Source organism: Pelophylax lessonae (assembly GCF_965119305.1).
Source record: "Pelophylax lessonae genome assembly, chromosome: 4".
In the NCBI taxonomy this organism is placed as follows: Eukaryota; Metazoa; Chordata; class Amphibia; order Anura; family Ranidae; genus Pelophylax; species Pelophylax lessonae.
Genome location: NC_138771.1, coordinates 485,562,587 through 485,671,229, shown reverse-complemented (window position 1 = coordinate 485,671,229; position 108,643 = coordinate 485,562,587). Strand labels below are relative to the sequence as shown.

Here is a 108,643-nt window from a genome sequence, read left to right as displayed (position 1 = left end):
TGACTGAGAAGCTCAGCTTCCCCTGCCCCCCTTTCCTAGAAGTGACTGAGCAGCTCAGCTTCCCCTGCTCCTCTCTCCCAGCAGTGACTGATCAGCTCAGGATCACTACAACTATGCAATAAAAAAAACATATCCGGAGTTTAGCTTTAAAGTTTTACTAAACCCACAACAGTAAAATCAGTCTGTATACAGTGGGGAAAATAAATATTTGATCCCTTGCAGATTTTGTACGTTTGCCCAATTACAAAGAAATGAAGGGTCTATCATTTTTATCATAGGTGTATTTTAAATGATAGAGACAGAATATCAACCAAAAATGCAGAAACAAAACACAATACAAATGTTATAAATTGAGTTGCAGTTCAGTGAGTAAAATAAGTATTTGATCCCAAGCAAAACATGACTTAGTACTTGGTGGAGAAACCCTAGTTGGCAAGCACAGAGGTAAGATGTTTCTTGTAGTTGGTGACCAGGTTTGCACATATCTAAGGAGGGATTTTGGTCCACTCTTTTTTACAGATCCTTTCAAAATCCTTAAAGTTTCTTGACAGCCGCTTGACAACTCAAAGTTTCAGCTCCCTCCAAATATTTTCCATAGGATTAAGGTCTGGAGACTGACTAGGCCCCCCATGACCTTAATATGCTTCTTCTAGAGACACTCCTTTGTTGCCTTGGCAGTAGGTTTTGGGTCATTGTCATGCTGGAAGACCCATCCATGAGCCATCTTCAGTGTTCTAGCTGAAGGAATAAAGTTCTCATCCAGAATTTTACAATACATAGCCCCGTCCATTGTCCCCTCAATGCGGAAAAGTAGGTCTGTACCTTAAGCAGAGAAAACTCCAAAGCATAAGGTTTCTACCTCTGTGCTTGACCGTAGTGTTCTTAGGGTCATAGTCAGCATTTTTCTTCCTCCAAATATGGCGAGTCCCCCTCCTCAAGAAGGCACATGTACAGTCATGCCAATGAACGTCTAAATGATTTAGAGAAGGATTGGGGGAATGTGCTGGGATCTTTTGAGACCAAAATAGAGATCTTTGGCAATAACTCAACTCGCCGTGTTTGGGGGAAGAAAAATGCTGACTATGACCCTAAGAACACCATCCCTACAGTCACGGACCAAGTTGGAAACATTATGCTTTGGAGCTGTTTCTCTGCTAAAGGTACAGGCCGACTTTGCCGCATTGAGGGGCCAATGGACATGGCCATGTATTGTAATATTGTGGATGAAAACCTTCATCCCTCAGCCAGAACACTGAAGATGGGTCATGGATGGGTCTTTCAGTATGACAATGACCCAAAACATACCGCCAAGGCAACAAAAGAATGGCTCAAGAAAAAGCACATTAAGATCATGGAGTGGCCTAGCCAGTATCCAGACCTTAATCCCATAGAAAATATATGAAGGTAGCTCAAACAAGTTGCCAAAAGACAGCCAAAAACCTTAAGGGTTTAGAGAAGCTCTTTAAAGATGAGTGGACCAACTAACTATGAGAAAAGTCTTACCTCTGTGCTTGCCAACAAGGGTTTCTCCACCAAGTACTAAGTCATGTTTTGCTTGGGGATCAAATACTTGCAGTCTTATAGCACAGTCAGAGCAGAATGAAAACTTCTCTTACAAACTTTAACCACTTAAGCCTCGGAGGATTTGGCTGCTCAAAGACCAGGCCCCTTTTTTCAACTTGGCACTACGTGACTTTAACTGACAATTGCGCGGTCATGCAATGCTGTACCCAAACTAAATGTACGTCCTTTTTTTTCCCACAAACAGAGCTTTCTTTTGGGGGTATTTGATCACCTCTGCACTTTTTATTTTTTTGCGATATTAATAAAAAAAAGAGCGAAAATTTTGAGAACTTTGTCTTTTAAAAAATATCCAATATACTCAATTTATGTCATATATTTTGGCCAAAATGTATTTAGCTACATGTCTTTGACAAAAAAAATCTCAATGAGCGTATTTTTATTGGTTTGCGCAAAAGTTATAGCGTCTACAAACTATGGTGTAAATACTGGAATTTATGGAGCTTTTACTTTCTGACTGCCTATCTCATTTCATAAAGTGCTAAAATGGCAGGGCAGTACAAAACCCCCAAATTACCACTTTTTGGAAAGTAGACATCCCAAGGAATGCCCTGAGAGGCATGTTGAGCTCATTGAATATTTAATTTTTTTTTCACAGGTGTTTGAAAAATGACTAAAAAAAATATATATTCTGCTGCTTCTCCTGAGTACAGGGATACCACATATGTGAGACTTTTTGAGAGCCTAGCTGTGTACGGGACCCCCGAAAACCAATCACCACCTTCAAAATTTCAAAGGGCGTACATTTTTCATAGCATTTTCTCACTACCTATCACGGTTTAGGAGGCCCTGAAATGTCAAGATACCACAACCCCCCCCCCCCTGCCCCAAATGACCCCATTTTGGAAAGTAGACACCCCAAGCTGTTTGCTGAGAGGCATGGTGAGTCTATGGAATATTTAATATTTTGCCACAAGTTTTGGAAAAATTACATTTTTTTTAACACAAAGTTGTCACTAAAAGATAAATTGCTCACACATACCAAGGGTATATGTGGAATGACACCCCAAAATACATTCTGCTGCTTCTCCTGAGTACATGGATTCCACATGTGTGAGACTTTTTGGGAGCCTAGGTGTGTACGGGACCCCGAAAACGAATCACCACTTTCAGGTTTTCTAATGGCGTAAATTGTGCATTTCACCTCCGCACTACCTGTCACAGTTTCGGAGGCCCTAAAATTTCAAGATAGCACAAAACCCCCCAAATGACCCATTTTGCAAAGTAGACACCCCAAGCTATTTGCTGAGAGGCATGGCGAGTCTCTGGTATTTTTTATATTTTGCCACAAGTTTTGGAAAAATTACATTTTTTTTTAACACAAAGTTGTCACTAAAAGATAAATTGCTCACACATGTCATGGATATACGTGGATATACGTGGAATGATACCTCAAAATACATTCTGCTGCTTCTCCATACCACATGTGTGAGACTTTTTGGGAGCCTAGGTGTGTACGGGACCCCAAAAACCAATCACCACTTTCAGGTTTTCTAATGGCGTATATTGTGCATTTCACCTCTGCACTACCTGTCACAGTTTCGGAGGCCCTAAAATTTCAAGATAGCACAAACCCCCCCTCCCCCCCAAATAACCCCATTTTGCAAAGTAGACACTCCAAGCTACTTGCTGAGAGGCATGGTGAGTCCATGGAATATAGAAGGTGGGGATTGGTTTTCGGGGGTCCTGTATGCGGGTAGACTGCCAAAAAGTCTCACACATGGGGTATCTCTGTACTCAGGAGAAGCAGAAGAATGTATTTTGGGGTGTCATTCCACATATACCCATGGCATGTGTGAGCAATATATCATTTAGTGACAACTTTGTGTAAAAAAACAAAAAAAAATAATAATTTTCCCGAAACTTGTGGCAAAATATAAACAATTCCATGGACTCACCATGCCTCTCAGCTAATAGCTTGGAGAGTCTACTTTGCAAAATTGGGTCATTTGGGGGGGGGGGGGGGGGGGTTTGTGCTATCTTGAAATTTTAGGGCCTCTGAAACTCTGACAGCTAGTGCAGAAGTAACATGCACAATTTAGGCCATTAGAAAACCTGAAGGCAGTGATTGGTTTTTGGGATCCAATACACAGCTAGGCTCCCGTAAAATCTCACACATGTGGTATCCCTGTACTCAGGAGAAGCAGCAGAACGTATTTTGGGGTGTCATTTCACAAAATTTCAATTTCAAAATATAAAATCTCAGCAAATAGCTTTGGGTGTCTACTTTTCAAAAAGGGGTCATTTGGGAGTTTTTTGAACTGTCCCAGCATTTTATGCTCAATCTTAGCCACATATCACCCACTCTTCTAACCACTTGAAAACCAAGCCTTTTCTGTGACTTTTTGTTTACATGAAAAAATATTTTTTTTTTACTAGAAAATTACTTCGAACCCCAAAATATTATATATTTCTTTAAATCAGAGGCCCTACAGAATAAAATGGTGGATTTTGCAAATTTTTTTGTCACATGATATTTGCGCACAGATTTTCCAAATGCAATTTCTGCGAAAAAAATATTTTTTTTATTATTTAGTGCACAAATACACTATATAATTCCAAATTGTTAATTGTTGTAAAATTCAAAAGATGATCTTATGCCGAGTACATAGATACCAAACATGACGTGCTTTAAAAATTGTGCACGCCTGTGCAGAGGCAACAAACTACGTACATTTTTAAAAGCCTTTAAAAGTCTTTACAGGTTACTACTTTAGACTTGCAGAGGAGGTCTACTGCACCTGGCGTTCACGGCGATACCTCACATGCATGCTGCAATTGCGGTTTACATATGACACTAGACCAACGCTTGCATGCGCCTTTGCGCGCAAGCAAGGGGGGACAGGGGGGCTTGATTTTTTTTTATTATTTATTTTGCTTTTTTATGTTATTTTGACACCTTTCCTTTCATTTTTTTTTTAATTATTTTTATTGTTATCACAGTGAATTTAAATATCCCCTATGATAGCAATCTGTAGTGACAGGTACTCTTTTTTTTTTTTTAAATTGGGGTCTTTTAGACTCTAGATCTCTCCTCTGACCTTAAAGCATCTGACCACACCAAAATTGGTGTGATAAAATACTTTCCCAATTTCCCAATGGCGCTGTTTATATCTGGCGAAACAGAAGTCATGAAATGCTTGTAGCTTCCGGTATCTTAGGCCATAGAGATGATTGGAGCCATTCTCGTCTCCAATCAGCTCTATGGTTAGATAATTGAACCACCGGCTGCACTCTTGGGTTAACCGGTGGGACAGGAGAGCCCGAGAAAAACCGCGGAAGGCGGCGGGAGGGGGGGGGGTGGAGTCCTCTCCCACTGCTTGTAAAAGCAGTCTAGCGGCCAATTATGCCCTAGGATTGCTTTTACATGTAAGCCGACCGCTGGCTGTAAAAAATGATACCAAGATGATGCCTAAATCTGCAGGCATCATCCTGGTATAACCACTCAAAGTCCAGCAACGTACCAGTACATTGCTGGTCCTTGTTTGGCATATAGTGTAGGTTTTTTTTTTTCATGCAGACTGTGAACGAAAATAAGAGAACCTAACAGAAATCACCACAGGAAAATTGTGTAGTATACACACCATTAACTGCCCAAACATCCAAACCCACTTATTTAATGGCGGGTATACATGACAATATTCCACGTATACCTAAAGGTATTTTAACTGCAGTGGTGAAATCAACCTACCACAGCTACTGCCAACAGAGGTATCCATATATGCTGAGCGCAAACGCTGTTTGTGTCAGAATATATTAAATCAGTGTGGCAGCCGACGAGTACCTGCAAGAGAAACAAGTTAACAAAAGAATGAAAAACAAAGTACAGTAAAAGTACAGTAGGAAGAGTAGAAGAACATAAAAATAACTGACACGACAACTGTTTTTGGCTTTTTTATTTTATATTTTTTTTTTGACACCTTTTTTTTTGTGAACTGCAACTTTCCAGCTTAGGGTCTCTCAAAATGTCGATAGCCATCGAACATCTTTCGGGACCCTGTGTTAGTGTGCCCTACACTATGTCGTACTGTACCCTACACTAATACTCCACTAGTGTGTGGTAGCGCTCAAAACATTCCCCGATGCAGAGACCAGGTTGGTCAGGACAGGTAGGACAATAATAACGGGTGTCACGCCTAAATCTGCACCTGCGACAGACACAAAATCTTCTTTGGGGGTATCTTTGTGTAGGGGTACTCGGGAGGACATGTGAAAAATGCCTCTCATGCAGCCGGCTCACTGCATCTGGAAGGGGAAGTTGGGCAGGAACACCTCCTGGGTACAGGTAGGCATTGATGATCTCTTCCTGGAATTCTCAGAAGGATCCGGATCGTCCTGACACCCTGTATAGTACAAAGGCGTTCAGCATAGCCAATTGGAATAAATAAACAGACACTTTTTTGTACCAGCATCTGGCTTTACGGGTAACTAAATACGGCGGCAAAAGCTGGTCGTTAAGGTCCACCCCTCCCATATTAAGGTTATAGTCGTGGACACAGAGGGGTTTCTCCATAACACCGGTTGCCGTAGTAATTTGGATCGTCGTGTCTGCGTGAAGGGAGGACAGAACAAAAAAATTCCGTGTATCCCTCCACTTCACTGCAAGCAATTTGTCCGTTTTCAAGCAGGCTCTCTCCCCTTGACTAAGATGGGAATCTGCAAGATGTTGGGGGAAGCCCCGGTGATTAGGTCACACGGTGCCACATGCGCCAATTTGTAATTCGAGCAGGTGACTAAATAGTGGCACGCTTGTGTAAAAGTTGTCCAAGTACAAATGGTACCCTTTTCTGGATAAGGGTGACACCAAGTCCCAAACTATCTTGCCGCTGCTCCCTATGTAGTCTGGGCAGTTGGGGGGCTCCACAGAGCTATCTTTTCCCTCGTAGACCTGGAAACTAACTGTATAGCCTGTGGCCCTGTCACACAGCTTGTACAGTTTGACCCCGTATCTGGCACACTTGCTGGGGAGATACTGTTTCTTAGCAAGGCAGCCAGTAAACTTAATCAGGGACTCGTCAACGCAGACAACTTGTTGGGGGGTAAACAAGGCTGCAAACTGCTGATTGAAGTGGTCTACGAGGGGCAGAATTTTGTGGAGCCGATCATTTTCAGGGTCTCCCCGAGGACGACAGATTTCATTGCCGTTGAAATGCATAAATCGCAGAATTTGCTCGTATTTCGCCCTGGACATGGAGGCAGAGTACACGCGCATATGGTGAATTTGGCTAGTGGACCAATATAGCCACAATTCACTCTTTTTGGTTGTGCCCATGTTGAGGGAAAGGCCCAGAAAGGTTTTAAAGTCGGAAACCGTTAGAGATTCCCAACCGAATGGTCTGGCAAGGGGTGAATTTGGGTTGGCGGCAATGAATTGACGTGCATATAAATTTGATTGATCCATAAAAGATCTGAAAAGATCTTCCGTGAAGAACAGCTCATAAAAATTCAGGGGTGTAAAATTGGCTGTTTTCACATGGATTCCAGGTTGGGTAGTGAATGGGGGGAAGGGGGGGGGAGTACGGGCGCTGTAGTATCAGTGGGTTGCCAATTAGGATATGCCAGCGCATCAGGGAGGGCACTATGGGCTCTACGGGCCTGTCTTCGAATACGCGGTGGCTGCGGGCCACTACTTGTGCTAGCCACAGCACCAGCTTCAACTGCACTTATGGGACTCACCACGTCACCAAGTGTTACTGCAGTGCTGGTTGTACTACGTCCAGGGTGTACTAGGCCGCTGGCGCTTGCCAGGCCACCAGAAGGCTGAGCGGCACTAGTACAGACACTCTGCTCCATACGAGCACGCTGCGATCTCTGCCCCATAGCAACTCCAGAATGGGGTCGGGTACGCGTGTTTTTAACAGGGACCCATCCGTCGTCAGAGCTGTCTGTCAGGGAGCCGCTGCTCTCTTCAGGTTCGTATACTGACCCTGATTCTGCCAGTGACCCTTCCCCTTCACTCTCATCTGACATGGTCAGTATACTGTAAGCATCTGCACTACTGTACCACCATTTTGACATTTTAGTAACTAGATTTACCGGTACAGTAGTGTGACTCACAGGTAAAAAAAGCACCTGGTCGTCAAGGACTATTTCAACCGCTACCAAAAAAAACTGCTAATGCTAGCAGGGATCAGGCCTAACTCTGCTAATACAGCGGTTTTGTGTGTTGTGTTTTTTGTAAGTGACAGTAATCTATTGATTACTACACTTGCCTGGGTGGGGTGGGGTGGGGTGGGCTGGGCAGAGGGGTTAAACACAGGTGCTGGCAGGAATCAGTGCTGATCGTGCAAACACCGCGTTTTAAGAACCCTAAACTATGGGGGCGTTAGTATAGTTCTGATCAGATATTGATCTGTTTAAACACTATACTAGTAATGGAAGTGTATGTGTGTGTATGTGGTAATCAAGGGGTTATTTCTAACTATGCCCCGGGGATCTGCGCTTAGACTGACGCTAACACTAACTAATGTCACTAATAATAGTGATCAGAAAAAAAAACTGTACACTATAAAAGTGACACTGTGACAGGGCAATGAAGGGGTTAACTGGGGGTGATCATGGGGTTAAATCTTTATTGGGGAGAATGGCGGGGACCCTAAACCTACTTGGGACAGAAAATAATTCGCTAGTGCTAACTCAAGTCACAATCACACTAATACAAAAATACAGTAAACCACTATATTACCTGTGTATAGTGTGCAATGTGACAGGGGGAAGGGGTTAACTGGGGGTGATCAGGGGGGGATCAGGGGGTTAAATCTTTATTGGGGGGGCGGGTATCCTAACCCTAAAAGGAAGGGCTGCAAGCACTAAACCTGGTCACAAGTCACACTTATATGGGTATATAAGAAACTGCTATATACTGTATACAGTGTGTGTTATGACAGGGGGTGTAGCGGTGATCAGGGGGGATCAGGGGGTTAAATCTTTATTGGGGGGGTTGGCGGGGCCCTAAACTTCCTTGGGACTGAAACTAACTCGCTAGCGCTAACTCAAGTCACAATCACACTAATACAAAATACAGTAAAACACTATATTACCTGTATATTAGTGTGCAATGTGACGGGGAAGGGGTTAACTGGGGGGGGGGGGGTCAGGGGGGTAATCTTTATGGGGGGGAGGCGGGTATCCTAAGTATAAAAGGAAGGGCCGCAAGTGCTAAACCTGGTCACAAGTCACACTTATACGAGTATACAGGAAACTGCTATATACAGTATATAGTGTGTGTTGCGACAGGGGGGTGTAGGGTTAACTGGGGGGGGTGATCGGGGGTTAAATGTGCCTATCTAACGTGTGTGTGGGTGTGTTGGTGTAGTACTCACAGTTTAGATCCATTCTCTCTTCTCGATGAATCCAAAAAGGATTTGGGGAGGAGAGAGCGGGTCTTTTCTGTGCCTGTGTTTACATGACACAGGCACAGATCAGTATCTGATTGGGCAGGACCGATCAACAGGTCCAGGCCAAAAATCATTGGCCTGGACCTGATGACTGATTGGTTCTGAACCCAATCAGACCAACAGCGGTGCCCGGGGCGCGCCCCAGAGCGGCGGGAACGAGCGACGTAGACCTACGTTGGTTTGCCTGTAGGGGGTTGACTGCCGCAGTAAATAGTCGTGCGGCGGTCGGCAAGTGGTTAACCAGGCACTGATAGAAATCATACGACTGCTATATACTGCTGATGAGAAAAGGTGTTTAGCAGTTTATATTTACTAAAATAATTGCATTTCCATGTTCTGTGTACTGTGGGAGACCAGATATAGTGAATGCAGAGTCCTGGGTTTAGTAACACTTTGAAAGGATTTGAAAGAACATTTCTGCTTGAAATAAACTTATTACACACCTGCCAAACTAAAAGAAACCTCTCATAAGAGAAATATGGGGGAGAGCATTAGCAACACCAACACAATGTAAAATCCATTTCTCTGATGTTCATTGACGGACACAGCTCCTGATATTCTTAACCATTGGGTTATACTGCCCCCTACAGGAGTAGGACTTTAGGCATAAAAAAAGTCTGGCTATGCCTATGGGCAGTCCCAGGGGATATACTCCCTCTCTCTACTATAGGTACTCAGTTTTGTTACAAGCAGTGTCAGAGAAAATACAACTCCACAGAGGGGTGGGTGCTGTGTCTACATCAAACATCAGAGAAATAGATTTAACTGTAAGTCAAAAATCCCATTTTCTCTTTCATTCATTGACGGACACAGCTCCTGATATTCTTAACCATTGGGATGTCCCAAAGCAGTGTTAAACATGAGGGGTGGGAACAGCAAAAAATTCCCAAGGCTAAAAACAGTAGCCAGCCAGGCAACAGGGGCTCAACCAAAACAACTGTAGCTCATCTGAAAACAACAACACATCCTCAAAGAGGACCAAGTTCTCTAAACAGCAGCTTGCAAAACCTTGCGGCCAAAAGAGGCCTCTGCAGATGCCAACACATCCACTTTATAGAACTTTGTGAAAGTGTGCACCAACAACTAGCTGGCCGCCTTACAAACCTGATGACAGAAGGCCCGGGAGGCACCGAGCACCCATGAAGAGTGCGCCTTGATAGGGAAAGGAGGAACCTGACCCCTGAGACAACCTTTGGAAGGAATGACAGACAGGGGGCAAAGAACCACCTTCATCCCGCCTGTCCTATTCTAAGGTCAGCATAACTATATAATCAATCATTGATGCAAACAAATATAATAAAATTATGATTGTAATATGTATTTTCTCATATTTTTCTAGTGCAGCATCTATTTGGTCTTTGTAATGCCCTGATGAAACATTAATTGTGAAACGCGTTGGCTTATCCAGGTACCATTAGTCTGCATATACATTGGGATCCGTTGGTGTGGTATTTTGCTACCGATTTCAAGTAATCATACACACACGGACCTATGTACCAATTTTAGGTTTTGCATGTATGTCTTGTTGTTAGATCTGTTTTTTTATCCTTTTGTAATAAAATTAATATATTTTATACATAGTGGTGTTGTGTTTGTATTCCTACAACCATCCAAATGCCGGTATAGTCCCGCTTTTTTTTGGGACCTCTCGGTCCTTTATTTTTGTTTTGTTAGCCACCTTATCGCTTTGAACCACCAAGTAAGGTGAACGACAGGATAATGCAGCCAGTCAACACAATGTCTTCATTCCCACCATCTGAGACAACGTAAACAAGAGAATCTTCCGAAGAATCTCAAAAGGTAAACTTCTGGAGGACTGAAAGCAGCAAATTGAGGTCCCAAGGCAGCAACGGAGACCGCACTTGAGGAACCAAATGGTGAACACCCTGAAGAAAGGTACGCACCAGGGAGTGTACTCTTCCAGGGTTCAGACCCCCTGAGCAGAATTTCTGTTGAGAACGCCTCCCCACCCCGACAGGATGGCATCCATGGTGAGGACTGTCCAATACAAGGGGAAGAAGGATTTGCTCTGCCCCAGCACCGGAGAACGAATCCACCAGATCAGGGACCCTTTTGCACACCGGCTCAGCTGGATTTGGTTGTCCAGAGACTGTGAAGTGTTTTCCCATTTGATCAGAATCTCCCTTGCAGGGACATCTTATGGAACCGTGCAAACGGGACCGCCTCAAAAGGTAGGTACCATCAGGCAGCGCACTCGCATGCAAGTCCGGGGGAATGAACATCTGCTGGACAGCAAGAGGCGAATTGCAGCCTGCAGTTTCTGGAGTTTGTCCAGAGGAAGGAGTACTCTGGCTAAGGCCAAGTCCAGAGTCAGACCCAGATAGTCTAGTTTTGTGGAAGGAACCACGGCAGACTTCTGAAGATTCAGAACCCAGCAGAACTTCCTTAGGGTCTGTATGGAGATCTCTAGGTTTTCCACCAGTGCAGTAGGAGACTCTGCTCGCAGAAGAAGGTCGTCCATGTAGCCCAGGACTGCGATCCCCTTCTGACATAATGCTAGCCCTGGAGCCAAGATTTCGTGAAGACCCGAGGAGCAGAGGCGAGACCAAAGGGTAAGGCCACAAACTTATAATGCTCCTCTCTAACGGCAAAGCGGAAGAAGCGCTGGTGAACACATATTGGAATGTAAAAGGTAAGCATCCTTGATGTCGATGGAGGCAAGAAAATCCCCCTGATGTAATAGCTTAGCCCACCTGGTCAGAGTCTGTGACACCAGGGCAATGGTGAATAACGGCCTAAGTGCCGAACCAGCCAGGGTGTACATATTGCGGGCTATAGCCTCCGCCTTCCTGTCGTCCGGGTCCTTAAAGGCTGGGGACTCTTCAGCTGGAATCATGGTTGCCTTGTTTCATCTGGAAACCGGAGGGTCCACCACCGGTGGAACATTCCACTTCTTAGGAAGGGACTCCTTATAGGGGTATCTCCTAGCAAAGCGCTTAGGGACCCCAAGGGGACGCTTTGGTCGCCCCTACTCTGTAGTGACAATTCTGTCAAAATAGGAGGGGAAAGGTTACACCTTTGCTGCTCTGGATGGCTTGTGAGTGCCAAAGGGGACCTGCGCCTCCGTGGCAGCAGCAGCTGCATCCTCCATCTTTAAGGTCAAGATACAATCAGTGCCTCCCCCAGCACCTTTTCGTGCGCGGTTGCAGAAGTGGAGGAATCCTCCTCACTATCTGAGGATTCAGGGCACACGGTCGCAGACTCATGCAGCGTGACGCACGTCCGCGGCGGGCAAATTAGATTCAGGATCTGAGGAGACAGATGAGGCAGGGAAAGGCCGGGGGCACTTCTTTGCCAGCCTATTGCCCAAAAGCCAACTCCACCCGGGACACAAAGGACTCCAGGACCGGGGTCAGTGCATCGATGGATGGTTTGGACCCTGAGGGCCCTGCGGCCTCAGAGAGGGGATCAGGTGGGGAGATGTGCTCTAAAAGATTCCATGAGTCACCAGGGGGACCCCACATAAAAGTGTAAAACACTACTAAGGGACACCCTCACTGCTTTGGCAGCACACCCAGTTGCCAGTCACAGAGCCCCAATCAATCCTCATCAGAGAGGGAGAGGACCCCACTAGACTCACCACCCCGCAGAAACCAGGCACCACAGCCACCAGGAGAATCTGCACTGCACGTACAGCGATCAGGAAAGGAAAGGATCCAGGAGTCAGCACCAGGGAATGAAGAGGGGCTTCCCCTGCCGAAATCACCACACATAGGGCTCAGCTGTCATGGCCGCCACTGTTTTCTATGGCAAACCACCATAAAATGGCCGCCGGACTACACAAACATGGCAACCGTACATTGTAGCACAAAGGCTGCACTTATTGTTCTATTACAGAGAGGATTAGATGATTTTATAGTAGTGGCGTAATAACCACTTTAAGCCTTTCTCTAGAATTTCCAAACTCATTATATACTCTTGGAGTAAAAATCTATTAACATGTTATTTATGGTATTAATGTTTGAACATGCACTACAGACAAATATTTAGCCGTTTATGTCTTTATAAATAAAAACACGTTTCATAAACAAAAATTTTGCTTTTTGACAAACTGAAGTGCAACTTTAAAATATAAAAAATCTCAAAAAACTGTAAGCTCTTTAGGCTGTAATGCCATTGTACATATTACCTCACATATACCCAGTGAAGTGAAGTGAAGTGAACAGCCTCAGTTGATACACAGAGATGAAACAAATCTCACCACATAAGTTTTTCTGTATATCTGCTGTCTCCAGCTTTCTACAATGTTTAGAAAGTTAACATTGTGTTAGAAATTTTTTCTTCCTGTTCCAGCACTGGGTGTGGAGTCTTGGCACACACTGTGTGAGCTGATTGGAAGAAAGGCAAACACCCCTTCCACATAGGCAGAGGAAGGAAGAAACTTGCAGAGCTGTGCTGTGAATAGACAAACTCTCTGCTCATCTGTCTCTACAGTGTCTGTTTGTCAAGCAGCGGAAAATATCCGCTGCTGAGTTCTCAGACATTCTCACAGGAGACAGAGTGCCTGTTTATGAAGCGGTGTGGATCGCTTCTCCATTTGAGGAGTAAAGCGATCTACCAACGCTTTGAACAGTGAAGAATGCCTCCTGTTACTGTAATATTGTGAGATATAGCGAGGTTAAAGTACCAGAAATTCACTGAAACACTCAAGGTGTCTGCTTATTAAGCAGCGGTAAATTACCACTGCTGAGTACACGGGCATTCTCAGAGGAGGCCGCACACCACATGTTAATAAAATGATTAGTCCCCTGCACAAAATATATACACAGTATAAAGCTGGTCGTTAAGGTCCACCCCTCCAATATTAAGGTTATATTCGTGGACACAGAGGGGATTCTCCATAACGCCAGTTGCCGTAGGAATTTGGATCGTCGTGTCTGCGTGAAGGGAGGACAGAACGAAAACATCCCGTGTATCCCTCCACTTCACTGCAAGCAATTTGTCAGTTTTCAAGCAGGCTCTCGTCCCCCGACTAAGACGGGAATTTACAAGCCGTTGGGGGAAGCCCCGGCGATTAGGTCGCACGGTGTCACATGCGCCAATTTGTAATTCAGAAAGAAGACTAAATAGTGGCACGCTTGTGTAGAAGTTGTCCACGTACAAATGGTACCCCTTTCCGGATAAGGGTGACACCAAGTCCCAAACTATCTTGCCGCTGCTCCCTATGTAGTCTGGGCAGTTGGGGGGCTCCACAGTGCTATCTTTTCCCTCATGGACCTGGAAACTAACTGTATAGCCTGTGGACCTGTCACAGAGTTTATAAAGCTTGACCCCGTACTTGGTACACTTGCTAGGGAGGTACTGTTTCATAGCAAGGCGACCAGTAAATTTAATCAGGGACTCGTCAACGCAGACAACTTGTTTGGGGGTAAACAAGGCTGCAAACCGCTGATTGAAGTGGTCTATGAGGGGCCGGATTTTGTGGAGCCGATCACATGCAGGGTCTCCCCGAGGACGACAGATTTCATTGTCGCTGAAATGCAAAAATCGCAGAATTTGCTCGTATCTCGCCCTGGACATGGAGGCAGAGTACATGCGCATATGGTGAAGTGGGCTAGTGCAGTGGTTCCCAACTCCGGTCCTCGGGACCCACCAACAGGCCAGGTTTGCAAGATAACTAAATTACATCACAGGTGATCTAATTTGCTGCTCAGTGATTGCAGTATTCTAGTCTGCATCCCCCAAGGTAATACTTAAAATCTGGCCTGTTAGTGGGTCCCGAGGACCGGAATTGAGAACCACTGGGCTAGTGGACCAATATAGCCGCAATTCACTCTGTTTGGTTATGCCCATGTTCAGGGAAAGGCCCAGAAAGATTTTAAAATTGGGAACCGTTGTAGGTTTCCAGGCGAATTGTCTGGCAAGGGGCGAATTTGGCATGGCGGCGATAAATTGTTGTGCATATAAATTTGATTGATCCACAATAGATCTGAAAAGATCTTCCGTGAAGAACAGCACAAAAAAGTTCAGGGGCGTAAAACCAGCTGTCTCCACGTGGATTCCAGGTTGGGCAGTGAACGGGGGAAGTACTGGCGCTGTAGAATCAGTGGGTTGTCAATTGGGATATGCCAGCACATCAGGGAGGGCACTATGGGCTCTACGGGCCTGTCTTCGAATACGCGGTGGCTGCGGGCCACTACTCGTGCTAGCCACCGCACCAGCTACCACTGCACTTATGGGACTCGCCACGTCACCAAGTGTTACTGCAGTGCTGGTTGTACTAGGTCCAGGGTGTACTAGGCCGCTGGTGCTTGCCAGGCCACCAGAAGGATGAGCGGCCGTAGTACCGACACTCTGCTGCATATGAGCACCCTGCGATTCCTACATCTCAACAACTCCAGAATGGGGTCGGGTAAGCCTGGGTCTAACAGGGACCCATCCGTCGTCGGAGCTATCTGTCAGGGAGCCGCTGCCGTCATCAGGTTCATATACTGACCCTGATTCTGCCAGTGAGGCTTCCCCATCGCTCTTATCTGACATGGTCAGTATACTATAAGCCTCTGCACTACTGTACCAACGTTTGGACATTTTGGTAACTAAATTTACCGGTACAGTAGTGTGACTACTAGGTAATAAAAGCACCTGGTTGTCAAGGACTATTTCAAGCGCTACCAAGAAAAACTGCTAATGCTAGCAGGGATCAGGCCTAACTCTGCTAACACAGCGGTTTTGTGTGTTGTGTTTTTTTGTAAGTGACAGTAATCTATTGATTACTTACTACACTTGCCTGGGTGGGGTGGGCTGAGCAGAGGGGTTAAACGCAGGTGCTGGCAGGAATCAGTGCTGATCGTGCAAACACCGCGTTTTGGGAACCCTAAACTATGGGGACGCTAGTATAGTTCTGATCAGATCAGATATTGATCTGTTCAAACACTATACTAGCAATGGAAGTGTGTGTGTGGTAATCAAGGGGTTATTTCTAACTATGCGCCAGGGATCTGCGCTATTTTAGACTGACACTAACACTAGCTAATGTCACCTGTGTCACTAATAATAGTGATCAGAAAAAAAACTGTACACTATAAAAGTGACACTGTGACAGGACAATGAAGGGGTTAACTGGGGGTGATCGGGGGGGATCAGGGGGTTAAATCTTTATTGGGGGGGTGGCAGGGACCCTAAACCTCCTTTGGGACAGAAACTAACTCTCTAGCGCTAACTCAAGTCACAATCACACTAATACAAAATACAGTAAACCACTATATTATGTGTGTATTAGTGTGCAATGTGGCAGGGGGGAAGGGGTTAACTGGATGTGATCAGGGGGTTAAATATTTATTGGGAGGGGTGACGGGTATCCTAAGTATAAAAGGAACGGGGGCAAGCGCTAAAGCTGGTCACAAGTCACACTTATACGGGTATATAGAAAATGCTATATACTGTATACAGTGTGTGTTGTGACAGGGGGTGTAGGGGTGATCAGGGGGGGGATAAGGGGGTTAAATCTTTATTGGGGGGGTGGCGGGGACCCTAAACCTACTTGGGATAGAAACTAAGTTGCTAGCACAAATTCAGGTCACAAACACACTAATAGAAAATACAGTAAAACACTATATTACTTGTTTATTAGTGTGCAATGTGACAGGGGGGGAAGGGGTTAACTGGGGGTGAAATCTTTATTGGGAGGGGGTGGCGGTATTTTAATTGTAAAAGGGGGGGGCGCAAGCGCTACACCTGGTCACAAATCACACTTATACGGGTATATAGGAAAATGCTATATACTGTATACAGTGTGTGTTGTGACAGGGGGTGTAGGGGTGATCATGGGGGTGATCATGGGGTTAAATCTTTATGGGGGGGTGGCGGGGACCCTAAACCTACTTGGGACAGAAACTAACTCGCTAGCGCTAACTCAAGTCACAATCGCGCTAATACAAAATACAGAAAAACAGTATATTACGTTTGTATTAGTGTGCAATGTGAAAGGGGGGAGGGGTTAACTGGGGGTGATCAGGGGGTTAAATCTTTATGGGGGGGTGGCAGGTATTTTAAGTGAAAAAGGGGGGGCTGCAAGCGCTACACCTGGTCACAAATCACAGTGTGTGTTGTGACAGGGGGTGTAGGGGTTAACTGGGGGGGGGGGGGGTGATCGGGTGTTAAATGTGCCTATCTAAGTGTATCTGAGTGTGCTTGGTGCAGTACTTACAGTTAGATGTGCTCTCATCATGGGAGGGGAGAGCACGTCTTTTCTGAGCCTGTGTTTACATTACACAGGCTCAGCATGTAATCTGATTGGGCAGGACCGATCAACAGGTCCAGGCCAAAAATCATTGGACTGGACCTGATGACTGATCGTTTCTGAACCCAATCAAAACATTGGCGGGACCGCGCGCGCCAGAGCGGCGGGAAGTAGTGACGTACCGATACGTCACTTTGCCTTGCTGGGGCTGACCGCCGCAGTATATGTACTTGCGGCGGTCAGCAAGTGGTTAACACTAAATAAGTATATTTAAATTTATCCCAACACATTTACCAAATCTCAAATCAAAACTAAGGGCTCTTTAAATTTGCCCAGATCTCAGAAGACGCTATTTAGATGGTAGATGAGGTGTTATTGCAGATTAATTGATCCCCTGCTCCAGGTTATAGCTAATTTTTATACAGCAAACAAAAAAAACCTAATGCCATCCCTGAGCCTTCATATCTATCCATCTTGCTTAAAAGGTAAGAGAAAAAAGACAATCCTAACACTGCATTAGCAACCCTGGCACCTGTAAGCATCACAATGCTCACAATGACGTGCGGTCATTGCTCAGCACAGCCATGAGCCTGCACTGACCAATGAGATCCTCTTCTTCTGTGAAGCCGTTCTGGAAGAAGGTAACTCAGAAAAGATTCTTATTGGTCAGCATGGTCACTGCGAGCATTATAATGCTTAAAGGCTTTGCGAATGCTAGTATAGTGCACGGTGTACTGACTGTCTTCTTTAAAAGTAAACTTACTTTTTAGGCCTTGAAGTAGCGGACACCTTGAACCCCCAAAACACATTAACTGTTCTATGTTGTCATTTTGTGAACAAATATAAATATGAAAAACCTTTAGACTTTCAAACTATTTATGGACACATGAAAAGTCTATACATGTGAATCTTCAAATCTGGGCCCCCTAATTTAGGGACAGCCTGCTTTTGTTGACAGCAACCTTAAAAGAGCCAATAAGTTTGATTTATTAATTGATAATTTGAACCCGGTCCCATTTCAACATGTTCTGGATTTCAGAAGATAAGTCCACATAGATGATGGACAGGGGATCCTGCCATCAAATCTTACCTCATGGAAGGATCCAAACCCTTATCAGATATAGGGCACAATCCAGTATGGTTACTTCAGATCCGCATAAAGGTCTTATTCTATGTCAAGCTCTTATTTGCAGAATAGAATATCAAATGCAAAAGTGGTGGAAGCCATTTTCATCATTTTTGTAGATGAAATTTTATTTCTTCAAAAAAAAAAGCTTAAAGTAGACAACCTTTGTGTGGCTCTGAAGCAGACTTACTGCATTATTAAAAGGTAAATAGTACTGCGCTGCCAATTCAATCATGCAATATCCTCTATGTATTAGAGCTGCACGATTAATCGTTAAAAAAAAAAAAAAAAAAATTGCGATCTTGATTCATCCTAACTATCTTAAAACTGCAACGATTCATACAGAGCTGTTCTCTGCTCACTCACAGCTGTCAAAAAAAAAGGCAAATGTTTATCAACATTGTTAAGGCTGCTATACAACTATAAAACACAATATTTTACAATGTATCACTTTGTTCTTTTAGATCAAAGGAATGAACTTCCATCTGTGAGGGCAGTGAACCTCATAGGGTCCTTTCACAGGGCCTGCATCCGCCGACGGAGCCGTTCTGCTCAGCGGGGGACCGACCCGCCGATCCCCCGCTGAGCAGGCGGATGACAGCTCCATCTCTGCTTTGTGTGCGGAGACGGAGCGATCAGATCCCTGCTGTCCTCTATGGGGGAATTGGATGAGAATGGACCGCCTGTCCGTTCTAATCCGATCCCATTTGCTGGACGATTGGAAAATAGGGTTTCCATCCGTCCGGATTTCACGGATGGGATCGGAAGCGGAGAGCAGCGGGTGTCAGCTGAGATGTCTCCACTGACATCCGCTGCCCCATAGGGATGCATGGAGCATCCGATCAGATCTGCCTGAAAAATTGACAGGCGGATCTGATCAGATCGTTCCTGTGAAAGGCCAAGCCTTTTTCTGACACTTGTTACTTACAAGTTAAAATCAGTATTTTTTGCAATAAAATTACTTAGAACCCCCAAACACACACACACATATATATATATATATATATATACATATATATATATATATATATATATATATATATATATATATTTAGCAGAGACTCTAGAGAATAAAATGGCGATCGTTGCAATCTTTTATGTCACACTTTATTTGCGCAGAAGTCTTTCAAACGTAGGTTTTTGGGGGGAAAATACAGTTTAATGAATTTAAAAAAAAAACGAAAACAGTAAAAAGTTAGCCCAATTTTTTTGTATAATGTAAAAGATAATGTTACGCCGATCTCAAAAAATCATGATTCTAATTTTATCCAGAATCGCGCAGCTTTAGTATGTATTATGTATAGTAATCCAACAGAAGGAAAAAAAATAAATCGATATCTGTGCAAATTTCACAAACTCATAAATCCTGCAACAGTGAAAATAAAAGGGCATATATAATCCCATAAATGCACCATGCAACACCCCATCCCGGATTACATGGAGAAAAGCATCATAGAGAATAGAGAACTGGGGAAGGGTACAGAGGACACTTAAGAGGCAAGCTGACTACACAGCACTACCAGCTGGGAGTGCATAGAGCAATTCCATTGTTGTCTGAACACCACAGAATAGCCCCCATCATTGTACCAACACCACTACAGAGTGGTCACCAATCACCATACCGGTGTCACAGAGAGCCCCCAATCATGATACCAGTGTTACAGAGCAGCCCCATATCACCATACCGTGTCATAGAGCAGCCCCATATCACCATACCGTGTCATAGAGCAGCCCCATATCACCAAACCAGTGTCATAAAGCGGCCCCCAATACTGTACCAGCATCACAGAGCTGCCTCCATGACCAAGCCAGCATCAAAGCTCTCTCCATCACCAGCATCATAGAGTGGACCCCCATCATTGTTCCAGCATTAACAAAGTGGCTCCCCATCACTTTTCCAATACCAACAAAGTAGCTCCCCATAACTGTATCAGCATCAAAAAAGCACCCACACTATCACTGAACCAGTTTTATAGCATGGCCCCCCATTACTGTACCAATGTCACATAATGGCCCCCTATTACTGTACCAGCATCAAAGAAAATGCCACCAATCCTCATACCAGGCTCAGAGTGCAACCCCACCTTAATTATACCAGCCCCTCCCATAGCAAAGTACTAGGAGCACAGAGCAGCCGCCCATTACTGTACCAGCATCACAGAGTGCAGTCCCCATTGTCATAACCATATCAGTGTCATAGAGCGGCCACCATCACAGTAGCAGCATCACAGGCAGAACTGGGTTCAAGATAAAAAGTTAAGACAACATTCACTAAAAACACAGAAGCCTTATTTGGGGATGTATTTACAAAAATGGTTTATTCACACAGTAATAACCTTTTTTTTTTTTTTTATAAATCCTTTATTTTTCTTGGTTCTTAAAAATTTCTCCATCCAGCGCAGCTTTCATGCATGGGCAGTCCCAGTCACAAGGAGTGTGGCTTTTTATTCCGCATCGTTATAAATAAAAATAAAAAGTCCCATTTTCCTTTAGTGCCAAGAAACAGGTTCCACAGATGAACTGGATTCTGCAGGCAGAGTACCACTGCCAAACTAAACAGCAACATCTTGGAAAAAAATAAAATGTTGTCCTTTAATGTCAGCAACATTTGTGGACCCCAAAAACGTTCAAGGCAGAGGCAGTCCTTTGAGCGAGCGTAACAGGCGGATTTAGTGTGATTGACAGCTCCCAGATGTGACCTCCTCAGTTTGCAATAGATGTTGCGCAGTGCCCAATGACCAATCGACAACCGATCTTATACCATATTGTTACTCTCCCCGGCTTTGTCTACTAGCTGGAACGAAAAGAGACAAGATCAGGGGTAAAATTCATTCACAAGTATGAAAAATTCATAAAGACAGATTTTTGATGCAAGAATCTCTAGAATCAGATGTAAGCTTTGCAAAATGGCCAAGGTGAATTTAACCAAGGATAATAATAATAATAAAGGACCAGGCATATTTCTGACACTTGTTGTTTACAAGTTGAAATCAGTATTTTTTGGCTAGAAAATTACTCAGAACCCCCAAACATTATATGTTTTTTTGTTGTTTTTTTTAGCAGAGACCCTAGAGAATAAAATGGGAGATCGTTGCAATACTTTAAGTCACAACATGTTTGCGCAGCGGTCCTACAAACGCAATTTAAAAAAAAAAAAAAAAAAAAAAATGGGATTTTTGACTTACCGTAAAATCCATTTCTCTGATGTTCATTGTCGGACACAGCTCCCGATTCTTCTTAACCATTGGGTTATACCGCTCCCTACAGGAGTCAGACACCAGGCAGAAAAAAGCTTGACTACGCCTATGGGCAGCCCCAGGGGGTATACACTCACGATCAGCTATTAGGCACTCAGTTTTGTTACAATCAGTGTCAGAAGAAAGCCAACTCCACAGATGGGTGGGTGCTGTGTTTGCCAATGAACATCAGAGAAATGGATTTTACGGTAAATCAAAAATCCCATTTTCTCTTTAATTCATTGACAGACACAGCTCCTGATTCTTAACCATAGGGATGTCTCAAAGCAGTGTTTAACATGAGGGGTGGGAAAACAGCAGAAAAAAAATTCCCAAGGCTAACCACCCAACCAGGTAACATTGAGCTCAACCAAAACAACTCACCTGAAAAAAACAATACACCCTCAAAGAGGACCAGGTCCTATAAACAGCAGCTTGCAAAACCTTGCGGCCAAAAGAAGCATCTGCAGATGCCAACACATCCACTTTATAAAACTTTGTAAAAGTGTGCACAGCCGACCAGATGGCCGCCTTGCAAACCTGCATTACTCATGCCTGATGACAGAAGGCCCAGGAAGCACTAAACGGCTGAATAGAGTGTGCCTTAACAGGGAAAGGAGGAACCTGACCCCTAATTGAATAGGCCTGAATAGACCTGAATTACTGTCTGTCTGATACATCTGGAAATGGTCGCAGCAGAAAAGGCTAACCCTTTTCGAGGTCCAACCGTGACTACAAAGAGTGAGTCTGACTTCCTAAAAGACTCTGTAGCTGCCAGGTACACCCCGATGGTCCGAACCACATCCAGGAAATTCAGAGCTATTTCCTTATGATGTTTTGGCCTGGGACATAGGGAAGGCAACACAATGTCTTCCTTCAAATGGAAATCAGAGACAACCTTTGGAAGGAACAACGGACAGGGACGCAGAACCACCTTAGCTCTGTAAACCAACAGGTAAGGTGAACGACAAGACAACGCTGCCAGCTCTGACACCCTGCAAGCAGAAATAATAGCCACCACAAAGGCCACCTTCTGGGACAACGTAAGCAGGGGAACCTCCTGATATTTCGGAAGGGAGATTCCTGGATAACTGACAACACCAATTTGAGGACCCACGGCAGTAATGAAGACCGCACTAGAGGAACCAAGTGTCGAGCTCCCTGGATAAAGGTATGCACCAGGAAAGCATGGCCAAAGGAAGTTGAAAGAAAACCCCAAGGCTGAAACCTGACCCTTGATGGTACTCAAGGCCAGACGCTGCTCAACCAGAGGAAATTGGAGGAAAGCCAAGATCCGAGCCACCAAATAGGAACAAGGGAGAACCCCAAAGATTCACACCACGCAACGTACGCCTTCCAAATATGATGGTAGATCTTTCTAGAGTTTGATTTTCTAACCTTTAACAGTGTAGGAATCACCCATTCAGACAAACCTCTATTCTTCAGCACCTGGCTTTCAACAACCAAGCCGTTAAAACCAGCGACTGTAAAGCAGGATGGAAGATTGGTCCTGGAGACAGTAGATCTTCCCTGAGAGGAAGTCTCTAAGGAGCATCCACGATTAGCTGTATCAGATCGACGAGGCCAGTCTGGAGCCACCAGAAAGACTATAATCCCTAGGCTGCCTTGATCCTGCACAGGAGTCTTAGAAGTTTGAGAAGGGGAAAGGCATAAATGAGACAATACTGACGCCCCCAGGAGCCACTATTAAGTCTGCAACGTCGGCCAGAGGATCCCGAGACCATGCCACATGTCTCTGCACCTTGCATGGAATGTGTACAGCAGAGAGGGCTGGAACGATCATTCTGCCCCCCCTTAGAATGCCGGCTACTTACCGATCCCCAAGACACTTCTTGTGCCCCCACGGTGATTGACATGAGCCCCACCGTGGCATTGTCCGACTGAATTCGTACCGGACACCCCTAAAGGCAAATTGTCCAATGATCCAGACAAAGTCTGATCGCTCGGAGCTGCAGTACATTGATCATCAGTCTGGACTCTGCTCCAGCTCTGAGTCCAGACCCAATGAGCACAAGCTGTGTCGAGGACGCTGTCCTGCATTCATCCCAGCTAGGCTCACTGGGGCCTCCCCCCCATGGCGGCCTAAATTTATGTGGATGTCCAGCCGCCTGAGCGGAGCGGATTATCCAGGGGCAGCGAGGGGAGGGCGGATGCCAAAACGGAGGGTAGTGGCTTCAGCCACCCTCAGTGAGGCCACCCTACATAGCTCCTGACCAGTAGGCCGCAAAGTTGCGGTCTAAATTTGGGACGGGATCCGGCCACGTGAGGTGCGGGCCCGCGGATGCCAAATCATCCGCTCCCCCAGCACAACAACTGCAGCAGAGGACATCCCTGCCCTAGTCACCAACCCCCAGGGTAGCAGGGGAACCCTGCTCAACCCTCCGTTGTGAACCAGGAAAAATCCAGTCAGCAGCAACTCCAACAAGCCCCCCTTAAGTGCATGAGACAAAAGCCAACTCATCACCTCACCCAGAAAGGGAGTGGAGGGGGCCTGAAGACCCACAGTGACCACCAGGGAGGGGAAGGGGGGGGGACTCAGGGGTCCTACCATCCCAGGGAGGGGGTCTACGACCACACCAAAAACCCTCCAGGGGTAGAGGGACAGCTACTTACCATAATAGGAACAGGGTGTGCACGGCTCCTGACAGACCACAGCTCCATCGGGATGTGGGTGACTGTCGGCCAGGAGGAACGCTGTGACTCAGGCCGAGGCCAGGTCGTATGCACCCGAGATGTTTAACTCACAGGCCAACTGCCGTCAAGTGGGGCTATATCGCGGCCAACCTAGTGTGGATCTGAGGCCTGCTCATGCTCGCTGGCCAGACTGGGGGGACCTTCTGGATCTTGATTATCCAGTCCGTTGCCCAGTCCAGCAGTTGATATTAGATTCTCACAGGAACAAAATAACAAAGATAAGAAAAAAAATCTATTTAAAAGGAAAAATACTGCCAGGACCAGAGATGCCAGCAAGGAACTAGGTCCTTACTCCTGACTAGGGAGAAAAAAAACGTGCCTATAGCTGAGTGTGGGTGTATACCCCCTGGGACTGCCCATAGGAGTAGTCAAGCTTTTTCCTGCCTAGTGTCCTACTCCTGTAGGAGGCAGTATAACCCAATGGTTAAGAAGAATCAGGAGCTGTGTCCATCAATGTACGAAAGAGAAATACACTTTTTTGAATAAAAAAAAAAAAAAAAACAATAACAATAACACAGTAAAATTAGCCCATTTTTTTCTATAATGTGTAAGATAATGTTATGCCGAGTAAATAGAAACCCAGCATGTTTTGGTTAATTGGTTAAATTGCGCACGCTCGTGAAATGGCGACAAACATTGGTACCTAAAAATCTCCAATGCTTTAAAAATTTCTACAGGTTACCAGTTTAGAGTTACAGAGGAAGTCTAGGGCTAGAATCATTGCTCTTGCTCTACTGATCGTGGCAATATGTCACATGTGTGGTTTGAACACGGTTTACATATGTGGGCGCGACTTGCGTATGCATTCACTTCTGTGCGCGAGCTCGGAGGAACGGGGCGCTTTATTTTTATTTTTTTTTATTTATTTTACCTTTTATTTTTACACTGTCCCTTTTTTAAAAATAATTTTTTTGATCATTTTTATTCCTATTACAAGAAATGTAAGCATCACTTGCAATAGAAATAAGCAGGACAGGTTCTCTTTAATGTGAGATCTGGGGTCAAAAAGACCTCAGATCTCACAACTACCTTAAAAGCAAAAAATAAAAAATAAAAAAAATTGGGCCCTTTAAGGCCGTTGGGAGGAAGTGATGTATGACGTCACTCCGGTCCTCCAAGGCCAAAGATTCGAACGGGGACCATCTTGCCATCACTCGACTTCCTGCCTGGGACATGGACGGACCAGATCGTTTTTCCCGCTATCAACAGCTCCACTAAGCTAGGAAAATTACCAGGAAGCGGTGGGAGGGGGTGCGGCACCTCTCCTGCCACCCATAAAAGTGATCCCGCAGTGAATCTGCCGCTAGGACCACTTTTATGTGAAAGAGGACTGCACGCCCTGTATAAAAATACTGGAGTTATGGCAGCTATCTGCCAGGATTTAACGTCAAAGTACCAGTGTAAAACTGCGGCGGGTGGTGCGGAAGTGGTTGAGGCATTGATCAATATTGCCTGAGCACTGAAAAATCTTGATGTAAACTTGGTCACCTTGGTATCCTGGAAAGATGCAAATAAGTCAATTTCTTGCTGGCCCCATTTCTCCACAAGCACTCTGGTCGTTCTATGTACACCACTGAGATTTGGCTCAGATTGGACTTTGACCACTTCATGGTCGGATTAAAGCCTGGCACACACTATCAGTTTTTTTATCCTTCAACCCATTTGTGAGATATCCAACCCATTTGGCCCATAAAGTCTTGGCCTGTGGCCTTGGCCTCTTTATGCAGCTGATATCAGAAATATTTATTTGGAACTACAGTGCATTTTCTTTCTCCAAATGCGACATATTTTAACAGATGTATTAATGACAATTTAAAGTGGAGCTGAAATCAGGAATAAGGATTCACATGAAGTTCAACATGATCAGTAATGTGTCAGAGTAACACTTTCAGGTATTTATTGCCTTTCACAGATTACAGTACTCCCCCTGACAATGCCTGCATCTGCTTTTCTTGTCAGAAGGACGGCACCATTACTGCTCTGGGTCAATATCTATTTCCTGGACTGAGGTTCTGGCTCAGAAATAACATTCACGGAAACCCTGGTGTCTGTGCAGTTCTTGGCTGTGTTCACAAATGTCTGACACAGATCAGCCCCCGCTGCAGCCTTTCACATTGCGACTTGCCACAGTTTTATTGTTGCAGTCTCATCACTGGGGAAGGGGAGCCTGAGGAAATCTTCCTCCTGGGTGCAGTAAACTAATGACACCATCTCACCCTAGGCAAAAATCACTGAACAGGAGCTGAAGAATGGCTTTGCAATGACAAAATGTAAGAATTTTTCTGAAAAAATATACTGTTGTATATTGTGACATTTCATGGATTTATTAATGCAGAACTGTAAAGCTACTGACAGGTCCACTTTAAGCCTTTCACATTGAAGAGTCTAGTCTAGAAGGAAGCACCAAAATGCCCCTGCAGTTACCTCTAGACATTTTCCAGGAAAGCACCCTCTGTTTACTTTTATCACCAGGCACACTTCAAAGATAAGTTCCTTTGAAACATGTTACATGCTCCACCCATTTTTAGGGTGGAACGTGTAACATTTTTCAGCATTTGCAGCTCTCCCCCAATAACAGTGGGCTGGGGATCTTATCCCTGCACTCACTGTCAATATTTTAAAACATTGTGGTCATGCGGGGCTCTGCCCACTCTACTGCGTCGTTCATTTCGTCTTCTGCAAAAAAATGCCTACAAGTATCGCCAGCCTCTGACCACTTGTAGTTTTCAATTAGCTGAGAGGGTGTTGGTGAATGTCCTCGTAGTCCATTGATCTTCCTGCTCTCAGGTAACTGTCTGCCCATACAAAGTATGGGCACACAGCTTTCCTGAGAGTCTGCAGGAGCTGGACATTGTCCCTGTGATCTCCTGATCGCAGATGCAATGCTTTGCAGGCACATTAGAACATATCCTTTGACTACTAAGGGCAGCGTAACCCTGCCCACCCATTGCCATACTATCCAATGAGGGAACCCAATGAGTGAAGAGGCACCCTACTTTTAAAGTAGTATGGTGGAATAGATTTTATCCAAAGCTGTTGTCAGAGTGCTTTCATTGTGAGTGTTTAACATTCACCTGAAAATGTTTTATCATGCTCCTTTTACATTTTTAAAATCTTGCTCTTCTATATTTCTGCTATTATATCATATATACAGATTGTATGTCCTCCAATTGCCATCTGTATATCAGGATTATCTATTAACACAAGAAAAGTGCTGAGATAAGACCAGTGTCGTTGAGAGTTGCAATGCCAAATGAACAGTGAAGCAAATACACTAATGAATATAAAATACAAAAATAAAAAAGGATTAGAAAACAGCAAAATGCATTGATGAGACTATTCACATGGGAATAGAAAAAAAAAATCCTATAGTGTTTAGGATTTTTCCAATGATCCGTGAGCATCAGTGTTTGATTTGGAGACACAGTGAGAATCCCTCAACATTCCCAACACTTGCCACACTCCATTTAAAATGGAGACACAGGGAGAATCCCCTACACGTGCCTGACCCCACCCAGGTGCCATCTGGCAGATACTCTAGTACATGGATCCTCAAACTACGGCCCTCCAGCTGTGGCAGAACTACACATCCCAGGAGGCATTGTAAAACTCTGACATTCACAGACATGACAAGGCATGTTGGGAATTGTAGTTCCTGAACAACTGGAAGGCCATAGTTTGAAGAACCCTGCTCTAGTAGGATGAGGTCCTACATTAAATATGCATGAAACTCTCCACAAAGGCTGCACACTAATTAACAGCTCTTCAATTTCCATGAGAAAAGTGAGGGCTTGGTTCTGTCTTACCCCATATCTCGAATTGTTTTTTCTGAGACAGACTAAAGATGCTGCCATAGACATTTTGAATAGTAATCTGTGATAGGATCACCAATAATAACTAGCCTGTCTTGATACCGTTGATTTCTGAGAAGTTCCAAGGCTTTGCACAGCTTTTGATTCTCTCTGGGAAGTGAAGGAGCTGAACGTTGTAAATAGATTCTCCTGTAAACTGGATATAATTTAGCCCTTTCATGGACAATGAAATAAGGAAATTTAAGTATAGTGAATGCAGATCTCTGGAATGACAGAAACCCCTCCCATACATAAAGTGAAGTAAGAAGGAAAGACAAGGACTGACCATTACTGTGGATTCTTCCCAGTCTATGTGGGCTTTGAATGTCAAAAAAAAAAAAAAAAAAAATTGTAAATGGCAGCTCTTCATTTGAATCTCCTCACACAGTGTGGACAGTTTAATTTTTGTGGCGTGCAGTACACATTTCTGAAAAGTGATCGTATGGGAGACAATTACCTAATCGCAGTCAGAGACAGCACTGCAGACATTGTGGATATCCAGAATAAGATAAAGACCTGCAGCTCCGCTAATATTCATTAGAACAGATATACTGGTAGAATCAACAGGTAACAAAACTGTGTTAAAGGGAGACTGACTGCAGCAAATGTCATTTTTAATTTCGCCCAGAGTTTCCTTAACAGCAGAATTTTTTTGGCTTCCAGAACTATCTATAACAGTTTTCTGAAATACATAACCAGGAACCACTATTTCTTCTGCACACATCTATAAACTATATACCTGCACTAACCTCTCTAGCTTTCAGCAAACACCAAATCATCATTCAGTGAAAGTCAAGCTGCCCACCCGTTTTTTTCTTCTCTCACAGTGTGCCAATGTACCACCAAAAGCGCAAGTGAGGTCATTCAGACATATCCATTACTCCATCCAAAGTTGTTCTATCCTGATGTGTTTCGCCTACAATAAGTCCTAGTCATGACTGTTATAACCAATCCCATAGTAGTAGGTGAGCCACATTGGGTGAAGTGAAGGCTATGTCTGAGCGACCTCGCTTGTTCTTTTGTTTGCTTACCTGGTGTCCATAAAGTACATTGTAAATAAAGAAAAAAAAAGCAGTATGCAACTTGATCTTGATCTGAATGCCGCCAACTTACTCATCCCTAGACTCTGGAGATCGACTAAGACCACAAGGTTCTCGGACTGGTTTCATTGCCTTAAACAGCTGGGGAGCTGAAGGAACTGGTACATACAAGTAATGAAACCATGACTTCATTTTTATCCACATGGACAATCTGGTTTCTCTTTAAGGACTCATATAAACAGCACTGCTCTTCTTGAGTGATAGAACTCAGGCCTAAACTAGGGATGCACCGATCCGACTTTTTTGGACCCGATACCGTTATCTGGCGTTGTGAAATTGCCGATACAGGAACCGAACCGGAGCTACACACAAAGCAAGCGGCTGCAGTACTGAGCAAAGCCGCTGCTTCATTTGTATGGCTCCTCCATTCACAGGCGGAGTGTATCTGATATCACTCCCGCCTGTGAGCCGGACCTATACAGGAAGTAGTGGCTCCCATCCCATACTTCTACTGCACTTAGTAAGGGATGGCTGAGCCATTACTCAGCAAAAACCGGATCGGCCAGTGGATCGGTCAATGTTACCGATTCCCCGATTCATCTAAAATGGCCATATCGGCGCCGATATCCGATCCGAATCGGTGCATCCCTAGCCTAAACAGTGAGTTCTACCCCCAAGATTTGCATCTTTTCCCAAAAGGCTAAGCAGTGGGCTGGCTTGTACTCCCTGGGGGCCCCCTCCCCCCTCATCCTCCCCTCACACCCCCCATCTCCTGCAATACTTGGCCCTTATCCCCTTCCCTCGTCCCCTACCCCTCCCTCTCCCTCCGTATCCCTCATACTCCCATTGGACCTCCACTGGACATTTTCCTCAGTGAGATATACCCTGACCCCTGCCTACTCCATTATGGGGGTGCAAACTTTCTGTTAACACAACACTTGTTGGATTTTCTTTATCCACGTTATGGTTTCTGTTTTGTTTTATAATGTTGGGCCCCTCCTAATGCTACTATTTGACACCATGTACCCCCTGTACTGCAGACTCTCACATTAATTTTACCTTGCCACCTTTGCTGTATGTAATCATATCTGCCAAACTAACTATGTTGTTTGTTTATCAATAAAAGTTAGAAAACTATTATAAAAAAATAAAAACATTCCTTCCTGCGACAGAAGTGTGCACATTAGTGGTGGGCCACAAGGTGGCATCACAACACACAGTATAACACCAGAGATAACAGTGCTCCGGACCTATGGAAAGAGGACAGACATCACAGGGGATTATTTACTAAAACTGGAGTGCAAAGTCTGGTGCAGCAATGCACAGAAACCAATCAGCTTCCAGGTTTTATTGCCAAAGCTTAATTGAACAAGCTGAGGTTAGAAGTAGACTGGTTACCATGCACTATTGCACCAGATTCTGAGTGCTCCAGTTTTAGTATACCTGCTCCACAGTGTTCCTCATGGACCAGATAAGAGAGTTACTACAGCAACAATTCTGGTGAATTTCGTGTCCATCTTACCGAACTTATTCCAGGTAAATTCAGGATAGATCCTAATACAGGTACTCTTCGAATGAAACCGACAACCACCGGGAAAAATCCCCTAAAAGGAAGAAAAGAAAGGATCAATCCAACCAGCGGCATCAAAACACATAACATTCCTTTTTCTGGTGGTCCAAAAGCAACAGGAAGGAAGGAAAAGTCTATCTCCACCAAAAATGGGCAGAGATGATAAATCCATCTACTCTTCCATAATCCTCCATCTACCCGTTTCCTCTCTTTTAGACCCACTGTCATCCTTGGGTCTCTGTCCTTCTCTATGCATGCAGGCAGAGTGCTGTACATAGCTTGCTGAAAATATTACATTACCCTGCCTCAGTACTCCTTTTAACAGCCCAAAGTCTGGATGCAAGCAGTGGGCTGGCTCTTGGGAGGAGGTATGCAAGTATCAGAATGCAATGGTGAGTGTATATGGGTCTGGAGGGGTGTGCATTACTAGCCAGGCTCTATTTGCTGGAAGACTGCCCAAGTTAGGGTCCACATGTGATGCGGAGTCTCCACGATTAAAGTCCAATCAATGAAAGGGGCAGGTCAGGGACAGCCTGGCTAGGGAACAAAAAGCTTGATGCTGGACATCCTCCAGCCAGGTAAGGAGTTGGCAGAGAAATCACAATAAAGCCTGGTACTCACTATCAGTTATTTTTTCATTCAACCCACCAGATTGAATGGAAAAAAAAAAAAAAACTGAGGTGCTCGGGAGAAGATCCTGTACCAGCAATCCAATGTGGTTAGAAAAGCGATCTCCCCGCTGAGCTACTGTGTTCTGAAAGAGGGAACCCCCCCCTCCCAGAACACACCGGACAGCGCTTACAGCCACTGGCTATCAGTACTGATCGGACGCTGGTTTTCCAGCATGCCCATTCGATCGGGTTCTGTCTGACAGGTTGGTGTACACACCGGCTGAATATCGGTTGGTTTCTTTTGAACCGCCCGTTACCACCTGATATTTGGCCCGTGTATGTAAAGGGGCAGAGGATACTGCGCTGGGGGTACGGGACACTGCTGCTGTGGGTGGAGGGAGACAGAGCACACTACAGAGGGAGAGGGTGATGTAAAGAAAAGAGGGCAGAGAACACTGCTTTATGGGGGGGGGGGGTTACAAAGCACTGCGTCTACCATCTACATCTTTTTATTGGGAGCTTGATGGTTTGTTTGTTTAAGGGTGCCGCCTAGTACCCGCCCTCCCTTCCTCCCACCCTCCAGGGGATCTTTGCTTTCCTTCACGTTGTCCAGGTAGATCTCAATCACTGAAAGTTTGCCTTTCCCTGATGTAGATTATAACTAAAATTCTTGAATTAGTGAAATCAGTCTACCAAATAGATTTTGATTAACCTATTGTGGGATTATGGCGACATTTTTGCTGGGAACTGACATTTACACATGTTTAGGACTGAAAATGACTGTTTGAAAATTGGACAATTCCGAGGACCTATATCAGCAGCACGGACACAGTGGTTTGTCACCGTTTGCCCTCCTATGAGTGATATAAAAACAATGTCTTTTCAGTGTCCCCTCCATTACCTGAACAGCAGGAAGAAACCGTAGATCTCTAGAACCATCCCAATGAGTGGCCAGCCGATGAGGACCACAAACACTCCGCCGAGGAAGAACGCTGTGGCTTTAACTTTGTGTTTCTGGAAGAAGAAGCGGAATGTTCTCTCCAGTCCGATCACAAAGGACAATCCAGCCACAAATAGGACCTAGAACACGAGAAGAAGTCAAGAAAATGCTTAATAGGAGACAACAGCAGATCATTACTTTCCACATCACTAAAATAGGGACAGACAAGGAAAGTTTTCTGTCCATAAACCAAAGAGAAATTAAACTAAAAATAAACAGGCTTTACCAATAAAGCAGAATGAAGGAATCCCAGAGACCCAAGTTCAGAGAACATTCCCCGCTGTCCTGACTATAGTACACTGAGATCTGATTGGCAATCAGGGCAGCACCCTTTGTACTTTCCTTCTGAATAAACCAGACAAGTCTTGTGTTCCTTTCATCGCTGAATCTTACTGATTATGGAAAATACATACATTTTCACATAATGAGAAAGTGAGAAGTCCCTCCCCTCTTCCATACTTGCCCTCCCCACACTGCAGTCACTGATTGGGAATGTTGGGAAACTTTTCTCGATCAACTTCTATCAAATGGGAACGGCCATATATGAATCGAAAATTGTCCGGTCCCTGAACTTTGATCCGTTCTCGTTATTGTCAGAAGGCTGCACAAAACAAAACTAACAGACTCCTCCACCCACGCAAACTAGATGGATGGAGGAGCCACCCACCCTAAGTTGGAACTTGATATTTTGACAGAAGCACTAATCGCTGTCAAAATACACTGACCATTATCTGCAGCCGAGAGAAAAGTTTAATAACACTCTCCTTCCACAGAAGCTGATCCAACAATCGACTTTTGTTAAGCATGGATGGCCACTCGCTGATCAAAATCTGGCTGGTCTTTGCTGAACCAGATGAAATTCAATCAGTGTATGGGTAACTAAAAATGACAGTGTCTGTAGAGTGAGCAGTGCCTGCTGTATGTGTACTACAATTCCCATAGAGCTGAATATGTCTGCACGAAGATGTGTAATCCATCTCAGGGGTGAGCAGGAAGAGGTGACTATGTTCACATGGGGGGCATGGAGAATGAACACAGCCACCCTAGAACAGGCAAAAGCTTGCATTTGAGATATGAACCAAAGAAAGAGAGAGATAAAAGGTACACTCTACTTATATTTAGACATATTGCATTTATTTGATGACTTTAGTGTCACTTTAGGGTTAACATGATATTAAAGGGTACCTCCAGTCAAAAATGAAATTTCTACTATTAATAGTATGTTAAAGGGGTTGTAAAGTCAGGAAAGTTTTTTATCTTAATATATTCTATGCATTAAGATAAAAATCTTTCTGTATGTAGCAGCCCCCCCAGCCCCCCTAATACTTAACTGTGCCCCCTCTCTGTCTAGCAATGTCCACGAGTCTCTCGACTGTACTGGGACTTGCCCTCCTGTTTGGCTGAGATACAGCCGCGGTGCCATTGGCTCCCACAGCTGTCGATCAAAGTCAGTGAGCCAAACAGGAGGGGTGGGGCGAGAACGGCAGCTCTGTGTCTGAATGGACACACAGAGCTGCAGCTCAGCTTGGGTGCCCCCATAGCAAGCTGCTTGCTGTAGGGGCACTCGATAGGAGGGAGGGGCCAGGAACAGGAACGAGAGACCCTGAGAAGGAGGAGGATCAGGGCTGCTCTGTACAAAATGAACTGCACAGACTAGTTAAGTATAACATGTTTGTTATATTAAAAAAAAAAAAAAAAACGAGACTTTACAATCACTTTAAATATCTTTATCTTTGATATTATTGATTTTCTGGTTAGCTGCTTGTGTAGCTTAGAAAGTCTTATCTAAAACTAGACAAACAGCTTCTTCCTGTTCTTCACCGACAACACTATCTCCCTTTATCTGAATTTTATAAGCTCTATTTTACTTCCTGAAAAGGTTGTCTGCCTTTCTTAGACAGGCATTCCTAGACCTGCCCAGCCCCCCCCCCCCATCCCTCCCATCATTCACAGAACATGATCTCTTCCTGTCTTCATAGCCTCCTTATGACTGGATACACACTATACAATATATATATGTTGGTAGATTTCCTTTAGATTTACCTTCAACTATGTAGTGCAAGGGCCTGCCTGATTGCATACAAATTGAAATGTTTAGGTTTGACCTCATATTAAATGTTTTGGGTAAATCTAAAGACAATTGTATAGTGTGTATCCAAGTGATATCGCGCTACAATAAAGTGCTAGTAACAAAAAATTGCTGTTCTATTCAAACAGCAAAAATGCTGTGCAGTGCAAATAACAAAAATTTCTGTGCAAAGGTGCAATAATAAAGGGTTGTAGAAATGATTGAATATATTAACAAATCAATCAACATAAAACATATGTGTCCATAATATGATTCCTTCACATAAACACTAAAATAACATGTAAAAATCAGCTTAATCACATCAATTGAAAAGATAAATCAAAAGTGCAAGGTGCTAGTCCATTAAAGTGATTCCAAGTGAATAAACAGTCTCTAAGCCTGCTGCAATGGATCATTCAGGTGCTCACGATCCCATTAGCAGTGATGGATGGCCTCTCACCTTATAATATGAGCAGTGTTTTGCCACTGGGTCAAAAACAGCTTTATAGTATCCCCAGACATGGGTAGACTCGATCCGCTCATTAGGTTCTGAGTGCTCCCTGGTTGCTGCACAGATAATTAGGGTGGCTCTGTCTATGACAGAGACTGGGGAAATACAGTGAGGACAGAGCCACCCTAATTATCTGTGCAGCAACCAGGGAGCACTCAGGACCTAATGAGCGGATCGAGTCTACCCATTTGTCTGGGGATACTATAAAGCTGTTTTTGACATAGTGGTGAAACACTGGCCAAATTATAAGGTGAGAGGCCATCCATCACTGGTGGTGGGATCATTGCGGCAGCTGCACTTATTTTGGCCCTTTAGAGACTGTTTATTCACTTGGAATCACTTTAATGGACTAGCACCTTGCACTTTTGATTTATCTTTTCAATTGATGCGATTAAGCTGATTTTGACAAGTTATTTTAGTGTTTATGTGAAGAAATCATATGGACACGTTTTATGTTGATTGATTTCAATAATTCAATAATTTCTACAACCCTTTATTATTGCACCTTTGCACAGCACAGCAATTTTTGTTATTTGCAATGCACAGTATTTTTGCTGTTTGAATAGAACAGCAATTTTTTGTTACTAGCACTTTATTGTAGCCCGATATCACTTTATTTATTGATTTTATGTGTAGTGATTCACCACTTTGATATTGCAGCCACAATATTTTTTGATACTTTTAGATTTATTTATTTAGTTGCGCTGATATACATATTATACATTATACCTTTATAGAGTATATCCAGCATTAGGCCAGCAGCTTCTCCTGAGAGAGGGAAAGGGCAGGCTTTGGAAGTATGTCATGCTCACTACTCATGGTTCCAGCAGCACATAACACACACACACACACACACACACACACACACACTGTTAGAAACTGTAAAATAGATTACAGTGCAACATGCTGCAGATTTTCTCCAGTGTAGAACCACGTAGTTATTTCTGCATGGCACTGTGATGGGCATCGATGGCACTGTGATGGGCATTGATGGCACTGTGATGGGCACTGTCATGAGCACACGCCCAGCTGCTGTGAACGGCGGAGGGAGCTGGGGAAGAAATGTCAAGTGACCGCTGCAATGGGCATAACAAGTCACAGTCCATTCATTTTAATGGCATCGGTTCCCATCTATGCAACTTTAAAAATCAGCGACTTTGAAAAGGTGCCTGCACTACTTTGATGAAACTTTGATCCAGAGAGTGTAAATTTGGATCAAAGCTGCACTCAAGTCACATCAAAGTGGCACTCTAAATCACACAACTTTGGAGTCACACTAGTGGAAATGTAGCCTAATGCTAGAGTGTGACTTTGGAGTGCGACTGAGTGCAGCTCTATTCCAACTTTACACTCACTGGCTCAAATTCGCATCACAAGTCGCACCAAAGCAGTGCAGGTACCTTTTCAAAGTCGCTAATTTTTTTAAAGTCACATAGAGGGGAACTGGTGCCATTGAAATCAAGGGGCTGTGACTTGTCATGCGGCTTTGTGTGTTTAAAGTTGCATGACAAGTCACACTAGGGGAAACTGAGCCTTATCCTACGTTTCCACTATTGCAACCTCAAAGTAGCGTGACTTTGATCCAACTTTACACTCTCTGTATCAAATTTGCATCAAAAGTTGCATCAAAGTAGTACAGGTACGTTTTCAAAGTCGCTGATTTTTTAAAGTCGCATACATGGGAACAGGTATCATTGAAATCAATGGGCTGTGACTTGTCATGCAACTTTGTGTGTCCAAAGTCTCATGACAACTCGCACTAGTGGAAACGTAGACTTAGTGTGGTTGCCTGTACTATGATCATTGTCAACTGTGAGCTCAGACCCCAGAGCTTCACTGACAGTCCCCCCCCTCCCCCTGTGTCCAGCTTCCTTCTCCTATGGTAGTCTTCATTCAAAGCCCAGCACAGCTATACTGTATATATGCACCTCCCCCCTCCCAGTGTCCTGTGTAGATTTTTTTTTTCTCATTTCTTCATGTTCTCATGAATTAGGGAGTACAATGCATCCTTACTGATGAGAACACTGGGCGGGAACCTATGATCAGCCCCCCCCATTCTGTATACGCCCAATGGCTACACAGGGACAGTGCCCCTCCCTGGAAGTGATGTCACTGGCTTTCATTAACCACACCCACTTGCTGCTCTTGGACTCGCAATTGAAGTCATGTGACAGCACTGAAAACTGCAAAATAAAGGGAGAGAAACTGGGATTTTTTTCATTTTGAGCAGACTTGTATAAAGTACTCGAAAGTTCTACTTGAGTAAAAGTACAAGTGCTCGATCAAAAAGTGACTTGAGTAGAAGTGGAAGTGCTCGCAGAAAAAGTTACTTAAGTAGAAGTACTAAAGTATTCAACATTTTTTTTACTTAAGTATTGCAAGTAGTTTTTTAAAAAAAATTGCTACTTAAGTACTAAAAGTAAAAAGTACCAGTAGTTTTGAAAAAAAAATTCTACTCAAGTACTGAAAGTAGAAGTACAAGTACTGTGTTATGTAGTTATTAAAGAAAGAAGTCAAACGTTTGAACATCATATTGTTTTTTATTATTTCAAATGATTAACCTGTGTTTGTTAGTAGTTTCTTGATGCACTTTAAGCGCTGTAGCACCATTTATTTGTTTGTTTCATATTTTCTTTTTATTGGAAAGATTTGGTATAGCAGCTTTTATTATACACAGCCTTTATTTCCGTATGCGCTGATTTACAAATGACATTATACACATTTTTTTGAGCTTTATGCAACCTGCCATCTACTGTTCTGGCACTGGTCATTTTTTTAAAAGTAACGAGTAACTATGCAGCACAAAAAAAAATACTTGAGTAGAAGTATCGAAATCATCGAAAAAATGTAGTGAAGTAAAAGTAGAAGTAGGAGAAAAAATATTATACTCTAGAAAAAGTACAGATACCGCATTTCGGTACTTAAGTACAGTACTTAAGTAGTTCTACTTCGTTACTATACATCTCTGATTTTGAGACACAAGACTGAACTTTAATGATTGCAGGGAGAATTTAAGTATTAGGCTATACTTCAACTTTAAAGGTTCATTGTTTTTTTAAATAAACCTGGTATACTTACCTGCTCTGTCTAATGGATTTCTACAGAGCAGCCCTGATCCACCTTTTCTCATGTCCCCTCCTGGCTTCTCTTTTAGCCCCAAGTGCCTGAATAACAATCTGGTTGCTATGGGGGCAGCTGAGCAGGCTCACTCCTGAGCCACTGCTCCGTATGTCCATTCACACACTGAGTGCGGCTTAGCCCTGCTCTCTCCTCATTGGCTCACTGGCTGTGATTGACAGTAGTGGGAGCCAAAGGCTTCTGCTGGTGTCTCAGCCAATGAGGAGGGAGAGACCCGGGAGAGCCAAGGCTCTCGTGCACATCGCTGGAGCAAGATAGGGCTCAGGTAAGCTTGGGGTGCTGCTGCACACCAAGTATTTGTGGATGTGTGTAGGCAAAGTATCACTGGGTAGGGGTTAGGATGCCCTACCAACAGGATCCTTCACAATGCCTTAAATGTCAAACTGACAGATTTTATTTAATTAGGAAATGCACTTTCTGAAACATCTGTTTTCAGGTCTGGCACAGGACTGTTCTAACAGATGGATTATACGGATTATATGTTGGGATTACTGCATCTGACATTGGCAAAATATCAGCTCCATCCCAAAGAATTCTCCACACTGCCTCACTTACGTTTCCGATGGCAAGCAGAGCCTTGTCAAAAAACAGCAGCATGCCGAAGAACAGAAAGAAAACGCCAAAGCCAGTCAGGCCCATTCCGATCTCTGCAAAGATCACAACAAACAATCAACAATACAGGAAGAGTGACATTGTATCCACATACCTAATACATTGTATATAAACTACACAGGAAGAGTGACATTGTATCCACATACCTAATACATTGTATATAAACTACACCAGAAGAGTGGCATTGCACCCACATACCTAATACATTGTATATAAACTACACAGGAAGAGTGACATTGTATCCACATACCTAATACATTGTATATAAACTACACAGGAAGAGTGACATTGTATCCACATACCTAATACATTGTATATAAACTACACAGGAAGAGTGGCATTGCACCCACATACCTAATACATTGTATATAAACTACACAGGAAGAGTGACATTGTATCCACATACCTAATACATTGTATATAAACTACACAGGAAGAGTGACATTGTATCCACATACCTAATACATTGTATATAAACTACACAGGAAGAGTGACATTGTATCCACATACCTAATACATTGTATATAAACTACACCAGAAGAGTGGCATTGCACCCACATACCTAATACATTGTATATAAACTACACAGGAAGAGTGACATTGCATCCACATACCTAATACATTGTATATAAACTACACAGGAAGAGTGGCATTGCACCCACATACCTAATACATTGTATATAAACTACACAGGAAGAGTGACATTGTATCCACATACCTAATACATTGTATATAAACTACACAGGAAGAGTGACATTGTATCCACATACCTAATACATTGTATATAAACTACACAGGAAGAGTGACATTGTATCCACATACCTAATACATTGTATATAAACTACACAGGAAGAGTGACATTGTATCCACATACCTAATACATTGTATATAAACTACACCAGAAGAGTGGCATTGCACCCACATACCTAATACATTGTATATAAACTACACAGGAAGAGTGACATTGCATCCACATACCTAATACATTGTATATAAACTACACAGGAAGAGTGACATTGCACCCACATACCTAATACATTGTATATAAACTACACAGGAAGAGTGACATTGCATCCACATACCTAATACATTGTATATAAACTACACAGGAAGAGTGACATTGCACCCACATACCTAATACCCTACGATTGATTTACTAAAACTGGAGCACACAGAATCTGGTGCAGTTGTGCATGGTAGCCAGTTTCTAACTTCAGCTTGTTCTATTAAGCTTTGACAATAAAAACGTGAAAGCTGATTTGATTCTATGCAGAGCTGCACCAGATTTTGCACTCTTCCAGTTTTAGTAAATCCCTCCTCCAGTATACAAACAGCTAACACATTGAAACAAACTATACTGGAAGAGTGAGACAGTACTGTTGCTCATAGCAACTAATTAGCTTCAAGCTTTCATTTTTTCAAAAAAATATAGAGAAAGTATGGGTTTTCAGGGCCGATTGGAAGAAAGAAAACCAAGAAACCATGACTAAACCATATAAAAATATATAGTGTGTACATGAGGGACCGCCAAAGAGGAGGGGATCCCCCATATATTCACCAACACATTAAAAACAACAGCACAGAAATATATCCCTAGCAAGGGAACAATACATGCTTCAAGCTGATGTAGGTGCGAGAAATCGCACAGATTGAGTGTGTGAATGAATGGTCTGATCTGTCATTATATAGGTATGCAGTGTGTACGAGGTGTGGGAAGTAGACAGTGGACATGGAGTGCACAGTGAATATTTACAAAGGATTTTAGAGGAAGCGGAGGGAGGAAAACAGACAGACAATAACTCTTCTGGGTGGAATGGTTTTTAAAATAAAGACAAGCTCTTTTCCACATGGGAAGACAGAGGAAAAAGTCATAATGACATATGAGAGAACCGACAGTTGTGATCTGCACTGTGTAGAACAACACCAATGCTGCACAGCTGTCCTACAGGCTCAATTTTCCCACAGTACACCAGCTCACCAGTGGAGGAGAACCACATGTTCCAGCAGGACCGCTGCCAAGACACATACAGACCTGATCAGGGTACCCATATGTGGATTACAGATACACGTTTATCCCAGTGTCCCCCTCTGTGTGATATTCGATGATGTACAGTCAAAGGGGAGCGCCCTCCTCTGTGTGCTATGCGGTGATAGATGGTCAGTGATATTTCCTCATCTCCAGGTGCTGACTATGGGGGTCTGGGTGTGTGATGCATATATATTGGGGTGTCCCCTGCTCTATATATGAGATATGGGGGTATGAGCTGTCAAGATTATATATATATATATATATATTGGGGTGTTCTTCTCTGTATGAGATGAGGGTGTGATGAGCTGTCGGTAATATATATATTTTGGGGTGTCCCCCTCCTATGTATACAAGATGAGGGTGTAATGAGCTGTCTGTTATATATATATATTGGGGTGCCCCTCTGTATACCAGCTATGATATGATGAGCTGTCAGTTATATATATATATATATATTGGGGTGTCGTCTTCCTATGTATATGAGATGAAGGGGTGATGCGCTGTCAGTTATATATATATTGGCTGTGGTGTCCCCCTCCTCTGTATATTAAATGAGGGGGTGATGAGCTGTCAGTAATATATATATATTGGGGTGTCCCCCTCCTCTGTATATGAGATTAGGGGGTGATGAGCTGTCAGTGATACATATATTGGGGTGCCCTCCACCTCTGTATATATGATAAGGGGGTGATGAGCTGTCAGTGATACATATATATAGGGGTGTCGTCCTCCTCTGTATTTGAGATAAGGGGGTGAGGAGCTGTCAGTAATATATATATATCTATATTGGGGTGTCCTCCTCCTCCTCTGTATATGAGGGGGTGATGAGCTGTCAGTGATCCATATATAGGGGTGTCCTCCTCCTATGTATATGAGATAAGGGGGTGATGAGCTGTTAGTGATACATATATTGAGGTGCCCCCCTCCTCTACATATGGGATAAGGGGGTGATGAGCTGTCAGTGATCTATATATAGGGGTTTCCCCCTCCTCTGTATATGGGATAAGGGGATGATGAGCTGTCAATAATATATATATTGGGGTGTCCTCCTCCTATGTATATGAGATGAGGGGGTGATGAGCTGTCAGTGATCTATATATAGGGGTGTCCCCCTCCTCTGTATATGGGATAAGGGGATGATGAGCTGTCAATAATATATATATTGGGGTGTCCTCCTCCTCTGTATGATATAGGTGTGATGCTGGGGTCAATCATACATTCTATATAGAAATCTCTCAGAGCCTCCTCTGTGATATAGGGGGTAATAGGCTGTCAGTGATTCATTGTGTGATATTCGGTGCCATACAATCTCTATCCCCCTGTGTGGTGCCGGTGCTGTGCCCGGTATCTCTTACTCTGGGTGTCGGTGAGGGAGATCATGTTTGCGGCTGTCCGGGCGGCGGTGGGCGTGCCTTTCTCCCCGCTTTCTCTCGGTCTCCGGGTATAGCGGAGGCCACGTCTTCCGGAAACACGCAGCGCGGCGCCGCTCCTCAAACCAATCAAAACGCGACTCGTTTACTATCCAATCAATGCACATCTCGCCCTCTGCCGTCTCTAAGGCCAATGAAAGAGCAAAGCGGTGCCGGCTGGTCGACCAATTGGGATGCGGCGCGCAGATGACCCAAGGAAAAGGCGCGCGCTGCGATTGGCTGGAAATCCAAAGTGCTGAGGACTGAGGTAAGCAGGGTGTGATGGGGCAGAAGGAGGGCTGTGGGTTGCACTTGCGCCTGACAACCTGGTACCTTTCCTAGGGTCACGGAGGAGGAGCCGACTGGTTGCCAGGGGTGACATAACCTCCTCCCCCTCTTTATATTGTGGACCTGTCACCCCTGAGGTGGGTCAGTCCTAGTAGGTGACGGTCCTCTGAGGAGGGGTTGAGGGGGAGTCTTAGGATGTCCCCTCTTTTCTTCAGCTACTCTTGGCTGAACTTTCTCCATTCACACCTGAGTGTATCTTTTTCAGGCGTTTTATCTGGCTTTTTTCAGGCGTTTTTTGCAGGTGTTTGGAGGCAGGCATTGACATTGTAACCAAAAAAGAAGCTCATGTACTTTTTTGAGCTTCAGGCATTTTGCTTCAGGAGACCAAACGCTCAGATGTGGACAGGGGCCAATGAAATAAATGGGGTTTTGCTTGTTGGGCATTTTGAGACTTCAGAGATGAGTGTTTTACGAGCTGAAATACGATCAGGTGTGAACAGGGCCTTTAGGCTTCATTCACATGTCAGCGTATCGATCACGGGCAGAATCACCGCGATTCTGCCCGCGATCCGGAAATCGTTGGAAATCGCGGGACGCCTGTGTGTTGCCTGTGATTTGCAATAGCACCCCAAACGCTGTGCGATGTTGCCACGATTTGCGCCTCCCGAATCGCGGTAACCTCACGCAAAAAAAATCGCGGGACGCATGACGCCCAAAAAAGGTACGAGCTTCTTTGGGGTGTCATGCGTCCCGCAATTTTTTTGCGTGATGTTACCGCGATTTGGCAGGCGCAAATCGCGGCAACATCGCACAGCGTTTGGGGTGCTATTGCAAATCACAGGCAACGCACAGGCGTCCCGCAATTTGCAATGATTTCCGGATCGCGGGCAGAATCGCGGTGATTCTGCTCGCGATCGATACGCTGACATGTGAACATAGCCTTAGCTTCTATAGGAAACCCTGCAGGCCCTGTTTACACCTGAGCGTTTTACGAGCTGAAAAACGCTCATCTCTGAAGTCCAAAATCCCATTCATTTCAATGGCCCCTGTTCACATATGAGCGTTTTGTCGCCTGAAGCTCAAAAAGTACATGAGCTTCTTTTTTGGCAGATTACAAGCTTTTTTGTTAGATGTCAATTCTTGCCTCCAAACAACTGCAAAAAACGCCTGAAAAAAGCACCTAAAAACGATGCGCTCAGGTGTGAATGGAGCCTTTATAGCGGGAGGGAAGGAGCAGCCTGAAACATAAGTGTTGGCTAGGGCAGCATAGCACACTGCCATGTACAGCCTGGTGACAGACCAGGCCCTCTCCCCCATTCATCTGCATACTACAATCTCTATATGGGCACGGAGCACATTTCCTTGATTGGCCTTTGCACTATTTTGTGGCCATATTCCCCCCGGCTCATTCACACCAAAACATTGCAGTAAAAGTGGAAACGCATGCATGATACCTCAGGGTGTAGTAGCACATCCTGCATGCATCGCTGCCTTGCAGTGCCATTCATTTTGATTGGCTTCGAAATGCCCATTCAGAAGACGTGACCCCACAAAGGACAGTGTGCACGGCCCCAGAATGGCCATCTCAGAGCCAGATCCCCTAAGGCTCTGGGGGTGTTTACATTTCTATGAAAGGGCCCCATGACAGAGGTTCCAGAGCCAGATCCCATAAGGCTCTGGGGGAATTGACATTTCTTTGGAAGGGCCCCATGACAGAGGTTCCAGAGCCAGATCCCATAAGGCTCTGGGGGAATTGACATTTCTTTGGAAGGGCCCCATGACAGAGGTCCCAGAGCCAGATCCCCTAAGGCTCTGGGGGAGTTGACATTTCTTTGGAAGGGCCCCATGATGGAGGTCCCAGAGACAGATTCCTTCAGGCTGGGGGGGTTGGCATTTCTATGAAGGAGCCTTTGGATGGCAATCTCAGAGTCAAATCTCCTTCAGTCTGGTTTCCATCATCTTGCAGTAATACTTAGGCCCCATTCACACCTCAGCGTTTTGAAGCTCCAAAATGCTGGAGGAAAACAAAATCAATTGTCTGTGGAGTTAGTTCACATCTCCACTCCAAGTTGCCTGAAGCTCAAAAAAGTTCTGAAGCTTTTTTTTTTTTTTTGTAGCTCAAATCAGCGTTTTAGGTGTGTTTTCTATTCTCATAGAAATTAATGGAAACAGACCCCTTCGTGTGTTTTGTCGCCCGTTTTTGCACGATTTTCTGTTAAAATAATTTAAAAAAAAAAACGTAAAAATGAAATAGTAGTATATGAATAAATGTCAAATACACACATAACTAAAAGTCCTAAATAAAATAAATTAATAATATGTAATAATACATTATTAACCCCTAACTTTAAAAAATATATATTAATAATACTGTAATAGCAATAATACATAAACCCCCAAACAAAAACAAAAAAATACTACTACTTATAATAATAATAATAATAATAAAATATTTATTTTGTGATAGGGTCTTTAGCTATTATTTTTTACATGTGTTTAGGGGTTAGAGGAAAAGGCTAGGGGGTCCGTTTTTTAATTTTTTTTATTTATTTATTATTACTTGGTATTCATTTATTAAATGTATGATTATTTTTATTTATTTGTGCATTTATTTTACATTTATTCATTTATTAGCCATTGTGGTAGTAGTAGTATTAATAACACTCTAACCCAGCAAAAAAAAAAAAATAACCCCAACTCCTAATCATAATCCTAACCCTAACCTTAACACCTAAACCCCTTACCCTAATGGAAAAAAAAAAAATAATAATAAAAAAATAAAATAAAGAAAAGCAAATGGAAAAGCTGAAATACCTAGCAACAAATGATGCAACAGATAGTGTTCTCTATTGGGCAATAAGAAAACTCCAAAGTTTAAAGACTCTGTAAAAAAAAAAAAAAAAAAAAAAAATGGGAAGTCACGCATGAAAATGTGCATTTTTCCGGCATTTTTTTTTTGCACGAAGATGGTAATGCAGCCTTACAACTAATTGGCAGCCTTTCAGCAAAGTGATGCCACAATCTTTCTTATGTTCTTTCTTCTCAAGGGGGGTGCAGAAGAAACCACCACCATTAATGTGATATATACGCTTCCCTCAATGTCCCTTGGGTACTCACTGTGGACAGCAGTCTGTGGATTGATTAGAGGGAGGAAAATACATGCCCCGGTATTATCAGGAGCCTGCAAACCTCTTGCTTTGACATCATCCAATATGGTAGATCTTGGCAGAAGACCTCAGCTGTCCATTGGACATTTACACTAAATTATAAAAATATTGCATTCATGTGACCACTCTCACTGCATTCTAGCTGTGGTCTTCTCCTTTATACACTCCAGGCTGGTCTCCGTGTATCTATATAAAGGGACAATGTGTAACAAATTCAATCTTCCTCCATGGAATATACAGTGTGGAGACTTAGGCTGGATGGGAGGCTTTATTGCTAATATAAAAAGGAAACCATATCCTGCTGTTGACAGTTTGGTCTTCTTTGCTTACAGTGACGCCACTACAGAAGAGAACATGGCATCTAATGATCTGTCAGGTATGTCATCTGCTGTTATTGGGCCAGAGCTGGACAAATATCCAAAACCTGATTACTGATCCAGAAAAAAATGGCAGCAGACTCCATGATTGTTATGTTTTATAATAATATCCGGGACTGAGACAGGACTTATTGATTCCAGATTTTTGTAAGAATATGTCCATCCTAGAAGACTCCATGAAATAGAATGAAGACAAATTAAATTGGTTATAGGAAGGAGCACAGTACATTTGCAGTCAGATTATTTCAGGAGAGGAGAGTTATCCAGCAATGCAAAGTATTTTGGGAGAGGAGAGTTGGTGGAAGGAGCAGAGTCCTCCGACAGTGCAGACTATTTCAGGAGGGGAGAGTTAAGCCCCGTACACACAATCAGATTATCGAACGATCTTTCGTCCGTTTTTTGTGGCATGCTAGTCTGATGTGGAAAGTGAAGATGTTATTTTTCATACAAATTTTCCCGTACGGCAGAATTCTACTTCAGAAGTGATGTCATGTGTTGGATTGTTTTGTATGTGTTCTTTCACTCTGAGCATGCCTAGTCTTGCTCTTTAAGATTTTTTTCCATCGAAATCTGTACTAATGAGATGAAAATCGGACATTGTATTATGGACAACAAAAATTATATAGCCTGCACATCAGGATTTTGTCAGCCGAAAAGTTGGAGTCGGCTGTCAAAAGCACCATACTAAGAATCCGAAAATCGGCAGATCGGTCGTCGGACGAATTTTCCCTACAGATTTTCTTATCGTGTGTACGGGCCTTTTGACAGATTAGGTTTTAAAGTGTTTTCAGGAGAGGAGAGTTAGATAGAGGAAGGAGCAAAGTCATCCAGCAGTACAGGGTATTTTAGGAGAAGAGTATTAGACAGTGGAGGGAGTAGAGGATTTCGGTAGAAGAGGGAGTAGAGTCCTCCAACTGTGACAAGTGAGAGTCAGGAGAGGAGAGTTGGCTAGATGAAGGAGCATTGCAGAGAAGTGTACAATTTTGATTAGTAGTACAGTAATAGGCATTGTTAATAGTGGAGAGTTCTAACCAATGGTTTTCCTGTTTCATGGTCAGTGTATAAATTTGTTGACATCTTAGATGGAGGTGCCACCTCAAAGGCTGACTCCCCCCCCTGTGTCTCTCTCTCTCTCTCTCTCTCTCTCTCTCTCTCTCTCTCTCTCTCTCCCCCTCTCTCTCTCACTCTGATGTTGCAGTACTGGTAGATGAGTTGGAGGAAGTCAGCTCAGAATTACAGGCCATCGAGGCGCAGATTCAGGAGCTGGTGGAGAGGCAGCAGGAACTATTGCAGAGGAAGAACAGTTTGAAGAAGAAGATTCAGACCCTATCGGATGATGACGAGGCCGGGGCCAGCACTCAGTCTACAGACAATTGGAACAAAGAAGGTGAATTCCACCATTGCACTCCATTCAGACTTTGCCTTTAATTAAAGAGAAATTGTTGTGTGGTTTTTTTTTTTTTTTTTTTTTTTTTTTTTTGTGAGCTATATTGTATTTTTTTATCTAAACAGTGATTTTTTTTTATATAGTCAGTGTTTATACAGTATCTTCATGCTGGATTGTCGCATGTGTAGATTCTTCCTCCTTGGTTAAACCCTAATTATGAACAAGGATTTTCCAAAAAAAAAAAAAAAGAACATTTACATTCTGTCTATTTGGCCTTCTTGTTCTGTGTTTTGTTTTTAAAAACTGACATCTGAACACCTGCATTATGGTTATATCTGTTAGTTCGGAAATTGAATGGGATACTTAACTTTTGGAAAGATTGGGTTTTAGGAAGTGGTGTAATATTCATACTGATATGTCAGTAAATTAGTGATTCTCAAGGTAATTGGAGATGAAGAGAGATAGAGATGTGGTTGTCGTTGGCATAGACATGATAGTGGAAGCTGTGAGAGGCTGTTCTCTGACCCAGGGAGGAGGTATAGATAGAGAACAGAGGAGGTCTGAGGACAGAGCTATGAATGTTGTTGGTTCTATATATGGAGTTACTTTTGGCGGAGTGGGTCCAAAACATCCTTTAAAAAATAATTGTCCTGTGTTGCATGGATACCACCATGCTGACTTTGTCAATTTCTTTTCATCAGACTTTGACTGGTCGCAGAAAGTTAGGGAGGAGCTGCGCAATTCTTTCAAGTTGGATACCTTCCGGAACTTACAATTAGAAACCATAAACGCTACAATGGCCGGGAAAGACGTTTTCCTCATCATGCCAACTGGAGGTGGAAAGAGTCTGTGCTATCAACTGCCGGCTGTGTGCTCAAAAGGTAAGCGTGGTCAGTGGGGGGGGGGGGGGGGGTCCACATTGTGTTCACTTTGCAGCATTGAAATGCAATGTAACAGTAGGACAAGAATGGTGATAAAAAAATTATGCCCCCTCAAAGAAAGTCTTCTCTGGAATCCCTTCAACGTAAATCACAGATGATGCAAGGGTTAGGTTTTATTTCTACTTATGTGGAAATATTGAAAAATGTGTTGAAAATATAACTACACTTTAAACGGTTTCTAAAGGGGCCGGCAAATGAGGATACTCCTGGATTAGCTGGTGTTGGAGCTGCAATACATGATGGTCTACAGCAGTGTTTATCAGTCGCAGCATCCTTCAAAAGCATTCAAAATGTCGTCAAGAGCCCCCCCCCCCCCCCAGTCTAAAACTTAAGTAACATTTAATTTATTTCTTTTTTTCTATCTTCAATGGAATACCTGAGCCTGGAACTATAAATGCAACAGCCTTGATGTATTTAACTTTATATCAGAGGCCACCCCTTTTACATCAGAGTCCCCATAACAGAGTCCTCTTATCGCGTCAGAGCCCTGTCTTATTAGATCCTACCTTATGGCTTCAGCAGTATGACAGAGGGCAGGTGACAGAGCAGGTCTGAAAAGAGGCACACTTCCATTGTCTCTTGAATGCTAGGAGCAGCCCTGCATGCTGCCTGCCCTGGATCAAAGTTATGCATTGCCATGATATGGACGCACTGGCCCCCAATACCATAGCATTTTACTCCATTCTTCCTGGCCGTAGAGCATCATTGGTTAATATAGTGCTGGAGGTCCACTAGCCAAAATCATGGGAACACAGGACTCTGTTCCAGGGCATATTGCATCCCGTGCTTGCAGCACCTTGGGCAACCTCTTACGACACCCTGGTAAAGAAATGCTGAGATACAGAGTGAAGAAAAGAGCACACTTTTTGTATTTGTTATCCTCCCTGACCTTAAAGCAGTTCTCTAGATGTAGAGATGAGTGTAAACATAACATTTCAACAGACCAACAGACCAGGAAACTTCCTAAAACTGGACTGGTGAGGCCCCTGTTTAATTCTGTTCATCTCTGTTAAAAGCTCCATTTTAATAAAATATAACCAGTTCTCTTTCGCTTTGTTTCCTTTTTACTGGGAAAAAACGAATGCACAAACCCAACATCTGCCATTTTTGCAGACTATCTGTTTGTGCAACTTAAACTGTCAGTATTCACAAATGTCATTGTATTTTCAGTCAGACCTGGTGAGTGATGATCCAGGAGCACATATACAGACTTCCTCTCCTTCCCATGCGACTATTTTACAGATAATGTACAGTGTCATTCTTTCTAGCTAAAATGTAATCTACTTAAATTTTGTCTCCCTAGCCCCACCCAATCAACATGATAATGAATATTTTAGATAGAACTCTCAATTCTCATTACATGCCCTATTTTAGACCCTCTGTGTTTTTCTATGAAATACAGGCCATTCATGGCTGATGGGAGGGACTGTTAGTGTGCTGTACATGGCCTCCTGAAATGCAAATATCAAAATGCTTTGAGTGGATGTCAGTCTGGAGGTGTGGAAGTTCCTAGGCAGACCCCCATAGTTAACACCTACACACTTGACCCTGTGTGATGGGATCGTCATTCAATAAAAGCTTTGGATGATATTTGATCTATTGTGTGTGGGCAAATACATGCATTGAACCATGTTGAGTTCAGATTCCAGCTGTTAGTTGCTGCAGCACCTGTTATTGTTGAGCCCATTGACAATACTAGGTAACCAAAGGGTTCACACCTGTTTTCAATATAGTAAACTGCAGCAGATCCTCTTCAGACCAACCTGGCACACGGAATTGGAATTGTCTGTTGGTAAATTGGCAGACCGCTCACATACCTCCCTCTTGCTGTGCAGTCAACACTATAGACAAGGAAAGATAGCAGAAGGAGGCAGAGCAGGAAATCCAGCTCTCCTGCTCTGGCACAGACAAGCCTAGAAAATGGAGCAGGTCGCACTTGTGACGGAACCGTCCCACACTGTGTTTGAGTGCTTCCGTCAGTATGTTCTGCTTCCTCCAGTCTTAAACATGGATATCAGATATTATAGCCGCATATTGCAACCAAGAACTAGGCAAAACTAGTTTTAGCTGCAAATCTAGAACTGTTTTGAACAAATGCACACAGAATATATACCCCACCAGGTCAGGTATCTAATTTAAATTCTCGTTTGCAGATGAAATTGTATACAGAAATATAATTAATCCAAGGAACAACCAGCACAAACCGTATACTACATTCCTACTAGCAACTAATAGCTGACAGTAAATATAAAGATATAAGGGCACTGATAAAAATGAAGTATATCACCTGATATATGAATAAACTAAAATGTGTATAAATGGATGTGATGTGACACAATAAAATCAGCTCAAATATACATAAATACAGCTGTATGTGGCATACAAAATAAACGCAATAAATATGTGCAGTGGTAAAACAATTACTGAAAGTGCAGTGCTTTCCAGGTATAGATGAACCATACGGTTTGTATGTCCTGGTAAAGTGAAATAACTGCTCAATACAGTGCTTGGTATAAAGGAACAAGTGAACATCAATGGGTAATTAATTGATATAAAGTTCCAGGTGCAAATTATGATTAGGATTCGAATTTAAAGTGCTAGTTATTTAACTGATTAAAAGATGCAGGTGAAATATTTATCAGTGCCGGTGGCACTTGTGATCATATACTAGTGCCTAAAGGTGACTTGTACAGTGGATCAATACTATAATAGAAGTGATTTTTTATCGTGCTGGTTGTCACTCAAGTGACATTTCAGTCCATATAGTGATAATCCTGAAGTGGATAAATAAAGTATCCAGGTGTGGATAGGAAATATCCAGGTATATCCAACGCGCGTGATCCTTGTGAGCTGGGTGACCATATTTAAAAGCTGGATATGACGTCGTAAGATCAGGAAATGAGGCTTAGACCACAATGCATTTCGCAATCCGATATGCGTCATCAGGAAGTATTTCTTACTTATTAATAGCTGACAGTGATTTAACTACCTAGCCACCTAGACAATCAAAGGTCTCATTCCTGTAGAATTGCCGGCATCGAGCTCATGAAGTACAAATACAAATTATTACAAGTATAAACACATCCCTTAGCAGACAATATGTGAGTTAATTAGCACAATTAACAATGAGTGGAAGACAGGTGTTTGAGCTGATTTTAGCATCTGCTATGAGTCTGACTGACTGTGTGGAGCAGTCCCTATTGGTAATGGGCAGCTAGGTCCTAATGGGGACCCCGGGCCTGGGGTCCCAGAGTCTGTGTGTCTGGAGGAGACATGGACTTGAATCCAAAGTAACATTACTCCAAGGGTCCCCCCAGCATACACCTCACAAAGCGTAGCGTTCCCTTCCCAGGGCCCGTAGGCAAGAGGCTAGTCTGCAGTCCCCTCCAAAAGCCTTTGTCCTGGGTGAGTCTATCACAGCAAAAGGGGACTTGCACCTTTCAGGATCGGCTCTGTTTTCTCAATTTAGAAGGTACAGACTTTTTGCCTTCACCACTCTTTAATTCCCATCACTGTCCCTGGTTTCTCTCTATAGGTTCACAGTAATGGGTATACTCTCAATACATTCCTAATACTTGTATACAGTGCTTTATATGCAATCCTTGAATCCCTCTATCCTGTAGCATAGGGGTTCTCCAAACTTTCTAAGCAAAGGGCTGGTTTACTGTCTTTCAGACTTTAGGGGGGCTGAAGTGGCCAGTGGAAAGTAGAAAATGCCCCAGCGTCAGTAGGAGGGAATAGTGCCCTATCATTGGTATTAGTCAGAGGAATAGTGCCCCATCGTTGGTATCAGTAGGAGGAATAGTGCCCCATCGTTGGTATTGGTGGAAAGAATAATGTCTACTTGTTTACAGTGTATATTAGTGAGAGGTATTATGCCTCAGTGCTGGTGTTCGGGATAAGAACTGTGTCCCATCATTGGTGTCATTGGAAGGGAAAATGCCCTATTGTTGGTGTCAGTGAGAGGAATGGTTCACCACTGTAGGTGTCTGTGGAAGGAATGGTACCTGCTTGTTTGTGTACATGGGAGAAATTTTGCCTTGAGGGTCAGATACAAGGCAAGCAAATGGCCAAAGTTTGGAGACCACTGCTGTAGCATGTAAGGGTAATATTAGAGGTGTGGGTGAGTGCAGCCCGTCCATGCTCCAAATAATAGTGTTAGTGTCTGACTTTCCTCGCCCAACCAATGTAGAGAAGAAGTTGTTCTCTTCTTATAGAATAAACTTAACCCTGCCCTTTCTTTGCATAACTTGCTTCACATTTTAGGTTTCACGCTGGTGATTTGTCCACTTGTGTCCCTGATGGAAGATCAGCTGATGGTACTGGAGCGACTGGGGATCTCTGCCACCTCTCTGAACGCAGCAAGCAGTAAGGTCAGTACTCTAGGAATTGTGTGGAATCAGTTCATGTCACTGGCATATTTAACCACTTTGCCTCTCTGGTTGTATTATGTACATCTAAAGCGGCCCGTCTCAACATTTTTATCCCAGAGGAACACCTAAAATAATTTTCAGGTGTTGGGGAACCCTTACTTAGCCAATTAAAGCCAGTAAAGTGGAGGGCAATGGGGAAAAATGGCAATTACATTGGTGGAAAGTAGGGAGAATGTACCTTTTTTTTTTTTTATGCTGGTGGTCAGAATGCCATCCTTAAAGTGATAGTTCACTTTTTCAGAAAAGGTTAACTAACACACCCCACACACACACCCCCTGCACTTATTCCGGTGGGGGATACAATTTCACCATCTTTGCAGCCTGGTGCAGTGGTCTAGGGTTTCTGCATACCATGCTGTTCTTCCTTTGATCCATCTTGACGTCCTAGCAAAAGCAGGAAGTACAGCATGGTTTTCAAACCCCAGGACTGCTTTACCAGGCTGCATGAACAGTGAAATTGTATCACCCACAGAGGTAAGTGAAGCGGGGACCTGTGGGGACATGGGAGGTGTAGGATGTTCATCTTTTCATTTCTTCTGAAAAGCTAAATTATTACTTTGAAGACAGCTATGAAGATCATTGGAGTCTTGCTGCTGGCTTTGCCAAGTGACTTAATTGAATTATGCAGGCGCCCTCAAATTGGAGTTAAGAATGACTGACTGGTCTAGAATGTGAAGGGTTAAAAGCAAACTAATGACTGCAGTATTCTGTTTTCTTACCTTGGCCCCTGGTTGTCATGTAAAGGTGATTGTTTTTACAGTACGGGTGTTGTTACGCCCCCCCCCCCCCCCCACCATGGTTCCCAATCTCTCCTGTTATTCCTGGGGACCTGGGATTACCCCAAATGATTTAAGGATGCTGAAAAAGGGGAAGATTAAGAAACATCCTTTCCCTTCCCGCTGTGTATTTGTGTATTCACCAATATTATTTATAAAGGACACGAAGGAGGAATGTTTCAGACATTGGTTGCACTTGTTTTTGGTAATACTATGGTTCCACTTATAAATTGCATACACATGTTGCATTTTTTAAGGATTTTTTTTTTCTTTATGCGATTTTATTGCAATATTGTGATTTTGCGATCACGCCATTCAGTTGCGATTTTTTTTTTTTTTGATACATATTTGTTTCACATTTTATAATCACTGTATAAGAGTTTACCTAGGAACCAGTGTTTGATTTTATGATATCGATGTTTTATATATGACCCACTTATATATTTACCAAGGACACTAAGGAGGTAGACATTTAGACTATGTATGCACCTTACAACACAATTCTTCTTTAGGCCCAACAACACACACTCTCAGGGCCCCATTGCAACCCCCCCCCCCTTCCATCCAAGCCCTAGGCTTCCAATTTTGGACATCCTCCTAGAACCCTGCCTCCCGCTTGCTCCCTGGGGCCTGCATCCAGTGCACTCTTACTGCTCTGCTGATCAGATCATGTTAAGGAGACGATCACAGTGGCCCTTTACCATGTTATCGGCAGGCCTTTCCTCCCACACTGTGTCAGGAAAGGAGAGCTGTTACCCAGCAAGACTGTCAGTACTTTGTTTACACTAATAATCAGAGTACTGATCATCAGTGCTGCCTATTAATGCCACCTATCAGTGCTTATCAATGTCTCCTATCAGTGCAGCCCATCGGTGCCGCCTGTGCCACCTATCAGTGCCTCCTCAACAAGGCTCTGAGCTGAGAGCGTCTCTCTCATAAGCTCCTACAGTTCCCGCCTCCCACCTCCCTTGCACGGATGGGAGAGGAGAGAGCTGGTCTGCTCCTTCTCCTCCCACCCCTCTCCTCCTCTGTACACCATGGGAAGTGTGAAACCCAGCAGCTGAATGATTGATTAAATTCAGCTGCTTAACTTCATACTTCCCGCGGTGCACACAGGAGGAGAGGGGCGGGAGGAGAAGGAGCAGACAGTCTCTCTCGTCGCCCATCAAGGGAGGGGGGAACTGTCAGTGCAGGCTCCGAGCTGTATGAGAGAGATGCTCTCAGCTCAGAATTCTGCAGCAAGCAACCCTGCTGGGGCTACCCGACAGTACCGAAATGCCAGGGCCCGGTCGCAAGTGTGACCTTTATGACTCTGGTAGTTCTGCCAATGTCGCCAGGTATACAACCTCTGCAATTGCTACATGAAATTATCCAATGGTTGCATATTCATTAATAACAAGGTTGCATGTACCATATTCTGCATGCGAGCATCTCTGTGTAGAACTTGACCATAAAGGCAAAAAAACAGAAGGAAGGGGTAACTACTAGATTTCTATGCTTTTGTTTTTAGATTAATACAAATAAAAAATGAAAATATTGCTCTAGAGCAGCCGTCACTAAATGGCGGCCCGCGGTCCAGGAGCGGCCCGCACGATGCTTCCGCCCGGACCCGTCAGGCCGCCACTGTAAGTAGTCATTGGTTTGCTGGGACCGCTGGTGTCCCAGCAACCAGTGACATTCCGTGTGTGCGCCCCGCCCCCTGCTTCTTTCTTCGGCTCCCTCCCAGCCAGCCGCGAGTTGGGGTGTGACGTCATGTGCGTGCCCCGCCCCCCTGCTCCTAACTGCGGCTCCTGACTCTCACACTCAGCCTAGCCGCGAACTGGGGCGGGACATCACATGCATGCCCTGCCGCCCCGATGTTCGTTGCTCCTGGCTCCCGCATTTTTCGCTCCCAAAGGTATGTGGGGCACATTTTTAGAAAATGCAGACTGATGGGCATATTTTGTTAAGGGGCACACATTTGTGTCCATTAGAGTGCCCGATAAAATAAAATATGCCTATTAGAGTGCCCCCTAACATAAAATGTGCCCATCAGCTTGCGCCTTATTTTATGTTAAGGGTCACGCTGATGGGCACATTTTATGTTAAGGGGCACTCTAATGGGCATATTTTATGCTAATGGGCATATTTTATGTTAAGAGCAACGCTGATAGACACGTTTTGTTTTGCCTATCAGCGTGCCCCTTAACATAAAATGTGCCCATCAGCGTGCCCCCTAACATAAAATGTGCCCATCAGCGTGCCCCCTAACATAAAATGTGCCCATCAGCGTGCCCCCTAACATAAAATGTGCTCATCAGAGTGCCCCCTAACATAAAATGTGCCCATCAGCGTGCCCCTTGTTTTATGTTAAGGGTCACGCTGATGGGCAAATTTTATGCTAAGGGTCACGCCGATGGGCACATTTTATGCTAGGGGGCACGCTGATGGGCAAATTTTATGCTAAGGGTCACGCCGATGGGCACATTTTATGCTAGGGGGCACGCTGATGGGCAAATTTTATGCTAAGGGTCACGCCGATGGGCACATTTTATGCTAGAGGGCACGCTGATGGGCAAATTTTATGCTAAGGGTCACGCCGATGGGCAAATTTTATGCTAGGGGGCACTCTGATGGGCACATTCTATGTTAAGGGGCACTCTAATGGGCATATTTTATGTTAAGAGCAACACTGATGGACACGTTTTGTTTTGCCCATCAGTGTGCCCCCTAACAAAATGTGCCCATCAGAGTGCCCCCTAACATAAAATGTGCCCATCAGCGTGCCCCCTAACATAAAATGTGCTCATCAGAGTGCCCCCTAACATAAAATGTGCCCATCAGCGTGCCCCTTGTTTTATGTTAAGGGTCACGCTGATGGGCAAATTTTATGCTAGGGGGCACTCTGATGGGCACATTCTATGTTAAGGGGCACTCAAATGGGCATATTTTATGTTAAGAGCAACGCTGGTGGACACGTTTTGTTTTGCCCATCTTTCTGAGTCATAGCACAGACTTCAGATTCGGACCACGGCCCAAAGAAAATTTTAGCGACCGGACCTCCTTGAATTTTAATTCATTACCCCTGCTCTAGAGGGAAGCTAATTAAAGGGTAATGGCTTATAGTAATGATCCCCCCCCCCTTTCCCTAGTCGTTTTAAACTTTAGAGAAGTCTTTTTTCTTTATCTATCTATCTATCTATCTATCTATCTATCTATCTATCTATCTATCTATCTATCTATCTATCTATCTATCTATCTATCTATCTATCTATCTATCTATCTATCTATCTATCCATCTCCATTAATGATTGATTTGGAAACTCTCGCTTGTTTCTGTGTGTGGAAGAATTAAAGCCTGGCCGCAATTTCTTCATTTAAAACACTGCAGTATAAAGTGATCGCGGCTTGTATAGAATTGGACTGTAAGTGTATAAGTTATGTTGTCCTCCTGTGTGCGTATTCACTCCAGGAACACGTGAAGTGGGTGCACAGCGAGATGATTAACCGCAATTCAAAAATGAAAATCCTGTACGTTACACCAGAGAAAATTGCCAAGAGTAAACTGTTCATGTCACGGCTGGAGAAGGCCTATCAAGCGGGGCAGCTAGCGAGGATTGCAGTGGATGAGGTTCATTGCTGCAGCCAGTGGGGTCACGACTTCCGACCAGGTGAGCAATCCAATGTTAATGCCTATATAAACTGGTGACGAGAGGGAAGGCTGACAGTGCCCATGGCAACCAATCCAAATTCAGCTGTTATTTATACTGTCATTTAGAAAATGTGTTGGCATAAAGATACCTATTTGTATTTAGTTAAAACCGCTTTAAAAGCAAATGAAGATTTGCTATATTATGAGGAACATGTAGAAATGTTCTAGGATCCCCAGTCACTGTTGTCTAAATTTTATGACCTGTGAAGGGTTTTAAAGCCTTGTCTATGGACCGTTTTGAGTACTGTATTTTTTTTTTTTGGAGTACGCAGTTTTGGGATTTGGTATATAGTTACTTCTAGAGGTGCACCGTATGTGAAATTTTGGTGCTGAAAACCGTAAATGATAGTTTTAAAAAAAATCTATATACACTGCTCAAAAAAAGGAACACTTTTTTTAATCAGAGTATAGCATCAAGTCAAATAAACTTTTGGGATATTGATCTGGTCAGTTAAGTAGAAGAGGTGGTTGTTTAATCAGTTTCAGCTGCTTTTGGTGTAAATGAAAAAACAGGGGCACTAGATCGGCAACAATGAGACAACCTCCAAAATAGAATGGTATTATAGGTGGAGGCCACTAAAAAAAATGTTCCTACTCCTCTTTTCTGACTGTTTTTCACTAGTTTTGCATTTGGCTAGGGTCAGTGTCACTACTGGTAGCATGAGGCGATACCAGGACCCTATAGAGGTTGCACAGGCATTCCAACTCTTCCAGGATGGCACATCAATACGTGCCATTGCCAGAAGATTTGCTGTGTCTCCCACCACAGTCTCAAGAGCATGGAGGAGATTCCAGGAGACAGGCAGTGTCTTTAGAAGAAATGGACAGAGTCGTAGAAGGTCCATCAGCAGGACTGGTATCTGCTCCTTTGTGCAAGAAGGAACAGGATGACCCCACTGAGGAAGTTAGTTTGAGAACGCAACGCGTCTGGAGGCAGGAGCTGACACTTGGCTTATACCCACGACCATCACTGATATTACAGCTGAAAGCCAGTGGATGTATTTTAGGAGCACATTACAGCTGGCATGGCTTAGTGCTACATTATGTGAGTGAGCTCTTTTCATTTATGTGATGATAAAAACTTTGACAGAGAGCCCTAGATAGATTGTTTTTGTTCCCTATGGTGGACCATTATATATGAGAAAAAAATTGGGATCCTGATGCATCTAGAGACCTCCATCCATCCAGTCAGAGTTTGACTATCCCTAATGGGGAAAGCGTTGTTTGACTCTCTGGGGAAACAGGAGTCCAAGCTGGAGGTGAGCTGCTAGAATTCACTGGTGGTGGAGTATTTTTTGAGCACCTATTTATGAGTTGATTATCTCACACAGAGGTGGCAAGATTATCCGTTGATCCTTTGGACTGATTACATTTTTTTTTTTCTTTGGTTTATTTTTTGGATTGATTGTATATCACTGAAGACTTTTTTTCCTTCGAACATGTTGTAATAGATGCATTGTATGTTTTTTTTTTTTTTTTTTTTGTTTTTTTTTTCGCTTGGTAGTTTTTTTATATTTAGTCACTTTTGTATCGATCCTGACTCACGATATTAAAAGATCTTATTATGTAGAAACAATGTTGGTTACACACATTTTTTTTTTCACTTTGATTTTTGGGGTGTCTTTGAATTTAGTTCTCAGTAGGTTGAATAGTTTTCATTTCCATCAAAGATGTGGCATCCTTTCTTTCCTAACACATTACCCAGTCCATATCAGTTTAGATATACAGCATGATATTTTTCCCCATTGAGATCTGATGTGTTTTCAAAGTGTTCCTTTAATTTTTTTGAGCATTGTATCTCTGATATGGTGCGCTGACTCTGCAATTTCTCTTTCAGAGCCAACTGTAGGGTATGTGCAATGCACGATATGCTTTTAAGTTTTATGTCCTTCATAGCCTTTCATATGTTCAGCTCATTATCTCGAACAATAAGATGCACTTTAGACTTATCAATATGCCAAGTGTCGCGTGGTTTTTCAAGCATTAGATATTGCTGCTGCAGTGTGTAATCCAACAAACTCGTGTGCGTTAAGTAGGATGTTTTGCAGTTGAACTTTGGCATCTATCCACTTCGCTGTCAGGCTAATGCCCCGTACACACCTGCAGATTATCTGAAGACTTTTGTCTGTAGACTTACCAAAACCATATAACATGAGGTCAAACCTAAACACTTTCAATTTGTATGCAATCCGGCAGGCCCTTGCACTACATAGAAAAGGTAAATCTGAAGACAAAAGTCTGCAGATAATCTGCACGTGTGTACGGGGCATAAGCATGCTTTGTTGGACTGATGTCTGAACTCCAAATATCGTTAGTAAAACTGAGAGCTGGGATGTCGGTAGTCATGAGCTCATGAACATGTTTTGCAACACTGCCAAACAATTCAGGTAGACTGGTATCTGCAAAGTAGCTTCTGCTTATTAGTGTGTAACACGCCTCAATATGTTGCATTTGCCTACAGAAACCAATGTCCGCCACAACAGAGAATGGCTGGTTGTCTAATGCAATAAATTGCATAATTGTATCTGGAATGCCACGTGCTTTGGGACTGTCACTTGTAAATTTTTTAGCCTTTTCGAAGATTGTAGGCAAGGATGGTGTTGAACTTGATGTGGTTGGGGTATTTTTTTGGAGGCTGTGTTTTTTTTTTTTTTGTATTCTGCATGCTGAACTGGATGACATATTTTCAGGTAGTGTATCAAACCTTTTGGCCAAAAATGTGTTGGCATTGTACCCCCTCTTGAAATTTCTGTTGAGAAAACACAGTGCAGATTGCTGTCTTCATCAGAAATTTTCAAATGTTTCCACACTGCAGAGATGGTCTACCTTTGCTGGTAGTAGCGCAGAAGAATAGCATAGTCTGATCTATAGTGGAAGTGAAATCTGAGGGGGGTGGGAGGACTAAAAATTCATTTTTAAAACGAAACCACAGGCAGCTATTAAAAAAAAACCTAACCAATCCTTTTTTGTATAACAATGCAGCTCTCTTGTCATGCAAGGTAGTTATGTCTGCACTGCAGTATGTCTTGTACCAAAGAATAAAATATACCACATTGATTGCATGCTACAGTGCTTTGCAAAGTATTCGGCCCCCTTGAACTTTGCGACCTTTTGCCACATTTCAGGCTTCAAACATAAAGATATAAAACTGTAATTTTTTTGTGAAGAATCAACAAGTGGGACACAATCATGAAGTGGAACGAAATTTATTGGATATTTCAAACTTTTTTAACAAATAAAAAACTGAAAAATTGGGCGTGCAAAATTATTCAGCCCCCTTAAGTTAATACTTTGTAGCGCCACCTTTTGCTGCGATTACAGCTGTAAGTCGCTTGGGGTATGTCTCTATCAGTTTTGCACATCGAAAGACTGAAATTTTTGCCCATTCCTCCTTGCAAAACAGCTCGAGCTCAGTGAGGTTGGATGGAGAGCGTTTGTGAACAGCAGTTTTCAGTTCTTTCCACAGATTCTTGATTGGATTCAGGTCTAGACTTTGACTTGGCCATTCTAACACCTGGATATGTTTATTTGTGAACCATTCCATTGTAGATTTTGCTTTATGTTTTGGATCATTGTCTTGTTGGAAGACAAATCTCCGTCCCAGTCTCAGGTCTTTTGCAGACTCCATCAGGTTTTCTTCCAGAATGGTCCTGTATTTGGCTCCATCCATCTTCCCATCAATTTTAACCATCTTCCCTGTCCCTGCTGAAGAAAAGCAGGCCCAAACCATGATGCTGCCACCACCATGTTTGACAGAGGATGGTGTGTTCAGGGTGATGAGCTGTGTTGCTTTTACGCCGAACATAACGTTTTGCATTGTTGCCAAAAAGATCGATTTTGGTTTCATCTGACCAGAGCACCTTCTTCCACATGTTTGGTGTGTCTCCCAGGTGGCTTGTGGCAAACTTTTTTTAAACGACACTTTTTATGGATATCTTTAAGAAATGGCTTTCTTCTTGCCACTCTTCCATAAAGGCCAGATTTGTGTAGTATACGACTGATTGTTGTCCTATGGACAGAGTCTCCCACCTCAGCTATAGATCTCTGCAGTTCATCCAGAGTGATCATGCACCTCTTGGTTGCATCTCTGATCAGTCTTCTCCTTGTATGAGCTGAAAGTTTAGAGGGACGGCCAGGTCTTCGTAGATTTGCAGGGGTCTGATACTCCTTCCATTTCAATATTATCGCTTGCACAGTGCTCCTTGGGATGTTTAAAGCTTGGGAAATCTTTTTGTATCCAAATCCGGCTTTAAACTTCTCCACAACAGTATCTCGGACCTGCCTGGTGTGTTCCTTGTTCTTCATGATGCTCTCTGCGCTTTAAATGGACCTCTGAGACTATCACAGTGCAGGTGCATTTATATGGAGACTTGATTACACACAGGTGGATTCTATTTATCATCATTAGTCATTTAGGTCAACATTGGATCATTCAGAGATCCTCACTGAACTTCTGGAGAGAGTTTGCTGCACTGAAAGTAAAGGGGCTGAATAATTTTGCACGCCCAATTTTTCCGTTTTTTTATTTGTTAACAAAGTTTGAAATATCCAATAAATTTTGTTCCACTTCATGATTGTGTCCCACTTGTTGTTGATTCTTCACAAAAAAGTTTTATATCTTTGTTTGAAGCCTGAAATGTGGCAAAAGGTCGCAAAGTTCAAGGGGGCCGAATACTTTTGCAAGGCACTGTATTTAGAAAGAGATACACAGTAGTATGTTACTACGGTAGTACTACTACTCCTATACTAACAGGGTAGTGCACGTTTTAACCACTTCCTGCGAATCGAGGTATCTGTACGTCGGCTCGGAGAAGTGGTTGTACTGGGAGAAGGCCTATAGCACCCCTTTTGCCGTGAGCTCATGCATGAAAGAAAACGCATATGTAGGTCGCGACCGCAAAGGAAAATGGTGTTAAAACCACATGTGAGGTATCGGCCCGATCGCCAGAACGAGAGCAATAATTCTAAAAAAAGACTTGCGCTGTAACTAAACTAGTAACTGTTAAACATTTTTTTAAAGTGTCGCCTATGGAAATTTTCAAGTACCATTGTTTGTTGCCATTCCATGAATGTGCGCAATTTTAAACCGTAACATGTTAGGTGTGTATTTACTAAGCGTGACAACATCTTTCACAATATACAAAAAAATTGGGCTAACTTTACTGTTTAGTTTTTTTTTTAAATGCAGTGAAATTAATTTTTTCCCCCAACAATTGCGTTTGAAAGACCGCTGTGCAAATACTGCGTGACAAAAAATAGTGCAAGGACCAACATTTAATTCTCCAGAATCTTTGCTAAAAATATATGAGTTGGGGGTTTTAAGTGCTCCCGAGTCCCAACTGCGGGTGAGGGGGTTGGGGGCGTGCTCCCGAGTCCCAACCGCAGGGGGGCGAGTGGGCGGGGCGTGCTCCTGCGTCCCAACCGCGCGGGAGAGGGGCGCGCTCGCTCCTGCGTCCCAACCCCCGGGGTGGAGGGGGGTTAGGTGCTCCCGAGTCCCAACCGCGGGGGGGGGGGGGGGTTTCGTGCACTCCCGAGTCCCACCTGGTGGCGCGCCCGCTGCCACTGTGTCTGCGCAATTATTGGCACTTTTTTTTTTCCGGCAAAATGCTGAAAACATAATTTTTGGCCAATATGTTTCGGCCTCAGAAATTTCAGTGCACCACTAGTTAACACAGACTCTCTTCTAAATTTTCCAGAAAAATGAAGATTATATTATTTACATACACTAAAATTAGTTTGAGTGTTTTACAGAAAATGTAGATTTGGTAAACATTAGCACAAATATAATGTGACATCAATTGATACTGCCACCATTTTAATCTCCAGGGTCTGTAATTTCAGAAATTTTCTTGGGATTTTAAATAATGTTCAGACCTAAAATTTGTGTTTTTTTTTTTTAACGTGTGCAAAAAAAAAAATGAAATAATTGGACCAGTAGTGAAAAGGGTTAAAGCCTTCCACATACAAACTGGACAATCGAGGACTGACTTTTATAATTTCTCTAAAATATTTGAGATTTTAATGGATTTTTTGGGATATGTTTATTTTTATAATTTGTGTGGCGCTGCTTGCATGTTGGAATTTAGCTGATGAAATGAAAGTTGCAGACATCTGTTCCACAAAGGTGTCACATCATTCAGTTACTTCATCCTACAACTAGATGTTCCTATTTGGGCTCATTCATAGAGACCTACTGGGAATATTGGACCTGAAAGGATTAATTTTTTTTTAATTGAATATTTGTGTTTTTCAGATTACAAGCTGCTGGGTATCCTAAAACGCCAGTTTCCCAACGCCCCTCTGATTGGTCTGACTGCGACAGCAACTAGCCATGTCTTAAAGGATGCCCAGAAAATTCTCTGTGTTCAGAAGGCGATCACCTTTACTGCCTCCTTCAATAGACCCAACTTGTTCTATGAGGTAGGAAGGGTCTCTGTGGTTTTAACTTTGGCTGATACCAAAGCGATTCCCTTCCAACAACATTCTGACTCCCATCTACTCATCTGAGATCAGCCAGAACAGCATTCAAGCCAGTGTTTATACTTCATCTGTCATGGACAGTGGTCCATATCCACTGACAGCAAGACCATACAGCAGGTGAAAATATAGGAGTGTACCTCAAGCTGTGTGGTGACACAGTTCCCACAGAAATGCTTATGGCACACTGGAGTCACAGGATGCTCCATGGTCACTGGAGTCCATAAAGTGATATGAAGTCCCCAGATGCAGGTTGTTCTGGGATCCCTGTAGAGGCTAGGGTTATAGGGGGACACAAAAGCCACTGAAACCCCAAAAAACATGAGTGAATAGAGATACTGGGTTCACAGGAGTGCACGGGTCATAGAATATTTAGAGGCACGGTAGTGCAGGAAGCACAGAAGTACAGAGGTCACACAAACTTAAAGCGCACTAGAGGCACAAGGTGGCTTGGCTTGGGTGTAACGTAGAGTTGCCTGCATACCTATTGTTTCACTGCCCCACCACTGTTAACTATGCCATCCTAGACCTCTACTTTCACAAAAAAAATCCCTGAAAGGAGCTAAAAGCGTGACCCCCTGGTTCTATAGCTGAATAGAATTAATGTGTTTGCTCTCTTTAAAACGAAATCCTTGATTCCATCAAATCTGTATTTGTGAAATTAACTGACTGGTTTCCTTTAACAATGTCTTTAAGGTTCGGCTAAAGCCTTCAAGCACCAATGACTTTATAGAGGATATCGTCAAACTGGTCAACGGCCGATACAAAGGGCAATCCGGTAATGACACTCCTGTACTTTTCAATGCAGACCGAGATCTGATACAGCTTTGTTTGAATTGATCATAAACGTGGGTCATGTTTGTTTAGAGTGAAAATAATCCCATCTGATTTACTATATATTGTCTGTACTAGCTGCTGAACCTGCTTTGTGTAGTGCTATGCGTATGCAATAAAGCAAAAAGTTAGGTAAGACCTGTCTTATTAAAGTGATTGTAAAGTCTCGTTTTAAAAAAAAAAAAAAAACATGTTATACTCACCTGCTCTGTGCAGTTGGTTTTGCACAGAGCAAGCCCGATCCTCCTCTTCTCAGATCCCTCTTCGACTCTCCTGACCCCTCCCTCCTGTTGAGTGCCCCCGCAGCAAGCAGCTTGCTATGTGGGCACCCGAGCTGAGCTGCAACTCCCTAATTCATTCAGACACGGAGCAGTGACCCGGCCTCTTCCCACCCCCTCTCCTGATTGGCTGAATGATTTTGATTGACAGCAGCAGGAGGCAGTCGTACCATGCTGCTGTCCCAGCCAATGAGGAGGCAGGTTAGACATTCCTGCAACATCGCTGGATGAAGATGGGCTCAGGTAAGTATTAGGGGCTGAGGGGGGGCTGCTGCACACAGAAGACTTTTTTTATCTTAATGCATAGAAAAAAAAAAAACTTCTGCCTTTACAATCCCTTTAACTGGCTTGACAACATCCAGCATCATCTAGCTCTTTCCTCCTCAGCCTGACTGTCCCTGGTCTACCCCTTTCACTCATTGGATTTTCAGCTCTTTCTTAGAGTTCAGTTCTTTTAATCATGGAGACTCCGCATCACATGTGGGTGTTGCCTAGAGCAAATGCAGCCTGCTTAGTAACACCCATTTTTCCAGACTGATATCCACCCATCAAGGAATTTTGATATTTTCCGAACTCCCCCCAAGAGCCAGCTCAACGTTTGCATCAGGGTTTAGAGTTCTTGAGAGGAATACTGAGGCAGAGTACTGTAATATTCTCAGGAAGCTATGTATTGCACCCCACTGGCCCCTCCCACCAGCCATGATCGGCATATTAACCACTTCCCGCCCGCACGACATCATATGACGTCGCAAACTTTGGGGATATCTGAATGATGCCTGCAGCTACAGGCACCATATATAGATATCTTCTTTTACAGCAGGCGATTTTCTGCACCGTAAAAACAATCATGGCAGCTGTCCAGCTGCTTGATTGTTTTTTACAGGCGGCGGAAGGGGACATCACCCCCCCCCCCCTCCCGTTGCCCTCCATTGCTTCTACCGGCTCGCCCATGCGATCGGTGAGCCAGAGAAGGAACCCACTGGCGCCAGAAGTTCACCATTGAGAATACCACGGGCTAGATGGTCCCCTGCAGTCTCTATGACCTTTCGGAGGCCAAAAGGTTACAATCACTGCCGTTGCCTTGGCTGGAAAGCCGAGATCGTGTGTGTTTTCTTTGGTTTTTTTTTTTTTGTTTTTTTTCTAATTTATTTATCTCCGGCTTTCCAGCCTAGAGGCGAGATCTGGGGACTTATAGACCCCAGATCTTGCTGTAAAGAGGACCTGTCATGTCCTATTCCTATTACGAGGGATGTTTACATTCCTTGTAATGGGAATAAATAAAAGTGGTCAAAAAAAATGTAAAAGGAAAGTGTCAAAATAGAGAAAAAAATGTAAAATAAACAATAAAAAAGATTTAGAGCTGTGTGTGCAATCTCAGCGATTCAGTGCACCCGGGAGGCTCTATATGTTCAGGAACAAATTCCCAAAACGCAGAATACCTCTGTTTTCAGACATTCATCCCTGAATGCATTGCACCCTAAATGCATGTGCCATCTGGTGTAATGTTTAGCCCTGTCCAGCCGTACGTTATTTAGCTTGCCATAGACTTTGACAGGCTGCAGGCAACTGTGCCAGACACTGCAACTGTGCTTCACAAGCACATTAAAATGCAGGGATTACACTCGCAGCAACTAGACGCCCCGTGTGCAAGGGGCCTATGTTGCCTACCTAAAAGGAAGTCCTTTACATTTTGTTTTTTATTTATTTATTTATTTTTACCTATTTAGGATCAAATAAGGACATAGAAGGATTTAATTTGGTTCAACATTTTAACATGCATTGCTCAGAATTATTACTCTAGCCTGACAAATGGACAAAGTTTTTAAAAAAAAAAGGAATGTATTGACAGCTGGATAGGTATCGATTTGTAATTGGGAACCGCTCTGATTTATTGGTTATAATCATCATCATCTCATCCTGGGAGTTTATAATCTTTGGTCACATCTTTGCACATTTTGCTAGCTGAATTTTTTTTCAATGGAGGGGGAAGATGCCTTTTCTCCCATTTTTTTTTTTTTTTCATTATCTTTGTATTTTATTCCCCATTCTTATTAAATTAGGACATTTTTAGGCTTAATGCACACAGGGCGTTTGCCCATCTCTCCTAGACACCTTTCCTACTGGCAGCAGTGTTTTTGCAGAAAAAAATGCTTGATGCTTGTAAACAGGTGTAAATGCTTTTTAGGTGTGTCAAGCGCTTTAGCGATAATTTTGTTTAAATGGGCTGAATAACACTGAAATGAATTAAAGCGGAGTTCCGGCCTCGGGGGTGAAATTTAGATAAAAATACCCCCGGGACACTCAGGGCTAGTACATTCCACAATCAATAGCCTCTGAACTGTCCTGGGTCACACTTACCGTTTAGAAGAAATACTTACCTTGAAAATTTCTTCAGCGCTGCCATCTCAGGTGTGGGCAGCTGAAGCCAGCCCGTCCTCTTCTGCGTCCTCTTTGGTGACGTCGGAGTCCCAGAATGCCCTGCACTGGCCCCGCTCATCACTTCCGGTGCAGGCGTGGCATCCCTGCATAGCTTCTGGGCATGCCCAGAAGCTGTTTAGCAGGGAATGCCGCGCCTGCACTGGAAGTGACGAGTGAGGCCGGTGCAGGCGCATTGACTCCTGGGCGTGATGACGTTCAGCTCCCAGGAGTCATCGCAAGCCGGAAGTGACGGCGCGGGATGTGGCCGCAGAGGGAGGAAGTGGAAGAAAGGTGAGTATATTTTCTTCTATAATAAGGTAAGTGAACAAAAAAAAAATCGGGAGCATCCACTTTTTTTTTTTTTTTTTTTTTTTCAGGTGACACTCGGCAAGCGGATGGCCCAAAATTGATTTTTTTCAATTTTTGAGGCTGGAACTCCGCTTTAGCTGGAGCACTAAACATCCCTTGCATAACGCGCATTTAGATTCATTTACACACATAGTTTTTTTCTGCCAAAATGCCACTGCTCCTGGATGTGCTCACAGTGGTGGTCTTATTTTTTTTTTTTTTTCTGCCTCTAGCCACCCCTGCCTCTAATCGCCTATGTGTGCATGGACACATAGGTTGTCAAGCAGGGGTATTTAAAGAAAAAAAAAAAAACAGACAGCAGCATTAAAAATGTGTGCATTAGGCCCTTATGGAGGACCCCCATTATAAGCGATTACATGTTTACATCTTTATCTTCAGATTTAGATGTGCTTCCATTGTGTATTTCGGCTAGCCAGACATATGAAGCTTGTTCACTAAAGGATTTGAGAATGTTCACACAATAAATTGGTGAAAAGTAAATCCTGGATACCTATATCATCTGTACGATGGGATAATTTAGGTGAATAGCTCACAATTTGTGTGAACATTTCAGATCAAAAAGTAAATTAGTCCAAATCTCTTTACTGAAGTGATTCATCCTTCTTTTTTTTTTTTTTTTTTTTTTTTTTTTTTTTTTTTTTTTTATACCTTCTCCCTTTTCTGCAGGCATTGTATACTGTTTTTCTCAGAAAGATTCCGAACAAGTCACTATAAATTTACAGAAACTGGGAATTCGAGCAGGAACATATCATGCCAACATGGAACCGCGAGACAAGACCAAAGTCCACACTTACTGGACTGAGAATAAGATTCAGGTGTGGTCAGATTATTACAACGCATTTTCAGGTTGTTACAATGTATGTTAGTAATATTGGGTTTTGGTAGGTTGCAGATCTGCCCACATACATGTATGTTATGGGCTGCAGTTAGTAGGAAATCTAAAAACCTAACATGATACTAAAAGCAAAAATTAAAAAAAAAAAAAAAAAGCTAAGAACAAGCTTATACTTACCTGCTCTGTGCAGCAATGTTTCACAGGCCACTTTTCTCCTCCTCTGGCAGTTCCTGCATTTGCTTTTGGCTTCTCCCTCCTTTGGGTGCTTTCTATAGCAAGCTGGGTGCTAAGGAGGCACCCGCTTATGCACAATCTTATTGGGTCCTGAGCCTGGTTATGTGTGTCCATAGACACACACAGTGCTGGTAGGGATAGAGTGGGATTGGACAGGTAGTGGGGCATTTTTTTAGTTTAATGCAGAGAATGAATTAAGGTAAAAAAGTTTTATGCTTTATTACCACTTTAAGATGGACAAAAATATAGCCTAATGAACCACCACTGAAGTACCCAAAACACATAAGGCCATAGCTTAGTCCACTGAACTCCACCTATAGCTGGTCTATCCCTTTTCTATGTATTGACTCTTTAATATTTTAATTTCTCTCAGGTGGTTGTGGCCACAGTGGCTTTTGGGATGGGGATTGATAAGCCAGATGTGCGGTTTGTCATTCATCACTCAATGAGTAAATCGATGGAAAATTATTATCAGGAAAGTGGACGGGCAGGTAAATTATTTTGCCACCTAAAATCAGAAATTATTACACATAAAAATCAATTTATGTATTTTTTGAGCATAATATAAGCCTCCTTTTTTTTTTTTTTCTCACAGGTCGGGATGACAGTCGAGCTGACTGTATATTATATTATGGGTTTGGGGACATTTTCCGAATCAGTTCAATGGTTGTCATGGAGAACGTTGGCCAGCAAAAACTATATGAGATGGTTCGGTACTGCCAGGACCTTGCTAAGTGCGTTTTATGCGGGTTATCGGCCAAAGTTTATAGCTTTTATATTCAATATTTATATCTCCACCTTCCCACTCCCACACAGAAGACCTTGAAAGTGAAATTGGGCAGTGCCCTTGGAGTGCAAACTCCATGTGTACTAGCTGATTAAATGAATGTCACTCCAATTCAGAATCTTTTTATCTAAAGGACAAACTGCTTTTTATTCAGAGCAAAATCTGGAAGGAATCTGCAACAAAGTTTAAAATACCTGTCAACCAGGGAAGATAAACGTTAAAAACCTAACTCCAGTATTTAGTGAACTTAAATACGGTAGTTTGTTTGTTTGGACCAAGCTGGTCTAAAGAAACTATTTCTTTCACTAACATATGCAGTGTCTGTGCACGCTGTATGTAGAATCCGTTACATAGTGTACTGTGCCATGTTCCGCCAGTGGGATGCGAACTTCCCGCCCCCCTCCCGGAACAAATTTGGCTACTCAGCCATTCACTGGAAGCTTTGTATATTATGAAAGAATAGAAGGTTTTATTTGATTGGCTGAGGTGGGGATCATTGGCTGAGGTGAGGATCATGACATCATCTGCTTGCCTCTCCACCTCACCCAATCAGAGTAAGCCTTATATTCATTCACAAAATACAAGGCTTCCTGTTAATGGCTGTACAGTGCTTAGACTGACTCGATTTTGTTTGGGAGCGGGACGAGACATTTATGTCCCACTGCTGGAGCAAGGTGCTGTATACTGTATGTAGCTGATACTACGTACAGTTTATACAGTGTTCACAGCCGATGCATGTGTTTCCTCTTTGTTGTAGTCTACAGAAAGAAGTATGCTTACATCATGTATCTTCTGTAGGTGGGTGCGATTAGCACAGCACCCAGTAATGAGCTTACATTCATTGTCAAAAATGCCCATAGCTGTTCTCATCAGCATAGTACTGTCCTTCAAAGACACAGATGGCAGCGGGTAGGTTATGTGGGTGAGAGGTTGGCTATGTGAGAGTTTTACATCTAATCCAGAATCGGCACGGAGCTCCACCTGCATACACGCCTACCACATTGTGCATTCCCATGAAGTTATAGGGTGAAAGTCACATTTTTCAAAAGGAGCCAATTACATCACAGGAATTAAAATCATGATTTAATCGTAAAGTAAAGCATTAAAATATTTCAGTGTTTTTATTGTTGGGGAGAGGGACCTAGGAATACAACGTGAGCAGATCCCAGAGATTAAGCTTCACAGGTGTCTATATATTTATGAGCAATTTTATTTGTATTTTTTTCCTTCGCCATTCCACTTATTTGCAGCACCCCCCCCCAAAATTGCCAGCAAACGGATAAAGGAAACCTGTGCAGCTGTCATGCTGATCTGGTGACTTTAATAGTTTGAGTAACTTCACCCAAACAAGGATACAGAGCAGATACTTGGACTTCAATGTCTGCTTGTTCCAGGTCTATTATGCTATGAAGTGCAGCATCTCGGGAGCACACACACCTTTAGCACCTATCATCTGCCCACCAACACTTTTAGATATTGGCGGAAATTGCTCTTAACCCCAACCCCCATATATTTCTATTCGCCCATCAGCTATGGAAATGTTCTGAAAATAAGGAGGGGCAGACACACTAAAGCACTATAGGGAAGTGTCAAACTTTTATGCAAGCCACGTATCACCTGAGAAGGAGAAACCGTATTTGTTGTGTGCAATGCTCTAGACCTCTAGTGCTGTGAAATATTTTGTGAATATTTGGTCTTCTGACAACCTGTCAGGAGACGAAGCTCTCATTTCCTTCCCTTTTTTTTTTTTTTTACTTTTAGCTCTTCTGCTAGGAGGAAGGCCTGCTCAGTAGCTATAGTTCAGTGTACAGAGACAGAAAATGAAAAAATGTACACAAAATTAGAAGTAATATAAGCCTATGTTGTTTGACCCCATGGGTACGGAGTTACATGAAACAAGTTTTCATCAGTAGCACAGTTAAAAGTAGAAAAGGGTGGAGTGATCTGAGTGCATGTGGACTGGTGTGGAGCCCCCATACACAACTGTAAATTGTGGTAAAAGTTCTGCTTTCTGCATCTTTGATGTGGTTTCTATGAAAACATCATATAGCACTGCATAGGGTTTTGTCAGAAAGCAAAGTGCACATACACCTCTGTGCACAGATGAGCGTTAGGCCTTATCACCTGCTGAACACTGATGTGCAGATCATGGATCCTCCCTGCTGGGATTCACAATTCACAATTTTGAACAGCTTCTGGTTGGATATTGATTGGAAATTATGATTCTCTATTAAAACTGTGGATTTATTTTCCAGTGATTTGTGAGCTATAATTTAAAACTAAACAATCCTTTGAGAATTTTGTGCCATCTATAAATGTTTTTCATAGTGTAGAATGATGTAAAATAATGTGATTTTCCTTGTGTAGGTGCAGACGCGTCCTGATCGCTCAACATTTTGATGAAGTCTGGGACTCTGCACAATGCAATAAGATGTGTGATAACTGCAATGCCAGCAAGAGTAAGGAATAATTTATGTTTATATGGCGATTTAGAATGCACAACTGGTTCTCTGCCACAGATCAAGCTTATATTATTGTTTTCCATAGCATTCAGATTCCAGGATCCATTTCTCAGGGGATACTTGAAGAAAGAGAAATAAGGAGATTGTTGCTTTATTTGGTGGTTGTTTTGCTTAACCATCTGTGGACGCTGGTGGTACTACATAAGCCCAAAAAACTTTTATGGAAGTGCATGCTTGTGAGAAACGTCTTTGATGCATACCATTTGATTGCAAATGCCTCTTTGGGGAATTCTTTGACAAATTCCTCAAGGAAGTAACTGGGAAAGATACCCCTACCCCATAAGAAAGAGCCTAAGTCTCCTACTTCTACCTCTGGTCAAAAAAAGGGGTCTTTCTCTTCTCCCTAGGTATCAACCTCCAAACCAAAGCTGAACACCTAATTTTGTCACAATCCCTTGCCCACCAAGCCTTTCCAGAAGCCTTCCTCACAAAGAAGGGACACCAGCACACCTCCGAGTGGGGGGGAGGGGGGGGGGTCATCTGTTGGAATTTGCACCAGTATGGATCCAAAACATGCCAGACCACTGGATCCAAACCTATCATTTCAAAAGAGGTACAAAATTAAGATTTTAATCTCTGCCCCTCCTCACTTTATACCTTTACAATCTGCCAGTCAGACCAAAAGAAGGCAGATTTAATGACCAGTTTGCACCCACTTCAGGCACAGCAGGTGGGTTGTATCACCTACTTCAGAAGTTCAAGGTTTCTATTCAAACCTATTTTCAGTCCCAAAACCAAATGGGGGCATTCTAGTTCCTTAACCACTTACCGACCACTTACTATATATATATATATATATATATATATATATATATATATATATATATATATTATGCAGAGTGGCTCCTACAGGCAAAAGCATGTATCGGTACGTTGCTCACCTGGTGGCAGCTAGGGGGTGAGCGCGTGCCGCCGGGGGCACGCTCCCGCCCCTGATCATCTGCGGGGAAGCTGATGCGTCTGTCAGGCGGCTCCGATTGCGGCCTGACACCCGCGATCACTCCACGCAGAGAGAGAAGGGCGGTCGGCTGTTGTAAACCGTCCTTCTACCTGAAATTATCACAGCTCATGTGATCCTTCTATATAGGATCACATGTCTCTATGGTCATCTCAGAAGCAACGCCCCCCCCCCCCCCCCCACAGTTAGAATCACTCCCCTAGGGTCACATTTAACCCCTTGATCACCTATGCTGTTAACCCCTTCCCTGCCAGTGTCATTTTTACAGTAACAGTGCATATTTGTAGCACTGATTACTGTAGTAATGTCACTGGTACCCCCAAAAGTGTAAATAATGTCAGTTAGGGGTCCGATCTGTCTGCCGCAATGTTGCAGTCCCGCATAAAATCGCAGCCATTACTATTAAAAAAAAAAAAAAATGAAATTTTTCCCGTAGTTAGATGCGATAACTTTTGCGCAAACCAATCAAAATACGCTTATTGCGATTTTTATTTTATTTTTTATTTTTTTACCAAAAATATGTAGCAGCAAACAAATTGGCCTAAAATGTTACATTTTGATTTTGATTTTTTTTTTTTTTTTGAGTATGTCCTATAGCAGAATGTGAAAAATATTTTTTTTCTTCAAAATTGTCGCTCTTTTTTTGTTTATAGCGCAAAAAATAAAAATCGCACAGGTGATCAAATACCACCAAAAGAAAGCTCTATTTGTGGGAAAAAAAAACGACATACATTTTATTTGGGTACAGCGTTGCACAACCGCGCAATTGTCCGTTAAAATAACGCAGTGTCGAATCGCAAAATATGGCAAATCCTTCCTGTCTTAAAGTGGTTAACGGGTGTTTTTTTTTTTATTTTTTTTTTCCTGTGTACCAAAATTCTGGATGCATTCCACAAGATCTGTATTTGCTTCCCTCAGACAAGGACAATTTCTTGCATCAGTAGACATATAAGAATCCTGTCTCCATATTTCCATTTTCTAATCGCTTCAACACATCCTGCATTTTGCTTTGGGAGACTGCACTTCCAGTTTGTGGTATGGCCATTCGGGGTCTCTTCTCTGCTCCCCAAGTGTTCCCAAAAATGCTTGCACCGCTACTAACTCTTTTATGAACCCAGATCATTCATGTCACAGGCTACCTGGATGACCTCCTATTGAATGACTTCTCAGTCAAGACCTTGTCTGCTGATGTCAAAAGGACCATCCAGTTCCTTCAAACCTTTGGCTGGATAATCCACTTTCAATGTATGCTTTCCAGCCCTCACTCCATCTGATGTGCCTGTATCTAATCTTCTACACAGCCAAAGCCAGAATCTCCCTTCCTCAAGAGAAAATTCCCTCCCAAATGTCTAGCTGTCAGAAACTTGGGTTACAAAAACACCTGAGAATGGAAAAAGATATGCGGGTCCTAATGGATCAAAGACTTGGCAACATCATACAATGCCCAGCTGCAGCAAGCAAAGCTAGCATACTATTAGCATGCCTTAAAAAGCGGATCTACTCAAGAGAGATAAAACTATAATTCCACTATGTTACAAAACTCTGGTACGGGCAAATCTTGAGTATGCCATCCAGTTGTGGTCACCAGTCCTCAGGAAGGATGTGCTGGAACTGGCGAGAGTCCAGAGAATGGCAACAAAGCTAATAATGGGGCTGTAGGACCTCAATTATAAGAAATGACTATGGCCCATCAGTGCCCAAAAAGGCTGCCCATCAGTGCTGCAGATTAGTGCCTCCTCATCTGTGCCCATCAGTGAAGGAGAAAACTTTTTTTTTTTTTCTTCAAAATTGTCTCTTTATTTTTTATTTGTTTAGCAAAAAAAAAACCCAGTGGGGTCAGAAGGTTTTTTATCTTAAGGCATGCTATGCATTAGGATAAAAAGTCTTCTGTGTGCAGCAGGGCCCCCCCCCCCCCCTCCCAATGCTTACCTGAGCTTTCGATCCAGCGATGTCCATGACTGTTTCAGCTGTCCAGGACTCCCCTTGTCGTTGGCTAAGACACAGCAGCAGCGCCATTGGCTCCCACTGCTGTCAATCAAAGTTAGCCAATGAGGAGAAAAAGGGGACGGGGCCGAACCACAGCTCCGTGTCTGAGTGGATATACAGAGCTGTGACTCGGCTTGGGTGCCCCCATAGCAAGCTGGTTGCTGTGGGGCACTCAAAGGGAGGGAGGATCCGGGCTGCTCTGTGCAAAACGAATGCACAGAGGAGGTAAGTATATCATGTTTATTAATTTTATTGAAGAAAAAAAAAAAAACGACTTTACAGTCAATTTAAGTGTATTCTCCCCTGGAATAGAGATGCTTAAGAGTAGATCTCATCACAATGTACACATATCTAAATGGTGATTCCAGCATAAAAAGAAAACTATTTAGTCTCTGTTCGCTTAAGAAGGCATGCGGCCACTCAATGAAGTTGGACCAGAAGCAGGTTAACCTTTAAACTGCGTAAGGGGTTTTTTAATCTGAGCGATAAGGATGTGGAACTCCAATCCACAGTTGGTGCTGTCAGCGGGAAGTGTCCACAATTTCAAAAAACTTTTAGATGTGCATCGTTGTGAACCCAATTATAAAGGGATATGGAACCAATAGTTATATACATGCACGTTGAACTGGATAGACTGGTGTCTTCAACTTTGCCAGCAATGTAACTATTTAATTCCTCAATTTGCTTATGCGTTAGGGTCCTGGATCTCATGGTGGCCTCGTTTGAGGCTTTTCCCTTTGCCCAATTTTTAACTCCAGACCTCAAGACATGGAACAAGCAGATCCAATCGCCCAATGCTTCTGTCCAGCCAAAAAATAATCTCCTTGGCATGGTGAGACTGCAATCCTGCCCTGGAATTGGGAATTGAGAGATGCGAGCCTTACAGGCTGAGTCACTGGCTGAGTTACAACTCCCTGACTGTCCTGGAGGCATGGTCTTTGCAGTGGTCCACACCCTCTATCCACTTTCTAGGAGTGAGGGCCATCAGATTGTCTCTACAACATTGGACCTCCCTTCTACAAGGTCACTCGGTACGAATACAGTCATACGTTGCCACAGCAATGGTCCAAATAAATCATCAAGGGGCACTAGAAATTCAGCAGCCTTAAAAGAAACAATTCTAACAGTCCCATGATTTGCATCTCTTGGCCATCCACGTTCTGGGAGTGGACAATTCGCAGGCAAATTTCCTAAACATCAACGCCTAGACTTGGGAGAGTGGTCTCTGCACCCTCACATCCTTTAAATGTAAGGAAACCCAGATGTGAATATTATGACCTCCAAAGAACAAGCTGAACAAGTTCATGGCCAAGACCAGGGATTCTCTGTTGATTCCTTGGATTCCATTCTAACTGGTTTATGCCTTTCCTCCGATAAAGATCTTCCCTTTGACTGCTGCACAAGATAGAGGAGGAAAGGGTCCCAGTGATTCTTAATGCAGCACATTGGCTCAGAAAAAAAGTTACACGGACATACTCCTGACAGACATCTGCCACTCCTGAGATGGACTATGAACTAGTAACTTTGGATTATAGGATCTGGATTGGAGACTAAGGATAACCTTAATGTCACTTTAAGGTTGCCATCATGTCTGTTATACACGCATGTATGTGTTAGCAGCTCTCTCTTGTAAAGAGCCATTTCTTGTTTTGCACGTGCACATGGTGTTTTACGACCAATACTTTCTTTTTACCGAAGTGTTCCCTCTCTTCTTTTTACCTCAATGAGGACATTATCTTCCCTTCCCTTTTTGTCCTGCCTCAAATTATGACAAGGAAATTGCCTTACACTGTTTGTATTGGAAAGGACTGTCAGAGTCTACTTGGGAACCGAGCAAAGAAATTTCATACTGTACAAGGCCACACAAGGAGCAAACAATTCATACTGTAAAATCCTACAATTTATTTGATAACAAAGTTAAAGAGTTCATACACATATGTATGTCAAGTATTTCAAAACACTAATGGTGCTGAGAAGATTCACTGTCTATTTTTAATCTACACCAAGGATGAATGCTGATGCAATGGGTTTTCATGGATGGTGTTTTGCCAACTTTAGCTTTATCAGGGGTCATGAAAACCATACAGCACTCCTCTAGGGAAAAACAGTAACCTTTACATACTATCCATGGATTTACATGTTATTCATCTAGAACTCCTGTAGCCATGCATTCACTGTGTGTGACCCACCTCAGCACAGAATAGCACCAGCACAGTAGCTTGCAGTGGGCGGAGGTAAATGGATACGCTCTAGGGGCAGCCCTAGCAATTTTTAGCTGATGTCCAATCACCTTAAGGTAGCAGCATATAACCCATGGTCTAGGTATATCAGTCCTGTACTGTACTCCCAGGAAAATTAAAAATTCAGGTACAGTAATTAAAACATTTATTTTTTGCATGTACTCTATTTTCTTTCATCTACAGTTTGAATGGATGAGCTTTGATCATCAGGATTTAGGCTAAAGGGCCATCCAGCTATAAAACAAAATGGTGCACTGTGACAATCAACTGCAAATTAATGTATTAAAAAAAATGAATAATTGTACAACCAAAGCAATAAAGTGACAAGGTGCACTATTGAACTCCCATAGATTTAACCTTAATTAGATTATGACAAATTTTGTTGCATGTGAAAAGCTCAATAAAGTGCAAACATTAAGTTACTGTGCAAAAGTGCAATGCTATGATGAATATAAAGTCCATAAACAAGTGACAAAGTAAGGTGCTGGGTGCTCCACAACCTATACACATGCCAAAAAGTGCTCTAATGTGGCAAGGGGTGCTCCTAAGTAAAAGCAGATGGCCTCTTATCTTAACGAGTGGATCTCGGTTACAGAGATCAGAGAGCCTGCACTCAATATTCAAAGCGTTTATTTCTCCGAATACATGTCTCCACAGCATGGGTCAGATGGGAGGAATGACCCCCCGGATGAAACTGACATGGTATTTATGCTGTATTTTGGCTGGGGCTCCAGCCTGTGCAACCCTTATTGTACAATGAAACTTTAGTATTTTGACTTTCTTCTCATAATAAAACAGACTGAAAGAAAATTAGATTCATGTTTGAATGGAATGGGACATCTACATAAACAATGACTGTGAGAGAAAGTTGGGGTCTAATGAGTATTTTTTTTCTTTGTCTAGCCTATGACAAAGTAGACGTGACAGATTACTGCAGAGACATCATGAAGATCCTGGAACAAGCCGATCAGATGGATGAGAAACTCACCCCACTGAAGCTTATCGATGCCTGGATGGGGAAAGGAGCTGCCAAACTGCGTGTCTCCCAAGTCCTCCCCCCGCGGCTCCCACGTATAGAATTGGAGAGGATCATCGCCTACCTCCTGCTACAGAAATATATAAAGTAAGGAGAAAAAAGCTTATAATATTAAAGAGGGGTTCATCTTCTGTCATCTGTAGGAGGTTCACAAATATTGATGTTTTGGGAAATGAATAATGTGAATGTACAACCCCTGATGTTGTCCTCTTTTGTGTAATGTGTACTGATAAGTGGACCTGTCGCTAACTTTACAAGTCTACATGAGTACCTGACTTGTCACAATATACAACATGAGCATCCGTTTTCAGAATAGCTCCAACTTTTATCAATAAAATGCCATCTTTGAGCTCCAGCCAGTGACTTTGCCTAGGTTGGGATAAATCAGTCTGCGATTGGCAAGAGGAAGAATTTCCACAGTCATCAATTGAGGCTACAGCAGGGGCTGATCTGAGTCTGACATATGTGAACATCTGAACTGGCAACTCAGTCCAAGAAGTAGATTGTGATCCTGGATGATACCTGATCAAACATAGTGTCCTCCTTCTGGAGAGAAAAAACGGATGAGAACATTGTCAGAGGGAGTACTGTAATTCTTTAAATGGTAATAAATACTTGGATGTGAAAGTGCACATTACTTAGCATGATGTACTTTCTATGAATCTATCTGATGATAGGTCCACTTTAAAGAGCTGTAAAACAATATGTTCGGTTTATACCTAGCAATCTGTAAAAACGAGAGACAGTCCATTACTAATAAACAATATGTTTGTCTAGGTGCTAGTACATTCATAGATAATTGCACATTGTACAGAGGTTACTTGGAATGCTATGTGGACATACAATTGCCAGTGTATGTGGCCGAGACATCTGCTTTTATTGGGACATTAGAAAGGGGGTTTAGTTGAGGGGTTAGTAGAAGTGGAACCTGCCTTGGGCGCTTCAACAGGAGGGACGGGGACAGGGGGGGGTCACAAAAATGCAGTATCTGCAACAGATGCTGCTGAAGTAGTTCACAGCTCATGGGGGGGGGGGGGTGCAGGCCTTTTCCCAGCACTGGTTGGGTCTCCTTCACTGGTGGGTGGCGCTCAGTGTCAGGGGAAGTCTCATACATCAATTGCCTTTTTTCTGCAGGGAAGACTTCAGCTTCACAGCGTACGCCACCATATCCTACATAAAGACAGGACCCAAAGCCAATCTGCTTAGAAGTGAAAAGCATTCCATCGACCTCCAGATGAGGACCTCAATCAAGGTATGTGATAATGGGGCCCCTGGTGCCTGTTTTATTAACAAGTCATCTGATAAGGGGCCCCTGGTGACTGTTCGGTTGACATCAGAAAACAGATGCCAGGTATAGCCACTGAGAATTCTGGCTGCTCATTACTAGCATTGTCTGTCTATTTTAGGTGAAGAATGCCACCGCTATAGGAATATACGGTATGTAGAAAGCAGTGGCATGTAAGAGTGGCTCAAATTTAAGCTGGAGGAAACAGGGGGCTGCAGTAAGCTGACCTCTCCTGACAATGCTAGTTGCCTGGCATTCTCTCGCTCCAAAATTTGCAGACCTGGAATCAAGTGTGCAGCACTTGAGGACAAATCTCCTTGTATATGTTTTTCCAAATCAGTGACTTATTATTGCAGTGATTGGATTAGCATTTTCAGAAGATGTCCGCTATGGTAAACCCCAAGTAAAGGGTTTCTTTAAGCTGACCTTACACTAGTGGCTTTTCATACAACCATTTGTACAATAAATACCACCAGAGACTTGACAATGTCATTCAAAAGTACTTCAAAATCTTCTTTGCTGTTAAAGCAGAGTTCCACCCAAAAGTGGAACTTCCGCTCATTTGCTTACTCCCCCCCCCCCCCCCCCCTCCGGTGCTCCATCTGGCACCTTTCAGGGGTGGGGGGGGATACCTGTTTTTGACAGGTACCCTTCCCCACTTTCGGGAGATGGCGCTGTCCCTTGGAAGTTTGGCCCCCTCCTCCTTCCCCCCGCTGCGGAGCCAATCTGAATGCGCAGCGCGCTTCGCACATGCGCAGTAGGGACCCGCCCGTGAACCTGCAAGGTTTCACTGCCGGGTTCCCTTACTGGCAATGGTGGCGGCAGCACCCAACAGCCGATGGCAACATCGGCTGCGGTGCCGACATCGCTGGACTCCAGGACAGGTAAGTGTCCTAATGTTAAAAGTCAGCAGCTACAGTATGTGTAGCTGCTGACTTTTAATTTTTGGAGAGGAGCTGGAACACTGCTTTAACATTCGATTTTTGAATTGGTGTCATTAATCCTAAAAAAAAAAAAAAAAAAAAAAAAAAAGCCTGTCTGTAAATACGGTATTTTTTTTTTTTTTTTTTTCACATTCCTGTGTCCGTAGTTTCTATTTGTACAAACGCAAGCCATGCGGCATGACCCTGCACAGGTTAATTTATGCCCGATGTAGTCTTAGAACTAACACTCTCTGTGAAGAAACTGCATATCTCACAATCCCTGGACCTGCTCCTGAAACAGACCAAGAAGGCAGAGCAATTGACAAAAAAAAATCACCATGCAGTCTCTCATTACATTAGCGCTTCCACATTTCTGATGTGACACAGGAAATGGTGAGGAATGGATTGTGATCTGGAACAAGAAGTTGCCTGTCCCTTTAGTAAATGGAGACAAGCTAGGTGAATGATAACATGGACATAGAGAAGGATTGATCAGCCATGACACTACAAACTGCGGCAGTAACATGAAAACCCATCATTACAAGGTGAAGCAAATGACACAGGGAACTACAATAATACCTAGTTAAAACAACACCAACCTTTTGAAAGTGTTCAATGCCTTTAACCATTTGCCAACGCGCTATAGCCGAAGGACGGCTACAGCTCGGCCAGCTAGTTCTGGGAGGCCATGATCATGCCACACTGCGCTCCCGTGGCAGGGCTCGTGCAGCTTTCTCTGTGATCGCAATGTCTTTACCACGCGATTAGCTGTGTCCAATCACAGCTGATCACAGATGTACACAGAGCCTGGTCATCAGCTCTGCAAAAGGCTTCTGCAAAAAGGACATGTACATTGATAATCAGGGCACTGATTATCAGTGCAATCCCAACAGTGCCCACCAGTGCTGCCAATCAGTGCCCCCCTATCAGTGGCCATTACTGAAGGAGAAAATTTACCTGTTTGCAAAATTTTATAACAAATAATGAGTTTTATTCATTTATTTTTTCTTTTTCCCAATGATTTTGGTCTTTATTCGTTTATTTAGCAAAAATAAAAAACCCAGTGGTAATTAAGCCCTGGAAGATTTTACCCCCTTCCTGACCAGGGGGTATTTTGCGATTCGGCACTGCGCGACTTTTAACGGATAACTGCGCGGTTGTGCGATGCTGTACCCAAATTAAATTGACGTCCTTTTTTCTCTTACGTCCTCCGACAGTCGCCACCCACTCATACAGTCTTCACCAATGGTATTGACTTCCTCTCCTTAGGAGTAGCTAGGCAAAAGACTTGTTAAAACAAAAGCATTACCATAGACACACCCATGGGGGCTGTCCCACTGGTCCAATACCCCTCCTGCAATAGCCATCCCAACTCAGTTTGTCTTCTGCCTAGTTCAGGAGTAGTCAGGCTTCCCTGTGCTGGGGCTACAGTCTCAGCCGCCTTCTTCTATTTTATGCTTTAATTTTCTGAAAATTTCATTTTTTTCTTTGCATTGCTAGCGGTTTATTTTGTCAGCTTTTAGTTAGTAGGATCTTCGGATGAAGATGGAGTTTGCGGAGCTGGGAATCAGACTGGTTGTCCTGGTTATCCAGGACAGAGGATCAGATGGAATCCCAGCCCGCCATTGAGCGTTTAATAGGCTATGTGTTCGCCCTGGCCTCACAAACGACCCATCCCTGTCCCCAGGGATGCAGCCTTGTGAGGTGGCTACCTCACCGGACACATGCACGGTTCGTCCGTGCACTCCTGGTGTCCTGTGTTTTTGGCTGGCGGCACTCCCCTGCCATCTGAGGGTGGGCGGTTTTCCGTGTATTATGAGGCACCCCACGCCATCGGGTACAGGTAAGTACACAAGCTGCCTGACTTTCTCCCTCTCCCCCGCCGATCGCAGAGTGGCCGGCGGACATCGGGTCCGCCGGTCACACACGCGGGGGGGTCCGTGACCACGCGGGAGCAGGAGCGCGCCTCCGGCGGCGCGCGCTCGCTCCCTAGACCCTCACAAGCTAGTGACGTAGCCCTACGTCACTTTGCCTGTGAGGGGCTGACCGCCGCCGTAGATAGTCGTGCGGCGGTCGGCAAGTGGTTAAAAAAAAAAAAAAAAACTTTTTTGTTTGCAATGGAATCTCAGGACAGCAAATTCCCTCCAGCCTTGGTAGGGGATTCAAGTTCTTCTGAATCCTCTACTCTGACTAATTTGGCTGCTGTTGTGGTGACTTTGGTGTCCAAAATGGATGTGCTGATGTCAAATTTAGAGGATGAGCCCAATCCTCCGGGCATTGTGTCATCTTTTGGTACACACGGGACCCGTAAGACGGTGCAGGTTTTTCCCTGCCCCGCTGCGTTTCATCACACTGAATGAACAATGGCGCAATTTAAAACACACCTTCACGGTGCCTAAGAGGTTTCAACTTCTCTACCCTTTTGCATCTACTACGGTTGCACGCTGGTGTGTGGCTCCTCAAGTGGATCACACTGTAGCCAGATTGAACAAGGCTATGCTGGTTCCTACCGAGGATTCTCCAGTATTTAGGGATCCTACGGATAGGAGGCTGGAATCGCTTGCCCGCCACACCTATGTGGTGGCGGGTTCCATGCTCAGGCCTATTTTCGCCTCTGTCATGGCGGCTCAGGCTGTGGCGGACTGGACCAAGGTGCTCAAACACACCCTCGTAGCTGATTCTGCCCCACCCACTACTGTGGAGATGGTGGACCAGATTTATCAAGGGGTCATGTATTTGTGCGATGCGGCCTTAAATGAGGCCCCTTTGGCTGCGCGCCTGTCTAGTGTCGCGGTGCTTAACCGTTGGCTGATATGGTTGAAGAGCTGGTCGGCTGACCAGAAATCTAGGAATGCGGTGGCTGACATTCCCTATGCAGGGTCTCGCCTTTTTGGGGAATCCCTGGATGAATTGGTTAAGGGAGTCACTGGGGGCAAGAGCACTCTGCTGCCCCAGAATCCTATGGGCAAGTTTTTCCGCGGCAAGTGGGGTCCTGCCTTTAAACCTAATCAGGGTTCCTTTCGTGCCTTCAAGTCACAGTACAAGGGGAAACCGTTCAAGGGCCAGGGTGGCCAGAGAAAGCCCTGGGCCGGTAAACAAAAATCCGGCTAAGCTGGTGCGGCGGCTCAGTCGGCCTCTGCCTGAAGGGGCGCTCTCACTCATTTCAGGGGTGGGGGGACGTTTGCGCGGTTTCCTCCAACCTTGGCTGCTCCGAGTTCAGGACAGGTGGGATCAGAAAATCGTTCGATCAGGGTACAAGATCGAATTTCTTTAAAGGCCGGCAGACAGATTCTTTCCCTCAAATCTTCATTTGACCCCAGGGCGGTTACAAGACCTGCATCAAGCAGTGCAGGATCTCCTCGCTCAGGGGGTAATTGTCCCGGTGCGTCATCGGGACAGGTTTCGGGGATTTTACTTGAATCTGTTTACTGTGCCCAGAAAGGAGGGCAAAGTGCGTCCGATTCTGGACTTGAAAGCTCTGAACCGCTTCGTGTGCGTTCGAAAGTTCCGCATGAAATCGCTCCGCTCGGTGGTGGCCTCTCTGAGCCCGGGAGAATTCTTAGCCTCTATCGACCTGAAGGATGCGTATCTACACATCCCCATATTCGAGGGTCATCAGAGGTACCTTTGATTCGCTATCGCGGAGGAACACTATCAGTTCGTGGCGTTACCTTTCGGTCTCGCTTCGGCTCCAAGGGTCTTTACCAAAGTGTTGGCGCCTGTTCTGGGACTGCTGCGGGTACAGGGCATTGCGGTCTTGGGTTATCTGGAAGATCTCCTGTTAAGATCGAGTGCCAGTCAGAGCCTGCTGCGCGATCTGTCCACTACGGTCCAGACGCTCCAGGAGTTCGGTTGGACGATCAACGTTCAGAAGTCGACCTTGTCTCCTTTGGTTCGTCTCCCGTATTTGGGAATGGTTCTGGACTCTGCTCAAGCGAAGGTATTCCTACCGGAGGACAAACTCCGGACTCTGCAATCCGAGGTCAGGTCCCTCAGGGACAACGAATCCTCGTCACTCAGGACCTCGAGGCGATACCGTTTGCACAGTTTCATACGCGGTCTCTCCTAGCGGAGATCCTGGCCAGGTGGGACAGACTACCTCAGTCCTTGGACGTGAGAGTGTCTCTGAGCCGCCAAACCAGAACGGATCTCTTGTGGTGGCTTCAGTCCCCGACTGTGTCAGAAGGAAAATCCTTCCGGCCGTTACTATGGACGGTGATTACCACGGATGCCAGCCTATCAGGTTGGGGTGGCGTCCTGGGCAACCTGTCTGCCCAGGGCACTTGGTCGGAGGAGGAATCCTCCCTTCCGATCAACATTTTGGAATTGAGAGCGATCAGGCTGTGCCTGCTCCATTGGTCGGATTGTCTTCAGGGCCATCCTGTGCGGGTGCAGACGGACAATGCCACTGCGGTGGCGTACATCAACCACCAAGGGGGCACCAGGAGTGCCCGGGCGGCCCAGGAAGTGACCAGTATTCTGTCTTGGGCCGAGACTCATGTCCCGGCGATCTCGGCAGTTCACATTCCGGGTGTGGAGAATTGACAGGCCGATTATCTGAGCCGCCAGACCTTGGACCAGGGGGAATGGTCCCTGCACCCGGAGGTGTTTCAGATGCTGTGTGCGAAGTGGGGATCCCCGGATGTGGATCTGTTCGCGTCTCGGCTACACCACAAGGTGGAAAGGTTTGTGGCAAGAACGCGCGATCCTCTGGCAGACGCCTCGGATGCGCTGGTGGTGCCTTGGCATCAGTATCGTCTGATCTATGCCATTCCTCCGATTCAGTTGTTGTCCAGGTTCCTTCGCAGGTTGGCCTCGGAACAAACACTGGTGATTCTGGTGGCACCGGACTGGCCCCGTCGGTCCTGGTACGTGGACATCGTTCACCTGGCCGTCGAGCCTCCATGGCGGCTTCCAATGCGGGAAGATCTTCTGTCTCAGGGACCGATCTTCCATCCTGCTTTACAGTCGCTGGCTTTAACGGCATGGCTGTTGAAAGCCAGGTCGTGAGAGACAGTGGTCTCTCCTCAGAGGTCATTCCTACCTAATCAAGGCTAGAAAAGCCTCGTCTGGTAAAATTTATTACTGAACTTGGAAAGCTTATTTTGCCTGGTGTGAGTCCAGGGGCTTCTCTCCTCGTTCATACTCGGTGGCGAGAGTGTTGGCTTTCCTCCAATCGGGTGTAGACCAGCGCCTTGCGTTGGCTATGATTAAGGGCAGGTTTCTGCACTGGCTGTTCTTTTTCAGTGCCCTGTGGCGTCTAATTCTTTGGTTCGCACCTTCATTCAGGTTTGCGTCACTTGGCCCCTCCTAGAAGGGAGCCTCTGCCTCCATGAGACTTGAACTTGGTTCTGTCTGTGTTACAACGTTCCCCATTTGAAAACATCAGGGAAATTTCCTTATCTCTGCTATCTAAAAAGGTTGCCTTTCTAGTGGCGATCACTTCTGCTCGCAGAGTGTCGGAGTTGGCGGCCTTGTCCTGCCGCTCCCCTTACCTGGTGGTTCATAGGGATAAGGTGGTCTTGCGACCAAACCCATCCTTTCTTCCAAAGGTGGTTTTGGATTTTCACCTCCAATGAGGACATTGTCTTACCTTCACTCTGTGCGAATCCTAAGCATCCTAAGGAGATTGCTTTGCATTCTTTGGATGTTGTCAGGGCGATCAGGGTTTACCTGTCGTCGACTGAATCCTTTCGGAAATCAGATTCCCTCTTTGTCCTTCCTGAGGGACCTCGGAAGGGTATGGCTGCGTCTGCGGCGACCATTGGAAAATGCATCAGACAGACAATTGTTCAGGCCTATTCATTGAGGGAAAGGGTACCACCCTTCCCTGTCAAGGCGCACTCTACTAGGTTGGTAAGTGCGTCCTGGGCTTTCCGGCATCAGGCCTTGGTGGCCCAGGTGTGCAAGGCTGTGACTTGGTCGTCAGTTCACACCTTCTCCAAATTCTACAAAATTGACGTTCTGGCATCAGCTGATGCCTCCTTTGGCCGCAAAGTTCTCTGTGCGGCAGTCCAGTAGGGGACCCAGATTTTATTGCGGGTCCCTGGCTGTTGCGGTTGTTTACCCCTTGGTTATTTGCTTTCCTGGGTTGTTGCTCCAGTTGAGCCTTTCTTTGTTACCCAGAAGGTTCCCTTGTTGTTCTTGTAAGGTTACTTTCTCTGATATGGGTACTGCGTTGCCTTTTCTGATGGTTGAGTTTCCCACCCCTCATGTCTACACTGCTTTGGGACATCCCCATTGATGAAGACTGTATGAGTGGGCGGCGACTGTCGGAGGACGTAAGAGAAAACGGAATTTTTGTAAAATCTTACCGTAAAATTCCTTTCTCTGAGTCCTCCGATAGTCGCCGCCCCCGCCCCTCTTTTGGGGTTTTTGTACATTTCACTGCTTTGATACCAAACTGAGTTGGGATGGCTATTGCAGGAGGGGTATTGGACCAGTGGAACAGCCCCATGGGTGTGTCTATGGTAATGCTTTTGTTTTAACAAGTCTTTTGCCTAGCTACTCCTAAGGAGAGGAAGTCAATACCATTGGTGAAGACTGTATGAGTGGGCGGCGACTCTCGGAGGACTCGGAGAAAGGAATTTTACGGTAAGATTTTACAAAAATTCAGTTTTCCCACAAACAGAGCTTTCTTTTGGTGGTATTTGATCACCTGTGCCATTTTTTGATCATGCGCTATAAACAAAAAAAGAGCGACAATTTTGCAAAAATAACAATATTTTTCACATTTTATATATGAAATTCCCCCAAAAAAAATGTAAAAATCAAAATTTTTTTAAATTTTAGGCCAATTTGTTTTCTGCTACATATGTTTGGTAAAAAAAAATCGCAAAAAGCATATTTTGATTGGTTTGCGCAAAAGTTATTGCGTTTACTAACTAAGGAAAAGATGTATGGCATTTTTGTTGTTTTTTTTTTTTAAACGAGTAATGGCGGCGATCTGCGATTTTTTTTTTTTTTTTTTTTTTTTTTTTTTTTTTTTTTTTTTTTTTTTTTTTGCGGGACTGCGACATTGCGGCGGACAGATCGGACCCTTGACTGACATTTTTGACACTTTTGGGGGTACCAGTGACATTACTACAGTAATCAGTGCTATACATATGCACTGTTACTGTAAAAATGACACTGGCAGGGAAGGGGTTAACTTTATTGGAGAAGGAGGGGTTAAGTGTGTCCCTAGGGGCTTGCTTCTAACTGTGCAGGGATGTGGTGGCTGTTCATGTAACAGCAGAGATCTACGATCCTACATAGCAGGACCGTATGATCTCTGCTGTTACACAAGGGAGAGTGACAGGCGGCTTTGTTTACATTAGCTGCCTGCCTGCCTTTCTCCCTCTGTAACTGACGATCGCGAGTGACCGGCAGACATTGAGTCCGCCGGTCACACGCGTGAATGAGTGAGTGGGGGCGGGAGCACGTCTCTGGCGGCGAGCGCTCACCCCCTATTGGCTCGCAGGCGAGTGACGTACCGGTACGTGACTTTGCCGGGGCTGACCGCCGCAGTATATGTACTTGCGGCGGTCGGCAACCGGTTAAAAACCTCCAAAAGAAAGTTCTATTTGTGTGAAAAAAAATTTTGTTTGGGTAGTGTATGACAGCGCAATTGTTAAAGTACGACAGCGCTGAAAGCTGAAAATTGGCCTGGGCAGGATCAGGGGTAAAAGTGCCTAGTAGGCCAGTGGTTGGGTTAGCGACATCTTGAGGTTAGTTTGACACATCTGCCAGGAAGACCACCGTGGCCTGGACCCTGAGATTCCTCCTGAGAGGACTCCTTCTACAGAGGATTCCTGATCCTTAATGGCTTTCACTTCTGCCTTCTCCTCCAGAGGAACTTCTTCTGACGTCTAATCCTTTTGCAAAAGGGGTTGAGTGGAAGGAGAGCACACACTCTTTGCATTCCAGGCTAGTGAGAACTGATCTTAGTCCATAAATTATTATTATACAGGATTTAGATAGCGCCAACAGTTTGCGCATCGCTTTACAATGTGAGGGAAGACAATACAGTTACAATACAGTTCAAAACAGGAGGAACTAGAGGGCCCTGCTCGTTAGAGCTTACAATCTAGAAGGGAGGGTCAAGTGAAACAAAAGGCAATAACCGTGGGGGATGGGTTGATGGAGAAAATGGAGGTACATTTGTTAGGTGTTGGTAGGATAGGCCTCTCTGAAAAGGAGGGTTTTCAGAGATCGCCTAAAAGCTAATAGAGTAGGAGATAATCGGACAGATAAGGGTAAGGATTGGAGAGGCTCTGGAAAAGTCCTGGAGGCGAGCATGGGAGGAGGTGATGAGGGAGCTAGAGAGCAGGAGGTTTTGAGAGGAATGAAGAGAGCGATTAGGTTGGTATTTTGAGACTAGGCTAGTGATGTAGCTGGGGGCTAAGCTGTGGATTGCTTTGTATGATGTTGTAAGTATTTTGAATTTAATTCTTTGGGTGAGCGGAAGCCAGTGGAGGGCTTGACAGGGATAAAAACAAAAATGGCTACAAAGAATTCCTCCCTTTGACACAAAAGGAATAGGGGGACTTTGCCCCTGAAACAGTGGAAGTACCAGATCAGGGCAAGGTTTTAAGGCTAATTCAACCCATAGGGGGGAGGCTTTGCAGAGAGAAGTTTGCAGGGGGAATCTCCCTTCTGATGAAGGAATCTGGGAGCCCCCCATTGTCCTCCCCACCTCTCTGCCTTTGAGAAGACATGGCTTGCTGGAGGATAAAAAAGGCTTGTAACTCAGCAGCACACAGCCACTCAGCTGAGAGGATTGTCGACCTGTTCCAAAACACTAAAGCAACAGCACCCCCAAAAAAAGATGCGTGCTCCTGTACTTTGTGCCCCAGTGGATAGAAATTAGCCCAGTTACTGGCCATGAAAAGCACGGTGGCTAGAAAAATCGGGTGGATGTTAAGCAGTGTGGGCAGTAAATCCCTTTAGAAGTAAATATGACATTGTGGCCTGGCTCGACTCCCTTTTAAACATTGCCACAGCCTATATATCGCCTCAAAAGGGGTAAAACATGTCCTGATACTTTCCTGTGCCCTAAAACATCACATAGAAGAAAGAACGCTGTAAGATGGGACTGCCACAACTCAAAACAGAGGCACTTACTAGTCCACGCTGCAGGGCCTGATATGCCTAAGCTTCACCCATCACAGCAGGCCACCCCCTATGGCCTTTAGGGACTTGACTCACCTCCAGTAGGATCACTACCCTGGACCTGTAGAGCACTCTGCCAGAAAGATCTTGTGGTACATTCAAGGTCATTATCGACAGGATCTATCACTGCATGGCAGACAATACAGGCTATCCCCGCTCTTGTATGTGGAGTCAAAAAAGAAGGGTTGCCCTGTGGGACTTTAGATGAGGTGCACACATAAGTCACTTGAAATATAAGGTATATATTTATTTAAAAAATAGCACAAATATAATTATCACTATAACAAATGTATAAAAGATTACACAATTTCCAGAGATCAAACAATACATCGTATTCATGTTAAAAAGTAGTAGGTTTACATTGCGTAATGAGTAAGGGCATCATCAGAACTCAAAGGAAGTAGATGTAATGGTAGAAATAATTAATACAGATGGCAAAAGCATCGTTGGAACTCAACGCGTTTCATGGGTCGCAGTATGCCCATTCATCAGGAGTAGATGCATAGATCTGAAAAACATTAATATATGTAAAAGAATTGTAGAGTAGCAATATTTAGGGTAGTAGCAAGTGATGCATGGTAACTCCAGAGAGCCCACATGGAGAAAAACCATACTTACACCGCCACTGAGGCATCTGTGTAGGGACGGCGCTGTCGCATGGCGGCCGTAAATGTGTCCGGTTCAGAAGCCGAAGGGACGGAGCCAGAACATAGTCCCACCGGAGAGCAGGTGGGGAATGAGTGTGGGTCATGAGAAAATGATAGTCTGCCCAATTGTCTCCAAATCTAGAAATAAAATAAGTTAATTATATCACAATGAAGTGCATGGCTATATAAGGTGAGTGGTGGCCAGCAAGGGGGAAAGATATGTAAATTTGTATATAGATATCCATATAGGAGTAAAAATTATAAATTTGATTGTAAAAACCATAGAACATAAAAAAGAGTATATATTGCATAATTATATAGGGTAGGTAATGGCCAAAAAAAATATATATATATATATATATATATATATATATATATATATATATATATATATATATATATATATATATATATATATATATATATATATATATATATATATATATATATATATATAATATATATGGATATCCATGCAAAAATAAAGAGGTGGATGTGGAGACCATGAAAAGTAAAAGGAGTATATAGAACAAAATTAGAGGCGGAGCGAAGACCGAGTGTGTGAAATATAAATTAAGAATTAATGGTGAAAAGAAATACATCAAGGAGAAAGAAAGATGTGAAATTAAAGAAGGGGTGGTAGTGACCACACTGAGAACCCAAGACAAGTGAAATCAAAAGACGGTGCGACGTGAAGATCAGAGACTAGGAAATATACCTGCCAAAAATAGGGTGTAGAGACATATCCAATGTCCACAGTGGTTAAAAAGACGTGAAGCAGTGAATGACCCACAAATCATCCCCACCTTATGTACCTCGATGGGTTGCAGTCGGCTCCGCCCAAACGCCATGGGATAGGGGGAACATGGGCACGTGCACGCTGGACAGTGTGGACGCACCACGTGGGGATGCCGTGTGGAGTCCAGGTACAATCACTCTCGACCTGCTGACTGTAGTGACCGATACGGAAAGGGGAGTAAGGAACAGGCCTGGAGATGTAGAAACAAGGTCCCCAAAAAGAGATCTTAAGAGAGACTCGGGGAAGCATTCATCTCCTTCAGACATAAGCACAACCCTGAGGCTTGGCTGAGCTAGGAGGGGACTCCTGACATTTTTTTTCTGGCCATTGAGCATTCACCTGAAGGTGGCATCATAACCCATGTAGTAATGACTATTACCTGTGTCCTGTGATGTACGATTGTGAAATTAAAAAATTTCAGTGCTTTGTACGAAAAACATTTATTTACGTGTTGTTTTTAACTGGACCAGTTAGAGAAAATATATACTTTTCTAATTCACATTAAAACTGCTTTTTTTAAACTTGTTTTCTTTTTAAAAATGTTTTAAAATATTTTTCTCTTTATTCTATTGAAAATACATTTTTTTTTTTTTGCAAGACAGTTTATCCTCCAAAAAAAGCATTTGTATATATTACTTTGTTACCTTAAGCAATGACAAAGTTAGTTCTGAATGAACAGGCCCATAGTGGAAACCTGAATAATCCTCTGGTTCACACCTTGCCTCTTTGGCCTATTCCCCCTCCCACAAGTTCGATGTATACCTTTCCTTTGCTTCTCCACCACTTCACTTCATTTAGTGGCAAAGCGTAGCATGTGGCTTGGCTAATCCACACTGGCACACAGAGAGTTCATAGTCCTGTGTAAGATACGACTGGAAACTTTTATCATACACAGAAGTTGCCTTCACTCCAGGCAGCATGACGTGGATGTTTTCTTTTGACTTGCATGGGCAGAGTATTGGGTAATTTTTACTTGGTTTAATTGATCCAATCTTTGCATTTTTTTTCAATTAAAGAGAAAAAATGACTGCATAGGTTTCAGGATATAATGTTGCTTGTGTATTGTATGAAAACAGCTTTCCTTATTTACTATAATAAAATATACCTGTAAAGGAAAATTGAGCTAAATGTTTTCTCACACATTTCTGAATCCTGATTACAATTTCCTTCACAGATAAAATCTCCATCCTCCTCACAGATAAAATCTCCGCCGTCTTCATCCAAAACACCCATCAAGAGTTCACCAGAGTCCTCCAAGTCCCAGTCCACGAAGGGGAGCTCTGAACGCAAACGGCAAAATACTGGGGACAGCCCAGTCACCAAGAAGATCAAATTATTTAAAGAGAATGCTATTGTTATTGACTGAGATCTTCCTCTAAAGGGAATTGGCCATCTGTGATAAAAATGGCGCAGACTCTGCAGGATATTTCCTGAAACAAGCCCAGGCAGTTTGTCCTCCAGATCAGCTGTTACAAAGAGTAAAGGCACCCTAGATAAAGGTCTTCTTTCCCTCCTGGGGGAGAAAAAACAGTTCAGATTTAATCACATAATTCTGGTGATATTCTTTCCTCAACATTCCACAGATTTATTTTATACACTGTGGCCTGACGTTTACCAGCTTCACTTCTAAAAGCCCCGATTCTATTTCTTTTTTTTTTTATTGGAAAGTCATCTGTCTTTCCCAAGTCTCAGACTTTTTCTCTGTTTTCGGTTGAACATCAGAAATTCCTCTGCTATGGCAGGATGTGGGTGAGGCTAATTTGATGGTACTGCAGGAGGTTTTTGGAATGTTTAAAAATGATCCGTGGTGAATCAATGTAGCAGATTTATGAATAATCTAACTTATGCCCCGTACACACGTGCAGATTATCTGAAGACTTTTGTCTGCAGACTTACCAAAACCATATAATATGAGGTCAAACCTAAACCCTTTCAATTTGTATGCAAGCCGACAGGCCCTTGCACTACATAGAAAAGGTAAATCTGAAGACAAAAATCTTCAGATAATCTGCACGTGTGTACGGGGCATTATGTTTTTCGAAGAATCGAGGATGCAAAGAGCAGGAGACCTTGTGTTTTATTTTCCCTTTGTTGAGTGTTAAAAAAAAACATTTCAGCTTTAAAAAAAAAAACATTTTCCAAATAAGTCACATTGTGCAATAAACAAACGATTAATTCTTTATGTACAAAATACCCATGTAATATAACATGCTGGTTAATCAGGAGCACCAGGTGGCTGGCTGATGACTAGGAACATAACACAAGGAAGGACAAATCCATTATACAGAATTCTTATCTTGCCCTCAATGTTTTCACTGATGAGAAATCTTGTATTGTGTATATCTTAAAGGGTAACTTCACTTTTGTGGGGGGAAAAAAATAGCAAATAAAGAAACAATATAGCGTATACAATTGCGACACAAGTCATATTGTAATTGAATGTTTGAAAAGGAAAAGTACTTTTTTTATATCTGCAGCCGCTGTAATTTTCTGAAAATGCAATATGAAAGAGTTGCATGATTCCGGATAAAATGAGAATCACGATTTTTTTTGTTCAGAATAAATATCACGATTCTCTGACGATTCTTGGCGTAACATCATCTTGTACATTATACAAAATAATTGGGCTAACTTTACTGTTTAGTTTTTTTTTTCTTTTTTAATTCATTAAAGTGTTTTTTTTTTTTTTCCCCAAAAAACCGAGTTTGAAAGACTTCGCAAAAACAGTGTGACATAAAAAGATTGCAACGATCACCATTTTATTTTCTAGGGTTTCTGCTATAAAAAAAAAAAAAATTATTTATATATATATATATATATATATATATATATGTTTGGGGGTTCTAAGTAATTTTCTAGCAAAAAATACTGATGTCAGAAAAAGGCTTAGTCTTTAAGAGGTTAAACTGCCCTCTTTTCTTTGATCTAAAATAGGGGCGGGGAACCTTTTTTCTGCCAAGGGCCATTTGGGTATTTATAAAATCATTCGGGGGCCGTACAAAATTATCAACTTAAAAATGTGCCTGTTATATTTGGTCAAACAATTAACTCACCCCTAATGTGATGGCTGCAACTGCTTCTCTTTGGTGAGGTGTGTGATGTTAGCTGGTATGATGATGTTGCTACTCGGAACTGGTTTTCCAGGTTTGCGTCAGTCAGTCTGGAGCGCAGTCGACTTTGTGGTGGTAAGTTTTGAAAAGAACTGCTGGCAGGTAATGCTGGTGGGCATAGCTGGCTGGTGCTGTTGGTGGGTACAGCTGGCTCAGGCTGGTACTGCTGGCTTGTACTGTGCTGTGGGTACTGCTGGCTCAGGCTGGTACTGCTGTGGGGATTGCTGATTCAGGCTGGTACTGTGCTGTAGGTACTGCTGGCTGGTAATGCCTTGGGTACTGCTGGCTCAGGCTAGTACTGCTGGCTGGTACTGTGCTGTGGGTACTACTGGCTGGTACTGCTGGCTCAGGCTGGTACTGCTGTGGGTACTGCTGGCTGGTACTGTGCTGTAGGTACTGCTGGCTCTGGCTGGTACTGCTGTGAGTACTACTGGCTCTGGCTGGTACTGCTTTGGGTACTGCTGGTTCTGCTGTGGGTACTGCTGACTCTGGCTAGTACTGCTGGTTCTGGCTGGTACTGCTGTGAGTCCTGCTGGCTCTGGCTGGTACTGCTGTGAGTCCTGCTGGCTCTGGCTGGTACTGCTGTGAGTCCTGCTGGCTCTGGCTGGTACTGCTGGCTCTGGCTGGTACTGCTGTGTGTGCTGCTGCCGGGAAATGCTGGCTAGCAGCGGTGCCGCGCTGGAGGAAGAGGCTATGTTTCCTGGATTGGTCACAGGCAGAGTGCATTTGATATCACTCCGTCTGTGACTCACTCAGACTGTCACAACAGAGCCGTCACTATACAGGAAGCATTGGCTCCATTCTGACAGGTCAGCTGAGAGACACAGACTCAGCTGCACGGGGGGCCGGACCAAATGACTTTGAGGGCCGCATACGGCCCCCGGGACCTAGGTTCCCCACCCCTGATCTAAAAGAACAAAATGATACATTGTGTTTATAGTTATCTCACGGCCTTAACAATGTTGATAAACATTTACCAGAGGCTTTTTTTTCTTTTGACAGCTGGGAGTAAGCAGAGAACAGCTCTGTAACAATCGAGGACATGCCTTTTTAAAATCATAAGGGGGGGGGGGGTGAATTGGGATCGCAATTTTTTTAAATGATTAATCAAGCAATTCTACAATATGGCTACTTGGAGTTGTTCATCAATCATGCCCCTAGGGACACACTTAACCCCTTGATCACCAGTAAAGTTAACCCCTTCCCTGCCAGTGTCATTTTTACAGTAACTGCATATTTATAGCACTGATTACTGTAGTAATGTCACTGGTACTCCCAAAAGTGTCAAAAATGTCAGTCAGGGGTCCGATCTGACCGCCGCAATGTTGCAGTCCTGCTAAAAAAAAAAAAATTGCAGATCGCCGCCATTACTAGTTAAAAAAAAAAAAAACAATAAAAATGACAAATCTTTCCCGTAGTTAGTAAACGCAATAACTTTTGCGCAAACCAATTAAAAATTCGCTTATTGCGATATTTTTTTTTTTACCAAAAATATGTAGCAGAGAACAAATTGGCCTAAAATGTTAAAAAATTTTGCTTTTTACATTTTTTTTTTTTTGAGAATTTCATATAAAAAAAATGTGAAAAATATTATTTTTTCAAAATTGTCGTTTTTTTTTTTTTTTTTTTTGTTTATAGCGCAAAAATTAAAAATTGCACAGGTGATCAAATGCCACCAAAAGAAAGTTCTGTTTATGGGAAAAAAAGGACGTCAATTTAGTTTGGGTACAGCATCGCACGACCGCGCAATTGTCCGTTAAAATCACGCAGTGCCGAATCGCAAAATAGGGCCTGGTCTTTGAGCAGTCAATTTTTCCGGGGCTAATGTTTCTCTCCTCACTTTGCTGTGCCTTTGAGTCCCAGTGACAAAAATTCCTTGGATTCTGGGTCCGGTGATGAGGATTACTGTTGCCATTTCAAAACAGCACATGGACACAGCAGCTCTGCTGGGGTTTGGTGATGCTAGTAATAGCTGGAATCCAGTGCTAAACCCAGGAGCTGGAAAGATCATCTGGTGGGTTAAAGTGGTATTAAACACACATTGTTTAATTTAATTTACATTGTCCCTTCTATTTCTGTACAGTGCTTCTGGAAAGTATTCACAGCGCTACACTTTTTCCACATTTTGTTATGTCACAACCTTATTCCAAAATTTATTAAATTCCTTATTTTCTTCAAACAGTACCCCATAATGACAATGTGTAAGAAGTTTTTTTGAAATCTTTGCAAATGTATTAAAAATGAAAAAAATCACATGTACATAAGTATTCACAGCCTTTGCCATTACACTCAAATTTGAGCTCAGGTGCATCCTGCTTCCACTGATCATCCTTGAGATGTTTCTACAACTTGATTGGAGTCCACCTGGGGTAAATTCAGTTGATTGAATATAATTTGGAAAAGCACACACCTGTCTATATAAGGTTCCACAGTTAACCATGCATGTCACAGCACAAACCAAGCCATGAAATCCAAGGAAGTGTCTGTAGACCTCCGAGACAGGATTGTATCGAGGCACAGATCTGGGGAAAAGTACAGAAAAATTTCTGCAGCACTGAAGGTACCAATGAGTACAGTGGCCTCCATCATCTGTTAATGGAAGAAGTTTGGAACCACTAGGACTTCCTAGAGCAGGTCGCCTGGGCCAAACTGAGCGATAAGGGGAGAAGGGCCTTAGTCAGGGAGGTGACCAAAAACCCGATGGTAACTCTGACAAGAGCTCCATCATTTCTCTGTGGAGAGAACCTTCCAGAAGAACAACCATCTCTGCAGCGCTCCACCAATCAGACCTGTATTGTAAAGTGGCCAGACGGAAGGCACTCCTCAATAAAAGGCACATGAAGGACTCTCAGACAATGAGAAACAAAGTTCTCTGGTCTGATGAAACAAAGATTGAACTCTTTGGCCTGAATGGCAAGCCTCATGTCTGGAGAAAACCAGGCACTGCTTAGTTATCACCTGGACAATACCATCCCTAAAATTTAGCATGGTGGCTGCAGCCTCATGCTGTGGGGATGTTATTTTAGCGGCAGGAACTGGGAGACTAGTCAGGATCGAGGGGAAAGATGAATGCAGCAATGTACATGCTTGATGAAAACCTGCTCCAGAGCACTCTGGACCTCAGACTGGGGTGAAGGTTCATCTCCCAACAGGACGACCCTAAGCACACAGCCAAGATAACAAAGGAGTGGCTACAGGACACCTCTGTGAATGTTCTTGAGTGTCCCAGCCAGAGCCCAGACTTGAACCAGATTGAACATTTTGAGCGATCTGAAAATGGCTGTGCACGACACTCCCCATCCAACCTGATGGAGCTTGAAAGGTCCTGCAAAAAAGAATGGGAAAAACTGGCCAAAAATAGGTGTGCCAAGCTTGCATCATACTTAAAAAGACTTGAGGCTGTAATTGGTGCCAAAAGTTTTTCAACAAAGTATTAAGCAAGGGTTGTGAATATTTATGTACATAGGATTTTTTTTATTTTTAATAAATTTGCAAAGATTTCAAACCAACTATGTTCACATTGTCATTATGGGGTATTGTTTGTAGAAGTTGGAGGGAAATGAATTTAATCCGTTTTGGAATAAGGCTGTAACATAAAAAGTGAAGCGCTGTGAATACTTTCCGGATGCACTGTATGTGGATGATGACACTGTAATTATTTTAATTAAAAATAAAACATCTAAGTACGTTTTTCCTAATTGATATACAACCGTCACATGACCCAGATCTTTCCCAACCTGTCTGTAGGGAAACTTAAGCAGGAGGAGCTTCTAGTCCTCTGCTGCGGGTCACATGTTTAAAATAAAAAAACAGCCTTTGGAATACAGATTAACAAAATAAATATATATATATATATATATATATATATATATATATATATATATCTCAATGAACTGTTTTATTGCATATAAATACATATTTGAAATGAAATGTTTATTATTTTTTGGCAATAAAAATGTGGGTGGATTTCTGCCATTCACACCACTCCAGCCTGTGTCTTAGAATAAGATGGAGGTGAAGCCTCTATTAATATCCCACCACCATTGTGTTTAGCTGGTTAGTGGGCATGAAGGAGGAAGGGAGTGGGCTGTCATTTTACTACTGTGTATACGCTCACATGTGTGACTTTATAGTCACATGGGATGCTCAGCATATAAACTCACTGAAAACTGAGCATGAGCAGAGTTGCCACCACAGCTGCATAATCCCTAGCTGAACAATAAAAGAAAGTAGAGATGGTGAACAGAAGGATCAACCAGGTTTTTCACATTATTCAGAAAACAAATTTTATAGTAGAGTATGAACAGCATGTAATACACTATTTATTCATAGTTATTATGATGTGGGTTTAGCGACACTTTAAGCTGGCCATACATGGATCACATTTACCCAGCTCGACAAACTTAAACTGAAGTTTAAGGGACCTGGGAAGAAAATTGTTGGCAGAACAGTGACAGCAACCAATCATCTGCAAAGCCTGTTCAAATAGTCCGTGGGCACCAGTCATCAGAATTCAACAGTCAGCAGAGGAGATTCTTCCATCTGCATTTCAGCGTAGGTGGAGAAATCTATATGTGCATGGCAAGCTTAAAGTGGAGTTCCACCCTAAAATGTAACTTCCGTCCATCTTCTTGCTCCGGGGTCACCTGAAAAACAAATGGATTATCACAATTTTTCTTTTACTTACCTTGTTTTAGAAGATAGTATACTTTGCCTTACTTCCTCTTCCTCCCTCGGCGGCCACGGCGAGTCGTCACTTCCTGGCTTGCAATGATTCCTGGGAGCTAAACGTCATCGCTCCCAGGAATCAATGCGCCTGCATCGGCCCCGACGTCATTTCTGGTGCAGGCGCGTCATACCTTGCTAAACAGCTTCTGGGCATGCCCAGAAGCTATGCAGGGATGACGCTGCAGCCCCGGAAGTGACGGCGGGGCCGGTGCAGTGCATCGTGGGACCGAAGAGGATCGCGCTGGCTTCAAGCTGCCCACACCTGAGATGGCAGCGCTGGACAATACATTTTCAAGGTAAGTATTTCTTCTTGCAGGTAAGTGCAACCCGGGACAGTTCAGAGGCTATCCATTGTGGAATGCAATAGCCCTGACTGTCCCGGGGGTATTTTTATGTATTTTTTTTTTGTTTTAGGCGGAACGCCGCTTTAAGGATTCTGCTACAGAAATATCCATTGGAAGAGACACTCTCCTCCATAATAATGCACTGTTCTTCTGCAGTTTGTTTACATAGAAAGTAAGATGATGTCAAGGCACTTCCTTTCAGTACAGAGGCTTCGGCTGATCTGTTACATATCTGATGTAGGCTGCCTTGAATCCTGTCTCTTCATGTAATCCCAGACAGACTCAATGTTGAGGTCATGGCTTTGTGGGGGCCAAACCATCACTTTTAGGACTCCTTGTTCTTCTTTACACTGAAGATAGTTCTTTGGGCCGGTTCACACCATAGAAAAGCAGTCCGGATGGGTTTCTGCATGCGCGTTTTTGATACTTTCCAGTGTATTTTTTCCTTTTTTTTTTTTCTTCACCTTAAATAGGGACATGTGCGTTCCAGTACAGTTCAGTGCATAAAAAAATGCAGCATGTTCTTTTTTTTTTTTTCTGATGCTGGAACAGACTACACTGGTGTGAACTATGCCATTGAAAACCATATAACCTACTATCCATGCATTTCTCATGTAGAAAAAAAAATGCACTGGACTACATGTGGTGTGAACCAGCCCTCAATGATATTGATGGCTGTATGTTTGGGGTCATTGTCCTGCTGCAGAATACGTTTGGGGCCAATCACACGCCTCCCTGATGGTATGGCACAATGACTAAGTATCTGCCTGTATTTCTCAGCACCATTGATCCTGACCAAATTTCCAACTCTAATTGCAGAAATTCAGCCCCAAATTTGCAAGGAGCCTCCACCATGCTTTACTGTGGCCTGCAGACACTTATTATTGTACCGCTCTCTGGCTGTTTGTTTCACAAACTACCTTCTGCTGCAGCCAAATATATCAAATTTTGACTCATCAGTCCAGTGCACCTGCTGCCATTTTTCTGCACCCCAGTTCCTATATTTTCATGCATAGTTGAGTCACTTCGCCTTGTTTCCATGTTGGAGGTATGACTTTGTGGTGGCAACTCTTCCACGAAGACCACTTCTGTCCAGACTTCTCCGGACAGTAGATGGATGTACCTTGGTCCCACTGGTTTCTAACAGTTTTGTGTTCATGACATTGCTGGACATCTTCCAATTTTGAAGGGAAGTAAGCATGATGTCTTTCTTCTGCTGCATTGTTTCCTTGGGCTACGGTCCTCAACACTGCCCACTTCTTTGTGCTTCTTCAAAAAATCTTGAACAGCGCATCTTGAAACCCCAGTCTGCATTGAAATCTTTGCTTGGGAGAGACCTTGCTGATGCAGTATAACTACCTTGTGTCTTGTTGCTGTGCTCAGTCTTGCCATGGTGTATGACCTGTGACATAACTGTCTTCCACACCCTTACTTTAGTATCAGTTTGGCTGTTAATCACCCAGTTTTAGGCTTCCTACACAACTGTTTCAGTTAATGTTTCAGCCTACATATGAAATGTATGATCATTAGCACCTGCCTAATATAAATTGTACATAATAAACCTGACTAATCCTACAAAATCCCTGACTTTGTGCAAGTATTGATGCTGTTTTTTCACAAGAAAATAATAAATTACAAATTTTTGCAGGTAAGAATGTGCATTTATTATTTTTTGTTGAAGGAGCCTGTAAAGCATTGCACCAGTGATCAGCAAATAGCTGATGCCATGCAGTAGGGTTATACTGCCCCCTACAGGAGTAGGACACTAGGCAGAAAAAAGTTCTGGCTACGCCTATGGGCAGTCCCAGGGGGTATACCCTCTCTCCCTGCTATAGGATGTCAGTTTTAATCTGCCTAGTCAAGAGTAAGGACCTAGTTCCTTGCTGGGATCTCTGGTCTTGGCAAAAGTTTTTTTTCCTGTGAGATCTAAAAGCAACTAAGCTGGCTCTGGGCGACGGGCTGGATATATAAATCCAGTGGTCACCCCAGCTGGCCAGCGATCGCGCACAGACCCCAGCTCCGCGCTAAGTCAGCCGCGACATAGTCCCACCGGACTGGGACTGGCTCCGCGAGTTAAACGTCTCGCCACGTCGCATATGACCGGGTCTATTCCCGAGTCGCAGCGTTCCTATTGGCCAACAGCCCCCCCCCCCCACTTCGGTGGAGAGGGGTTCTGTCAGGAGATGGCACTCATCTGTTCCTCTCCCCTTGGCAGATTTTGGGGTGTACGCGGGCCCCTCCCTAGGCCGATCGGACCCTCACAACCCCGGGTTCTCCTCTGTCCAGTCACGCAACCCCCCTCCTCACTACTGGGGCTATGGGACATTTGTTACTACTCCCCGGGGCTGGGATCGAGCTTCAAGCCGGCTGTGGGGGCGGGGGTTGACCTGTCACTCCCAGGGCCCCCTTTCCTGTCGATCCCGTCCAGGAGGCTAGGGGATCCCCTCGAGGGCCCTCAGTAGCTCTGCAGGCCGTGCGGGGCCGCTATTTTCTTGAAGCCCCTGTGCTCTGCAAGATTAGTTTGATAAATTAATACACCTGGCAGCCATTTTGCAGTAGATTTCTATTGAAAATCACTGGCAGGCATGTTCTGGGAGCTCCTGGAGGCATTTTTTCTGGTGGTGGAACCCCTCCCCTATACCCTAGTGCTGACACTCAGATCTTTCTCTGTGGATCAAGATCGCTGCACACACATGCTGTGCAGATGTTCTGGGCCTCCTGGTGCAACTTTGGTGAAGGGTGGTGAGTCTGGGGGGTCTCTCCCTCTCTCTGCTGGTGGTCTTCAGTGTGCTCTGCCTGACCTCTTGGGGGTGCTGTAGTACGGTGGAACGTTCTTATAAAAAAAAAAAATTATAATTTTCTCAACTTTTTCTGACTGGTTCCCCTGGTGCAACATGGACCCTGCAGAACAAGTGTCCCCACCTGACTCCCTCAAGGTGGCCCTCCGGATCCCAGCTATCTATAGATGCACTTTCGGCAGTCCTGGAATCCTTTGTGTCCCGGGTGGAGGTGGCCTTTAAAGGGCGAGGTGCCAAAAAAAACGCCCTCCACCTACCCCTGCCTCATCTGATGTGTCAGATTCTGAATCTGATTCAGCCACTGCAGACGCAGGTCTCCCTGCTGGGTCTACTACCTCTTACCCGGTCTCCTCTGATAGTGAGGCTGACATCTCTACATCCGCCACCGCACAAGAAAAGGTGCTGGTGGATGCACTGGTTGTATCTGTGCAAGACACCCTGAAAATGGAGGAAGCAGCTGCGACTGCAAATGAGGCGCAGGTTACGTTTGGCACTCACAAGCCATCCAGAGGGGCAAAGGTTTTTCCCTTTCCCGCATACATGACCAAAAAAGAATGGGACCACCCAAAGCATTCCCCTGGGGTGCCTAAGCAGATTGCTAGATGCTACCCCTTTAAGGAGTCCCTTATAAAGAAGTGGACTGTGCCACCTACGGTGGACCCTCCGGTCTCAAGACTGAATAAAGCTACCATGATCCCAGTGGAGGATTCCCCATCCTTTAAGGATCCGGCGGATAGAAAGGCAGAGTCTGTGGCCCGCAATATGTACTCCCTGGCAGGGTCTGCACTAAGACCGGTGTTTACGGTTGCCCTCGTCTCGCAAACCTTGACTGAATGGGCTTTCTACACCGTGACCTGGAGGGGAAACAACTTCCCTCTGCCTTTGTGGAGCTGTTGGACTTGTTGGTGCAGGGGCTGCAATTTGTTTGCAATGCCGTGCTGGATGCTGCTCCCATTTTGGGCCGACTGTCGGTTTCAGCAGTGTTCCTCCAGCGTATACTTTGGCTAAAGTGCTAGTTTGCGGATCAAACCTCAAAGAAGGCCTTGACTGATCTCCTTTTTCAAGGAGATCACCTGTTTGGGGCTACCCTGGATGACATTATCAAAGGCCTCACAGGGGGTAAGAGTACCTTTCTCCCACAGGCTAACAAGGGTAAGGACCCGCGTCGCAGACTGGACCCCTGCTTTTCAGCACATGCGTTTTTTCGTCCCTCATGGTCAGTCGATAAGGCAAAGTCCTTCAAGGCCCCCTCGGGTGGTTCCAAGCAACCCTGGTCTGGCAAACAAAAATCAAGTTTCTCCAGACCTGAGGACAAGGCCCCTTCGGCCTGAAGGTGAGCCCTCACCCGTATCTGGGGTGGGGGAACGTCTTTGCCGGTTCCTGGACCTTTGGCTATCCCAATTAAGGTCCCCAGGAAGGAAGGCAAGGTGTGTCCAATCCTGGGCCTGAAGCCATCAAATTGCTTTTGTGCGGGTTCAAAAATACAAGATGGAATACTTTCGCACGGTGGTGGCCTCCCTACATCAGGGGGATTTCCTGGCCTCCATAGACATCAAAGATGCCTACCTTCACATCCCATTATGTGCATGACATCAACGGTTTCTGCGCTTTGCTGTGGGAGAGGATCATTATCCGTTTGTGGCGTTACCCTTTGGTCTCGCCTCTGCTCCTCGGGTCTTCACAAAGGTGTTGGCTCTGGTCCTGGCGCTGTTACGACAGCGAAGAATATCGTTCCTGGGTTTCCTGGATGAGCTGCTTCTCCATGCAGAGTCTCCAACAGTGCTGGTGACAAATTTGGAGATCACCATGACGACTCTGGAGGAGTTTGGGTGTATTCTGAACCTTCAGAAGTTGTCCCTGGTTCCTTCCATGAGACTGGACTATCTGAGCCTGACTTTGGACCTGTCCTCAGCCAGGGTGTTTCTTCCTCCGGAAAAATTCCAGACTGCGATTCAGCTGTTGCTGTCCAGCAAATGGTCATCCCTTTGGACCTGTATTAGAGTTCTGGGACTGATAGTGTCGTCCTTCGAAGCGGTCCTTTTCGCTCAATTCCACACGAGAATCCTCCAGAAAGAAATCCTTCTCAAATGGAAGAAGAATCCAACCTCCCTGGACAATCAGATCCAGCTGAGCCAGGTGACCAGGGAGTCCCTGATCTGGTGGCTTTGGTCCCCGATGCTCAAATAAAGGAAATCCTTCCTTCCTATATATTGGAACAATTGTCACCACGGATGCCAGTCTGTCCAGGTGGGGAGGGGTTCTTGGCAGGTTTTCTGCTCAAGGAGTCTGGGCCTTGGAACAATCCAGGTTACCGATAAATGTACTGAAGCTGAGAGCGATCAGGCTTTGCCTAGTCCACTGGAACGAGTACCTTCAGGGTTGTCCAGTGCGCATGCAATCGGACAATGCCATGGCCGTGGCTTATGTCAATCACCAAGGGGGCACCAAGAGTGTCCTTGCGGCCTTGTAAGTGGCTGGCATCATCCGATAGGTGGAACGCTTTGTTCCAGCTCTCTCTTCTGTTCACATTCCAGGAGTGGAAAATTGGCAGGCGGATTTCCTCAGTCGACAGACCTTCGAACAAGGGGAATCGTCTCTCCATCCAGAGGTGTTCCAGCAGTTGTATCTTCGCTGGGGCACTCCAGATGTAGATCAACAGAAAAGTGCAAAGGTTTGTGGCCCGCTCCCGGGACCCTCTGGCAGACGCCACGGACGTGCTAGTGGCCCCGTGGGGGTCAGTATCAGCTGATGTGTGCCTTTCCTCCACTCAAGTTGCTGCCAAGACTTCTTCGCAGGATCGAGGCGGAAGGGATTCCAATCATTTTTGTGGCTCTGGACTGGCCTCGCCGAGCTTGGTACGCTGACCTGGTCAGGCTGGTCGCAGACGCTCCTTGGAGACTTTCTCTCAGGGAGGATCTACTGTCTCAAGGGCCAATCTTCCATCCTGCTTTACAGTCGCTTTGACGGCTTGGCTGTTGAAAGCCAGGTGCTGAAGGAAAGGGGATTGTCTGCTTCAGTGATTCCTACTCTGCTTAAAGCGAGGAAAGCGACTTCTAGGAAGATCTATCTTCGTACATGGAAGTCGTATATTGCTTGGTGTGAGTCTCTTGGGGTTCCCCCTTGCTATTAAAAAAATGTGAAGATTGGTGATGGCGCTACCTATAAGATAAATGAAACCATATATAGTGCCCCTAGTGACGTGAAAGGGGGTATATTGGTTGGGTGACCCACAAATAGTGCAATGTCATAAATAAAAATAAATGAAATATAAATGAAAATGTGGGAACAAATATTTATTCAAATAAACCAATGAATACAGGAAATAAAGTGAACTGATAACGTGACAGAAAACCCACAACCACAAGTATGTGAATGGATTATGAATAAACTGATAAATGTGCCACATACATGTGTATAAATATTGGTGAAAAAAAATGTGGATGGGTGAAATTCCACGAATGGCCACTGGGTGGCGTAAAATGTTCGTACAACCTGTATGCTGGTATATGGGGAGATTCCTCTTCGTAATGGGCGAGCAGTCAAAGGTCAGCGGCGGATGCCTTAAGTGCTCACATGGAAAGAAGAATGCCCCATGGTGAATAAATGAATCATACAGTCATACAATAGCGGCGTAGTAAACTCACTCGTTCAGAAGATCAGATTCAGAAGAATCGTGCGCGCCGGGATGCTTCCGCGTTCCATGGCCGACAACCGGAAGTGACGTTTGACGTCGGAGACTCCGCCCTACGCGTTTCGTCACAATGACGTCAACTGGAGCGGCGCTTTGCTTTACCCCCTTGCTTTTACTCGGTGGCTCGGATCTTGGCTTTCCTTCAATGGGGAGTTGATCAAAAGTTAGCTTTGAGTACTATCAAGGGGCAGCTTTCGGCCTTGGTAATTTTCTTCCAAAGGCCACTAGCCTCCCATTCCCTGGTGCATAGCTTTATCCAGGGGGTGCGACCTCCATTGCCACCTTGGGACTTTCATTTTGTGCTACAGAAACCTCCTTTTGAAAGTAATCGGGAGATTTCTCTGCTTACCTTATCCCAGAAGGTGGCCTTCTTGGTGGCTATTACTTCTGTGTGCAGGATGTCAGAACTGGCAGCGTTGTCCTGTCGTTCTCCCTATCTGGTGGTTCACAGGGATAAAGTGGTACTTCGTCTGGATCCGTCCTTCCTTCTGAAGGTGGTTTCCAGTTTTCACTTAAATAAGGACATTGTGTTACCCTCTTTGTATCCTAAGCCTAAACATCCTAAGGAAATTGCACTACATACTTTGGATGTGGTTCGGGCACTCAGGGTGTACTTGGTGACTACTGAGTGTTTTTGAAAGTCAGATTCGCTCTTTGTACTCACGGATGGCCCAAGGAAAGGGGTGCCTGCGTCTGCTGCGACTATTTCCAGATGGATCAGATGGACAGTTGTACAGGCTTATTCAATTAAGTTTCAGGTTTCACCTTTCCCTGTTAAGGTGTATTCTACTCGGGTGATAAGTGCTTTCTGGGCTTTTTGCCATCAGGCATCTGTGCTCCAGGTTTGCAAGGCGGCTACCTGGTCGTCTGTTCGCACTTTCACAAAGTTTTAGGAGGTGGATGTGCTGGAATCTGCAGATGCCTCTTTTGGCCACAAAATTTTGCAGGCTGCCGTTTTAACCACTTACCGACCGCCGCTCGACTATTTACTGCGGCGGTCAGCCCCGTACAGGCAAAGTGACGTAGGACTACATCGCTAGCCTGTGAGCCTCTAGGGGACGAGTGTGCGCCGCCGGAGGCGCGCTCCTGCCCCCGCTCGTTCCCTAAGAAGTCCGCGCGTGTGACCGGCGGACCCGATGTCCGCTGGCCACTCACGATCTCCCCGTGGAGAGGGAGAAAGGCAGGCAGCTGATGTAAACAAAGCCGCCTGTCATTCTCCCTGATGTAAGAACAGAGATCATACGATCCTGCTATGTAGGATCGTATGTCTCTGTGCTTGCATCACTAGCCACACCCCTTTACAGTTAGAAGCACGCCCCTAGGGACACACTTAACCCCTGCATCACCAATAAAGTTAACCCCTTCCCTACCAGTGTCATTTTTACAGTGCATATGTATAGCACTGATTACTGTAGTAATGTCACTGGTAACCCCAAAAGTGTCAAAAATGTCAGTCAAGGGTCCGATCTGTCTGCCGCAATGTCTCAAAAAAAATTGCAGATCGCCGCCATTACTAGTTAAAAAAAAAAAAAAAAAAAAACACCAAAAATGACAGAAATCTTTCCCTTATTTAGTAAACGCAATAACTTTTGCGCAAACCAATCAAAATGCGCTTATTGCAATTTTTTTTACCAAACATGTGTAGCAGAAAACAAAAATGTTAAAAAATTTTGATTTTTACATTTTTTTTTCATATAAAAAAAATGTGAAAAATATTATTTTTTCAAAATTGTCGCTATTTTTTTGTTTATAGCGCAAAAAGTAAAAATCGCACAGGTGATCAAATACCACCAAAAGAAAAGCTCTGTTTGTGGGAAAAAAAGGACGTCAATTTCATTTGGGTACAGCGTCGCACGTGCCGAATCGCAAAATAGGGCCTGGTCAGGAAGGGTGTTTTAGTCTCCCTTGAGGGTGTTTAATGTTTTTTCAGGTGGGACTAATCTTCTTGTTCTGATGAGTCCTATGTTGCCTGGTTGGCTATGGTTTAGCCTTGGGGAATTATTTTTCTGCTGTTCCCACCCCTCATTTTTATGGCACTGCTTTGGGAAGTCCCTACTGATATGAAGATCAGAGACTGCGTCCGTCAATGAACGATAGAGAAAATTGGATTTTTGTCTTACCGTAAAATCCTTTTCTCTGATGTTCATTGGCGGACGCAGTACCCGCCCCTCTATTTGAGTTGGGTTGGTAATATTTCCTCTGACACTGCTTTGATACAAAACGGACATCCTAAAGCAGGGAGAGAGGGTATACTCCCTGGCACTGTTCATAGGCGTAGCCAGAACTTTTTTTTGCCTAGTGTCCTACGCCTGTAGGGGGCAGTATAACCCTACTGATATGAAGATCAGAGACTGCGTCCGTCAATGAAAATGATTTTACGGTAAGACAAAAATCCAATTTTTTCTTCTGTTCACTCACTTTATGCACTTTGAAATTGATAAAAAAAAATTTGACAATTAAAATATATATAAACCAATTTTAAAAGATACGGGATTTTTACAGTGCTAGACAATACAAATCCTGTAAAATGTTTCACATTTTTGATTGAGTATTGTGATAAAAATCACAATAAAAAATTTACAATTCTACTTCTCAAATCCAGCAGATGTTTTAATCTTTCTCTTCATCATCAAGGCTACACTCCTGCTTTCCTCAACATGTTTCGCCAACAATGGCTTCATCAGGAGGAGTGTGTCCAGATAATAAGCTGTATACAAATAACATGTATGTAGAATCATATTTACAAGTATTACATTTATTAAGTCATATAATCACATCATCATGCCATGCTTACCCATGTTAACATTATTTCAAAAAGTATCTAGTTTCTCATCTTAATATATATATATATATTTTTTTTTTTTTTTTATTTTTTAAATGGATACTTAATACAAATGTGAAAAATCTTACAGAATTTATATGGTCTAGCACTGTAAAAATCCCATATATTTTGAAACTGGTTTATATATTTTTGGGGATGGTGGTGCCATTTTTATGAATGAATTCCTGATCCAGTGATAACCTAAATTAAAATATA

The 108,643-nt window shown here is 43.8% G+C and overlaps 2 protein-coding genes across 3 annotated transcripts; one reads left to right on the top strand and one right to left on the bottom strand.

Annotated features, from left to right (window-relative positions):
- Positions 1-20,603: 20,603 nt before the first annotated feature.
- Positions 20,604-42,195, bottom strand: GOLT1B (golgi transport 1B). Its single transcript, XM_082252740.1, has 5 exons — positions 42,041-42,195; positions 38,600-38,691; positions 32,229-32,407; positions 30,669-30,750; positions 20,604-21,098 (listed from the first exon to the last, which is right to left on the bottom strand). The coding sequence occupies exons 1-5, from the start codon at positions 42,063-42,065 to the stop codon at positions 21,060-21,062; spliced, it is 417 nt and encodes a 138-aa protein (XP_082108866.1). The 5' UTR covers positions 42,066-42,195; the 3' UTR covers positions 20,604-21,059.
- A 3,644-nt stretch (positions 42,196-45,839) lies between these two features.
- On the top strand, positions 45,840-92,358 carry RECQL (RecQ like helicase). Of its 2 annotated transcripts, none has more exons than XM_082254268.1 (14): positions 45,840-45,925; positions 47,125-47,313; positions 48,015-48,194; positions 52,521-52,627; positions 56,915-57,113; positions 63,408-63,574; positions 64,328-64,409; positions 68,197-68,345; positions 68,973-69,090; positions 69,195-69,333; positions 71,754-71,845; positions 77,996-78,215; positions 79,263-79,380; positions 92,134-92,358. In XM_082254268.1, the coding sequence occupies exons 1-14, from the start codon at positions 45,904-45,906 to the stop codon at positions 92,299-92,301; spliced, it is 1,950 nt and encodes a 649-aa protein (XP_082110394.1). In that variant the 5' UTR covers positions 45,840-45,903; the 3' UTR covers positions 92,302-92,358. The 2 variants fall into 2 exon arrangements, with proteins under 2 accessions (XP_082110394.1, XP_082110393.1); XM_082254267.1 differs by having other exon boundaries at positions 92,110-92,358.
- Positions 92,359-108,643: the final 16,285 nt, after the last annotated feature.

Coding starts and splice junctions, on each gene's coding strand:
- GOLT1B (XM_082252740.1), bottom strand. CDS start 42,065: ATGATCTCCCTCACCGACACCCAGA. Junction 32,408..38,599: donor CTCTGCTTGCCATCGGAAAC/GTAAGTGAGGCA, acceptor CTCGTGTTCTAG/GTCCTATTTGTGGCTGGATT. Junction 30,751..32,228: donor GGTTTCTTCCTGCTGTTCAG/GTAATGGAGGGG, acceptor TCTTCCTTTTAG/GGGATTTTTCCCGGTGGTTG.
- RECQL (XM_082254267.1), top strand. CDS start 45,904: ATGGCATCTAATGATCTGTCAG. Junction 71,846..77,995: donor TAACTGCAATGCCAGCAAGA/GTAAGGAATAAT, acceptor TTCTTTGTCTAG/CCTATGACAAAGTAGACGTG. Junction 78,216..79,262: donor CTGCTACAGAAATATATAAA/GTAAGGAGAAAA, acceptor TTTTTTCTGCAG/GGAAGACTTCAGCTTCACAG.